The following is a 144,179-nucleotide window of genomic DNA, read 5'->3' on the forward strand; positions in this document are numbered from 1 at the left end:
TACAGTTATTCATTAGTTTTGAATTTTATATTAAAAATATTTATTTGCTTGTTTTTCATAATTTTTTTTTTTCATTTTGATAATATCTAATAAACAGGTCGACACGACTAACCCATTTAATAAATAGGTTGTGTTAGGATTGAGGAATCTTGACCCGTTTAATAAACATGTCAAGTTAGTGTTGACCTATATAGTCGGATACTCATGAGTTGACACGACACGAATCCGACATGCGAACACGTATTGCCACCCCTAAGTACAGTGACCTCAAAATACCAAGTTCTGATGATTTAAAAATTAAATTTCTTAAAATTCCTTTTAGCAAAAACTGTTTTCTTTTTGGTAAGGACAAAAACATTCCCGAAGCTTTCTCCTTTTCTTGCTTAGTAATTAAGTTCTATGAAAATTGAGAAGCCAAAATTGATCAAGTCAAATATATGATTTTCTTCTACAACATCATAATATCACCTCACACTAAGCAAACATGAGATTGAAGCCAAGTCATGATGTCATATCAGAGCTTGAGATTGCTAGACAACGAAGATGAGTGAAAAACAGAGAAGGTAAACTGGAGCTATCTCAAAATATTACATAAATATCAACCTCTTTAGTGGATCTTTACAGCTAATAAGAGAATAAAACTTACAAAAGATACCAAAGCAATGACTTGATTAGCCGCAAAAGATGGGGGCCTTCATGTATATACTTGCTTTAAGTAAGATTTGTCGAGGAAAATTCTTAAGAGTCAAGTACTCCTAAAAGAATCATAAACAATCATAAGAACATATATCAGTGAATATTACTTGTGAATTGTAAAATAAAAATAAAAATTCAAGGACCGTTCAGAAAGAATAATTACTCTTTGGTGTCTTAAAAGAGAGAGATAGAGACTCAAGTGGTTGTTCATAAAGAATTTTAATCTTCACTTTTACTAATTTACTCAGAACTTATATTGACCATTACTAGGGGCTAAAAAATCATGTAATAGTGCAATGCATCATAAGATGCTCACTTAATTTACAAATAAGAAACTAATATAACTTGTAACACTCATGGACCAACAAATCTAAGCAAATTATAAAAGTAAATCATAATCATCTAGATGTTTAAAAGAGGATGTAACAGTTTTTTATGTTAAGAGCCGTAAATTTTCATTTTTCTTTTTTTATTTATTCATTTTGTGGCAATATTTGCAAGCCCTCTGTTTTCATAGTTTTTATCTTTTTCATCTTCTCAAGCAGTTCTTTCCATGACCTTCATATAAAACAAATATAATTTCCAAAATATTTTTGTAAGATTACCTCTTTTTTTCTGATAGGTAATAAAAATTTTATTGAAAGAAAAAGCAAAATAAACAAAAGAGGACTCAATGAAGGACATCCTAGATCATAATATTCTACAAATTGAGATTATATCCGCTCTACAGATAATTATGTCCTCCTATTCCTCTCCCTCTAAACAACCAGGAACACCATTCCATACTCTATTTATGAAAGTCTTGGAACTTCGGTGCCAACATTGGAAGACTCATTTCAGTCTTAGGCATCATCTACTTCACTCCAAAAAGGAAAATAAAATTCCATAATTCCATAGCCTCTAAACAATGAAGAAGCAAAGGATTCACAGTTTCTTCACTATTTTTATACATGATTCACCACTTTGCCAACACCATACCTCTTCTAAATTAGTAAGAATTTTTCCCCAAATTGAAAACAATTCACAAAAAGTTTCCCTCATAGGAAATTTTACCCTTCAAACAACCCTCCAAGGGAAATCCAAGCAAACAACACCTCTCAGCATATCATAAAACGGTCAAACACAAAATCACCCATTCTTACTCAACCTCCAAAGCATCTTATTCTCCATCCTCGTTTGGGCCCGAGTGGGAGTTTCATAAAAGAAGATATGCAAACGCCTCCAGTTCCTAATCTTGGGCAGATCTCACGAAAGTACATTTCCATAGAATTCCCCCATTATGTATCTCAATGCAATTTGATAACATAGCAACTTTGTTAGCAGCTAGTTGAAACACCACGAGATATAAGAAGGCTCGCTTCATATCAAGCCAAGAAATCATGCAAGAACCTTATATTTCTACGATCACCCACACCAAAGCCCAGTAGCCCACAAATATATTGAATGAATCCCATCCCGCTCTAACTGTTTTCCAAAGACCACAACATAAGGTGGGATGAACAGGCTGTGAAGTCCAACTTGCCACCCTTTCTCCATAATTTACTCCCACCAATCTCCTCCATAGATGATCCCTTTCCTAAGTGAATCTCCATAACCACTTCCCCCATAACACCTAATTAAAAGTGGTCAACTTTCTGATACCCAACCCTCTCGTATGTATAGGCATACTGGCAATTTTCCAGTCTACAAGAAGATATTTTTCACCCCTATCCTCCCCAATGAAACTCACAATGTAATGTATCCAATCTATTAGCAACATTGATTGGCATAGTGAAAAGAGGCATGAAATAGATAAGCACATTGGACAGTGTGCTCTTAATGAGAGTCAGTTGGACCTCTTATGAAAATATAATATTTTCCACCATGCCAATCATCTCTCCAGTCTATCAATAATGTCAATCCACATAGACCCTGCCTTAAAGTGGGATCCTAAAGGAAGGCCCAAATAAGCCATAGGTAATGAACTGACCTTGCAACCGAAAGCCATTGCTAACCTTTCGACATTGGACATCATCTCTAACTGCACTATCTTACTTAGATTCACACTTAACCCTGTCACTGCCTCCAAAAATAACAATATTAACTCCAGCATTCTTATGTGCTCCATCTCCACTGAACAAAAGATAATTGTACCATCTGCAAAAGGCAGATGGGTGACAATTAGGGTATTTCCATTACTCCCCTCCACTGTAAACCTAGATAGACGACCTTCCCCAACAGCCATTCTCTATCTTCTTATTTAGCACATCCATTACAAGGATGAACAAAATTGTTGATAACAATTCTCCATGCCGTAAACCCCTAAAGCTTTCAAAGAATCATGCAGAACCTGCCATTGATGAGAATTGAGAACCTCATCGAAGAAATGCAAATGGTCAATTGGTGACCCACATCCTCAATTTCTCTCCCAATACATATCACTCTAGCAAATATAGAAGACTATGCTCGTTGACATGATCATAAACCTTTTCGATGTCCAACTCGCAGATAACCCCGGGTATCTTGCTATGAACTCTTCTATTCATACATCTATTTTCTATCAAAACAAATTTTAGGACTTGCCTCTCCTCCACAAATGCATTTTGCGAAACGAGTATACCCACTACTTGCCTCAACCTATTGACTACCACCTTGGCCAGAATTTTATACAAGCTCCCCACCAGGGTCATGGGTTGGAACTCTTTATGCTAAAATCCCCGGGATTTTTCAAGATAAAGACAATAAAAGAAGCATTAAGAATCCTATCAAAAGTACCTGTCATATGAAATTCTTCAAAAAAAAAACTGAACTCATGACATCCTCTTTATTCACTCCCCAACACCTATGTTAAAACTATAAAAGGCTATATGAAGCCATCTGGCATTGTGCCTTATCCCATTTCCCATTCATAATTTCATATTCTTTGTAGCCAAAAAAACTTCCTCTTACTCAAAGCGTCTTTCAAGCCACTCGCTAACACCCCACCCTCGATCCTTCCTTTAAAGAGTAACAAACCCCAAGGTACAACACATATATATGCAGCAGAAACTGCATCTTTGAATGGTTAACTATACAGAGAAGGCAGAAGAAAATTAGACCCCCACTGTTAGCAAAAGAGACATTATAGTCAAAGGAAAAGGCATTTAACTAAGCCATGAAATATAAAATATTTGATTATTACTTCGCTTTTTTGACAACTCAAGATTTTTGTTCCCATCCGAAAATTCCCAAACAGTTGCTAAACAAAAAAGAGAGGGACAGATTGCTATTTCTTGACATGGTACATATGTGATGGAAGCCAAGCCTGGAACATTATAATTTACCTAGGAACTAAACTGACTAGGTCGGTCAAACTTAAAATTACAAGTATAGTTTTTTTATAAATAAATAAAAAATGCGATAAAGCCCAGAACTTTACATATAACATAATCACCAATTGAACAATTTTCTGGTTCCTAAGGTTCCTTATTCGAATCCTCAAATGGGTTTTGAGTGTCATCTTTTATCTATGCATTTGAGTTATGATATTGTTAATTTCAATGGTTTGATATGAGAAAAAAAGAACTTAACAGAGTTACATAAATCAACGGATATGAAACAGAGAAAAGGGCTACAAGTTTAGACTTACTAACCTGTGTTGTTGTGGTTGTGGTTGTGGTTGTGTTGGGTGTGTGTGTGTGTTGGGAGTTCTTTGACAACGGCAGCGAGTGATTCAGGGTTGAGACCGAGGTCACAGAGAGCAATGAGAACAGAGAGGGTGTGGCGGTCGAGACCAGTGTCTAGAATGTTGGACATTTGGAATGCCAATTCCAGGGACTCTCTGGCCTTTTGTGCTGCCTCTGGATCCATCTTTTATAGACACAGAGTTTTGGCTTTGGCTACAAATAATAGGAAAATTTGGATTGTTATCTGTTGTTGTTGTGTTTGAAGATGAATTCTATTGCTGGAGTGGAGCTCACATTTGCTGTTTTCTGGGTTTGGGAATTGGGGTTCAAAAACCTTTTAAAACACTGACCAGTTCACTCCCCAAACTTTATTAGGTGTTTGGTTGCTAACTTTTTTCTCATTCTTTATTTGGATGGGGTTCAACTCAAAAATTTATATAAGTTATATTAGGTTACCAATTAAATTTAAACAGACTAAGATTATTACATTGACCAATTAATATACAAATAGTATTAAAATTTTCAAGTATAATTAAGTTTAATATAGTCATGGGTTGAAATTTGATTGGGGAATCTAGTGTCAAGGAGGTAAGGAACTTTATTTTACTTTCTTTTTTTTTTTTTTTTTTTTTTTTTTTATGGAAAGTATTTTACATATTTTGGTTATAAATCAAACTTGTTTGCTTGACTATATTTCCCTTTTTTTTTAATTAGTTAAACCATTTTGAAAAATAAGAGAAATAAATTAAAGCTTTTTTTTTGGTTAAAAATAATTAAGGAGAGTGAGAGAAAAAGATGAATGGCTTATAGTTTTAGTTTTTTTTTTTTTTTTTTTTTTTTTTCCACAGTGTTTCCTCAAGGCTTTCAATCAGAGACTAATCACTGTTCTTGCCAGGTGGACCCACGAAGGGGTAAAGCACCGGCCTAGGAAATTCTTTTCAAAGTGCAGGTAGTAGGACTCGAACTAGGGAGCACACCTAGAATGGCTTATAGTTGTACATAGGAATGTATATCAAACCCACCAATCCAACGAAACCAACCCAACCTGACACCTTAGGTTGGTTTTTGTGGGTTGGTGGGTTAGAGTTTTATTTTGATACATAGGTCGAGTCATGTTCAAGTTGATAGTTTTTTCAACTCATTTGACCTAACCTAACCCACTATGTATGTAAGTTTATTTTATGACATTTATTTTGATTTTTATTAGTTTGATTGATTTTGGTATTTTGAGAATGAGTTTTGATAAATTTGAAATTTTGGAATATAATTTAAGCATATTATATGAAATGTAATAATTTATAAAAAATGTATTTAAATAATTGATGAAATTCAAACTTTTTACAAGGTTAGGTTAGTTTTTACACATGTGATGGGTTGGAGAGAGTTAGGAATTTCTCAACACAAGAAGGTTAGATTGTTTTGAATTGGCCACTCAAACAGAATATTTCAGTATTAATGTGTACTAGTACATTTTGGACATTTTTATTCATGTGCTTCTAAAAAATAAATATAAGAAGCACATAATTCATGACATCTTCTTACTCAATATAAACTTTTATAACATTTAAAAATAATAATAATAACCCTAAGCAAAGCCAAATTATTTTATATAGCCATCTTAAAATTATTCTCAAAATAAAAATAAAAATGTACATAACTAGGGAGAAAAATTATCAAAATGACTTAATTTTTTTTTTTTTTTTAAAGAATTAACTAAGAGCCAATTTCTATTCCAGACCGAAGTAGTGTTCTTGCTCGAAAATGCTAGAATACATTGAAATGCTATGACTAAACCTAGTAAAAATTTTGGTAAAGTATAAATGATTCAAAATTCTAAGTTCTAACCATCCGTTAATATTGATAATGCAAGATTCATTGATCCAAATTTACAAAAAAAAAAAAAAAAAAAAAAAAAAAAAGATTCATTGATCCAAAATATATCAAAATGTATGTTTTTTGTTTACAAGATCTTCATTGCAACCCTTTTTTAGTTCTCATCTTCACCTGTGATTGTTCATTAATACATGAAATGGGCTAGCCTTTGAGGGAATTAAGCTTTACTTTCTAAAAGAAATTAGATGGGCTGTCGTTATATTATATTTATACGAATGAATTAAATCTTCCTAGGATTATTAAATGGATTGCCCCACCTGTGCCTTTTATAAAATTAAGGGTGAACTGCGTATTTGGTCTCTATCCTGTATACCATATTTCAATTTGGCCCTTAACTTTTTAATTGTGTCAATTTGGTCCTTAACATTTCAATACCGTGTCAATTTAGTCCTTACTATTAATTTTTGGATGAAAATTGATGACACGTCTAATGGCCAAAATAAAAAATTAGCTTTCATTGATGTGACAATACAATAAAATTTTATTTTGGTCATTTGACATGTCATCAATTTTCATCCAAAATATAACAATAGGGACTTAATTGACACGACACTGAAAGGTTAGGGACCAAATTGACACAATTAAAATATTAAGGACCAAATTGAAATATGTTATAAATGATAGGGACCAAATATGTAGTTTACCCTAAAATTAAATACAAATGACAATTCTTTAGGTAATCTTGGGTTGGCTAGTACTAGCGGAATTTTGCGCAATTGTTCAGGCTTATGGTTTTTGGTTTCTCTTTAAACTTGGACTTAGCTTCTAATAATATAGCTGAATTATGGGCTATTCGAAAGGGTCTTATGTTAGTATGGGATTTGGGTTTTAAATTTATTTCCTTAGAGATTAATTCTAATATGGTTATTTCTTGGTTAACTACTGATGGTGATTTATCACCGAATGTTGTCCTGTTAATCTTTGATTGTAGGAACCTTATGGTGTGAGCATAGATTGTCCATCTACTTCACATATACCATGAGGCAAACGGATGTACGAATGCACTAGCTAAAATGGGACATCAACAACATAGCATTTTGAAAGTTTATGATACTTGCCCATCTTTTGTATATACAACTTTTGTTTGGGATATGAAGCACCTTGGGACCAATAGACTATGTCCTTTGGAGGTTTTTGAGCCTGTTGTTGTATAGACTTTTTTATATATAAATAATACTTTCCCCTTTTATTAACCAAAAAAAAATTTAAATCTTCCCAACAAATTTAGGCTAGTATTTTCATTGAAACAAAGAGACAAAAATAAGGTGTAAGAGTGAGTTCTAATTAACTCAATTAGTAAAGTCTTTATTATTAAGAGCTGACGTTATAGGTTGGAACTCTTTTAAAAAAATAAAAATAAAAAATCACATGAAGACATACTATAGTAGCACCAAGCATTACATTAGGCTTTACCATCAGCATTACAAATGTAAAAATTATGGTTCAAGCATAGTAGAATGAGGAAATTGGGTTAACTTGGGCCAAACATAAAACAATAAACAAAATAAAACAAATGGGGTATACCTTATAGTTTTTATATTGAAAATCAACAAAATATAGCTAATGTATTATGTTACATTGAAACTGTACAGTATTTTCTTTCACTTAAAACACTTTGAACAATTACTTGGACCTGAGTGAGAAATGATGCATCAGCTTGAGAGCATCAAAATGAATCTTATAACTTTTTTTTTCCAGTTCTTACATAGCTGTTACATGTTTCGTCCACATCGAAATTTTACAACTTGAATTAATAATGTTCCCTCTTTACAAAAAGAAGCTGAAATCTAGTGTTATGTACAACATGATAGCATACAAACGAAGACCAAATCACTACAAGGTTGTGTCCTTGGCACCAATATTCCAGTCAATTGCAAGTAGTGGGATTTATCCAAATTCATACCAGCTAAGCACTGTCAAATCACTGATCGGATAGTATTACGCCTGTTCGAGGTAGAAAACACTTGATTCCTCAAGAAAAAATATTTAGAAACCAATTTTATAGCCACAGGCTTTTCTATTCTTCCATTCCTACTCCTTCAAATGCAGCTGTCATGGAAGCTGATGCCTCTTCTAGCGTCCGCTTCTTCTCAATTGAACTGAAGGCCTCGAGAACATCTCCCACCTCCCAATCATTATAATCTTCCATCCCAATTCCACATTCTAGTCCAGCATTTACCTGGCCAAGAGGACAAGATATTTTGCATTTTAAAAAACAAGAGAAAACAACATCCATGCCAAGCCAACAGCACATTAAGGGCAATCACTCTACTTAAGATGTTTAGCCACAAATAATCTAAAGCCTAACATGCTGAAGATGCAGTAAAGCAAAAGATATCCTCTATTTTAAAAAATAATTAAAAAAATAAAGCGGGTGTCCAAGGCTCTTATAACACCTTACTAATCCCTGGGTGAGTGTAATCCTCATACCACACACATTAGATAACTATGAGGAAGAATCCCTTGGGTTGGCCCTAAGAGGTTGACTAGGAGACTTAAACTCAGGACCTCATGAATCACATGAAGCTTGGTAATCACTAGACCAACTCCTTGGAATTAGCAAAAGATATCTTGAGTTAGAGAAACAAATATGTTTGGATGCCAAAAAGCATGATATGCATCTTATTACAGGCATACATCCTACTCACAAGAACCTCAAGCGAAGTCAACTTACAAATTCATATATGGAACACAGATAGCATCCTGTTAGTAACTAGCAAAGGAAGAAGTCATTATTTATTAATATACGAAGCCTTTGATCTAAGGGTATCTTCCAATTTATTATGCACAAGGACTTTAGCATGTATGTATAAATTATACAAGGGTACATATCAAGTCATTATCAACAATATTATGCATGTGCAAACCTTTTTTCATACCTACAATCAAACATTCATATCTATTCTATAGGTATGTTTATTTATGCAGGAATGTATGACTATAGGCCTGTAAATATCCCAGAAGTGGAGTTTCTTTCGAGTCCTAAACATTGAAAGACAACTCTCCATCAAATGGTAAATTTAGCATAATTTGGCATGCTTCAAGATCCAATGGAATTGTAAGTTCAGAACACGCATCAAAGACAAGAAGACTGACTATATTATATTAGTTTGCCAAAAGGACAGATATTCTAAAACAATCAGCCTGCCCTTGTATCAAAAGGCAGAATTTGTAAAAATCAAACCTCTTTCACAATTTCCTTAACCCGTCTCAGAGAATCAAGAACACCAACATGAACAACTTTGCCCTTTCGAATCACCCGAATGCCACAACCATTCACCACTTTTCCATCTACTACCATGCAGCCAGCAACGCGACCACTGCCACTGCTAAAAACAGCCCGGACTTCCACTGAGCCAATTGTTACTTGTTCCTATCAACATAAGAGCAACAATTCAACATTAGAATTTCAGTGATAGAAACTTCAGATGTTTATTCAAAGAAAAAGCAGTGCATGCACCATATAGTTAATATGTAAAACTAACATCCCAAGCTTAAAATAAAGACAAGTTACAAATTTCTGTAAGGCATTCTAAAATGTGTACTTCAAAATGGGGTGTGCACAATGCCACGGAAGGGGGAGGGGGCTGGAGTGACATTGCTAAGAGCATGTCCAGGCAAAGAGAATAACACAAAGTATATGCAAAATCGTACAAGTATATGCAGCACATAAAAATACATGCAAAATAGCAATAAAAACCTAAAAGACCAATAAATTAAAACAAGAATGATTTGCTTCTTATAGGTGCCAAAAATTGACAAGATAAAGGTCAATAATAATGAAGGTAAAAGTGGTATGATAAACAACATGATCTGCAAGGATTTAGCAGAGGATAGGCTACTGATAGGAATAAATACAGGAAAATAATTCAAAAAACCAACCCCAGGCAATTGGAGTAAGGCTATGTTTGGTACTTATATCATACATGTGTCCTGTTACATAGACACTTCATACATATATATATATATATATTTTGGTCAAAAATAGACACTTCATATTACCTTTGTGTTTCGCATGGGGAAAAAAGTAAACAGAGTTCAACAACTTATTTGTTTCCAATTAAAAGATTAGAAGGTTCAATGAATTTGAGATCTAGACACAGTACAACTGACATGCACATCAAAATCCATGTAACACAATGCATCTTTGGTTTAAAATTACATGATAATAACTCACCTCAACAGGTTCTAGGAGTCCTTCCATTGCATTCCGCACATCATCAATTAGTTCATAGATAACTCTATACAGTCGAATCTCAACGCCTTTATTTTCAGCATAGCTTTTCACAGATCCCGAAGCTTTGGTATTAAATCCCAATATAATGGCGTTGCTGGCAAATGCAAGATCAACATCACTGTTGCTTACATCTCCTGTTGTTTGCAAGAGAAATTTCAAAGTGACATTATCTTGTGGCAGCACCTGTAGAGCTTGTCTGACAGCTTCAATGGATCCCTAATCATGATGAAAATCAAGTTTAGTGGCAGGTTCAAAAGGCTATGAAATATATTGTATAGATACTCTTTCAGTACAAACACAAAAGATGCTTGCAAGTATATGTGTGCAAGCACCATATATTAGTGTTAATCATAAACACAAAAGATGCATGCAAGTATATGTGTGCAAGCACCATATATTAGTGTTAATCATAATTGATCATGCAACAAATGCATTGATGCATAAAAAGATTTCAGATTTGCTTTCAAAAGTGATAAACTGAATACTAAACAATCATTAAAATTAAATTATATGTTTATTCCTCTTTCAATTTTCCACTAATATCGATGGTTTATAAATTAAAAAAATGGGCAGATTAGGATCAATCAAGTTCTCAAGAAGCGGAAACAAGTGCAATGTCCCCATGCAACTTCAAGTTAAAGGCATAAGAGAGGATGCAGAAACAACGTTTTTGGGTGTATAACTAAAATTTTCCATATGTTATCATCCAATTTGCAAGTGTATCTAAGAGATAGATTTTATGAGACATTACTTAGGTACTTCTACTTTCACTTAACTACCTAATGTCCAACTTTTAGAACATTAAAGAACATGATGAAATAATTGTAAATCTTATTCAGAAGTGTAGAAAATGAACAAATTAAATGGTATAAACAAACCAAACAACCAATCCAACCAAAGATTTTCAAGTCTTGATTGTTTTTGCAGCCAACTCTATCCTGTGCTTTATAGGTCTACGATCCAAGTAATCCTATCCAATAACCAAACAAATATTTCATTCCAATCAATTATACCATGGACAATTAACCTATTATATGTCCAGTCCTTTCTAGTCGAGCCATTTATGAAGAGAGAATAGTGTATTAGAATATGTCATTTCCAAAACATTATATACTCCTTCCGTCCCTCAACATTTACAAGGTTTAATATGGCACTTTTATCAACAAAGAAAAAGAAAAAAATATGGCGGTCTTCCTAAAATGCCATTTACTTTATGACATAATTGTCCTACAAACTAGTTTGAAAACAACCTCCTCCAACCCACTACATGTCAATTCAAGTAATCATCCATGTGTACTTTTAATCACTTGACAGTTTTAATTGTCATGTGACTAGTTTAAATCACTTAATGAGTCATGTGATTAAAATGCAAATGGATGGTCATCTAAGCACCACATAATAGGTTGGAACAGTTGATCAAAAAAAAAAAAAAAAGGTTGGAATAGATTCTTCCTCCAAACTAGTTTGAAGAAAAACATTTTCCTTTACTTTATATCGGAGGTGTCAAGACTTTTGATAGAGCTCGTCTACTTTTTGAGAAAAGGTAAGGGTAATATAAAGAATTGAACTTGCAATTATAAATTTTTTTAATATTTGGAGACCTTCAAAGGAAAACACATACATGGTAAGTTGATTACTTATCAAAAATGGGGAAAAAATAATACTACAAGATTTTATACATTTGTCACAGTAAATTCTATCTTATATAAAGACATAAAATGCTCAAATTATTTGTGCTTTAGCTCTCCTTTTAACCATCATTGATGAACAAAGAATTTTGGTTTCCAGTTTATTTGCAGCTCTCTGTATTTTCAGTTGTTAATCATATCCCCATTCATCCATGCACTATTATAAATGTCCAAAGGCTTTCCAAGAAATTAACATATGATGTTGAGAATTTGAGTATGATAATTGCACACTGCTACACACAAACTATTTGTAGGTTCATTGAAAATCCATTACGATGTGGAGATCATTTTGGGGACATACAACCAGCATCATAAAATTTCAATGCGCAAAATGGTCAAGGAAGCTTCTGAAATTTCTAAATTGATGTTCTTTTAATATTCTGCTGACTGTGATATGATCAATTAGTAAACACAAAAATTAGAGTTAATCTATATAATCTTACTCAAGAAAGTCTTATATTGTATTAATTATATGATATTATATTTTGTGTGTGTGTGTGTTATATATATTATTCAAACTTGCAACATGAACAACCTAGGCTTTCAGAAGATAAAGAACAACACACAAAGCTTACTCAACTTTCTTTAATTTCTAGATAAATAAGTATGCATACCTGAACATCAACCTTCATGATGATATTCAGCTGGTGCAAGTCTAATCCAGACTGCTTTCCAGCTGAAACAGCAGAAGCCAAGGAAGAAAGAGTAATCTTCCCATCTCCAGCCTTAGCTGATATACGTTCATCTCTTAATGCCTCAGCACGTGACTCAGCCCTTTCACGTGCAATATCAAGGGAGCCAACAACCTCAAATTCATCACCAGCAATTGGAACATTATTTAATCCGATCACCTGCATATGTATGGAGAAGTAAAATTTAGAAAAACATTGCACCAAAAGTCAGACAACATAGTGTAGGCATCATTTGAGAAAAAAGAATGCTAAGGAGCTAAAATCGCAACCCCACCAATCACAAGAAATAAGAAGCTTAAACTGATTTTCAACTAAACACTTTACAAAATATCTCTAAAACTACTTGCATAAAGAACCAATTTGATTTTGCTTGTATTTGTTTCCAATGGTTAGAATAATGGTTAAATGATCAAATTCACCATTTTCTAATAGTTTAAGCTTTTGGGAGAAGTAGTAATTCTTGAGTTTGAACTTTGTTTCCACTCTACATCCCACTTAAAGAATTAAAAATCCCACTTGTTGGCCGCACTTATTAAAAGGGAGTATAGACCCACACAAGAGGGGTAGTGTTAGAATAATGGTAAATGTAAAGCTTTTGAGACAAACAATTATAAAACAACATATACCTTTATGAATGAGTGCAACTGATACCAAAAAAATGCTCAAATGGAATAAATTTGAATGTCAAAGATACCAAAAAATTATCTTTTGCATTAATGCTTTTAACAGCACATGATCTCAATCTAATTGTAAGTAAACTCTGTCTTGCCTCAATGTGGTTTGAATACACGTTTAGGAATATATTGTTAATTTTCAGAGATCAATCTCAATATCTCATTCGATATTTATTCTAAAGATAATGTCTCCCTTTCTTAATGAATGCTTAGTACTCAAAGCACTTTAAAGCAATAACATAATGTTCTTCCTATTACACTTTTTTTTTTAAAAAATATTATATATATTTCCCTTAAGAAATAAAATAATTCTTCATTTTTCCCCTCTTTGTTACTTCAGCTTTATTCTTTCTACTTTACTTTTCGAACCCTAAACAATTAGCTAATAAAGAAAAAAGCATAAAGGATCCCTTAAAAGGGTCTATAAACTTTTTTCTTTTGCTAAGTGATGAAGGAAATGAGTGGATGAATAGGTACTAATCCCAAGTGCACCTCAAAAGTAGTGAATAAGGATGTGTGCTTATAAGCATCTAACTCAAATAGTACTTCCTCCTTCCACAATAGTCAGATGGAGAATGAGATTGATGGTTCAAGGCCCACTGAGTACATACATAACTTAGCATCAAAATATTTTACTTTAAATGCAATATTGGAAATAGAAATATTGATTTCTATGGCTTGACTTTGCAAGATGAAGTTTTAATTTTATTACTATATGCTTATTATTTTATTTATTAAAAATAACAATAATAATAATAATAATAATAATAATGTGTCCTAACATTTACCTTTTTGGGGGCCATCCAGAACATTTCATAAAGTTTTTAATTTATTACAATATGTTTTTCTTTTTCTTTTTTAAACCTGAATAATGGATCACATTTACCTTTTTTTTGGGGGGGGGGGGGGGGGGGGGGGGGGCGGGTGGGGCACTAGAACATTTGATATTTTTGAAGGGCTCAACATTTTTTTCATAAAAAAGTCACAGGCGCCAATTAAGGACAGAAAAATTTATGCTTTGCATTGGGTTGGGGGGGATGAGGGGGGTTCATGACACATTAATAAATACAAATAAAGGGGAAATAAACCTGCACAGGTCTAGAGGGTCCAGCTTCCTTCACACGATTTCCACCATCATCAAATAAAGCCCGCACCTGACCATCAGCATAGAAAAACATCCTTTAAAGATGGGGTGATGTGAATAATGCAAAAACAACCAAACTAAATAGCTAAGCATGTCAAACTTAATCATTTGGTTACATAAGCACTGAATTATATCTTAAAGAAAGTTTTTGGATTTCAAACTGCCATGTACCAACCTTTCCAAAGGCTTCTCCACAAACTACTATATCCCCTGTTTTAAGAGTCCCATTCTGCACAATAAATGTAGCTAGTGGTCCTTTAGATTTATGAAGACCTGCCTCAATGACTGTGCCCTTTCCACTTCTATCAGGATTAGCCTTCAACTCTTGTAACTGAAAGACACATGCACATTGTTAGGATATACAAGAGAAAGATGTCAGAAAAACAAGACAACTATCTGAGAATATTTTATCATAGGCCAAAGGTACAACTCCAAGAGCCTTCCATCTACATACTCTACCACTAGTTTAGTTGACACATTAATATGTGAAATTTTGAACATATAAAAAGAAGAGCTTCATTCTTGGAAACATTTCAGCAAGGTAATCCTACAGCATATTTTAAATCTTACTGTGTTTTTTGGCTTTTCCGCAAATATCTAAAGTTACATAATGTGTGGGTGAAAGTTTTGTACCTTTATGCCTAAATGTTTTAATGGTAGAGGTGTTGTACTTTTCATGATTTATGAACTTATTTAAAACATTGCCAAGGACAAATTGAATCATTACAAGCTCTGTCATTCCTGGGCAAAAGACTAGCCCATGAATATGTTTACTCAATCCCCCCCAAATAAATAAATAAAGAGATAAAAAAGCAAATAACTGTAAATGATGAAAAAATGAAGAAAAATGAAAGGAATAAATAAATCTCTCTTACAAGCTTTGATTACCATTGCTAGTAAAAGGTAAGATTTTCCTTCTTACTTGATTTTTTTCTTTAAAAAAAAAAAAGTTAAGGTTTCTATAACCTATTGTAATAAGAATATCAAAGGCAACAAGTTTGCATTTCAATAACTTCTAACTCACCTCTGAAACAAGCATCACCGTTTCCATAAGATCATCAATATTCTCCCCTTTAAGAGCACTAACCTGTTAAAAAGAAATTGAAAAATGAATCAGAAAATGTATAAAGCACCAATGTCAGATGTCGTTACAACTCCTGAGCTTCAGATAACAACCTGAACCATTGGGGTATCACCACCCCAGTCTTCAGGCATTAGGCCAATTGTAGAAAGCTCTTGCATTACTCGTTCTGGATTAGCTCCATCTTTATCTATCTGGTGCAATGAAAGAAATATGATTGAGAATCAGAAAGTCCTGAAGCCATGACCATGCAAAGCAATAAGGATTGCCAACTGTTTTTCCATGTTATCATATTTTATCCCAAAAAGAAAAAAGAAAATCATGCCATTATAATTCACATGCCTTATTTATAGCAATAACTATGGGTACTCCAGCGGCTTTTGCATGAGCTATGGCCTCATTTGTTTGAGGACGGATTCCATCATCAGCAGCCACTACAATAATAGCAATGTCTGTCACCCTTGCTCCACGAGCCCTCATTGCTCCAAATGCCTACATGAGTGGATATAATAGATATCATCTAAAGCAAGACTGTACAAGCAAGTTACAGTTCATTAAAATGTAAATAATGTTTATAGAACCCTGAATATGATCCATGAGGATATCCTTTGGGCCGGCTGGGGGGTGGGGGGGTTGGTGTGGAAGAAAAAATCATTAACACGTTTTCTGAGTAACATTTGTACCTCATGTCCAGGAGTGTCAAGGAAAACACATGGCTGCACCTTGCCATCTATAGGAACTAACACCTCATATGCACCAATTCCTTGTGTAATCCCACCTGCTTCTGAGGCAGCTACCTGCAAATATCTAGCAATCAAGCTTAAATTGAACAATATGTATGACAAGCCACCACCAATAGCACAAAACTCCAATAACATACAAATATCATATAAAATCAAACATGACAAGTAGGGGTTTCTCTAAAATTATCGGGTTTAACCAAACCATAAAAAAGAAAATTAGTATTAAAAAAAAATTACCAAAAATAACAGAGCCATAACATCTTATACTGCAAAGAAACTGAAAGGAGCATCAAGATGATTAAGCTTCCATATGTACCTTGCTCTTTCGAATATAATCCAAAAGGGTTGTCTGCCAAGCGGGTAGCAATAAAAACATATTAGCAACCATATCGAAATTTAAGGCAAAAGCAAGAGAAATTAACAGGAAATGGATGCAGAAGGTCCAAACGAAAAACAGGAATGCAAATTGCTAACACTTACCTTCCCATGATCCACGTGACCCATTATAGTAATGACAGGAGGCCGGTCTTGTAGTTTGTCCAGGTCTTCTTCATCAAAAATTTCCTTCTTTCTTGCCATTTCTTCCACTTTGATGGAGTCAACATCTAGGACTTCCACTTCATGCTCTCTACAAATCATTTTCACAATATCTTTGTCTAGTTTTTGCACCCCATCAGGCTTAATCCCTTTTGAGTATAAATACCCGAGAATTTCACCTTCACCAATAGTCAAGTTGTAGGCTAACTCCTCTATCAACATACCTTCGTCAGCAACCTCAAGAATTTCTACTTTGACAGGAGCTGCATCTTTGGCAGCCTGAAGTTTGGCCGCCTTCCTACTTGCTTTAGTCCATTTCCTACCCTTCCTTCCAGCACCAGGGATAGAGACATTAAGTTCTGAAGTGTCCTCATCTGTGTCAACATCTTTAAACATTCGTCTCCGTGATCCACCAGCTGGAGCATTTTTCTTACGATAGTCATCTTTGAACTTTCCGGGTGGGGGCCCTTTTCCTGGTTTTGCTGGGGCTAAAACAGCTTGAGCAATCAGAGGATCAACCGCTGGTTTCTTGGAAGCAAATTTGTCAATCAAAATTGGCTTGCGTTCTGTAGTTTTCAAGCCAGAGTCAGTTTCAACAATAACCGACGACTTTGGAACTGCCCCAACATCCTTCAAAACAACAGGTTTCTTTATTACAGGCTTAGGAGCTACAGAAGGCTTTGCTTGTAATTTTGGTTGTGGTCTCAAAGGTGGCTGAGGGGGCCTTGGAGAAGGAGGGGCTTGAGACTCTACCTTTCCCCGTGCCTCCTTTTTAGTCTCCTCTTTCACAATTGTCTTATTAGTATTACCATTCTTACCCTTTACCTCCTTTTGTACAGTAGCGACATTGTCCCCTTTCCTCCACACACTCTTCAAAGTTTTAGAATTCTGAGTTGCTCCCGCCGTCGATGCACTATTTGTGTTAGATGGTATGGATTTATTTACAACCCTACTCTCACTCCTACTCCCCGGCTTACTCACCCTCGAAGTTTCTAACTTCTCTGCCTTCTCCAATACCTCTCCAAGTGATTCGATCACCTTATTCCTCTCCTCAACAACCCCCAACTTTTCATCACCATCACCAGAAACCCCATTGATTCTTGATGGTTCCCAAGTAGACCCCGACGACGTCAAAACTGGCTTAGGAGTCGGCTTACGTAGAAAACCAACATCACTATCATCACTTTTACCTCCTCTATAGGTGTTACTTTGTTCAGAAACCAAGTCAGTAGCTGCTGTGGCAGAATATTTACACACAGATAATGACACACAATGCCACCTCTTCTTCTTAACCCAGTTCCCTTTTGACAAACAACCTCTCCTCACCAATGAGTAGTGTGACCTTTCAGAAGCCAAACTTCCAAAACTGGCCGTAGAAGCCAGAGAAACCATTGTTCCTTGCATACTTCCTACTATTATTAACATGGGGGTCTATAAAAAATAGTCCCCAACAACAACCTGAATTCAATCCTTTCTAATTCCTTATATCATATCCTCCACCCTCTACAAATCCCAGGTGGTCAATTAGCTGAAAAGTTGGTATTTTCAGTTCAGAAACAAATAGAACAAACAAAATTCAAGCTACCCAGAAATGAAATTGCCCCAAACAAACTATATATTAAAATATAAATGATGACACCCAATAATTTAAAAAAGAAAGAAAAAAAACAGTATTAGTATCTTACCTCTCCTAGAAAGTTGTGATTTTTTTGGTGAGAGTGGATGCAAGACCGTTCTGGGAATCCTATGGTTTTAGATACAATGTTGTCTGTGTGAAGAAAGGCAAGTGAGGACTGAAATTTGGGTACATGTGGATATGGAGAGTTAAGGGGATAATATTATGGTGTGGGAAAGAAGAAGCTAATAAATTTGGTTGAGAGGGAATATATGTGAAAATCTGTGTGGCTGCTTCTCTGCCTATCAATGTGTAATGTCATGCGATGATAAGGCTGTGCCTTGTTTTGTTTCTATGGTCCATGCCTTTGCGGTTTTTCTTTTTTCTCTTTTTTTCTACCTGTAATATAAGGGTTAATGACGTAACCAGTTTTCCACCACTAGATCAGGGTGATTGATTACAGCCATTGATCTAAGGGAACTAGCAACAGTCCACCTCAACAGTCAAACTCGTGGTTTTTTTTTTTTATTATTATTATTAAAAAAAAATTGATCATTTTGTTGTTGTTGTGGTTTGAGTAGGCGGTGGAATATGGATGTTTGTTTTGCAGTCTTATGTTATCTCTTCGGTGCCTGCTGCTGAATTGGTATGGGAATTGGATTTGGGGTAAAGTGGTTTTCGTTACAATTCCAAGTAAGAACTCCGTAATAAATATAAAAGGAGGGAACATTAAATCACAATACTTAATAATTACCCACGAAAACAGAGAACTAACTAGGTGTTTACACTTTAAAGTAAACTTGTGTTGATTTGGTGTGGTTAAGGCTCCATTTGGGAGGAAGGAATGGAATGGAATGAAATAAAAGGAATATTTTTAGAATATTCTTCCCTCCTCTTGTTTGGGAGTTTTAACGGAGGGAATGGAATGTCCATTCCCTTGTTTGGGAGTTTAAGTGGAAGAGAATGGAATAGTTAGGAAGGAATGTTCATTCCTCCCTTTTCCCTCAAAACTTCAAATTTTTGTTTCCCTCAAAATTGGGAGGAATGGGAGGGAATGAATTTAGGTTTAATGAAATTTTTGTTAAAATCCCTAAAATACCCCTTTAATATCAGCCTTTTTTTTCTCATTCAACCGTAAGAAAAATAAAGCTATAATTTTTGCACAATATTGTCCGTCCTCTACAAAGTGAAGCTACTGCCGCTGGCCTTTCTTTTTTTTTTTTTTTTTTTTTTTTTGTCTGCTGCAATTTTCAGATATTGCTCAAACCAAATATGTCTATCTTTTTCTTTTTCTTTTCGATTGTTTGCTAGTCTTTTTTTTTTCTTTTTTTCTTTTTTAATTTTTATGAATTGTTTGCTAGTGATTCATGAGAGTGATATATAGTGTTTTTGTACACCTAAAAACCAAAACAAACTACATTCTGTACAACTAAAAACCTTGAAAGTGAAAAGAAACGAAAAAACCTTGAAAGTGAAGAGAAACGAAAACTGTTTGTTACCTGTACAGCTTAAAAAAAATTGTATATAGAAATTTGAAAGTGAGAATTGCTAGAAAAAATGTTGTAGAACTGCTGTGAATTTGAAACTGAGAACCACTGGAGAACTCAAATTTGCTTTTTACTCTGTCTCCTCTTTGATTCTTCTGTTATTTACGAAGCAAGTGGTGTGTTACACTTGCAGTTTTAAGTCAACCATCCAATTAGTTAATAGCTCCAAGGCTTCACCACGTGTATGGTTAAGAGGAAATGTCTACAAAAGCTAGTGTACAAGTTTAGACAAAAGACAGGTGTGTGGTTAAGAAAAAAACAAGAGTAAAAAAAAATTTTAATGAGAAGAAACTAGAAAGTAATGCACTGTTGCGGAAAATCATACACTGAGTTAGCATAGAAATTTATTTTTTTACTATTAATGCTAAACATGAAAATGATTCAGCCTAGGACCGAGTAACATGACTCTGCCCAAATTCAAATCAAGGCATTTCATTGAATATATTCTTAGCCAAAAATAATTCAAACAAATTTATTGCCCACTACTTATTTATGAAATCACAACAGAATTCTTGCAATGCAAATAACAAAACCAATATCAAACCAAGATAGTTCTCTTTTCTATCCATCAATCTATGTTATAATTTATCAACGTCAATTCCCTTTTTGTCTAAACAAAATATATACATAATATATTTTATGCATTTGTTTACAACTTATTAAGATGTTAAAGCTAGAGTACAAGGATAGGTGTGTGGTTAAGAAAAAAACAAGAGTAAAAAAAATTTAAAATGAGAAGAAAGTAAAATGAAAAGTATTTTAATTAAAATAATAGTAGTTTAGAACTTTAATAAGTTGGAGTAGATTATTTTTAATATAAATTTTTTTATGCCACTCTGTGATATATACTTTATACCACTTTGTCTGCTACTATTAAAGTATTTGACATATTACTCCTCAAAAAAAGTATGAAACCCCTCTTTCTCTTTGTTGCCATGGCTGTGAATCTAGTGTTATTGTGGGATGTCTGCAAGACAATAGTGGTGAAAGAATCATTATTAGTTGCATTGGGAACTTTGAAATAAAGAAATTGTACTATTGTCAATTTTTCATGCCATTATCTTCATCTGTTAAATTATTGATTAACGTGATACAATCTATTCACCTTGACAAAACAATATTGTAATTCAATAATCTAACACAGACCCAATTGTGGTTAACTAGTTTCACATCATCCACTAAATACTAAGCATTTCAAAGCAATTATAAGTTCTCATTGATTATTTTTTATGTTCTTTAAAATGAGGGGTATAATAGTAATGTTATTATAAAATGATTCTATTTCATTCATTCCAATGTCACTCCCAAACGGTGTTACTTACTTTCCATTCCATTCCATTCCTTTATTTTATAACATTCAAACAAGATTTTTAAATCACATTCCATTCCATTCATTTCCCTACTAAATCCATTCCATTCCTTTAATAACCATTCTATTCCATTCCATTCAGTTATAAACTCCCAAACGGACCCTAAATGTTTTTAGAACAAAATTTAGTTACGAAACTAATTATAGCTTAAAACCATAATCTTAGTTAATAAAATAAAAATTACTATATATTTTGAAAATTCAACTGTTGAATTGCATATTCTTTATACTTTTAATATGCATGTCAAATTTTATGTCAATCGGATATTATTTACTATATGATTTATAAACTTATATTTTATTTATAATTTTAAACTAAAAAAACTTACAATTTAAACAATTTATTGATGATATAGCTATCAATCTCTAATTTTCTAAAAAATTTACAAGCATGAAAGATATAAGAAGAAATTGTAATCTAATAGTGAATTTGTCAAAATTCACCTCTAATAAAAAGATATTGAGTAAGATTATTGTTTAAAATTACAAGTAACTAAATTTTGTGAATGTTTTTAAGGATACAATAGTATTTTAACTTATTGGGTTGGATCCTAATGATGTATGCTTTTATCACCGGTACAAACCACAATAAAACAGGGATTGCGTATACAATGAAAGTAAAGATGGTGGGTTGGATGTGTTTAGGCCCAAAAAGGTAGTTGGGTTGTTGTGGGCCAATGGTACTCAAATAGATTTGGGCCACCAAGTATTGAAGAATCAGCTCCAACGTTTATGCCGGCTTTGAGTGACAAAGGAGCAACGTTGGCAGGGGCGGCCCAACATAATTTGGGGCCTTAGGCGAAAAATTTATGTGGGGCCTTTAATGTGTAAATATTAATTAAATAAAATTATTTAATACTAATCAAATTAAGGTTAATTTGATACATTAAATACATAAATAATACCAACTAGACTAATATTAATTTCATATAGAGAATTGAATATCATAGTTGAATTATAAATATTAATAAAAAGAAATAAAAATATATTGCGATTGAAAAAGATACTTTATTTTGGATATAAGACGATGCATAGTTAAATAAAGTTGTAATTAAATTTTTAATTTTATATTTTGATTTTAAGAGAGAGAGAGATAAATATTATTTGGTGTATGGTTTTGTAGGATATTAATTTACAAAAATCAAAGTCTCAAACTATTAGGGGAGATTAATCTATAATTGATGATTTAACACATTTGCAATATCTTTTTGAAATATTTTAGGGTTTCAATTGAGTTAAGGTTCTATTGGTCTCGAACTTTGAGAGTCTTAACAGAAATGAAAAAGAAAAATGTGCTAATTAAAAGCACTATAAAATATTCAAAATATAATGTGATATTGTCTCTCATTGATAAACTTCATTAATTTAACTAATGAATGTTTATATCACGTTTTTTGTGATTAATAACATGGCAATTTGTAAGCCAATAGTAAAATTTGTACATCACTAATAAAAAAAATGTACAACCTTTAGAAAATATATATGATTTTATAAAATTTGGGCCTTTAACTATGAAAAATTGGGCCTTTTTTTCCTAAGAATTTTTTTTTTTTTTGGTGGGGCCTTAGGCCTAGGCCTAACTTGCCTAGGCCTTGAGCCGGCCCTGAACGTTGGCAGAGTAACAGCCATACAGTTTTGCCTAAGTTCGTGGTGAGTGAGAGTGCTAAACTACTAGTAGTTAATAACAGCTTCCAGAATCTGTACACGTAGGTACATATCATAGATATATAGTATAGATCTCTCATCTCTGTCTCTATCTATTTGGTATATTTCATGCATGAATGAATGAAGCTTTTGGTTGTGAACCAGCGCGCTTTCACAGTAATGGCATCACCGCTGAGGCTGAGATCAATGGCCCGCAAGGCTTGTTTGCGTTGTTATTCTTCTTCTGCTTTGAAATGGGAAGGTGGGGTTTCCATGGTGCAAGGAGCTTCCAGAGGAATTGGCCTTGAATTTGTGAGCTTTCTTTACTTCCTCTTTCCTTTTCTTCTTTATTGGAGTTCAACATTTCTCTATAAAAATTTACTTATAATTTTAACATCTCAAGTAAAATGTTAAATTTTGATGGCATTCTGTTAATGTTGCATCCTGCCAATGCTAATCAAAGCAAAGGAAGAAAATTAAAGCTTCTTCCTAATTTAGAGTTAATTTTAGTCAACAACTATTAAGTGTGTGCATGTTTTGTGATACTGAATGTCCAACTCCAGTTACCAAAATTAAAGTCAAAGGTTAAGTTCAAGATATAAAAAAGTGGAAATAACCAAATGTTAAATTTTTTTATTTTAATTTTTATAATTCGATAGTTACAATAAGGGGGTGGGATTTGAAACTGTATGTCTCTATCGGAAATACTATAAGATGTCATTTTAGCTACAAGGCTCATGGCTAATTAGGGGTTTGTTTTGTCAAAATTACCAGTTGTCCTACTGCCAACATGTGGGATTTTTTACTTTTTAAATGGGAGGTAGAGAGGGGAAGACTTGATCTTGAAACTACTTACTTTGATAATAATGCTAAATTAATAGTTGTCCCAAAAGTTTAAGCTGTTAGGAAATATGATTTTAACCACTAAATCATTGTTTTAAAACATGGTCTTAGGACTTAGGAGTTAGGACCCCTAATTGCATTGGCATTGCAAGTTGCAGCAAACTCAATACCAAGGGCCCTGCAAAGTGCCATTTATCTCACCCAAGAGAAGTATCATCCCCATTTCCAATCTAGTGCTTAAGAAAAGGCCTAGTTGTATCCTTTAAAGTTTAGACCCCAGAAATTTCTTTCAGCACTAAGAGCATTGAAAAGGTTAAGGAGACAATCCTGATGCTAATTGCATCTCAAAACATAGGTTTTTAATCCAAGCAACCCATGGATATCCAGATAGAGCGAATAGGGAGAATATTATATTTCTCATTACTAAGGCTTTTTTCCAATCACCATTTTTTCTAAAACCTAAACCATCCTCCATGTTTTGATAATTATAAATAAATAAATCCAACTAAGCTTAGCCCCAAAAGCTTTTTCTGAAGCTCCCTGCCACAAGAAAGCACAGAAGTTTTAGTCAATAGCCTTTACGACCTTTGGGGGAAGAATGAACTTTTTGAGTAGTGTTGTGTTTAATATTTTGTACTTAGATTTTTATGCATTGGTGTACTGATTTAAATATTTTCGAAAGTAATGATTTTAAGAGGAGGCTTTACTTGTCAAGTAGTGGAAATTTTCACCTGTCAAGATGTGGAAAAAATTGTCTTGTTCACAAATTGCCTTCTTGTCCTTTTTGGCCTACTCCAATGTGGGTGGTCAATCCATAGTCATTGTCTTTGTTACTCTGGTATAAACCTTGAAGCATGTTTTGAGCTCTAGATTAGTGTGCTTTGGTTGTTTTCTGGTTCTGCCAATAAGTCTGCTGCAAAATTGCTGGTCATGATTAGACAAGAGTGTTAGATGTCTTTTGGAGGCCACCATTAAGGGTGTATAGGTATAACAATTGCTAAGTGATTCTTTAATTTTTCAAATGAATAAAAAATCTTCAACTGTGTAATTTTCATGGCTCCCTCATGAGTTTATGGAGTAATAGTTACTAAAATTTAATTTTCAAGTTGTTTTTACAAAGGGAGATAAGTTGTTTAAGGGTGCCAAAGTTGAACTTCTTCAGTTACTGATTATTATCCTTGTGGCTCTTCCATGATCTTATGAGCTTGTACTTTTAGCATTTCTAATTTCTACTGTGTTGCATCCTCGCTCTCTCTTTTGTCAGATACTACATTTTGAGTGTAAAGAGTCTAAAATTAATGGAGCATCAGAACCGTTGTCAATATTCATTAAATTAGATTTCTAGGTATTTGAGTTGCATTGTTTTTGCCATAATCTATAGGTGCTTGTGCTTTGGTCCAGTACTTCTATTCCTGAATTAAGTGAATTCCTCTGGTGAGACAAGGTCACAAAAATCTCATTTTGTTTTTAGAGTTTGTATGCATTAAATTGAGATTGATTTTACTGAACCATTAAGAGATAGGAATTAAATCAATGAAGCATTAATTCAAGTAAATCCTTGTAATAATGTGACTTATTTTCTACCTCATATAGGTTAAGCAGCTGCTGGAGAAGAATGAGAAAGGGCATGTTGTTGCTACTTGCCGTAATCCTGATGCGGCATCAGGGCTTCTACATCTGAAAAATAGATTTGCTGAAAGACTTAGCATTCTACCATTGGATCTGACCATTGAAAGCACCATAGAGGTTATATGACCACTTACTCAAAGAGAAAACTTTTCATTTTGACCTTTCCAAGACAATTTTTGTACTTTTTCAGTTTGGTACCTTTCAACTATCTAAATCTATTAACCTTGATTCAGTAGACTGATGCAATCAATAATTTTTCTTTTCCTACAATCATTATTTTTCAATGATATTGGTTTTGCACTTTTGAGATTACTTGGAAAATTCTTAGGCCTTTGGTAGAAATGCAAAGTAAGTATAGACAAATTGGAGGTCTATTGATATAGGTGTTGAAAGGTTGTTTAGTTTAGTTTTGTCAAAAAAAAAAAGGAAGAAAGAGGGGGGAGAAAGGTTGTAAGATTTGCAACTTTTGCTTCCTTTTTTTTTTTTTTTTGGGTCTTGTCAATGATATAGTACATTAATAGTTCAGATTATAGAATTCCCAGTTATAGGCAACAAATTTTAGTATTTTTTATATACCCTGATAGTATGTCACATTTCAGGCATCTGCAAAGTCTATTAGAGAGAGATTTGGTTCTTTGAACATTCTTATTAATGCATCTGGAATTCTCTCAATACCTGATGTGTTGCAACCAGGTACAGCTTGTTTCATTGTTTCAAGCATGATTTCCAGACTAGTAGTGGCTTTGACATATGCAATAAAATTTCTAGTTGTGAACTGAAACTAAGATATTTTGTTACATTATTTTACTTTTTCTATTAAATCCCGGCAGTTAATCATATTCTTCTATTTGCAGTACAGAAACAACATTGACCAAAGTAGAGAAATCATCCTTGCTTCTTGCATATGAGATTAATGCTGTTGGTCCGATTATGGTGATCAAGGTATGCTCATTAAAAATTTTCATTTTATTACTGTGTTTGGTGTTGAATAAAAAGGTTTTAGTAGATCAATGCTTGCATCCTGTTAGGTATGTTTGTTTCATTAAGTTGGAACAAAATCTCTAAAGAATATTTTTTGAGTGATATTCAATGAGATGAAAATGTAGTCCATCATTTGCTTGTTTCTGTCCATAATGGGAAAATACAACTCATGAACCCGTACAGGATCAAACTGTTGACCTTGCCCTCTACCCACCAAATGTTCCAAAGACCATTGAAAGGATGATTCTGTTTCTGTTATATATTCTTAAACAAAAGAGTGGAAGAAGACTTCTTCACATTGTGGGATTGGAAAGACATCTAGATCTAGCATGAAGAGATGCATATAAATCAGCTAATCTCATGTTAATTGTCACTATTGCTCTCCACAGATAATATCTGGATGCAGAAGCTGCTTCTTAATTAACTGCTTTCCCCAATAAACTGTGTAATTGTTTTTGCAATAAGCCAGTTATTGGAATGTTTCTATTGGAAGTTTTGATTGCAATTGAGCTTGTTTAACTACTATTTTGTTTAAGCTTCTTTGACACTGTATAGCTTATAGTATAACTAAAAACTGTGGTGTGTGATTTATACTAGCAGCATATGTGGCCACTCCTAAAGGTTGGCGGAGGCTCTGGGACCGAAAGGGATGTTGCGGTTGTGGCCAATTTGAGTGCCAGGGTGGGATCCATTGGAGACAATCACCTTGGGGGTTGGCACTCCTACCGATCTTCAAAGACGGCACTTAATCAGTGTATGAATTCTTCCTTGAAATCTTAACATGGATTTTCTAGTTCAAACACTGCAAACTTAAATTTGACTTTTTAAGGGGAAGAAAAAAAAAAGGAGTTGATCCTTGACCACTTTGGGTTAAAGCTGCAATATGAATTAATAGAAGAGATCATTTCTTAAGCACTTCTCTAAGAACATTACCTCAAGCAGTTGGTATTTTCAGATCTGAAACATCCTTTTCAATGGTTCTAGTTGAAGCTTGAGATAAGAGCCTTATTTTTTAATGTTGTTTTCTATGGCTATTTAAAAAGTTGCACCAGCAGGGCTACTGTCATATGTTTCATCAACATATTCCCATTCTTTTATTCAGATAATTGTTTTAATACATATGCCCTATTTAAGACATGTCATTGAACATGTTGGGTATTGTTGTATTGGTAAGTTCAATTGCAAACATGTATCAATAACCACATTGTCAAATGAAACAAAAACAAATAAATAGTGGTTCTGATGAACTATTAAATTCTTTTCAACTGATGCTTGCAGTGACAAAAACTGTGTCAGTGGAGTTTGCACGAAAAAAGGATCCTATTATATGCATTTTGTTGCACCCAGGCACAGTGGACACTGATCTTTCTAGACCGTTTCAAAGAAATGTTCCAGAAGGCAAACTATTCACCAAAGAGTTCTCAGTTCAGAAGCTCTTGGGCATCATCAACAATGCAAAGAGACATGACAATGGCAAGTTTTTTGCCTGGGATGGCCAGGAAATTCCTTGGTGATTGGTCATATTCATTATAGGCATGCAATATTAAATAATTATATTTGAGTTTGAAATTTTTGGTCATTAATCTCAATTGTTTTGATTAATAATTTGTATCTGTTAATAAATTAAGAGAACTATTAACTCTTCAATTTCTCCCTTTGTAACTCCATTGGTTCTCTGTATTCTACTCTGACGTAATTGCTTTCAGAAAGTTAATAACGACTTTTTTGTCGTTTTCAAAATGTGTGCAAAAATTTGCAGTCATTGGGTTTTTTTGGGAAAAACTTACCGACTGATGATAACTGAAATTGGTGGCACAAATTAATCAGCTTATAGACTGGTGACTGAACTGAGCAGGATCACACTTCAGTTGAAACTTTAACTTAATGGAATATTCATATATCAGAATTCAATCCTATGATTGGATTTTCTTTTGGTTAAACTTTTCACTCGATAAGGATTTGGTTATTCAACTTTGATTGTTGTCATTGTCCATGTTATATTGTTCTTAGCTTGGTGGACTCATTTTTCTTGTTATTGAAGATAAATCTGTTGCTATAGTGGTGAAGCACCTTTACGGATGATTTTTACTTTTTTAGTTTCCGTTGGGCAATTTCTGTCACTACTAAAACATTATTGAGCTAGTAAAATGATGGTCCTCTCTTTCTCCACTGTTACATGAACATGTGGTATTCATTTGATTTTTAAATGTCACGTCTTACATCTAAATAAAAATAGGATCTTCTAAAAAAAAAAAAATTAGAGGATTCAATGAAAAGAGATCTTTATCCCATTGAAATATTTTCTTCATATTACCTATCAAAAAATATATATTCTCTTCATATGAAAAATTTCAATTATTTGAGTTGATCTTAGGCCTAAGTAAAAGGCTAATAACCTTGGGCTCATGTTAAGTCACGAAGGGGTCCATTTATTCATTCATATATAACGTGACAGAAAATTGGTTTCTTACTTATTAGAAAAAGGTCTCATTTTGCAACTTTTTCTCAAACAAAGGAAAAAAGATAACCTAAGATGATGACAACCCTCAATGTATGGTTTTGGACCACATTTTTTAACTCAAAATATGTTCATTTTTCAAGCTCCCACTGAAAATTAGGAAACACAAAGTCAATTATTAGGATCCTCTAGAATTTTTATATGTTAATTCTGATATAAGGTTTTTACAAAGAGAATATTTGAAAAGAGAAACTGTGGAAGAAGAAAGCTATATTATTTATATGTTATTCATTTACAAGTGAATTCATCTCTCTCTCTCTCTTTATATATATATATATATATATATATATATATCTATAGCAAAATTAGTTTGAAAGAAGACAAACTAAAAGAAGATAGGAAAGAATCACCTAGTACATGTATACTTGTCTAGCTATCATGAAAATTAGAAATAAAAAAGAAAATAAGGACATTAGGTGTCCCCCCAATACATATAATAACTTCTATATTTTATTGTGTAGTATGAGTTGGTAGTATTAATTGTTCCTTTACTTTTTTTTTTTGATAAGAATTGTTCCTTTACTATTTGCAAAAGTCCATGACGTTTCTTGCATGCTTATCTCATCCCTTTTAAGAAGTCTTAAAGGGATGTTAATTCTAAGATCAATCAAGTGTTGTTGGAGTGGGTTTGTGGCACATGGGTTAGATGGTGCCTCATGAAACAAAATTTCCCTGCTTTAATTGAATTAAAGCTTAGGCTAATGAATCCAGTGACTATTTTTTTTAAGTCCAATGTCCCTCTCCATGGCCGAAAAGTGTTTTAGCCCAAAAAGGAAAAGGACTCCTATTTTTCCTTTTTGGGCCCCATTAACATTACGCACTTTCAAATTTCAAAATGGCAACGGTCATCTTATTCCAAATAACTCAGATTCATCCAGTGGGAGTGCTCTCATGTTCTCAGGACATGTGGTAGCAGTGTTTGTCCTGTAGTTTCTCTTACAGGAGTTTAGTGACCTCCCTGCGTGAGGTCTGGTTCGTGGCTGTGAGGCTGCTAGCAGTTTGGTGTAGTGTACGCTGCAGTGCGTGATAAAGCAGATTAAATGGCTGATGAGCTGGAACAACTGTGGAGTAAACTAAAGTTTACAGAAGAGGAAGATGAGGGCATAGAACTAGGAAGTAGCTGTACAAAGGCTGCGAAAGCTGTGGGAAAAAATTGTATAGTTATGAAGATTCTGACCATGAGGAGTTTAAATCTAGACACGCTGAGGAAGAACTTGAGAATGCTCTGGAAGCCGAACAGAGGACTGCAAATCTCGGAAATAGATGAAGAAATTTTCCTTGTGGAGTTCGGTGATGGAAAGGATAAACACAAAAGGTACTTGAAATGTGCCCTTGGAGCTTTGAAAAACAACTGATTGTTATAAAGGAGTTTGAGGGGGAGCTCGTTCCAAGGGACATTGAGATGAAGCACTGTCCTTTTTGGGTGCAGATTTTCAATCTGCCTCTCAAGAGCAGAACAAAGGAAACTGGATGGGCAATCAGGTCTACACTAGGGGAGGTGCTGGATGTTGATGTTTCAGATTCAGGTGTCCAATGGGGGAGATGCTTGAGGGTACGTGTTAGTGTTGATATCACAAAGAAACTCATCCGTGGGAAGAAGATAAATATTGAAGGAGGTGAGAACAGGTGGGTAATCTTCAAGTATGAAAGGTTACCAAATTTTTGTTACAGGTGTGGAATGCTTGACCATACCAGTAAAGAATGTTTGGAGGGGCCACTGGTAAATGAAGGGGAAGAGGAAGGAAGCTTACAGTATGGGGCTTGGTTGAGGGGTGATCCGTGGAAGAGGTATGGAGGGGATACGACCCATTCTAGGTTGGGGAGAGATCAGGTACATCCGCAGAGGTATAGTGAGAATGCAACGGTGAAGGTAGTGGAGTCTAGAAGGGTGGTCGGAGCTGAACAGGGGCAAAATGGTGAGCAGGTGCTGTAACTATCGAGCGTGAATCACAATGTCTCAGGAGAGGTTTTCCAAAGTTCTGACAGCCAAAAAGAGTTGGGGAGTGTTTTACACGAATTGGGAAAGGTCAATGGGAGACCAGAAAAAATAGAGGAAAAGGAAGCTAGTTTAGGTGATGATAGCCTAGGAATCCCATCAGCTCAACCTGACATGAAGATGGCTATGCAGTGGGAAAAAGTTGATGCGGACAAGACTGAGCCTCTTTTCAAATTCAAGCTGGCGCCAAACAAAAGCCCCACTCAACCCGGTTTGGAGGAAATGATATCTAGGAACGAAATGGGCCCTATGGCAATGAGTTTTGACGAAAATGTGGGCTGGGTTGCTGAAAAAATGGGCTTAATATCCAAGCATTGGAAGAGGTTGGCAAGGGAAATCAAGTCAGACGTCCCAAAGAAAAATAAAAGCCCAACAAAACAAAAAAGGGAGTGCCCAACACCATTAATAGAATTAGACCCAAATGCTTTAGAACTGAAACGCAGAAGGGGGAAAAATAAACAACATGTTGTCTAAGAATATGAAAACACGATGGATGGCGGTGAGGCAGTGGCTGCAAGGCAGCACCGCTGAGCCCAATGACGCTCTTAGCCTGGAATTGCCGGGGCCTAGGGTCAAACCTGGCGGTTCGAATCCTCACTGACGAGGTGAAGGCAACTGACCCAACTTTGGTCTTTTTAGCAGAAACAAAGGTTGGCATTAATCGAATAAAAGGTGTTCAATGTAAACTTGATTATACTCAGAGGATTATTGTTCCCAGTGATGGAAGAAGTGGCGGCTTGGCGTTATTGTGGAAAGAAGGCACTATGATTGATTTTAAGAGCTGTTCGAATTTGCATATTGATGTGGTTGTCCGTGATTCTCCATCCTCTGAGCCATGGCGTGCCACCGGCTTCTACGGTCATTCGAAAACCAATAAAAGGTACATCTCTTAGCACTTACTTGATTCACTAAGTACACAATGCAATTTGCCTTGGGTGGTTTTGGGAGACTTTAATGAGATACTATATTCTGATGAGAAGTTGGGCAGTGCTGTGCGAAAGGCAAAACAAATGGTGGAGTTCAGGGATTGTTTGAACAGATGTGGCTTAGTTGATCTTGGTTTTATTGGGCAGAAATACACATGGTGTAACGGACGTTTTGGGGGAGAAAGGAACAAGCTCAGACTGGACAGGGTTGTGGCCAATGAGGATTGGATGCTGAGATTCCTGGATGCAAGAGTATTTCACTCTTCTATGTCTATATCAGATCAGTGCCTTATTAAGCTAAGTCTGAAAAGGGATCAGAATAGGAGACCACAAAAAAAGAGATTTATGTTTGAAGCCATATGGACAAGAGATACCAGATGCCGGGAAGTTGTGGAATCTTCATGGGACTTTGGGGGGAATTTGTCTAATGTTCAACTGGTTGATAGGTTGAGGAATTGTAAGGAGAGGCTGAAGAGTTGGAATTGGAGAGAATTTGGCAATGTGAACCAATTATTAAAGTAAAAGAGAGAACAGCTTCAACATCTTGAGTCTATGAATAGCCTTCACGGGACGGCAGAGGAAGTTCAGAGGCTAAAATGGGAGATTAATGAAATATTGACCAGGGAGGAAATAATGTGGAATCAAAGGTCTAGGACTATGTGTATGAAGTGGGGGGATCAAAACACAAAATTCTTTCATGCCATTGCGAGCCAGAGGCGTAAAAGAAACAGTATTGTGGGGTTGTTAGACTCGGATGGGAGATGGCAGGTTGACCCAGGAAACATTGAAGGCATCATTTTGGAGTATTTTGGTTCCATTTTCAAGTCAAACGAGCCAGCTGATTTTGAAGCAAGCCTAATTGCTATCCACCCTAAAGTATCCCCAGTAATGAATGCAACTCTGACAGCTAATTTCAGAGCGGAGGAGGTATGGAATGCGCTTTAGCAAATGCACCCAACTAAGTCACTAGGCCCAGACGGTATGTCCCCAATTTTTTATCAAAAATACTAGGATGTAGTCGGTACAAATGTTATTGATTGTGTGTTGCATACTCTTAATACGGGGGTGATGCCCCCTGGCCTGAATGAAACTTTTATTTGCCTCATCCCAAAAGTTAAGTCTCCCTAAAAAATTACTGAATTTCGCCCTATTAGTTTATGCAATGTAAGTTATAAGATAATCTCTAAGGTGCTTGCTAATCGGCTAAAGAAGATTCTTGCCGCTGTTATTAATGAATCACAGAGTGCTTTTGTTCCAGGGAGGCAAATAACGAACAATGTCCTTGTGGCGTTTGAAACAATGCACTGTATCAATGGAAAAAGAAAAGGCAAGGAGGCTCTGATGGCTTTAAAGCTCGATATGAGCAAAGCATATAATAAGGTGGAATGGCGATACCTGGAGTTGATTATACGAAAATTGGGCTTTAACGAGAGATGGATTTCTCTGGTGTTGATGTGTATTAGTACAGTTTCCTATTCAGTGCTAATTAATGGGGAAGCAAAAGGAAACATTGTTCCTTCAAGAGGGCTTCGACAAGGGGATCCAATTTCTCCTTATTTGTTCTTGTTGTGTGCGGAGGGTTTGTCTGCAATGCTAAGAAAGGAGGAAAAGCTTGGAAACATTCGGGGAATCTCAGTTTGTAGAGGAGCGCCCCAAATCTCCCATCTCTTCTTTGCGGACAATAGTATTGTTTTCTGTAGGGCAAATGTGGATGAGGGAAAAAGAATCCTTAAAGTCTTGGAGGATTATGCGGGTGAGTCGGGGCAAAAACTAAATAAGGATAAAACTTCCTTACTTTTCAGCAAGAACACAAAGAGGGAGGTTCAAGAACAAATAAAGCATATTTTTGGGGCCCAAATCATCCAACATCATGAAAAGTATCTCGGTTTGCCACCACTAGTGGGAAAGGGGAAGAGGAAGGCTTTTAACCGCATTAAGGATCAAGTGAGCAAGAAAATAGTGGGATGGAAAGGGAAATTGCTATCCAGTGCCAGAAGGGAGATTTTAATCAAAGTCGTTGCCCAAGCCACCCCTATATACACGATGAGTTGTTTCAAGTTGCCGGATTCGCTTTGTAGGGAGTTAAATGCAATGATGAGCAGCTTTTGGTGGGGGCGGAAAGATAAGGAGAGAAAAATGGCATGGATAGCATGGGAGAAACTATGTATTCCAAAAGAAGAAGGGGGCATGGGCTTTAGAGATTTAAGAGCATTCAACCTTGCCCTTCTCGCAAAGCAAGGATGGAGAATCCAATAGAATTCTAACTCCTTAGTGCATCGGGTTTTCAAAGCAAGATATTTTGCGGATAGGCCTTTTAAGGAGGCCGTGCTAGGTAAGTGCCCCTCATTTGCTTGGCGTAGCATTTTTGCAGCAAAGGATGTTGTGCTAGGTAAGTGCCCCTTAGGGTCAAGGTGGATGGTTGGAAATGGTGAGCAAATTGATATTTGGAAGAATAGGTGGTTGCCCACTCCGGATTCCTTCAAAGTAATTAGCCCGAGGACCAGTTTGGAATCATGCAATGGTGCCTGGCTGCTAGATAAGGAGACTAGATCGTGGGATGTAAGTAAAGTAAGAAGTTCTTTCCTTCCTCATGAAGCTGATACAATTCTTAGGATTTCCATTAGTTCTCGCTTGTTGAAGGACTCATTAATGTGGGCTTAGACAGCCAATGGGAGGTTTTCAGTAAAGAGTGCATACAAGGTTGCTCAAAAATGCCTGAAGGAGAGTAGCCACAATGCGAATGCAGGGAGTGCCTCAAAAAATGATAAGATGAAATCCCTATGGAATTTGATTTGGAAGTTAAAATGCCCAAACAAAATAAAACAATTCATGTGGAGATCCTGTAGAGACATACTTCCAACAAAACATCGGCTGAGAGCTAGGGGAATTCACATTGAGGATGACTGTGAACAATGTGGGATGTGTGAATCTGCGGGGCATGTCTTATGGGGGCGTAAGTTGGCTGCTGAGGTTTGGGGTGCTTCAAGACTTAAGCTGCCAGCAATACCCAACCAGTCACAAGACTTCCTTGATTTAGTATGGGAAATTAAAGAGAGGAAACCTGGCATTGATTGGGAGACTTTTGCAGTCACGGCTTGGAGCCTATGGAATCACATAAATGCACTCAAACATGGGGGGCAGTGTAAAGATGCAGGCTGGATTATAAATGAAGTAGCAGAATATGTAAAGGAGTTTCGGTAGGAAAATCTATGCCTGAACGAGCCTTCTAAACCACCAAAGTCTCATTGGTCTCCTCCTAGGTGTGGCTGGTATAAAATAAATGTGGATGGGGCTGTTTTTAAGGAGTCTGGAAGTTGCAGAGTGGGGGTGGTCATAAGGAATGAGAAGGGGCTATTGATGGGTGCCATGAGCAAGCGGGTGGAGTTGCCGCTGAAGGCTTTGGAGGCAGAGGCTTGGGCAATGCAGGAAGGTATTCAGTTAGCATGGGAGTTGGGTTTAAGGGAGATCATAATTGAAGGGGATGCTCAAGTAGTTATAAAAGCATTGCAGAATTTTGAGTCTTGCCCGTGGCCTGTGCAGAAAGTTGTTGAGGGCTCTTTGCAAAGCCTTAGCTGTTTTAAGGCGTGGTCTGCTTCTCATGTGTGCAGGTGTGGAAATGAAGCAGCTCATTTGATGGCTAAGATGGCCAAAACTATTTCGACGTGTAAGATTTGGGTGGAAGATATTCCGCCCATTATTGTAGACAAAGTGCTCAAAGATGTAACAAATATGTTCTCTGTTTCGGTCAATTAAAAAGTTATCCAAGTTGCTTATCAAAAAAAAAACTCAGATTCATCCTCAAAACGAAATCAGCGGCATAATACTCTCTCTCTCTCTCTCTCTCTCTCTTTGGAGATTCAAAAGCATTTGAGTTTCTTTCTCTTCTTGTATTTTTCTATCTTTCTTTTTTCAAAAAAAAAAAAACCCAATTCAACTCTTTTTATTGCTCTCATTCAAAAAAAAAGTCATAAATACATTTTTTAAGTTTTAACAACAATGGAGGAGGATGGTAATCAATGGCATGACCCACTTCTTCTCACTGATGTTTCTTGGCAAAACCAAAGCTCCAGTTCTCACTCTCACTCTCACTGTAAGTTCTTTCAATTTTCACTTTTCTCTCTCCTCACAAATCTTTTCATGTACACTTTCTCACTTCTTAATCTACCTCTCTTTCATTTCTTTACAGACAATTCGCCTCTTTTGCCCAGCTATCATATGCAAACTTCTACTATGGCTGATCAAGATCCATATGAGGGTAATGTGGCTAAGATCTTTGTATTTATTTAACTCATTTTTCTTTGCTTTCTCTGCAAAACCATGCTTTAGAATTGTGAAATGGGTCAATTTCAAAATTAAAGCTTGGATGCTATAAGTAGGCTAAAAAATCCAATGACCCATTTGACAATTTTGTAATTGAGAAATAAAATATTCGTATATCAGAATTTAATTCTATGATTGGATTTTTCTGGTTAAACTTTTCACTCGGTAAGGATTTGGTAATTCAACTTTGATTGTTGTCATTGTCCATGTTATATTGTTCCTAGCTTGGTGGACTTATTTTTCTTGTTAATTGAAGATAAATCTGTTACTATAGCTGTGAAGCACCTTTCAAATGATTTTTGGCTTCTGTTGGGCAATTTCTGTCACTACTAAAACATTTTTGAGCTAGTAATGATGGTCCTCTCTTTCGCCCCCATTAGATGAACATGTGGTATGCATTTGATTTTTAAATATCACATGTTTTACATTTAAATAAAAATAAGAGTAAATTAGAGGAGGATTCAATGAAAAGAGATCTTATCCCGATGAAATATTGTCTTCATATTACCTTGGCTTAAATGCACTTTTGGTTCCTACATTTTGGGCCATTTCTCGATTTGGTCCCTAAACTGATTTTGCTCCTAAGTCAGTCCTTGATTTTTTAAAATCGTTTTTAAAATGGTCCTTGCCATCAACCCAGTAACAGAAAAATCTGAGGTGGCAAACGGAGTGCATAGGTGACATGTTAATCGTTGAAGTGGCTAATAAAATAATAATAAAATATTTTATTTGATATTTTTTAAATGCCACGTTAGCATTTTTTTAATTAAAAAAAGCTATGTCAGTTTAATTAAAAAATATAAATAATTTATATTTTTCAATTTCAATTTAATTCAAACTAAATTTAAAAAAAAAAAAAAAAAAAAAAAACAAACAAACAAACTTTTAAATTTGATTTTATTATTATTATCATTGCTTTCATTATTTTTTAGGTAAGAACACAAGAATTTGTTCTTCATGTTCTTCCCGAATCCAAGAACAATCAAACCCAGAACAAGAGCACAATCAAACCCAGAACATTGCAAAATTTCATACAAAATCCCTATCCTCCACCGAAACCTCCGAAACATGAAAAATTCATCAAACCTAAACCCACATGAGAAAACGAACCCAGAAAAATCATCAAACCTCCAACCTAGAACTTCATTCTTCATGTTCTTCTCCAAATCAAGACCAACCCAATTGACTAACCCACTCAAAATCAATCCCAACACAAAAAATTCCAACACAATCAACATTGAAACCTCTAGGAAATCAAACCCATAAATCTAGAAAAATATACAAATCCGCATAAATAAATAAAAACAAACAAACAAACCCAGAACAGTTTGGGAAAAATTCTCAGAACACAAACAAACTTAGAACACATACAAACCCAGAACATCAAGGGCAAAAAAAAAAAACAAAAAAAAAAAAAAAAAAAAAAACAAACAAACAAACAAACCCAGAATTCGCCATCAACAACAACACCCTGCCGATCAACAACACCAAATCCGCAATCAACAACACCAAATTCGTCGTCAACAAACCCAAATCCACCATTAACTCGCCATCAACAGCACCGAATCCACCTAGTCGAAGCCCAGTCTGAGTCATGGTCAACTAAACATTACGAAAACGACGTCGCATTCAGTTGAGATGGAAATGATAACTTTTCGCCATCGAGTACGCCGGAGTCGGTGGTCTTCCGATTCCGACTCGGTAGAAGTACAGCCCACCCCCACTGAAACCCAGAAAAACCCAGCCTCTCCAACCAAACCCAACCATCTCCATCTCCCACCAAACCCATAATCCAAGACCCATGGATTACCGATCTCCACCCCGACCACCGATCTCCACCTCCATTACCGACCACCCCACGGAAAACTAGAAAAACCCTAAGATGAGAGAGAGAGAGAGAGAGAGAGATTGAAAGTTTGAAAAAAGAAAGATACAAACACAAATACACACCAAGAGACAGAGAAAGAGAGGATCTGAATAAAAAAAAAAAAAAAAAAAGATACAAACACAAACACTCACCAATTATATTTATTTATTAAGTTATTTTTATTTTGATTTTTCTTTTTTTGGTTTATCTTAAAAGAAAGAAGAAAATGAAATAAATACAAACACAAACACAGACACGCCAGCCTAGAATGAGAAGGGGTGTTAACTTAATGTTTGTTCCTTAAGAAAGTTCAAGAAAAATTGAAATAGTTTCTACAAATTGTTTTCTCAATATTTAAAATTGAAAAAGGTTTTTTTTTTTTTTTTTGAATTTTTTCAGTTTAATTTTTTTAAATTATTTTAATTTTTTTTATTAATTAAAATGCTGACTTGTCATTTTTAAAAGCAAAATAATTTTTTTTAATATTATTTTATTTGCCACGTCAACGATTAACATGCCACCTATGCACTCCGTTTAACACCTCAGATTTTTCTGTTACTGGGTTGACGGCAATGACTATTTTAAAAACGATTTTAAAAAATCAAGAATTGACCTAGGAGCAAAATTAGTTTAGCGACAAAATCGAAAAATGACCCAAAATGTAGGGACCAAAAGTGCATTTACGCCTATTACCTTAAAAAAAAAATTCTCTTCATATGGAAAATTTCAATTATTTGAGTTGATATTAGGCCTAAGTAAAAGGCCAATAACCTTATGGGCTCATGTTAAGTCAGTTATGAAAGGGTCCATTTATTCATATATAACGTGACAGAAATTTTTTTTCTTACCTATAAGAAAAAGGTTCATTTTGCAACTTGTTCTCAAACAAAGGAAAAAAGATAACCTAAGATGACGACAACCCTCAAGTTATGGTTTTGGACCACATTTTTAAACTCAAAAGATGTTCATTTTTCAAGCTCCCACTGAATATTAGGAAACACAAAATCAACAATTAGGATCCTCTAGAACTTTTATATGTTATAAATGATATAAGGTTTTTACAAAGAGAACATCAAAAGAGAAACTGTGGAAGAAGAAATCTATATTATTTAACCATTACTCCTTTACAAACGAATACATCTGCATATATAGCAAAAGTCGTATGAAAGAAGTCAAACTAAAACAAGATAAGAAATTATGGCTTGTTTGGATCACCATGATTTTGAGTGATATCACTTAGTTTTCATCACTGAGTTTTCAAAACGAAAAAATCTTGTTTGGCTTGGTTTTTGGGTGATGTTTCCATCATTCAAAACTCAGAAATTTGAGTGATGGATGATGGAAACTGATAACATAATTTTGGTGTTTTCAGTTTCTAAAGTATGAGTTATGGTGGCAAAAAGTGAGTTATGTGGTTGAGTAATGTGACCAAACAATAATTTTGGAGTTTTTGAGATAAAGTGAGGTTTGGGTTATGAGTTATGAAAACTAAGTCATGTTCAAACCAAACGAGCAGTTCTCTAGCTATCATGAAAATTAGAAATTAGAAGAAAATAGGGATATTAGGTGTCCCCACAATAAATATATATATATATATATATTAACTTTTATATTTTGTTGTGTAGCATGAGCTAGTGGCATGAGATATCATTTTATTATTTGAAAAGATCCACAATGCTTCTCACATGCTTATCTTATCCCTCTTGGGAACCTTTAAAAGGATGTCATTTTTAAGATCAATCATGAATTATTACCCCTCTCTCTCTTTATATATATATATATATATATATGAAAGATCAATCATGTGTCGTTGGAGGGGGTTTGTGGCACATAGGACATGGTGCCTCATGAAACAAAATTTCACTGCTCTGTATTAAAAGCTTGGGCTAATGAACCTGGTGACCATTTTTCAAGTCCAATGTCCCTCTCCACCCACCAAATTTTCCAAAGACCATTGGAAGGATGATTTTGCTTCAAAAGTGTGGAAGAAGACTTCTTCACGTTGTGGGATTGAAAAGGCATCTAGATCTAGCCTAAGTTGCACGGACACGGACACGGACACGACACGGACACGGACACGGGGATACGGCAATTTTTGAAAAATAAGGACACGACACGGCGGCGACACAGCGGTTAAATAATTAATTAAATTTTATATTTAGACACATTTTTAAATATTTTTAGACATAAAATACATTTATATCTAGAATTCAAATTATGTAGAACTACAAATAAGTAAACTAACACCCAAAGTAGTACAATAATACACATAAAATGTTTAGAGTACAAACCATAAAAGGATAACAAGTTCAACATCAAACTAAAAGCATATAAGGATAATAAGTTCAACATCAAACTAAAAACATAAAAGGATAACAAGTTCAACATCAAACTAAAAACATAAAAAGATAACAAGTTTTAAACTACAAGATTATCAAAGAACAACAACATCATCATCATCAACATAATCATTATTCTCAACAATACTTGTCTCCATCTTTGGCTCATCTAGTGTGAGATAAGCAATCTCAAGCAACCCAGGTCCTCCAAATGGTTCATCCCAATTATCTCCACCAATGTCCCACTTCTTAGATTCTCCACTATTGTACTCGGGCCTCCTCCTTGAAAGAAGTCGAAGATTAGAATGAATAAACACTAAATCTTCAGCACGTTTAGGAGTAATTCTATTCCTCCTCATAGAATGGATGAAGCCATAGGTACTCCAATTCCTCTCAGCACATGATGATGAGCAAGGCTGTTCAAGAAGTTTTAGAGCTAAAGTTTGAAGTAGTGGTAAAGTGGACCCATAAGTTGACCACCAAAGCATTGGATTGTAGCTCCACCTATCCTCCATGTTATCCTCATCATAAGCCTGTAATGAGTTAAACAAACCAAACTCCACATTAACTTTTTGCCTATCATCAGGATCAGGAAAGATCCTTTTGAGGCACTTGTTTCTCTTCACTGAAATTTCAGCATCCTTATGTGGTGCAACACGGCCTCTAACTTCCTCAATCCATTTAATAGTATAATACCTAGTTAAAAACAAATAAACAAGTACAACTAATAAGTTTAGTTTATTTATTTGGAAATACCTAAAGAATATAAACGAAAAGATTAAAGAGATAGAAAAATTACTTTGGATTCAAGGAGTGGGCTAGGCAATGAAGTGGTGTGCAATTTTTAGTCCACCATTCAATAAGTATATTGTGTACCACATTATAGAATGGAGACTCCTCATAGTCTTCCTTGCCTTCATGTTGGTATATTTCTTTCTTCACATTTTCTATCATGGAATCCCACATTTCATACACCTTATGGAGAATAGGTGCATCCGTGTCAGCCACTCGAAGCATCTCATAAATAGGTTCTGTGAATCTTAGAATGTATGCAACCTTGTCCCACCACAAATCATTCAAAATATAATCCCTCACAGTTTGAGCTTTTCCTACATCATCTTCTCTATATGACATCCATTCCTCACTAACAACCATATTTCGAAGATTTTGTTTTACTTGAAACAATCTTTTAAGCATGATAATTATTGAAGCAAATCGTGTTTCAGCAACAGCAAGTAACTTCAAAGGAGAATATGAATTAAAAATTGCTAATCTCATAGAATGATTTGTGATGAAAATACGAATGAAAGTTCCCTCATCTGAAACTTGTGCAATCCAGTTACATTCATTATATGCATCCTCATTCTGCAAAGAGTACTTAGGTGCACATATATTCTTCAAAGCCAAATTGAGAGTATGCACAACACAAGGTGACCAAAATATATGAGGATATTCAGCTTCAACAATAGATCCTGCAGCCTTCATAACAGACGCATTATCAGTAATAATTTGAACAACATGTTGAGGCCCAACCTCACCAACGACCTTTAAAAACAAGTCAGCAATGAAGTGCTTGTCTTTGTACTCTTTGGTACCATCAATGGATTTGATAAAAATTGGCCCTTTCTGTGATGTAGCCATAAAATTGATAAGTGGCCTTTTTTGTACATCTGTCCACCCATCACTTACAATGCTTAAACCCTTTTCTTTCCAAGTGTCTTTAATTGCCCTCAACAACTTCTCAATATGTGCCTTCTCTTTTTGCAACAAAGTTGTTCTTAATTTATTGTAACCCGGAGGAACATAGCCCGCTAAATTATTATTAGCTGCAAACTTGATCATCTCAATCCAATACGGGTTTTTAGCAAAGTGAAAGGGTAAGCTAGCAGAGTAAAATGTCCTAGCAATAAGACAATCTAATTGCTCTCAACATTGACTGTTAAAAGCCCTCTCCAAAGGAGAATTCCAAATCCCAACCCCTTTTTTTTTTTTGGAAAAATGGATGACTTGTAGCTGTACTACTCTCCCTACTATCCAAATTAGGACTAGTAGGAGAATCAGTTGGTAAAGACACTAACTTAGGCTTCTTCAATCTACGCGAAGATTCCTCAAATGCATCTTCTAATTTCTGCATTTCATTTTGATACTCATCTCCAACCTTGGCACATGCTTGTATTCCAAACTTAGGCAATTTTAACAAGTGTGCCTTCACCCTTGAATAAGACCCCTTGAAAATTTTTTCACAATAGTTACATCTAAAAGAAACATTCCCACCACCAACACTTGCTTTTTCTAATCTAGTAACATATTTCCATAGAGGAGCAGCATTCTCAGAAGATGATTTCTCATTCTCACTTTCATTTTCAGGATTCATTTTAATAATTCACCTACAATATTTAACTTCAATAAATAAATAAAACTATAGCAGGACACAAAAACAAATTTATAAATGATAAGTTATAACTAAAAAAAAAAAAAAAAAAAGACAGAGGTCACGGCACCACAGCAGCAGTAAAAAAAAAAAAAAAAAAAATCAGACAAAACACGTTATATATATAAGTGCTTAACAGTTAACATTACACCCACCCACACTTTAACACTTGAAAGAAAGAAAGAAAAAAAAAAAAAAAAAGCAGAGAGAACAGAGAAGAGGTGAATCGGACCTGTTGTCCGCGCCGAGAGAGATGGAGATCGGAAGGGACGGATGGAACGCCGTCGACGTCAGAGCTCGCCGATCGGCACGAGCTAACTCCGGCGAGGGACAGACGGCAGCGGCAGCGAAGTGGGTTTCAGCAACAGAGAAGAAGTGAAGAACTTGAGTTTTGTGGTTTGATCTTCCAATTTTCAGATTCTAAAAATGTTTTATGGTTTTAGGGTTGTCACAGATCAACGGTAATGGTAAGTCCATCTGTCAAAATCTGTGCTTTTTTCCTTTTTTTTTTTTTTTTTTTTTTTTACTGCTGGCGTGTCGGACGCGTCGGAACCGCGTCGGCGCCGTGTCGGAGAAGCGAAAAAAAAGAAAAAGAAAAAAAAAAGGACACCGCCGGACACCGGAAACTGGAGCGTCGTCCCCGTTCCGGTGTTCGACACGTGTCGGACACGGACACGACGCCAAAAATGGCGTGTCCGTGCAACCTAGGATCTAGCTTGACAATATGCACATAAATCAATTTATCTCAAGTTAATTGTCACTATTGCCCTTTACAAATAATATCTGGATGCATAAGCTTCCTTGAGCATTTGCATCAGTATGTGTAAACTGTAAAGTCTTGCAAAAAAAAAAAAAAAAAAAAAAAGTTGCTCATTTTACACATTTTAAGCCAAAAAAACTCACATCAGTGGGTGTAAAATTGTGCATTTATGCACAATTGCTACAATAACTGTGCATATATGCCCTTAATCAAACCTAACCCAAAATCATCATCTATAATAAAAGTATGAAACCCAAATTGTAAAAGAAGAGGAGGAAACAAAAAGATTCTCAAAAAAAAAAAGAAAAAAAAAAAAAGAAGAGAGGCGGAGATAGAGATAAGGACAAGAAGAAGGGAGTGTATTTAGAGAAAAATGTAGTAAGTGTTAGGTGGGAGTAGGTGGGAAATAAAAAAAAAAAAAAGTAAGAAAAAAAATACTATTTTAATAAATAAAAAAAGTGTGCATAATAGATAAATTAATGTGTGTGTTTCTGTAAAGTGTTTGTGTAAAATAGAAAAAGGTGGATTTTTATGCTAAAATAGATGGAAAATTTTAGACGGACTGATGCGGTTACTCTAAGCTAACTGCTTTCCAATAAACAGCGTAATTGTTTTTGCAATAAGCCAATCATTGGAATGCTTCTATCTGAAGTTTTTATTGCAATTGGGCTTCGTTTAACTACTGTGTTGTTTAAGCTTTTTTGAGGCTGTATAACTTATAGTATGACTAAAAATTGTGGTTGATTTGTACAAGCAGCATTTGTGGCCACTGCTAAAAGTTCTCAGAGGCACTGGGACTGAAAGGGATGTTGCTGTTGTGGCCAATTTGAGTGCCAGGGTGGGATCCATCGGAGACAATAGCCTTGGGGGTTGGCACTCTTACCGATCTTCAAAGGCTGCACTTAATCAGTGTATGAATTCTTCCTCGAAGGCTTAGCATGGATTTTCTGGTTCAAATACTGCAACTAAATTTGACATATTTTTTTTAATAAAAAATGGATGTGATCCTTGAGGTAATGCTCTTAGAGACGTGCTCAAGAAATACCGAAAATGTGTATATTAAATAAAAATGTGTCTATTGAAAAGTCATAATCCTTTGTATATAAATAGTGGTTTCTATTCATTTGGTAACTTCTTCTCTTTCATCTTCCTTAAAAACACAAGAAACCTATGGGTCTTCTCCAAAATTGCTATTTATAGAGCCCAATAAATGTGGTTGTATCCTGTAGAACCCAATAAACCTTACTAATTGATGATACCCTTCACATTGAGGGCACAAATGAATCAACTTATAAACTGGTGACTAAACTGAGCAAGATCACTTCAGTTTAGACGATCTTTACATGAAATACAACAACAACAAAGCCTTAGTCCCAAAATTTGGAGGCGGCTATAGATTCTTGACAGATTAGATTGGGTCAATCACATGAATTCTTTTCCTCTATTCTATTCTATCTGAAATCATGTTCTCTATTACTTCCCTAATTGACATTTCTTTTTGGGAAAAATGCATATACACATCTTGAACTTTAGAGGAATGGTCATGACACCCCCTTGAACTTTTCTTTTGGCTAATTTACTCCTTAAACTTTACATCTATGCCAAATTAATACATCAATTGGTCCACCGTTACTTTCTCAACAAAAAAAATTGGTCTGTCGCCAATACACAAATAGAAACACACATGGAGTTTAAAATACAAATATCATGCCTAAACCCATATGAAAAGAAGAGAGAGAAATTCAAAGAGAGACACGACTGAAACAGAACCACTAGTGGTCACTACATCCCTCCTCCAATAGCAGATTTCTTTATCCTGCTATTGATCTTGCCATTCACATTCAACCGCATATCTGGATCTGCAATTTATACTTTATAATTTGATTTTCTTTTTGGATTGAGAAATAAAACACTTTATTTTTGTCTTCTTTAGTTCACCCAGCACACACTTTATTTTCAAAACCACTACGCACAAAAACTAAAAAACCCCATTAAAAATAAACAAACCTAAACCCAAAAGCAAAGCAAAGTAACAGTAACAAATTTATGGATCTACACAAACGCTTCTCCTATAGTAACAAATTTATCTTCAACAATTATAAAAACTACTCGCAGACCCATGTGATGCGTGAGAATATATGATTATTTTATGATGTGGTATAATACATATGATGTGGTATAATACATAATTTACTCTCTAAATTTAATTGTATATAATTTATTCTTTTGAAATATTAAACAATTTCTAAATCTATCTCTCTCTCTCTCTCTATTTTTGAAAATATATAAATTTATCATTTTTAGTGTTTTTGTTTGATATTATGCTTTTCTTTTGTGGTCCATATTCTTCTAAATATTGTCATTACGAATTATATTTTTCTTCATTTCTTTTGGTACAACTAAAATTTTTTAAGTTTCAAATTTATCATTTAAAATTTTCTTTCTTTCAAGGAGATTATCATGATAATCGAAACTTATCACATAATTACAATTGATATTATTCAAATAATTGATAGGCACATTTATATTCTTAGTCATGTAGATTGTGTTTTGATATAAACTCAAATTCTCACTTCCAAACTAAGGATTAACTCAAATAAATATCAAACCAAAACTATAAGAGGGAGTGAGAGGACTTGTATGCGAACTCAAAAAACACAACACCAAAAATGTATCAAGAGTTGCAAGAAAGAGAGTATATCACCTTTTTTGGGGAGAGAATAACAAATTCATAGAATAAAAGATAATGAGAAAAATATTCAAATTAAAAGATATAGTTGTAAACAACAAATTATCCAAGCCATGCTATGTAATAGAATAACATTATATCATTATATAATATATTTATAATAAAATAGGACCACATCTAACAATCAAAGAAAAAAAAGAAGATAACAAACACACATACACACATACATACATACATAGTAAAAGAGAGAGAATAATCACATTTTTTATGATAGTTTGTTGCTACTCTCTTTTTTAATTGTTGCTACTCTACATTACCCTACATTGGAGATGCATGAAAGAATTATAAACCCACCAAAAAGAAAGAAAAAAATTATGAGAGAGAGAGAGAAAAATTGATCTTGTTGAGGAGAGAGATAGAATGATCTTACATCAAAATAGCATTGTCTTGCGTCAACATGTGGCTTACTTCCAGTCTCTGAAGAACATCGAAGCTACCTTGTGTCAATTCGTCGACAAAGAACTCGTCAAAGGAGAGAGGGAGAGAATCAATGCAGAGGAAATAGAGAGAAATTGGTTCTGTGACTTGTGAGGGAGAGAAGAAGATGAAGTGAGAGAGAGATATATGAAGTCTTCATTAATTATTTGGGCACCACCAACTTGATGTTTTTACAAGAATGCCACTGTATTCATTTTCACTTAAAATGAAAACGGCCAAAAGTTGTATTCATTTTTTGTATTCAAATTTATTTTTTTTAAACTAAAAATGAATATTGAGTATAAAAACACAACCAAACTAGTTTTTTGGTAGTGGGTCCTACAAAAAACAGAAAATGAATACTAAAAACACCATTTTTTTTCTCTTAACCAAACAGGCCCTAAATTCTATTCTTCAAATTTTAGATATATATAGAAGAGTACAATGAACTAGGAACAATACAACATGAGCAATGATAATAGGGACGAAGCCAGACTTCGAATCTAGGGGGACAAGCTTAATGTAAATTTATCAAATTTCATCACGTTCGTTAACATCTTAATCTCATTCTCTCCCATTTACATGGGTATATTGCATATATCTATTTTTAATGTCACACGTCTTGCATCTATAAAAATGAGAGAAAATTAGAAGATTCAATGGGAGGAAAACTTATCCCATTAAAATACCATATGGGGACTAAGTTAAGTCATTGATGAAGGGGCCCATTTATTCATATATAAGAACATTCACATCAAACTCTACACATCATTGGCAAAATAACTAAAAAAACTCCACCTTTTCTAGTTTAGTTTTCTATTTTTTTTACGTACACCTACGTCAACCTCAATACTATATCAATGTTCCAATTAAATATTATTTCCTTCCTATTTCTTTATGCATTTACATTGGTAAATCTCAAAATCCGCAACCAAATCCACAATAATAATAATAATAATAATAATTTATTTAGTTTTGTTGATGAACAATAGCTCAATAGGGGTATTGAGCTATTGTTCGTTTGTTAATTTTATACGATAGTTTGTTGAACATGATGCATCATCAATTTAATGGATTTAGTTTATTTTTTGTTGGAATATTAGTTTAATGGCTAATACTTTAACCTTACAAAAAATTGGTTTCTTATCTATAAGAAAAAGGTCTTATCTTAAAACTTGTTTTCGAGAAAGGAAACGAGATAACCTAACAACCCTCAGGGTATGGTTTTGGACCACTTTATAAAACTCAGATGTTCATTTTTAAGTTCCCACTGAAAATTAGGAAACACAAATTCGATTATTAACATCCTCTAGATTTTTTAAATGAATTCTGATATAGGATTTTTTTTTAAATCTTTAAAATTTGTTATTATAAGAATGGTTTAAATGTTATCACATTGTCTACATTTTTTTTAAAAAAATACAATAGTAATTAATAACTGTTTGAGTTTTTCCCTCTAGTATACCACATGATTCTTAAAACTAAATAGTGGAGCAGTATGATTTACAAATTAAGCTAATTGCAACCCACCAACAAATACTATGGTTAAGCATGATATGTAATATAGAATCTAAGAGACAAATTATGAAACAAATAGAAGACATACACAATGCACACACAAGATGGTCTTCTACTTAAGATTTATCACACAACTTGAGCTTACACGACAAAATTAGAGAAAAACAAGATTGCCTCTTTAGGAGCTTTGTGTAGACACCCCATTTTGCAACTCTCATTTAACCTTACTTGTATTGCACCATGCATCCCATTGCATAACACATTACAAGGAAGAACTATAATTTTTGACCACATTATTTCTAAATTCATTGCATAATATAAATTTAGAAGTCATAACAATCAAAACGATAGTTCATGAGCCTTAATTGGACAACTAGATTAAAAGATATATAAAAAAAAATTAACGGTAAAGCGCACTTGCATGAATTAGGTCCCAACCATATGTGATTATGACCTTTTAATTCTAATTGGGCTAGTTTTAGTTTAATTTAAATTAAATGATGTGTCATAATGCTACTGGTTGAGGATATAGTTCATGGTAAGGTTGCATGCACCTGATTTAATCTAGGACAAAGCATTTTTATACATTGATTCCTTGCAAAATCAGTAAAAATTAATTAATTAATTAATTAATAAACATATTTAAAATTAATTTTTTGAGCTTGAGGACTAAGAATTTTTGGGGAAAAAAAGGTTGAAATTCTGATGAAATTCATATCAAAACTAAAACAAAAAAGACCGAACCGAAAAGGAATAGATCTGGGAGGATGATAGGCACTTAGATAAGATCCCCTAGAATTGCTTCCTTTTTTGCTCTAGCTTGCTTCCCATTCAATTTGACTTTCCCACTATATTTTTCACTCATAAAAAACTAGTTTTTTCTGAATCCCACATTACTTAGAGACTTATCTCTGACCCCAATGTAAATACCTCATTTTGTACCCCTTAAGACTCGTGCCCCCATTCCCCAATGACAACATCATTCGAAGGCTCAAGTTTGGGTTATGGTTCAATCTGGTAAATCTTTATCTTGAAGGATGTTTTGGTAAAAGAAAAACCTGTAGGAACCCTAAGTATACGCATATTGTAAGCATGCATATGCATACTTGAAGCATGCACACGCATGTAGGGTTTTAGAATACCTATATGGAAAATTTTTGATGTAAAATTGTGTAGAGTGAATCCCACATTAGCTGGGAGCCACCCTACTCCCCTCTATGATCACTATAAAAGGCCTTAAATTCTCTTTTCCTAAAACACTTTGAATTCACCGGAAAGTAATGAATCAAAGAGAGATTTTTTATTCTAAAACATCCTCAAGTTAGAATTTACTTGGTTGGGACTTATTCTGGTCTTGACCTTTGAGTTTTAAGCTTACTAACCTTCTAGGTTTATCTTGATTAGATTGGTTGAGGGGAACGGTCAAATTAAAGCTCAAAGGAGTTTTTATGTCTAAGGTAAGGGTCTAACCTCGTCTCTCTCATTCTTGTTTGTTTATTAATATATTTTCTGCCTTAATGCTTCTATTGTTAGTGTAGGTTTATAGCTTTCGTATTAGAAGCATGCTAGATTGTATTTAAATTGTTGTTTTGTTGTTGCTTTAAAACTGTGTTTCTGGGCGTGTATGCGTGTGCATACTTCATGCTTCATGCTTGCATACGACGCATGCGTACACATACTTCATGTATGTGCACTCATAGTCGTGCATAGAAACCCACATTTAGGGTTTTCGCTGCTTTCCCTTTTTTTGCTTCGTTTTTAATTACATATTTAGCTTCTATTAGTTTCATTTTCACATGTTTAGGTCTAGTGTCAGTAGAATACCATGTCTTATTACTTGGATTGTTAGATTAAGTGAAAGCTCACTAGTATAAATACTAGAGCTAGTATAGACCCCCAATTTTTAATTACAGCTAGATTAATTTTAGGCTAAACACAATTAAAGCATAATATACGTAATTAGCCAATTAATTAAATGAAGCATTCAACAATTGCATGGATGAACATGAGGATGCAATGCTTAAATGTAAAGGGTAATAGGGTAAAGAATATCAAACCCAAGATAACACCACGATATTTTATCAAAGAGAAAAACCGAAGAACTCGACATAAAAACCTTTCTGCGGACCTCCAAGCCGAAATGATCCACTAGTAAATAAGTTGGAAGGAGTATAAGGATACCAAAAAGACCCATTCAAGCTTAATCTACCCAAAGTACTTGAGCTCTCCAAGCTCTAGCTATTAACGAACTTCTCAGAGTCTTGTTTTCCTTTCTTCTCGGATCCCGCAATGCCCTCCTGATTGCACTGCCAAGCCTTACCGGCTTAATTTGGCAAAGAACCAATACTTCTCAATTTCCAAAACACTCTCTACATTCTGAATGAGTATGGGTTGCATTTGGGTAAAATCGTCTCTTAAGGTATGACAATGGGAGATGGGAGGAGAAGAGACTACAAGGATTTCTCTCTTGAGGATGAGTAGCTCTCTCTAAAAGGTGGGTGTAGTGAAAACCTGAATCTCTAGGGTTTTCTATCTGATAGCCTCCTTACAATTTTGCAAGTAATGAGAGTATATATAGTGTGGGTGAAGGATGGGAGAATAATACTTAAAATCCCAGTTGTCAGAGTGTCTTATGTGTTGTCCAAGTCGCAAGTTACTCACAAGACATCCTGACTCTTGAATTTCCACATGTGCTCCCCACATGGCCTTTTGCAAGTTTTGCAATCCCGAACCAATAGTGAGCTAGTCGCGAATTCAACTGTCTTGAGCAATATTCACCAACCTAATACTAAACTCATTACAATTAAATCCCACAAAATACAAGGAAATAAATTAATGAAATTACAACAATTTTGTCATGGAATAAAGCCAACATAAATATTATGTAAAAAAAAAAAAAAACCCTTAACATTAAGGATTAGGGTTTGTATTCTTTAGATGAACAACTTGAACATACACTGATGTATAGGTGCTAAGATATTATGGTGTGTGAGGTAAGTGAAGGTAAGTCATGTATATAAATATGCATCTTTCAACATAATAGTTGATTTCTTTGATTGATGAATGCTATGATGCTATGCTTGAGTGATTGAACATGCTTGATTAAATGTCATGATTATATGCTACTGCTTTGTTGATGTTGCTACCTTGTGATATACTTGCTGCCTTTGGATGGATATAATGTCAATGAGATGCTAGATGAATATTAGGACCTTGTGCCATGAATGCTATGATTGAGATGCCATGTTTGTGTGTTTAGATGCTTGTTAGTGTGTGTGTGTGTGTGTGTAGAATAACCTATTAGAGGACCCTTTGATGGGATTAGGATTTGGAACACAATGAGTGGAGGCTAACCTATGGGTCGGGTGGGCATGATTATATGCTACTGCTTTATTGATGTTGTTGCCTTGTGATATGCTTGCTACCTTTGGATGGATATAATGTCAATGCCATGCTAGATGACTATTAGGACCTTGTGCCATGAATGCTATGATTGAGATGCCATGTTTTTGTGTTTAGATGCTTGTTAGTGTGTGTGTGTGTGTGTGTGTGTGTGTGTGTGTGTAGAATAACCTATAAGAGAACCCTTTAATAAGATTAGGATTTAGAACACAATGAGTGGAGGTCAACCTATGGGTTGGGTGGGCATGATAATATGCTACTACTTCGTTGATGTTGCTGCCTTGTGATATACTTGCTGCCTTTGGATTGATATAATGTCAATGCCGTGCTAGATGAATATTAGGACCTTGTGCCATCAATGCTATGATTGAGATGCCATGTTTGTGTGTTTAGATGCTTGTTTTTGTGTGTGTGTGTGTGTGTGTGTGTGTGATTGTAGAGTAACCTATTAGAGGACCCTTCGATGAGATTAGGATTTGGAACACAATGAGTAGAGGCCAACCTATAGGTTGGGTGGGGTTGGGTGTCTAACACCTTCCCATCCCCATATCTAAACTTCGGACACGTGTTCTGGTAAGATTAATCCTTCACATAAAGGTGTTATACATATGGTTCCTAGACCTAGTCTAGGTAGGACTCCATTTTCCTCCTCTGCCCGATCCAATTTGCTGAGGTGTTCTTCCCATGACGAAACCATTCATCGCAGGCGCTTACACCCACACCCAACCTTCAGTATAAATACCTCTCTCTAGTATAAGTTGAAAGCACCCCAAAATTTTAAAGAAAAACCTGAAATTTCTCTCTCTCTCTCTCTCTCTCTCTCTCTCTCTCTCTCTCTCTCTCTCTCTCTCTCTCTCTCTCTCTCTCTCTCTCTCTCTCTCTCTCTCTCTCTCTCTCTCTCTCTCTCTCGTTAGTAATAGAAAGGTGTCTTTGGTGTCTTGGACCTCCTAGTCTCAACTCACTAGAAGGGATAGCTTGGTCTCCCTAGTCTTAAGTTACCAACTTCCTATTCACAAATCCCTCTCTAGAGAAACTTTTTTGCTTGGAGTGCTCAGAAGTGCTAGTGCATGCAAGTAAGGTTTCTAAACCTTCTTTTCATTATGCCTTAGTTTATTTAGATTCAAGCACAAGCATGTTTTTATTTCAAGTTCTTTATCTATTCTTCATTGTTAGTATGATAGATCTAGGTCGTTCTTAGTTTTGCACGTTGAAGGTTTCAATTCAAATAACATGTTCACATGATCTTAGATTAGGATTTATCACATAGCACACACATATTTACCATGTCTTTCAATTCTTTGCGTGCCTAAAATATACTCTTCAATGCTTGTTTTAATCCTTGGGCAGCAAAAAGAAAGTGACAAGTGTCTAAGGTTCCTCCTAGTCATGTGCATTGCATATGACCCTTAGGCACATGTTATTTATTTTTTTGCTGCCACATAACCCTATATATAGCAAAACTTTTCCCTAAAAAATTATTGTTTGTTTGGTGGTGGTGACTTTTTCTCACTAAAAAATCTCTCTCTCTCTCTCTCTCTCTCTCTCTCAATGAAATGGGTGTATTATAAATGAAGTGATAAAAAAAAAAAAAAAGGAATATTTGATGTTGAGTGTATTGTAAAGTGGTGTGTATAAATAGATAAAGTATCTTTTAAGTTATTAAAAACTAATTTTTTTTAGCACCACAAATATAAATGCTTTTAAACTACCACTACCAAGGACGAAACCAGAACTTGGAGTTAGGAGGGCGGCTCTGTTGTTGGATGCATGCGATGACTTGGTTTTCAACTTTGCTGCTTAGCCAGCAAGAGTTTTCTTTTATTATTATTATTTTTATGTGTGTGTAGAGTGTGTCTTTTGCTGGTAAGGACAAATTATTTTGTTTAAAATTTTTTAAAGGGCCAAGTTGTTTTTTTTGGTAAAATTGGTTGATTGGTCTTAATTTTTTTAGCTTTGCTATCAATAATTTTTGTTGTTGTGCTAATTTTTTGGGCTTATATATTTTGTTTTAGATTTTAGATTTATAAATTTTTTTTATGGCCTTTAAAAGAAGGAAAATACTGGATCTACAAACTTTTTTTACAAATTGTTGTTGTGATGAGTGGTTATTAGTAAATAAAATAGTTATGTAAGTAGTGGGCCAAGATGCAAACCAGTAAGAATTTGCTACCTCAATGTTTGTAAAAAAGTTTATAGTTATAGCATTTCTCTTATAATGATCAATGATATTATTAAGGGTGAAAAATATAATTTTAGGGTAAACTACATATTTGATCCCTAACTTTTACCCCATATTTCAATTTAGTTCCTAACATTTCAATTTAGTCCCTAACCTTTCAATTGTGTCAATTTGATCCCTAACCTTTCAATGTCATGTCAATTTAGTCCCTGATGTTATATCTTAGATGAAAATTACTAACATGACAAACGACCAAAATAAAATTTAAGTTTATTGTCTTATCAATGTAAGCTAATTTTTTGTTTTGACCATTAGACACGTCATAAATTTTCATTCAAAAGATATCGTTAGGTACTAAATTGACACGATATTAAAAGGTTAGGGACTAAATTGACACAATTGAAAGGTTAGGAATCAAATTGAAATATAGTGTATAGGATAGGGACCAATTACGTAGTTTACCCATAATTTTATTGAACAAAGTAATACCTATATATATATACTTCTATTCTTTAAATAAATAAATAAAAGGGGTCATTGCCCCCTAAGTCCATGAATGACTCCACGTCCATGACCACTGCCACCAAACACAAACCTTTATGAAATTTACAACTAGCATAGACCCCAAAATGCAAAAACATCACTACACATAATCACCATCACGGCTATGAGACGACTATTATCTAAATCTATGATTAGTCCTTCAAAGAACCATTTGCTTGTAATAATAATAATAACATGAATGGCATGAGGTGAACGGATTTGGATCGAGTTTACCAAGTGCAATTCACCTCAACTCTCACCACACAATTTATTTTTTTGTTACTTTTTCATTTTTTTTATTTAAAGGTTGAGATTGAAAGTTAAGTTTTTTAATTCTCAATCTCAACCCTTGATAGTTATAGCATCAGTTGATCTCAATCCTGTGGTGAACACAAGCATAGAGTTTCTTAAGTAGAGCGTAGGGATGGCCATGGATAGGGTATGGATCGGGTATACCCATACCCTACCCGAAAAGTTTGCCCATGGATATCCAAATATCAATACCCATTAGTATCCATACCCAAATCTTACCCTAATATATTATCCATGGATATCCATACCCTACCCAAAACCCAAAACCCATTTAATTTTTTTTTTTTAAATCCAAAACATTTTTACGTAAAAACTAACCAATCTTAAAAAAGAAAAAAACTAATCAATAAAAAAAAATTTTAAAAAAATTATATGTTAGTTTGTATTTGCTTCTTTTTTTTTTTTTTTTAGATAGAGATAGAAATTTATTAGATAAAATTTCTAATAATCCCAAGGACATCTCCATTCTTGTTGTGTATAAAAAATTAAAAATTTTAAAAAAAAATCCAGGAAAAAATTGTTTTTATATTGAATCTCGGTGATTTTAAAAAAAATAAACAATAAAAAACTCTTTGCCATGGTGAGTGAGGGACGAATAAAGAGCTGAAGTTAAAGCAGTGTCCAAGGTATTGAAGAAAAAGAAGAGGAGAGAGAGTTTGGAGAAGCGTATAAGAAATGACGCCAGTTAAAAGAAAAAGCTTGGCTCTGGGTTAGGAGAAAGGGAATTCCATAGCACATTGTCGTTTTACTGGTAGCAAGTGAGTTTCTATCTCTCTTTTAATCTTTCGCATTTTGTTATACTCACTCACTCATGAATTTATCAAAATCTCAAACTCTCTCTGCTCCGCCAAAGCTAATTTAAGCCAGAGCGAGTGTAATCCTCAATTCAAAAGATTACACTACTGACAAGAAAGCATCCATATCAATGCACTTATCTTTTTGTTTTCCCTATCTCAATCCTCAATAACCCTTTTACTCCACTTCTTTTTCTCAGAACTTTCGCACACGGTGAGAGAGGTTTAGGTTTTTTTTTTTTTTTTTTTTATAAATTTTTAAATACGGGTCGGGTTTGGATAATATCCATACCCTACCCGAACATTTCGGATAATATCCGTACCCTACCCGGTTAAGTTCTACCCATGAAGAACCAAGTATTACTTGGAACATTTGGATCAGGTAGGGTTGGATATCCATTACCCAATGGGTATGGCTATCCTGGAGAGTTACAGTACGGTAACTACATTTTTATATTAAAAAGGGGGGGGGGTGGTTATCCACCGTTCCGTAAAATGTAAATCTAATTTATATTCATAGATGAAAAAACAAAATATAAGGGAAAATATGAAAGAAATAAATATGACATTTATTAGTAACCTTCATTATTATTGGCAGAAGTTTTGATTTAGGATAAAGCTCCTAACAACATTTCGGATGCAAATACAAGAAAGCATACAATAACCACATTGTATTATATCTACCAAGGATATGCTATCAAGATAAGATTATCTCCCATCGTCAAAATCCAATAATGCTGCATGGTCCCTCACAGTATCATTCACATCAGCACTTTGATTATCAACATCATAATTGAGAGAATCTGATGTCTTGGTGCGCAAGAATTTAGTTTCTTCTGAGTTAGAATCAACATTGTCTCTGGAATGCTTCTCCATCTTTCTTAAATCCTCCAATTTTGTTGCTACTTCCTTCATAGTAGGCCTATCCTCCCCTTTCAATCTTAAGCACATCTTCGCAAGATTTGCAGCTTCCTTTAGTTGCTCAACATTTTCTTCATTTGCTATATGTTTTTCAAGAACTTCAAACAATCTATTATCCTTGGAAAATGAGAGAAAATATGTGGCTACACTTCTCTCTTCCTCGGGCCTATCAAATGAAAGAGCTTTTTTTCCAGTTAATAGCTCTACGAGGACCACTCCAAAGCTATAAACATCACTCTTTTCTGTCAATTGACTTGTTTGCATGTATTCAGGATCCAAGTAACCCAAAGTTCCTCGCACCATTGTAGCTAATTGTGTTTGGTCTAGTGGAACCAATTTTGAAGCTCCAAAATCTGATACCTTTGCTGTGTAAGTACTATCCAACAATATGTTTGAAGACTTGATATCTCTATGGATTATAGGTGGAGAAGCTGCAGAGTGCAAATATGATAGTGCTTCTGCTGTTTCTGCAGCTATCCTAAGACGAGTTTCCCATGATATGGTGGACACCTTACTTTCATGATGAATGTGCTCAAAGAGAGTACCATTGGGTATGAATTCATAAACTAGTAAAGGAACTTGTGTCTCCAAACAACAACCTAATAATTTAACCACATTCTTATGATTAATTTGGGAAAGTACAACTACCTCATTGATGAATTGCTCAATTTGGCTTTCATCTCCTATTTTTGACTTCTTGATGGCCACAATCATATTATTTGGTAAAATTCCTTTATAAACTGTACCAAACCCTCCCCGGCCAATGATTAGAGTTTCATCATAATTGTTGGTAGCCTTTTTCAACTCTTTCATGGTGAAGATTTTGGTTGTTTCAGCTGAATTTTCTTGTTTAGAGAGTTTCTGTTGTAAAATTAAACCCCCATTCTGTTCAAAGAACCTTTGTTTAAGCTTGATCAACTGTCTTTTCTTAACTATCAAATACAACCAAGAGCTACAAACAAGCACAACTATGAAGGTTATGCCAATACCTACATTAGAAAGAAATAGAATATTAGCTTTTTTGGCATAATTATAAAGTACATCGAAGAGATCCTGACAAGCAGAGCAACGAAGCTAATGCCAACACCCTTTCTTTTTTCTTTTTTCTTATTTTAATTTGAGAATCACTTATGCCAACACTTAGTGTTTGATTATATTTGAAAGAAACAAGATATTATTTGTTATATACCGTTGTGACTGAACAATCAGAAAGTGCGACTCATGGTTGCCTTTTTCTTTTTAATCTTTTACATCATGTGAGATTAATTAAATACTTGTGCATCATATCAATTTATTTTTTTAGAAGAATGCACCCTATAAAATTAATTAATCTATATATATATAGGACAAAACTTACATACAGTACCTTAGATGCTACAGTACCTTAGATGCTGTTTCTTAAGTTTCTCTCTTAAGATTCTACCATGTGACTACTTAACTAAAAAAAAAAAAAAAAAAATCTATTTGACAGAATCTTAAAAGGGGAATCTAAGGAACAACAACTAAGTAATATACTTAAGTTTTACCCATATAGATTCTACAATTGAAGTTCAATTTTGCGTCATGTATCCTAAATCATTTATTTTTAGAGAGAGTTTTATTTCTTAATTTTAGAATCAAATATGGGACCACGTCCCCCTTTCCCTCTCTCTTGTGTGTGTGTGTGTTTGTTTCTCAAAAAAAATATGGGACCACATCATAAATATTCATACAAGTGAGTTATTGCGTACAAAAACCAAAGAGTCTAGAATTAATGAACATAAAAAAAATTTAAAAAAAAATGCATAATATATATTTTCTACCTAATAATATTATTACAAGACTTTTAAAAGAGTTAAATGACTATCAATAATATTTAAATTATATACGTAAGAATTATATTATACATCATAATATATATATTTTAAATATATTTATGCATATGCATAAGGTTACAAGCTAGTTTATTTAAAGCCAAAGCATAGAGAAAATCAAATTAAATTCTAAATTGGAGTCTAATTTTGCACCATGTGTCCCATCTAATTTTAAAATTTCTGTGTCAAGTGAATTATTAGATGCAAAAATTAAATAGTCTAAATTCAATTAAATTCTAAATTGAATTTCAATTGGAGTTCAATTTTATGCCTCGTGTTCCATCTAATTTTTTAATTTTTGTGACAATTGAATTATTGGATGCAAAAACCCATGAGTCAATGCACCCTATCATATATATATATATATATATATATATATATATTTAAAGCCAAAGTAGAGAATTCAATTAGATTCTAAATTGGAGTCTAATTTTGCTCCATGTGCCCCGTCTAGTTTTAAAATTTTTATGTCAAATGAATTATTAGGTGCAAATATAAAAAATTCTAAATTCAATTTTATTCTAAATTGAATTTCGTGCAAAAATTCAATTTTGTGCCCCGTGTCCTATATAATTTTTTAATTTTTGTGACAAGTGAATTATTGGATGCAAAAACCGAAGAGTCTAGATTCTAAATCATATATATATATGGGTTGGGTTCAAATTATGCTTTGTGTAATTTTAAGCAATATTAATTACATCACTTAATTTTTTTAACTAGATGCGAATTTTAGCAAATCTACCGTTAAATTACATTATCTTCATATATTCTTCATTCTTACAAAATTTCAATGTGATCAAAGATTTATAGTCCAATGTGATCAAATATTTATAGTCGTGTCATCAATCAATTGATTAAATTCAAGTTTTTGTAGTTTAAAATAATGCATAAAAAATGAGTTTATGAATCAGATAGTACATAACATACAATTAACATAAAAATTAGTATAAATGTCAAGAACATATAGAACATATAATTTAATTGTGGGATTTTCAAAATATGAATATTATAATAAGTTATTGGGTGGTGTAACATTACTTATAGCTACATCAGGTGTAACTTGAACCCATGGCTTAAAAAAGGTGTAAGTTGTAACTTACATGGTGTATAATTTAAACTCACACACACACACACACACACACACACACACATATATATATATATTGATTATTTTTAAATGTACTTGTATATATGCATGGGATTATACACTAGTCCAAAATATTAATAATGGCTAAATAATATCACCTATAATTTTTGTATAACAAGTGCTATAGAAAGTTAATAGGAGGGGATGGAAGAATTGATCGTGAAACTTTTTTATAATTTAGAAGCAGAAAAAAAAAAGGAATGAAAACTCAATTTAATGTACACTTTAGTGACAAAACTTTTTTTTTTTTTTAAACCTAGTTTTGTTGATCTTAATGAGAAATTTATACTATTTCACACCGGCAGTTGAAGAAATAATCAAAACACAGTACAACAATTTTGTCCGAATATATTTCATGGGTTTTTCCCTCCCTTCGTTTCCTTGGTTAAGTAAAATGTTTTATATACATAATGTTAAGTCAAGCCCTTGAACGGATAAGTTTAGAGGATTCTTGATTGGCGGAGCCAGAAAAAAATTTCAAAGGAGGGCAAGCTCAATATAACAAAAGTCTTAAAGTAAAAAATAAAAATAAAAATGATATAAAACAAATACTTTTTTCTTTTTTTTGAAGGCTAAATGCTTTATTTCTTAAATTAACTATAACTCAATAAGGTTGTGCTCTGCGTTCATTCATTGTCCTATAATTATAACAGTTTTGAGATACACTCAACAGGTTTTAATATGTTCATTTACAGGATATCCCGATATCATTGGTAATTTAAAGTCACATTCTAAGAAAACAATATCTATTTGTTTAAGTTCACATCTTTGAGCCTATTTAAGAGATTCAAAATCTAAAATTTTAATGTACTTCCTTTTTCATTTTTAATGATTTATTTATTTTGGTATTTGAATTGTTTTCTTTTCACATCTGTTTGTACTACATTTTTTCCATTTTAATGAATGTCTTTTCTCTGTCCAAAATAAAAACACAGTGTGTGTGTGGTTTAATTGAACAAAAGAGAGAAACACGACAGAAAATTTTGTGCAGCCCTAACGAAAAAATGAACGCCTAAATAGCATTGACATCACATTTTCATGTGTAAATTTGTTCATTTTTGTAGCTAGATGGATGCCAAGAGCTTTGTAGCTCAACTAATTGGTACTTTCTAGTATATTCATAACATCCAGGTTTCAAATTCCCAATCCCCTAAAGTAACTATTGAAATATCAAAAAAATAACTAGATTGGTTGAATTTAATTGTCTTTGAAAAAGACAATATTATTTGTATTTTATTGTTCATGGCAACCAATTTAGTTAGGGAACTTAATATACTGCAGCTAGGTTACAATATTTAAGTTTGACCTAATCACTATCTATGTAATATATAATAGCCAAAAATGTTAAACTATTAGTTTATCTTCTAATATTTTGCCACATAAGTTTTGGTAGTCCCACAATTTTACATATTATTTTTTTATTAATTTATTTATTAGGTCAAAATGAGAGTTTTAAACCGACTACTACTCAACAAACTAAAGAGTTTTAAACCAAACCAACCTACTACTATATATATAGAGCACCACACCAAAACCTTCTACGTGATTCACCCTCTCTCTGCCGTTTTTGCTCTTTGGTTTCTACAAACCCTTTGTTCTCAACCCTCAAGGAGTCAAGGTACCTTTTATATGAATTTCTCTTTCGTAGTTACTTTTGCTTTTCTTTTCTTTTTTTCTTTTTTTTCTTTAATACTATGTGCTTGTGTATTTTTTTTTTTCCATATTTTTACTTCCATTATCCAAATTTCTAAACACCATGTTTGATTCTAGAATTTTTACATTTGGAGTAAATGCTTAAAGAGAGTTTTTTTTTTTTTTGAGAACCAAATGCTAACAGAAAACTAGAGGTAATGAATGCCACCAAAATTTTTTATTCTCATGTTTGACATCTTAGTTTTGTTGGAAGATAAAACGTTATTATTGTATCACTCAATTTGCTCCCCCACCCCCACTTTAAAGCCTCTATGGAACTTATTAATATTTCTTTCGTCATGAAGTTGTTGTATTTTGTTGTTCCATGTTTCATAAAAGTTTAAACATGGTAGAAAAATTATAGTATGCCTTTGTTTCATCTTATAAAAAAGTCAAAATATGAATATCTTTGTTTGGTATTATAAATATTAATTTCATTCATTTTTAACTAATTGTAGCATTGAACATAGTAAAAATATTTAACAATCATTAACTATCCGATGCATTGCATGGGTTAGCAACTAATAAAATAAAATAAGATTATACTGGGCCCACTACAACTAAGAACAAAAGTATTGTAAAAAAATTGTGGACATAGTATTTCTCTTTTATTATGCCCTATACTTTCTCCTTTTACGTACTTGTCTCAAACCCAATTAAAAATTTAAAAGTTTTATTCCGTAGGCATCTCATTTGAATTTAGAAAATCCTAAAAACATACATTTTTTTTGAATCAAATTAGATGGAACTGGTTGAATCAACTTAAATTTCAAATTTTATCATTTTTATAAAGGAAAAAAAAAAAACTAAAAAACCTAACTTTGAAAATATAAATTATTAACACTAAATTTAGTAATTTTTGTAGATTAAATTAAACTTTATTTACTGTATAATCCAATAATTATCATGCATCCTAAATACTCCAGTTCAATAATAATTCATTATATTCAAGCCACTATAAAAACTCTTGAAAATTCAATATAAGATTTTGAAAATCATTGTAAGAATACATGTTGTCAACCCTAGCTAAATTTGTTAATCTCCAAATTTTGGGACTAAGGTTTTGTTGTTGTTAAAATACCTAAGGTATAAAACTCAAACACAAATCCTAACTGGTCTAAAATTTTCTATCCAAACTCACTAAACCCATTTAAAATTTTTGAAACACTTACTACTGTCCTAAGGTCAGGTCATCCAAAAACCCATTAAATACTAACCTCTAAACACACGCGTTGCGTGTGCTTAGAAACTCTTCTGAGATTAATAGTTTGTATCTATTATAATTTGGAAATATATTTTTTTATTTTTCAAAAAAATAAAAAGGATAAACTTTAGAGATAAGCAACAACTATAATTTCTTTTTTAAACATGTGTTTGAAAGTGGTGTAGTGATACAGAGAAAAGTTTGGATTAGAAAAATAAAATGAACGTGAGAGAAAAGAAGGCTAAAATTTAGGAGTTCTCTTAGTTTTTTATTTTTTGATTTTTTAAATTGGGGGTTTTTACTTTTATTCGGTTGAAAAAGAAATAAAAAACCCTAAATTTTAAGGAATAAAAAGATGAACGTGAAAGGAAAAAATCCTAAATTTTAGGAGTTCTATTTTTGAATTCAAAATGAAATTGTTATTTGACATTTATGCCTCTATTTCTAAGAGAAGTTACCCTTTATTAATGAGGGTATTTTTGAATCACATAAAAGTTCAATTCAAAGAGAGGAGCGCGTGCTTAGAGGCTCTTCTATTTTTTTAGGTAAAGATTAATAATTTTCATCTATTATAATTAAAATTTTTTTTATTTTTCAAAAAAATAAAAATGACTAGCATCATCGCACGCGCTTAAGTGGATAAAGCAATTTGAAATTCAACAGAAGAGTGATCCTATTTTTTAGGCAATATTTTGGTGGGAGTTAGAATTGAATTTTTACCAGAATGTCCTTTGGTTTTGTTTCTAATTAAAGATAGGGATGTAGGGGTATTTTTGAACCAAAAAAATAAGGATCCCAAACAGAGGAAACCTCTTAAATAATAGTATGGATAAACTTTAGAGATAAGCAGTAACTATAATTTCTTTTTTGAACGTGAAGGGAAAAAAATCCTAAATTTAGGATTTTTTTTTTAATTCAAAATGAAATTTGTTATTTGACATTTATAACCCTATTTCTAAATGAAGTTACCCTTCATTATTGAGGATATTTTTGAACCACATAAAAGTCTTTTTTTTTTTTTTTTTAAGAAACAAACACACACACACAAAGAAAAGGAAAAAGGTTCTAACACAAAGGCATACCATAACTCTACTCAAAAGCCATAGTACATAAAAGTCTAGTTGAAAGAGGTGAATCCTTTTATATATAGTATAGATATAAATAATCAATTACCATCAAATCATGGTTTTGAAACCCGGATCGTTCATTGAACCGTAAAAAAAAGAGGTTCAAGGTTTTTGAGGTCGAACTGAGGTTAAACCGGGATCGAACCGTGATGACGTTATAATTAATTTAATAATTATTTTAAATATATATAAATATTAAATTAATAAAAAAAAATAGAAAAATTAACTAAAATAGTCTAATTCACCAAGGATTTAACTAACAAGCTCCAAGATGAGTGTTTCACCAAGCAAATCTTTTATATCATCTAGCCCTCGGTCTATCCCAACGTTTGAAAGTAATCCACCAACAGTAGGTTTCACAATAACAATGGCTTTCAGAACTGACCACTTCACAGTAACAATGTGTAATCCATTACACATTGTTTCTTACAAAAATACATAAAACCAATGTTATGAATACTGTTTCGGTTTGTCTATTAGAATTGAATATTTCAATACCAGCTCATTTCAGTGTACCATTTCGGAACTACTGCAAATATATATATAATTTCATATCTTATTACTTACAAAAAGAAAATTTATAAAAATTTATATTTTTAATACATTTATAAAACTTGTTATCTTAGAACTAATATGATCATTTACTTAAATTACTATTATTTTATTAAAGTATACTAATTAATTCTTTTAATGAAAAAAAAAAGAAAAAGAAAAAGAAAAGAGAGGTGTGTGAAACTTAGAAAGTTGGCTTGCACTTTACCCAACCAATTATATTTTCAATATTTTATATTACTCCTTTTTTCCTCACCTGCTGGTTCACTCTCTTTTCTTTTTCTTTTTTTTCCTTCTATTTTTACATCCACACACGTCTAATCACACTCCTCGATTTCCACTCTTTTCAATTTTAAATTTCCTCTCATCTTTGTCATTTTATGTTATCTTCCTCTTTGTTCTACTTTTTTCCTTTGTGTGCATCTTCTTCAACCTAATGGCAGTAAACTCCAGTGCCTCATCTCATCTTACTTTTCTTCACTTCTCACTCAAGTTTCTCACCGTGGCTTTTTTGTTTTGCTTTATTTTTTTTGTAAGGTACGTTTGTTTATTTCATTTCTTTCTTTTTTTTTCTTTTTTTTTTTTTTTTGGTTGAGATTTTAGTTTTACAGTCCAAACTCCATGCCGGCCGAATCTTGAATTTCGGCCAGTATTTACCGAGGGTTTCTTGACTGAGAGAGTGAGGCGAGGGTTTCTTGATCCAATTCCAAAGTCCAAACAACACCGTATAGGGAAAAAACACAGGGAAGAGAGTCCAAAACGGTGCTGTTTAAGGTTTGAAACAAAGGACCCGTGTGAACCGCCATTTCAAAACCATGCATCAAATATGAGGATCTGATCCTCCAAAAATAATGAGAAGCTTCATCCACACACAATCAAATGCAAATTCCAGAGGCATATCATCAAGTGCTAGAGTGCAATACAGTAAGTATACTTACCAACTAAGAGGGTAACTAGACGTGATGATTGATTGGTAACACAGATTCCTGCACTTACGTCCAAATGGTACCCCTTGATGCAAGAACAAGTAAAATTCCCTAGTACGTTAATACACTTTTCTCCCGGGAGCTTGCAATGATTGGGGTTTTCACATTCGTTAATGTCTGTAGATGTAAAACTCATCATTAACTTAAAAAGAACTTTAATTAATCAAAAGCAATCATATATTAATGACCAAGAATTTTTTTTTTTTTTTTAAGTCATAAGTGCCTTTATTCTTCTTGCTTAGAGAAAAGAAATGACATATTATTAAAATGAAATGGAAGAGTATTAAATATAAGAAGTTTAAAAGAGATTCAATTCCTGTTTTCTTTTTTAATTGATAAATTATATCCTCTAATTTTGACAATTTTTCAATTCAATTGTTTTTATTTTTCCATTTCAGTCCTTGAACTTTAATCTATTTTCAATTCAATCCCTCTTTTTAATTATGTGCAATATTTCCGTTGTTTTTAACGCTTTCCACTTTTCAAAATGCGTTGTTTTTATGGATGGAGATAGACAATAGACAGCAAAATTCCATTATACATTAATTCCATTGAAATTGAAGAGGAAAGATAGACTTAGACTCAATTCAAAATAAGTAGGAAACTAGGAATGGCAATAAAGCAAGGCTAGCTTAGATTAGGCATGCCCGTCCCCATCACATTCCCTTTTATGAGAAGAAGTGGGCAAGGTCAGAGCCGGATAGGACAAAGATGATTGTGAACGTACCAAGAGAAAACAAGGTTTTTTTTTTTTTTTAAGTGGTAATAGAATATGTATCAATTATTTAAATATATATATATGATATTTATTTTAAAAAAATTAAATTATATGAATAAATAGCATAAATAAAATTGTGTTTACACAACTAGTAGTAAAGCGAGGTGAGCAAAGATCCATCACTATCTAGTCACTTTTTTTAGGTGGGAAATCCTCAACGAGACAAAATAGATTAAATATGGCTAAAAAAAATTTAGATTAAGAGTAATCATGATGGAGTGAACTATAAATTGAAACTCTATCTAATTTATCAAAAAAATATGTTAAAATTAGAAGGAATAATTTGTCATTTAGTTTTTTTTTTCTTTCTTTCTTTTATAATTTGTTGTGAAAATTTATTGTAGATCCATAAATTAATACCTTGGCAACCGAGATGGAGGTATGGATTCCCATGGTAGCCTTCCATGCACTTACAACGGTACCCAGACCCGTTGTCGGAATCGATGCAAGTGCTATTACCTCCACATGTGTAACCTGATTTGTTCACGATATCTTTACATGTCTCAGTACCGATCGCCCAATCAAGAACTACCGGCGTCATATTTTGGTGTTGTAGACTGTGAAGGGAATCGATGGAGAAATTGAACGTGGTTTGTTGGCTAATAAATGCATAGCCACAAGGATTGAAAGCCCCTACTTTTGTGTGATTATTGAAACTGCGGGATTCCAAAATAACATAATTTAACCCATTAGGAATATCTACCTCGCAACACCCAACACCAGAGCAAGACCCATTGACTATGTACCTACTGCTTTCACAAACGGAAACGCAGCCGGTTGAGAAATTTTCTTTATCTTGCTGGAAATCAAGGTATGCAACAGTGTCACAGCCAACGACAATGAACTTGTTTTGAGTGCTAGAGATGGTGAAATTGAGGCTCGAGTTGAGATACACTGATGTCCATATGCTAGGATCCTGATCCAGCACACCATGTTTATAACAGTCCTTGGCCATATACATCAAGATGTTAGCCTGGCCTTCGAGGGAAAAGTTTGTAGCCGTCAAGTCTCCCAGAAGAAATGGTTGAGTTGCGCCGAACGAGTTGGTACAATTGATGAGAAAGTTTTGATCTATGGAGCAACCTTTTCTTAGGCCAAAAGGATAGGGAATTTCCACATCTCCACACTTGTCAGGGCAGTTGGGCAGCGCTATTGGAGATGCTATTGCGGCGGCTGCCAATTCAGATAACATCACAGCAACCCAAGTGACTTGTACAAGAATCCCAAGGAAACCCATATTCCCACTATTCGGTATTTTTCCTAGAAGAGGGGTAAGAGACCAATGTGTTTGTGCATGGAAAACATTCCATACATGCTGCTTTTATAGGTGCCGAAAGCATAACTTGCATTCAAACTTAACAAAATAAAATAGTCAGGACTTACATTGACAATAGATAATGACAACTAATAATAAATTATCATGAAACGATTTTAAAATATGAAAATTCAAAAAAGGAAATTGTAAAATTTCATGAATTTGTGTGTTTTTTTCAATAACTTAATATATTCAAGTTCTTTTTTTATATTAATTTTTGTTTAATTTAAGTTTCTTAATGACCCATCCTAAAAAAAATTCCTAGAGCCGCCATTGTTTGCAGGTGCGATGAGGTTATTTATTTTTTATTTTTGGTCTAGTGTCTTTATTTTTTTTAAAAAAATGAATAAGTTTGTTTTGAAGATATAGATTAATAGGAAAGTGTCCTATTTTGTAGCCATTTTAAGTGGAGTTTAAGGCATATTTTTACCGAGTTATTCTCAAGTTTTTTCCTGTTAAACGTAAGGCTTAGGAGTATATCTAAACCACATAAAAGTCCAGTCCAAAGAGGGGAATCATCTTATAGATAGTACTAGCCTCTGAGCGCGTGCTCAGCGCTCAGAGGCACTTCTATTTTTTGAGTAAATGTTAATAATTTGCACTCGTTATAATTTGGGTAAAGGTTAATACCTAGGAGTGATGAAAAAATTATTTCACTCACAAACTACTTATCAATTATCATGTAAGTGTTATTGTCACAACTTCCCATTATCATTTGTTATAAAAATTACAACCAATTAAAAATATTATGATAAAATGGTCAATATGGAGGCCTAAGTGTTGATCAACACTCTAGTCCCAAAGTACAGAAATTTTCATGTACTAGTCTATATCCCACGCGATGCGCAATGCATTTGATAAATTTTGTAAGAAATTATTCATGACCTATTGATTTCATGAGTACTATTATTGTTAGTCATACAAACTCATAGTTAACATTGTCACCTACAAATATGTTGGTTCATTGGTGTCTTTCTTGTATGATTTATGCTTTATATATAGATTCTATGGTGTTAATTTCTATATTCTTATACCACTAAAATCTCTATCTCAACTATATCAACACCTATAATTTTTATGTCATTGAAAGTAGCTTTTCTTTAGTTTTAGAATTGACATGATTAATAAAATTAAGGCACATTAACATTGTAATTGAAGAAAAGTTTGATTTTTAAGATTGTAATTATAATAGGGCGAAAATTGAAAGAATGATATCTTAATCAATTAGCTATAAAAACTGTGGTGACCCAAACCTACCAACGTTACTATGTAAACAGTGGATATGGGTTCCCAATTCATTTGTTGGTGGGTTTCCTCACAGTCCTACAGATTGTGCTTCAAACATAGCCTTGACAGCCCAACAATCAAACATTCCTGTAGTTCTCAGCCCAATACCCTATTCCCCTTAGATCTTGCTTCTTGCTTTCTCTGCCCTCTTTGTTCTCTCCTCCCTTTGTGTTTACTCCCTCTCCTATTTCTTTTTTCTGTGTTTCCCTATGTTTCCCTTAATCTGTTTCAACCAACCCCTCTTGTTTGCCTCGCCCTTCCTTTTATAGTATCCCATTAGCAAGTTAATCATCAATACTATTCCACCACTTCACACACATTCCTACCCTGCCAGAATCCTAAGAGAATCATCATGCCTTCTGAGGATTCTCTTGGAACTTGTTCCAGATGCCAAACAATGTTTGGCAGTGAGTTTCCTAAAGGCATTAACAGTGTTTGGTTGCCAACTTGAATTTGATAGTCCCCTTACTAGCTTCCTTCTAGCTTATTAGTTAATACTGGGCCTAACCTGGCCCGAACACAATAGGATTCCCTGAATGTATCCCTAGACCTTTACATATTTATCAGTGGACTGGTTCTAGCCCTATAGTGTTGGGCCATGGTCACATGGGCCATCCTGGGTCACCCGGGCCCATAGGCCTTGGTCACATAGGTCATTCTAGGTCACCCAGGTCGAAGCCCCTACAAAAACTATTATAATTTCATGATACAACAACAAAAACAATAATGCCATAGTGACATAGTAATATCACAATTTAAGCTTCCTAAAAGCAACCAAAACACCAAGAATACTACAAATCCATACCAAGTATATGCATCATACGAAAAACCAAAAATCTAAATTGACACATAATATGAAAAAACCAACCTAAACACATTACAATGCTACATCAATAAAAATGTATACATAAAATCTAAACAAAATGTTTAAGATGAACATAATATTTTGAAAATTAACATATCTCTAAAAAAGGGAACCAAAAGATATTGTGAGAGAAACTATATTGGACAAATGTGGACAAATGGGGATTTATATTGGACAAATATGGAGACAAATAATCATATCATATTATCTAATTCATTGAATCCGACTCTTGCAATTCTGCATTGAAGTTAGTCTTATGTTAGAACTTGAAAAGTTTTCTTACTTTTTACATTTCTCATGACTTTTTAGATCCATCTGTATCAATCCAAAGCATTTAAAGTTATAAATGTATGAATTCTTTGAATTTTATTAATACATTGAAATAAATGTATCTACAATTACTTAATAGTTTGACATAAATGTTAAATTTAGATAAGGTAGAAGTCTAAATAAAAAGAATGTTATACAATGCACCACTTGGTAGAACATCATGCTCTCTCACATGAAGTCTCTACTTATATATATATATATATATATTGATGATTAGATACTATGACTCTCTCTCTCTCTCTCTCTCTCTCTCTCTCTCTCTCTCTCTCTCTCTCTCTCTCTCTCTCTCTCTCTCTCTCTCTCTCTCTCTCTCTCTCTCTCTCTCTCTCTCTCTCTCATTTTATGGAAGATGAGCATGAGATTATACCACCAATTTCTCAAACATTTGACTAAAGGAAACAGAATATTCTAGTACCAATGCACCATTTGGAGATTACACACTGTGTGTGTATATATATATAACTTAATATTTCATTATATCTAATTAACCGAGACAAATTTTATATATGATATGGGAATAAATTTAGTCAAATAACAAATTTGGGCTTCAACGTTTTAAAAATTCAACACAATTTGGAATAACCCGAAATAGTTTGGAACTGAGAGACCAAAGTATCTGGAATTCATCTGAAACATCTAAATAGTTTGAAATAGACCAGAACTTAGACCGAAACAAAACAGGTAAGTGCACCGAATTAAGCATTAGAATAACCGAAATGAAAATTTCTGACCGGAATAGAATGGAATTTAAAACCTTGCTAGAAACCCAAAACTTAGGTTACCAGCCCCCCACCCATAGCCACAAAATTCACTTTCTTGCTCTGCATGTTTTCATCACCATTTCAAAGCAGACACACAACACTTTAGTCTATATAGGAATCAGTCATAAACACCAACCCAAGTAGTTTTAAGATTCATTCCATCCATCAACACCATCATCAAAGCAAAGATTAATGATACTTTCCTCTCTTCAAAGAAAGAATAGGGTCTAACTCCACCTCTTTGGAGTTACGACAAGTGGTAAATTGTTAATTTGAACCAATTAGAATTTATTGTCTCTTTAGATGTTAGGGTCATATTTTTTGTAAATTGGAAAATTCAAGTAAAAAATCACTTTTTATGTATTTAAGTCTTAATTTAAAGTAGAAAGCGTTCAAGAAAGATCAATTTAATCAAAACTACTTAAGGTTTGCTCAAATCAATGCTGCAACTGTTGTCTCGACAAATAGCTTGGAAGCAGCCGATCCATTGAGGGAATTTATACCTCGACAACTAGCTTGATAACAGTTGATCGATCAAGCCTCAAATTAATAGAATTCTCAGTTCTATTTCTGATGACATGGCAACTTTGGGATTCATACACTAGGGTTCCAAGATGACTTAAATAGTATTTTTCAGAGCCATCATCCTATACGCCTCACAAAGAGTTGTTGCGACTTTTGTGTGCTTAGGATTTTGTAATTCTAAGCTACTTCGGATTCATTATTGAAGTTTATTGTTGCAAAGAACTTTTCACCAATAACTATAACTATTTTGGATTGCTATGGAGAGCTAGTCACGTTGATTGGAGATCCGTGCAACCGTTAGCTACATCGTTAGGAGATCTATGCTAATTAACAGAAGAAGTCCACTAAGATTAAAGTCCAACTAAGTTGGAGTTGAGCTAGTATCAAGTATCAGTATGTTCTATTGTAGGTATGTACTAATATTTGGGATTGTGTAAGATCTCCATAATTATGACCTCAATTTGATTAGTGGATTTTTCAGGAGTAGTGACCTACATAATCTCTCATTGGGATTTTTCTTGTGAAGGTTTTCCCATTATTTTCTACTACGCACATTGAACTCTAGATTGGTGATATGGTTATGTTTTTTATTGGACTTTGCATGTAATTGAATTAATTAATCAACTTGTGTAATTAGTTAATTGAATTGGGGTCAGCTTATAACCCAACATTAGATAACACAACCAAACACTAAATAAAGTTTGAATTAAATTAGGTTTGGCTTTCTATAAATAAATTTTAATTAGATAAGGTATATCTTTTTCTACAAATTCTCTAATTAAATTTTATTGATTAACACTTATCTATATCATATCATCTATATATATATATATATATATAAAACCGAACCTTTTGAAGCTCCCACAATTTTCCACGTCAGCACAATATTTAAATTAAATTTAAATTAAATTAAAATTTCCACCTCATCACTATTTTCTTTTTCCAATGCAAATTAGACTTCCAGCCAAATAAGGACACCCTCCCACCGCCTCTACTCTCTCCTATTTAAGAATTGCTTGCATAGAAAACCTAAGCCCTAAAAACTTACTTTTGCTGCAACACAATTTTCTCCTTAAAACTTATTTTTCTTCAAGATTTTTTTTGAGGGCGGCTCATGCTTCACAATTCACATATTCCACTTATGTATTGGACTCCTCTCCTTCTTCGGTCAATGCATCAAGGTTAGGGTTATTTGACCTTTTAAAAGTTTTAATATTTTGAATTTTAACATTTAAAAGGTAACTCATATTTCTCTAATATTTCTATGTTGTGTAGAAATTTTTTTTTTGTTTATTATATTTCTCCATTGTGTAGTCACATAATTTTTGTTTTGTTTTAATAAATTCTTGGCTCAAAATCTTCTAATTGTTTGGTTTACATATGAATTTTTAAGTTCATTTTTTGCAATACATTTAATTGTCTGGCCAATTTCAATAGTAGAAAAGCTATAATCATGGATTCCCTTCTTTCTATTGTATTTCTCTATTGCGTAATTATTTATATATATTGCTTTATTTCAATACTTTTGAAGCTTTGAATCTTCTGATTTTTTTTTAAAAAAAATTTTGGCCTTTTGGAAGTTTTAACATCATAACTTTTGGGTTTTATTTTTTCTATTATCAGAAATTATCTAGAAGATTTCAATGAATATCCATGGATTATTCTTTTTGAGGGTAACCCATCTTTATCTTATATTTCTATTCCTAACTTTTTTTTTCCTATATTTTTTCTTTAATTTTCCGTGTTTACGTCTCTTTTGTTTTTCTTATTTTTACTTTCATAGCGTATGTATATGTTGTGTATGTTCTTTGATTCTTTTTTTAATGATTTTTGTGTGAGTATGTGTCATCGTATCTGGGTACTTAGGCAAAATTTATAAAGACTAAAGATGCTTTTTTTTTCCTTTTTCTTCTTTTTTTTTTTGTAATGAATCCTGTGTTTTTCATGACTTTAGTGAGTCATATTCTTAAAAATCGAAATGGTTTTGTTTGACGTGGATTTTGTTCATATTGGTTTCAAAGTTTATTTCTTGGCTTGTATTATAGATTGTAATATATTTATTCATCAAACTGTTTAGTTGAGTTTGTTTTCGAAATTGTTTTCAGTGTTGGACATTTTCTTGAAGCATGTTGGTATCATATATTAAAATACTGTTAAGTTGATAATAATAATAATAATAATATAGTTTAATAAATGTCTGAAACGTATAGCTGTTAACAAATGTTTTAACTATATGATTTTATTTTACAAATTCAATTTTGGTGTTGTAGTAAAATAAACAAAGATTAAATTATATATTGTACTCAATACATTTCCCGTGCATCGCACGGGTTAGCGACTAGTATTATATATAATAAAAGTTGGGCTTAAACGCCGTGGTTGCGCCACGTGGCTTCACCAAATTGCAGAAATTTTAATAAATTTTTAGATTTTAAGAATAGATATATACATATTTTTTGGATAAATATGACGAATCAAGTAATGAAAGGAAGTAGTATTTGATTTACAACTATAACAGTTGTGTCTATCTAAAATGTTATCAACAAACCCTAAAATCAATAGAATAGAATTAGCTAAGGATAGAATTTAAATAAAAAAGAGATTCTTTCATCTTGATGCTTTTTAAATATATATTATTTTTCTTCTCCTATAATTTCTAAATTGATAAAAATCATAATTTGATTACAATCCAAATTTGATCCTTTTCTTATTATAATATATAAGTTGATAAGAATCTTAATTAAAAAAATCAATGTAGTACACGTAAGAAAAGGTCCATCTAATCCTTCTTCTTTTTTTATTTAAATTATATTACTACATGTAAAATCTTCAAAAAAAAAACCTTACTACACATAAAAATTGCAGAAAAGTTTTTAGATTTAAAAAAAAAAATAGATATAATTTTTATTCTCCAATAATTTCTAAGTTGATAAAAATCTCAATTTCATTATAATCCAAATTCTTCATCTAATCATTTCCTAAAGTACACGTTAAAGTCCATCTAATTTCAGCTTCATACACCTCTATAAATTAGACTGACATTAGACCTTTTATTCATATCAACTTCTTCAATGTGGAGTGTATATATATAAGATAATTCATAATAAACACCTACCATACAGTTTTTTTCCTCTATTATTCCCTTCTTCTCCCTACAACCTTACACATATGTATTTGTTTACTCTAATTTTTTTTTAATGTATTTGTTTTTTTTTTTTTCCCATCAAATTGAATAGGTTTTGTGTATTTTTTGTCTTTTTTTTTAACCTAATTTCCCAAAGTTTTATCCTATTTATTTGGTTATTGTTTGACCATCAATCATTAAATAGAGTTAGACATGAATTTTTTTTTTTTTTTTAATTTTGTATATCATATATGAATTACACTCAACAATAGCACACTTCTATTTTTGTTTAGTACAATTTCATTTGAAGTTCTGCATATTGGACAAACTGCTTCAACATAAACACCACGCCTAGATAAATTGTCCATTGCAAGTAAAGAATTACTCAATGATTTTCAAAGAAAAAGTAAGACATTTTTCCCCTTCACTTATTTTATTCTATTTATGCCTCAATAATTTTTATTTTGTTGGTCTTTTGCTTCTTCTTTATTTATTTTTATTTATCCGTGTTGCTCACATTGTTAATTGGGAAACTACTGTTTACCATTCTCTTTGTAGTTTAAGCCTTATTTGAAAAATCTTAATTAGGTGAACTAGATAGGAAATATCATGCTAAGCAGGTTTTTTTTTTTTTTTTTTTTTTTTTTTGGGGGCTACTTATTTTGGTTTGTTAATAATAGAGAGAGAGGTTGAGATCAAATAATAGAGATTATTGTTCACAACTAAAGGTCAAAATGGATGCTACTATTGAAAGGTATCACTTCTCAATTCTCATCATATCTCAATACTAATGAATTTATTTATTTTATTTATTTTTTTGGTTGGGTGAAAATCACTCAAGTTTTAGTGTCTTCTCCCATGCTTTCAAGGACAAAAATTATATTTTCATGTATGTCTCTCTACTTTATATTTTTAAATGTTTAGTTATTTAGATTATTCTTAATTACTGAATTGAGGTTTCCACTTAAATATGCTTTCAATCATTTTTTTTAATAGCTTTTAATGATTAAATTCACGGTTTTTCCATTTAAATATTACTTGAGCCCTAAATCTCAATATATTATGAAAAATCCTTTTATATTTCTTTTATGTATCTCATTTTATATTAGTTACTTAGTTATCTACCATCTTCCATTCGATTATTTTAGACATATATATATATATATATATGCTTTTAAAACATTTTAGTATCACACAATATGCATTTATTATATAACTTAAAAGTAAAATATTCATTTATTTTTTATTTTATTATTTAATTTTAAGGAAATTAATAAAAAAAATTTGCTTACATTTGAATTTTAATTAAGCCGTTGGGCTTAGAAGCCGTGGTTGCATCACGTAACTTCACCAAATTGCAAAAATTTTATTAAATTTTTAGATTTTTAAAGGAATAGTATACTACCAGGACTCTAATTCATTCTTATCATTAAATAAAATTATATTAACATTATTTTTTTTATTTGTTAGGATATATTTTGTAAATTAAGGGATAATATTTAACATACAAAAAATTAATTTAGATCATATTTATCATCTAATTAACATTATTTTTTTATTTTTTAGGATATATTTCTTAAATTAGGGGATAATATTTAACATACAAAAATTTAATTTAGATAATATTTATCATCTAAATTTTCAAAATTTTAATATTATTAAATTAATATTATTTTATCTAAATATCAAGCTACAAAACTTGATTATTAAGGGATAAGCACAATCCAAATTCTTCAAGAGGTGATTAATATAAATCTATCCCAAGAAATTGTATATATCTCTAATAATTTGATAATCTCTATATATCCCAAAAAACAATATATATCTCCATTAATTTTATAATTTTTAAGTTGATGGAATTTAATATATATATATATATATATATATATATAAATTCCTTATAGCTATCAACCACGTTCTCTTTCTCTTTTTTTAAAAAAAAAATTTATTATTATTATTATTTTCATTTTGTTTATTTTCTTTAGTGTTATTATTGGTTTTTTGTCTTCATGTAATTTTAATTAATGAATTCAAAATATTCGAAACATTGTCAAGTTTCTAAAGGCTCCTTCTTTGTTTTTGTATTTTGTTTTTATCAAATTGATTAGGTTTTGTGTATTGGTTGCCTTTTGTTTAAACTAATTTTCTTAGTTTTGATATAATTTATATGCTTAGGGTTAGGGTCTTAGAATTAATGATTAAATATTATTAGAATTAATAGATTAATTTTAACAATTTTTTTATTTGATTTTTATGTTACATCAAATTATCAATATGTTCTACACATGTATTCTTGAATTATCAACTTTAATTTTTATTTATAATATTATCAAAATTATATTAATTTTAGATTTATCAATTGTTTAGTACATTTTTTTTAAAATAATTATCAATTTAAAATTCAATTTTGGTATTATCAATTTAATTTAGTTTTAGGAAGAAATCTTACCCCTTATTTTAGTGAGATAATTATTTACACTTGATAATTTTTTTCTTTTATCTTTATTGAATCTATTAAAATATATAATTATTTATACATTTATTTTATAAGTTTTTTCATAAAACCGTGCAACACACAGGCCTATAACTAGTATATATATAAAACCGAAACCTCTGGAGCTCCTATAATTTTCCACATCATCACTATTTTCTTTTTCTTTTTATTTTAGATTCTTTTTATTTTAGGTTTTATATCTTATATATTTATTATTTCTCTTCAACGTGTAATTATTTTATCAAGTATTACAATAATTTAGTTTAAGTAAAACTCTATTAGATATATGTTTGGTTTTACAGTGTAAATCTTTGATGAATTGGTATAATTTGGTGTTATACTTGATACTAATTTGGCAAAAAATTAAGTAGCTTGAAGAAGTTGAGAAAAGAGAAGAGCTTAAGAAAAGGAGGAAATACATTCTTGAAAAGTATTAGATAAAGCTTGAAGATGTAAGCACAATTGTATATTTATTATATTTATTGGTTCTTTTGTAATACTTATTAGACCAAATGTAAGATCACATTATGATTATTGTAATATATTACTTCATAATATTTGTATTTATCTCATTTTTAATATTACTCCATAATATTACATGTTTCATCTTATATTAGAGCCAATTTAGCTTTCAACAATTGAAATTTGAGAAATTTTTAAACCTGAACATGTTAACATTTGATTTAAAACAATCTCGTACATCGCACGGGTTAATGACTAGTATTAAATAAAGGCTAAATCACAAATTACACTCTTAGATTTTGATATGTTTTCAACTCAGTTCTTTTAGTTTCACTTTCTTTCTTTTTTTTTCTTTTTTTTTCCTTCAGTAATTTAACTTTAATTCGTTTTCAATTTAAATTTCCCATTTGATCCGCCTCTTTGAATTCACTAAAATGACATTGTTTTGGGAAGTGAACAATCTAAAACTAACGATGGGATTGGACAAAATTGAAGGATTGAAACGGAGAAAATGAAACTTAAATGATTGATTTGAAAATATGTTATATAGTTAAAGAATGTAATTTATAGTTTAAACTTAAATAAATATGTATCATATATAAATAAATTTTTTTTTTTAATTTTCTTGATCATTGCACGGGATGCTAATGAGTAGATATGTAATTATAAAAAGTCTTTTTCCTAATTTAATTGAGGAAAAATAAATGGATGACATAAAACTAACTTGAATAACATGATTGCTACAAATTTATTGATTCCCCCACATTCGGTTTGCAATCTACATCAAACAACTGTTATAGTCGAAAATTCCAAGATTATAATTTTCCAATAACATGACTGCTACACGTTTATTGATTGCCACGCATTCAGTTTGCAATCTACATCAAACAATTGTTATAGTCGAAAATTCCAAGTCTTTGGAACGTAGTTCCAAACAATTAGCAAAGACTCGGTGAAAACAATAACAGGCATTAAAGTCTTCTAATCCGTATCACACGTCTTCAAGAGCCAGCATGCGTTTTCATGAAGTCTTTGGTCTTTGTTCGGAATTTCCAAGAACATGGGAAGTTATTGTCTTGAATATTAACCTGCAGCATACGCAGGGGCCCCCAAAAGTTCAAAATATTTCTATAATATAGCCTAAAACATTAGTTAGGGTCTTACAACTTAATACCGGCCCCTCCAAAATATATTGGGTCCCCCCAAGTATGGACTTTACATTTAAATAGTTTAAATCCCACCTAACTGTCACTTGGGTTTTTTATTTTTTTACTTTTGTCTAACCTATGTGTGCAAGTGTGAAAACGTGCACTATGCAACACCAAACTTTTATTGTTTTTCTTCTTAATAGCCCATGCAGCAACAATTTTCTCTAGTAATGTTTGCAAGAACAGGAACCATCTTTGACATTATGGAAATGACCACTTGACTCTTACTTTTCGCTTGTAAATCTTGGAAATAAGTTTAAATGCAAAATGACAGTCTGAGCTGACCCTGAGGTTCTTTAGAATAAGATTCTTGGCCCTTGGTGGTGTTTTCAACAAACCATAAGAAATTTCCAGTCTTTCTTCTTTATGTTCGTCAACACTTTTGAAGTTTCTGCAACATAGCTAATCAGTTCAACTTTGGAGTCATTTGATTTAGCATCAAGTAAATTTATGTAGTTTCTGGATGAGAATTGTTGGGAAATTGACCTCGAATGATAGAATTAACAAGTTTTAAACCCAAGTTGTTAATTAAATTTATTATGAATAAGTCCACTAAAAACCCATGATCACGATGAGGAAAAAAAAAAAAAAAAAAAACTCACTGAAAACGTGTACTGGGCTTTAGTGAGTTTTTTATTTTTTCTTAATCTTTAAAGTTTACCCTTTGCTTCTCTTCATCATCATCATCATAATTTTTTTTTTTTCAAAATTGATTTGTTTTCTTTTGGGTTGAATTTTGGTGCCAAATAAGTTGTTCCAATAGTGATTTGTTCATTGAAGATGCTTTGGGTTTGTTGCAAAGAGAAGATATATATTTTTCTAAAATTTCCCTATCACAGTAGAATCTTCTCAAGTTCTGTATAATAATTTTAGTAAATATGCATGCTATACATAATATTAAAAATATATATTTTATCTACTTAAATTTTCAATTGTTTGTTATGGTTGATTAAGAGTAAAGATAAATATAGGAAGTGGAAGCCATTCATTAGAGGGATTATTAATTAACTTAAAATTATATGATTTTTTCTAGATTAATTTTTTAACCATTTTATTAAAGATTAAGGAGATGCATGATAATGGATGATTTTATTCAATGAAAGATCATTTTCAAGCATAACCTTGATGGGAGATACTAAATTCTTCATTAAAATATTTTGTACATCTTTATAGCAAAATAAATAATTTTTATATATTCATTTGAGTCTAGAATTTTTTTTTTTTTAATTTGATAATTTTATATATATAATATATTTATAAAACAACGGCTAACATATGAATGTATAATCTGGCCCCTCCATGTGAAAATTTCTGGCTACGCACCTGCATACCTTTTCAAACTTTAGTTGCGTGTGTCTAGTATCCGCTATTTATAACTCCAGTCTACAACTACAAAAGTTAGGTCATTTTGTAATTGTACACTGATTATATAATGTACTATAAACCCGGTTTAAAACACTATGGAATTTGGTGGGTCTAAAACTTATAGAAAGTCTAGTATGTGGTCAGAGGCGGAGGCACGTTTTTGGGTGGAGGGGCCATGGCCCACCCAAAAGTTCAAAATATTTCTATAATATAGCCAAAAATATTAGTTAGGGTCTTACAACTTAATACTTGGCCCCTCCAAAATATATTGGGTCCCCCCAAGTATGGACTTTACATTTAAATAGTTTAAATCCCACCTAAATGTCACTTGGGTTTCTTATTTTTTTACTTTTGTCTAACCTATGTGTGCAAGTGTGAAAATGTGCACTATGCAACACCAAACTTTGTTTGTTTTTCTTCTTAATAGCCCATGCAGCAACAATTTTCTCTAGTAATATTTGCAAGAACAGGAACCATCTTTGACATTATCGAAATGACCACTTGACTCTTACTTTTCACTTGTAAATCTTGGAAATAAGTTTAAATGCAGAATGACAGTCTGAGCAGACCTTGAGGTTCTTTAGAATAAGATTCTTGGCCCCTGGTTGTGTTTTCAACAAACCATAAGAAATTTCCAGTCTTTCTTCTTTACGTTCGTCAACACTTCTGAAGTTTCTACAACATAGCTAATCAGTTCAACTTTGGAGTCATTTGATTTAGCATCAAGTAAATTTATGTTGTTTCTGGATGAGAATTATTGGGAAATTGACCTCGGTTGATAGAATTAACAAGTTTTAAACCCAAGTTGTTAATTAGATTTTATGAATAAGTCCACTGAAAACCCATGATCATGATGAGGGAAAAAAAAAAATTAAAAAAAAAATAACCTCACTGAAAACGTGTACTGGGCTTTACTGAGTTTTTTTTTTTTTTTTTTTTCCTTCTTCGTCTTCTTCTTTTTAATCTTTAAACTTCACCGTTTACTTCTCTTCATCATCATCATAAATTTTTTTTTTCAAAATTGATTTGTTTTCTTTTGGGTTGAATTTTGGTGCCAAATAAGTTGTTCCAATAGTGATTTGTTCATAGAAGATGCTTTGGGTTTGTTGCAAAGAGAAGATATATATTTTTCTAAAATTTCCCTATCATAGTAGAATCTTCTCAAGTTATGTATAATGATTTTAGTAAATATGCATGCTATACATAGTACTAAAAATATATATTTTATTTGCTTAAATTTTCAATTGTTTGTTATGGTTGATTAAGACTAAAGATAAATATAGGAAGTGAAAGCCATACATTAGAGGGATTATTAATTAACCAAAAACTATATGATTTTTTCTAGATTAATTTTTTAACCATTTTATTAAAGATTAAGGAGAAGCATGATAATGGATGATTTTATTCAATGAAATATCATTTTCAAGCATAACTTTGATGGGAGAAGCTAAATTCTTCATAAAAATATTTTGTACATCTTTATAGCAAAATAAATAATTTTTATATATTCATTTGTGTTTAGAAATATTATATATATTTTTTTAATTTGATAATTTTATATATATAATGGGTCCGTTTGGATACAGCTGAAAACTGAAAACTGAAACTGAAAACTGAAAAACACTGTAGCGAAATAATTTTTAAATGTGTGAATAGTATCGTGGGACCCATTTTTAATGAAAAAGTTGCTGAAAAGTGAAATTTGTGGGTCCGTGAACAGTACACGATGTGCACTGTTCACGGAAAAAGTCAAATATTACTGCGTAACAGTGAATGAACAGTAACAAAATTGGCCAAAACGCGTGGGAAAAAAAAAAAAAAAAAAAAAAAAAAAGCAGGCTGAAAAGGCTGAAAACGCAAAACGTGCGTTTGGGAAACGCAAACGCGCTTCCCAAACGCACCTAATATATTTATAAAACAAAGGCTAACATATGAATGTATAATCCGGCTCCTCCATGTGAAAATTCCTGGCTATGCACCTGCATACATTTTCAAACTTTAGTTGCATGTGTCTAGTATACGCTATTTATAACTCCAGTCTACAACTACAAAAGTTAAGCCATTTTGTAGTTGTACTCTAATTATGTAATGTATTATAAACTCAGTTTAAAACACTATTAAATTTGGTGGGTCTAAAACTTATAGAAAGTCTAGTACGTGGTCAGGGGCAGAGGCACCTTGTTGGGTGAAGGGGCCATGCCGCCCCCCCCCCCCCCCAAAAAAAAGTTCAAAATATTTCTATAATATAGTCTAAAACATTAGTTAGGGTCTTACAACTTAATACTTGGCCCCTCCAAAATATATTGGGTCCCCCCAAGTATGGACTTTACATTTGAATAGTTTAAATCCCACCTAAATGTCACTTGGGTTTCTTTTTTTTTTACTTTTGTCTAACCTATGTGCACAAGTGTGAAAACGTGCACTATGCAACACCAAACTCTGTTTGTTTTTCTTCTTAATAGCCCATGTAGCAACAATTTTCTCTAGTATTGTTTGCAAGAACAAGAACCATCTTTGACATTACGGAAATGACCACTTGACTCTTACTTTTTGCTTGTAAATCTTGGAAATAAGTTTAAATGCAAAATGACAGTCTAAGCAAACCCTAAGGATCTTTAGAATAAGATTCTTGGCCCCTGGTGGTGTTTTCAACAAACCATAAGAAATTTCCAGTCTTTCTTCTTTATGTTCGTCAACACTTCTGAAGTTTCTCCAACATAGCTAATCAGTTCAACTTTGGAGTCATTTGATTTAGCATCAAGTAAATTTATGTAGTTTCTGGATGAGAATCATTGGGAAATTAACCTCGGTTGATAGAATTAACAAGTTTTAAACCCAAGTTGTTAATTAGATTTATTATGAATAAGTCCACTGAAAACCTATGATTATGATGAGGCAAAAAAAAAAAAAAAAAAAAAAAAAAAAAAAAAAAAAAAAAAAAAACTCACTAAAAACCTGTACTGGGCTTTAGTGAGTTTTCTTTTTCTTTTTAATCTTTAAACTTCACCATTTACTTCTCTTCATTATCATCATAATTATTTTTTTCAAAATTGATTTGTTTTCTTTTGGGTTGAATTTTGGTGCCAAATAAGTCGTTTCAATAGTGATTTGTTCATAGAAGATGCTTTGGGTTTGTTGCAGAGAGAAGATATATATTTTTCTAAAATTTCCCTGTCACAGTAGAATCTTCTCAAGTTATGTATAATGATTTTAGTAAATATGTATGCTATACATAGTATTAAAAATATATATTTTGTCTGCTTAAATTTTCAATTGTTTTTTATGGTTGATTAAGACTAAAGATAAATATAGGAAGTGAAAGCCATACATTAGAGGATTATTAATTAACGTAAAATTATATGATTTTTTCTAGAATAATTTTTAAACCATTTTATTAAAGATTAAGGAGATGCATGATAATGGATGATTTTATTCAATGAAAGATCATTTTCAAGCATAACTTTGATGGGAGATGCTAAATTCTTCGTTAAAATATTTTGTACATCTTTATAGCAAAATAAATAATTTTTATATATTCATTTGAGTTTAGAAATATTTTATTTTTTTTTAATTTGATAATGTTATATATATAATATATTTATAAAATAACGGCTAACATATGAATGTATAATTCGGCCCCTCCATGTGAAAATTCCTGGTTACGCACCTGCATACATTTTCAAACTTTAGTTGTGTGTGTCTAATATCCGCTATTTATAACTCTAGTCTACAACTACAAAAGTTAGGTCATTTTGTAGTTGTACTCTGATTATGTAATGTATTATAAACCCAGTTTAAAACACTATTAAATTTGGTGGGTCTAAAACTTACAGAAAGTCTAGTACGTGGTCAGGGGCGGAGGCACCTTGTTGGGTGGAGGGGCCATGCCGCCCCCCCCCCCCCCCCCCAAAAGTTCAAAATATTTCTATAATATAGTCTAAAACATTAGTTAGGGTCTTACAACTTAATACTTGGCCCCTCCAAAATATATTGGGTCCCCCCAAGTATGGACTTTACATTTGAATAGTTTAAATCCCACCTAAATGTCACTTGGGTTTCTTATTTTTTTACTTTTGTCTAACCTATGTGCGCAAGTGTGAAAACGTGCACTATGCAACACCAAACTTTGTTTGTTTTTCTTCTTAATAGCCCATGTAGCAACAATTTTCTCTAGTAATGTTTGCAAGAACAAGAACCATCTTTGACATTATGGAAATGACCACTTGACTCTTACTTTTCGCTTGTAAATCTTGGAAATAAGTTTAAATGCAAAATGACAGTCTGAGCAGACCCTAAGGTTCTTTAGAATAAGATTCTTGGCCCCTGGTGGTGTTTTCAACAAACCATAAGAAATTTCCAGTCTTTCTTCTTTATGTTTGTCAACAATTTTGAAGTTTCTCCAACATAGCTAATCAGTTCAACTTTGGAGTCATTTGATTTAGCATCAAGTAAATTTATGTAGTTTCTTGATGAGAATTGTTGGGAAATTAACCTTGGTTGATAGAATTAACTAGTTTTAAACCCAAATTGTTAATTAGATTTATTATGAATAAGTCCACTGAAAACCCATGATTATGATGAGGCAAAAAAAAAAAAAAACTCACTAAAAACCTGTACTGGGCTTTAGTGAGTTTTCTTTTTCTTTTTCTTTTTAATCTTTAAACTTCACCGTTTACTTCTCTTCATTATCATCATAATTTTTTTTTTCAAAATTGATTTGTTTTCTTTTGGGTTGAATTTTGGTGCCAAATAAGTCGTTTCAATAGTGATGAGTTTCTCTTTATTGGTATTTCAAGTTCATAGGTCCACGGTCACAACTCAATCCAAGGAGGAACTTAGCGTCATCCAATGCAATGCCGATCCTTATTTGTTCTGGACTTAGATAGTGTCTAGCTTCATCCGAGCTTTCCTTCAATTAATAAATTTATTATAAGAAGATCAATTTCAATTTGGACCCACTACAATAGATCTTTTTTTTAAATAAATATTAAAAAAATAAAAATAAAAAATAAAAAACTTAAGAGTATATAGCATTGTAGAATTATTCATAAAAACAACAATATATAAAATTTGGCACATTTAGTAGAGATGTTTGGATAGTATTCCATTTTATAACTATAAGGCTACATATATAGTACAAATAATAATTTTTTTACCTTGACTATTGTAGGAGAGTTCAAAATATTATCAATTAAAAAAAAAGAAAAGAATTGTTATGATGTTATTATTTTGCACACAAACATACATACATACATATATACATTAAATAGCATTTAAATAAAAGGTGGGAAGAGAGTTAGGAAGAGGTCCCCCACAAAACCCTGAACTCCTAGCTCGACTCTTGAACATACTGTAGTGCGACTTGTAGCTTATAAAAGATTGTAACCCACGGCAACTGGTAGCTTGCAAAAAAGATGCCTAGCTCATCACAAAATGGGATCAAGCCAGTTGTAGCTCATCTCATAACTTGTTTAATTACACATCCCCCTCTTAAACGAAGATGGAAGAAATAAGCCCTAAGTTTGGATTGATGATCAAGAAAGCGAGGAAAAGGAAGTGCCTTGGTGAAGATATCAAGAAGCTAATCAGAGATTGAGATTAAACGAACTTCTTTTTTTTTTTTTTTTAGAAACAACATAATGCATTTTATTCAATGAAGACCAACAATATCTGCTAGAACAAAAGAGTGAAACTGTGGTGGAACATCTTCCATCCACACAGCATTATCTGAAACATTGAAAGCAAAATGAGCTAGACCATAAGCTACCATGTTACCTTCTCTCTTGGCATGAGAGTAATGTAATTGATTGAAACACCTAGCATATGACCTTACAGCATCAATTCGGAGACCACTGGTGACAAGAATGGGCTATCGTGAAGAAGTGCATGCATGAGAACTTGACAATCACTCTCTAAGACCACCTCTTGAAACCCCAAGTCTGAAGCTAGTTGCAGGGCAGAGGCTGCTGCCATTGCCTCAACTTCAAACGGTGTGTGTTCTCGAGGTAGGATCCAAGATAGTGAGGCCAAGACATCTCCCTGTGCATCACGAATAGCTATGCCAATCCCTGATTTTTGCTCCCTACTGAAAATAGCACCATCAAAGTTAACCTTCGCCATGTCCAAGACAGGGGCTCTCCAACGAGCGCGGGTCAGGGTGGGCTGCAACTAGGAAGGTGGTTGTACCGCCAGGAATTCAAATAAGAGTTCTGGCCATGTGTGCAAGTTGATTGGGACTGCAGCAAGGTTGGTGTGTTCAAACTCGGTTTCGGTGTGTCCAGATTGTCCAAGCCATGACCGAGTACAGGCCTATGCTTTGCTGTGTTCTGATCATCCATGACAATAATTCCTTGAAATCCATGAATGCAGTGGATCCTCAACAAGCCCAGGTAGACTCATTTTCCCATACAACGTCCAATTCACTGCATGACCAAAGGGCGTGAAGGGTTGTCTCAAGTTCCAACTTGCACCTGTCACAGAGTGGGCTTTCGATGATAGTGAGAGCGTTTGGATTGAGCTGAAAGTGGCTGAAAGTTTTGTTGCGTTTTCAAGCTTTTTTTTTTTTTTTTTTTTTTGGTTCCAACCGCACTATTTGAGCAAGTCAACCATGAACAATGCATTCGTGTACTGTTCACGGATCCACAAATTTCACATTTCAGCAACTTTTTTATTAAAAATGGGTCCCACGATACTATTCACACATTTAAAAATTATTTTGCTACAATATTTTCAGTTTCAGTTTTCAGTTTCAGCAAAAATAAGTTCAATCCAAACGGACCCAGTGCATCGTACCAGATTCTGTTTAGTGGGTAAAGAGTTTCGGCAAGCTCTCCAAATTAAATTTTTCATTTTGTTTGGAATTTGTAGAGATCAAATACCTCTCCAAAGTGCTCTGTCTGAAACCACCTGTTCCTCATTCTCATTGGGTGCATCCTTGGCTTTGAGAAACCGATAACCTGACTTGCTGTTGTAGATCCCATTATGTGCGAAAGGCCAGAAAAGATTATCCTCGCGCTCATCATTTGGTAGTGGTGATTTTTTTATTAGCTCTGCCTCCTCCTGAACAAAGATGCCCTCAATTGTGCTGTGGTTCCACTTCCTTGTTTCACCATCAATAAGTATCTCAACTCTTGCCTCAACCAATGATTCAATAATTTGAGACACAACCTGTGGTGCTTGCTGCCTTGGAAGCCAAAATTTTGCCAAATGCCCACTATTTTCCCTTCCCTATTCTCCATCTACAACCCTTTGCTAGCACATCCCTCCCATGTAAAATACTACTCCATGCAAACGACCCCCCTCTAGAATTTTTTGCTTCCATGATTGTACAATTTGGGAAAAATCGGGCCTTGAAAACTTTATAAAATAAAGAATCATGGTTTTTCAAGAGTCACCATGCTTGCTTAGCCAAAAGAGAGTCATTAAACAAAGCCAAATCCCTAAACCCCATACCACCTTCTAGTTTGGATTTTGTCAATTCTTCTCAACCAATGGATCTTCCTCCTTTCCCCCTTTTGGCCCCACCAAAATTTCTTGATCAATGCTTCAATATCATGGCATAGCCCCAATGGTATTTTGAAACACCCCATGGCAAACGTTGGAATGGCTTGATCAAGACCTCACGACTCGCTTGAGACAAAAGTTTTCCCTCCCAACTTTGAAATTTCCTCCATACCTTTTCTCTGATAAGATTGAAGCTATGTATCTTCCTTCTTCCAACCAGAGATGGTAGACCCAAATAATGCTCATAGTGTTCTATGTCCTATAAAGCCAGGGCTGTTTTGATCTCATGTTTGGTGCTCTCCGTGGTGGATTTACTAAAAAAAATGGTTGTTTTGTTCTTGTTAACTTTTTGCCTTGATGCTTTCTCATAATGTTCCAAGATGTCCATAAAGTGCCCACACTCCCTTTGAGTTGCCCTGCAAAAAAATTTGGCTATCATCTGCAAACAAAAGATGATTAGTTTTGGTCCCCATCGACATAGGGAGAAACCTTTAATAGCCCCCCTACTTGCAGTCTATTGTATGAGCCCATGTAGGCCTTCAGTGCAAAGGAGGAAGAGAAAGGGAGATAAAGGGTCCCTTTGTCGGATACCTCTAGTTGGATGGATCAAACCTTGGGGTTCTCCATTAACTAGAATCGAATATGTCACTGTTTGAACACAAACCATGATTAACCCAATCCATTGTTCACAGAAACCCATTTTTTTCATAATGTTTTCAAGGTACACCCATTCAACCTGGTCATAAGCCTTACTCATATCAAGTTTAACTACCATGAAGCTTGTATCCCCTGAAACTTGGTTTTTCATGCAATGAAGTGATTCAAAGGCCACCAGGATATTATCAATAATGAGTCTATTTTTTATGAAGGCGGATTGGTGTTCGGTGATAATTAAGGGTAAAATTTTCTTTAGTCTATTGGCTAAAACTTTGGAGAAAATTTTATAAAGAACATTGCATAAACTGATAGGGCGATATTCTTGGACCAATTTGGGGTTTTTTGTTTTGGGGATAAGGGTGATAAAGGTATGATTTAGAGGGTGAGGGAGAGTACCTGAGTTGAGCTAGGATAAAACTGAGCTTGTGACATCATTATCCACTAAGCCCCAAAAATGTTGATAGAACAAGGGGGCGCATCCCATTAGGGCCTAGAGCTTTCAGTGGGGCCATTTGCTTTAGTGTTGTGATAACTTCAGATTCTAGGAATGTACCTGTAAGTGCTGCATTCATATCCTCTGTAATTACCATTGGAATTTGATCAAGGATAGCCATATGTGGTTCCGGGCTTGATGTAGCAAACAACTCCTGGTAGTATCTCATAAAAACCGAAGCTATTGTTTCTGATTGAACCTACCAAGTATTTGTTTCATCTTTGATCCCACAAATCAAGTTTCTCCGTTGTCTTTTGCTAGCATGGCAATGAAAATACTTTGTGTTGTTGTCACCATTTTTGAGCCAAAGCACTCTTGAACGTTGACACCACAATCTTGCTTCCCTGTCAAGGAGTACATTTATATGTTCCTTAAGCACACGGATTTGATGATTTTGCCCATTCTCAAGTGCTGCTTGTTCGGCTTGGACTAATAGTGCTTTCTTCTTTTCCAACTCCTTCCTTACATCCCCAAAAATATTTCTATTCCACCAAGCTAGATTTTTCCCACAGGTTTCAACCCGCTTCAAGATACTCTTATCACTTGTTCCGTCTTGTATAGAGGACCATGAAGCTTCCATGGTTTCAGTACATCTTTCATCCAATAGCCACATTTCTTCAAACCTGAAGGGTCACTTACGTGGTGGTGGTTCAAACCCTAAAAGGTTAATTAATAATGGGCAGTGGTCTAAAGAATTACAATGGAGATGATTAACAATAGAACTAGGAAATTTCATGAACCGTGGATTGTTTACTGCCTCTCAAAAAAAGAGAGATTTTTGGAGTACTTTTTAGAGCACCTCTATTTTTGGGTAAGTGATGTGAAGTCGTCACTTATTTTTTTATACAAAAAAAAATAAGAAAAATAAATACAAATATACATGACTGAATAGCTCCTTTCATTAATTGAATAAAAAATTACTTAATTAAAAATAAATGAAAATTACATAGCTTTGGGTCTTAGTTACAATCTACCAAAAATATACATGGTTTTTTGTCCTAGTTACATTCTACCCAAAATAAAAATAAAGACAAGGCTTAGATCTACTTATCCAAAGACCTAAATTTGGAGGCTAGGTTATGGAATAGGAAGGTGTTAGGCACCCATTCCACCCAGACAGAGTCTGGTCTTCTAGATTCTTGTGGCCTATGTACCCTTTTATGCATGTCATGAATGATATGTTGAACATGGGAAACAAAAATTAAAACACATAAATTTATTTATGAATTCATTCTCTTCTTTGTTAAAAAAATTCAAATTTGTTTTAGTGATTAAAAAAAAATTGAGTTTGGTTTATATAAACAAATCTGATCTGTTTTTGTATGTGTAAAAAAAATGGTTTTTTGGAGAGAAAATTCAAATTTGTTTTTTAAGAATCTAAAAAAAATGGTTTTAATTCTGTAAAAGATCAGATCCGTTTTGTGATAATAATAAAAAATGGTTTTTTAATAACAGAAATATCAGATCTATTTTTTATATGTTCAAAAAAATATGGAAAAGATTTTTTTGAAGAGAATTTCACTCATAACATAAATTCATGATGCATGAATTAAAAAAAAACAAACAACCATAAACATAATCATGCATAATCTTTTTCTTTGTTTCAAAATCTGCATATGTTTTTAAAAAATCAAATTTGTATCTAAGAAAGATATAAATTAGTTTTTGATTGGAGAAAAATTCAAATCTACATCTAATGAAGATGCAGATCTGTTTTTTGATTAAGAAAAATCAAATCTACATCTAAGAAAGATGCAGATCCATTTTTGGTTAAGAAACATTCAAATCTAATTCTAAGAAAGATGTAGATCCGTTTTTTGATTAAGAAAAATTCAGATCTACATCTAAGAAAGATGCAGATCTATTTTTGATTTGAGAAAAATTCAGATCTATATCTAAGAAAGATGCAGATCTGTTTTTTTTTATTAAGAAAAATTTAGATCAACATCTAAGAAAGATGCAGATTCGTTTTTTATTAAGAAAAATTCAGATCTACATCTAAGAAAGATGCAGATCTGTTTTTTGAATTAAGAAAAAGAATTGGTTATGTGCAGATTATTGAAATTAAGAAAGAGATCATAAAAACTATATAAAAAATCAAGATCATGCTTTAAACCAAACAACAATTAACAATTCATGTTATGGATAACAAAAAAAATGCATCATCATAAACAAGAAGCATAAAGGAAAAGAAAGGGTGATTGAAATCAACCTCTTGCATAGAGCACTTCTTGTTAATGAGAGGATGTTTTAGGGTTCAAAGAAATTTATTCAATTATCTTTGAAACCTAAAAACCCTAATTTTAGAAGCAAATATCAAAGAAAGGATCAGAAAATATGAACAATTTGAGAGCATAAAAACGTATGCCTCTCAAAGCATCCAAAGGTCTCTTGAATTATGAGATCCAGTCTCTATTTATAGAGGTGGGAAAACTCTAAAAAATAGGCACTGACGATTAAAATGCGAATCCGGACACATCCTTTCGTGAAAAGGTCGAAAAGAATGTGCCTTATCGTCACCTAAAGGGAGTTGGGCCAAAGCCCAAAAGGGGGCCATTTGGCCCTTTTAAAGTGCCGTTCGGCACTCCAAAAGTGCCGAATGGTACTCTTGGATGCCGAATGTTCTTCCGTGTTCGGGTGCGTTTTGGACTCTCTTTTTAGGGTTTTTTGATCCGGTCCTTGTACCTAGACATGTTTTCATCCTTAGTCTATGAGTTTTATCTCTTTTTTGGATAATTCAGGCTTTTTTAGGAACAATTATCTTATAGATAAATACCCTAAAATAAATCTTGATAAAGTTCAGATTATCCACAATTTTATTGTTATCCAATCATCCATTTTATTCCTATGCATGCAATCCTATTTTAAACACTAATTATCAACCAATCACAAAATTATTTAATTAATTTTAATTGTTTAACCAATCAAAATTAATTTAAATTAATTGTGTGTGATCGACTCTACCTAGACACAATGCATGCTAACCGTGCAAACTTGATCATGTGATATCTTTCGATCCAATGGTCCGATTTGGAAACTGAACATACCGTCGTGACCGTTAGAATCTCAAGATCATTTTTATGATATGCAATGAATGAATTGATGCATATAATGCAATCATAATTTTTTTTTGGGGTACATGGACGGTCATTCCAGTCATCTTCCTTAATTAAATCATGGATGCAAAATTGAGTGTCTACAGAATGCCCCTCATTGATAGAGCTTGGAAAGCAAATGTCAATGTAAAACAAAGACACTAATTTTAGCGACCATGATTTAATTGAGGTTGAATTTTCAAAGGTCACCTAGCCCTCAAACCTAAAACTTTGGAACATAGAACTAGTGCCTTATCTTTTGACAAAAAATAAAAATACTTGACTTAGATGGTAGTTGATAACTCTGGAAATGATTCTTGACAAGTAGGGTGACCAAGAGGCTTTTCAATCCTAATCTTGAATATGGAGTTGTCTGCGACCAAAGGGCTTCTCAACCTCGATCTTGATGAAAGGTAACCTAAGGGTTTCTCAACCTTGAAGTTGGAGCTGGATCGTCAATCAAAGGGGCTTCTCTACTTCAATCTAGACTTGTTGAAATGTCGATCAAAGGTCTTCTCTACTTCGACTTGGAGTTATTGAAATGTCGACCAAAGGACTTCTCTACTTCGATCCGGAGTTGTTGAAATGTTGATCAAAGGACTTCCTACTTCGATATGGACTGCCGAAATGTCGATCAAAGGTCTTCTCTACTTCGATCTGGAGTTGTTGAAATGTCGATCAAAGGACTTTTCTACTTCAATCTGGAGTTGTTGAAATGTCGATCAAATGACTTCTCTACTTCGACTTGGACTTGTTGAAATATCAATCAAAGGTCTTCTTCACTTCAATCTGGAGTTTTTGCCTACAAAAAGTCAAAATTTGGGATTAGACTTTAATGATGAATGCTTTGTGGTCCCATTGCTTTTAGGATGTGCGATTTTCATTTGTTCCTTCTTGATTTGAAATTTATCAAGAAAAGTTTAATTGACAAAAGATTTTATTTTTGAGAAACATTTGATTTTTGAAACTTGGAAGTTTTGAAATTGACATTTAAAATTTTGAGACTTTGAAACTTCAGGATTTTGACTTGAAATTTGGAACTTTAAATCTGAAATTTTGAGATTTGGAATTTTGAAAATTAAGGCTTGAAAGTTTAATCATGAAATCTGAGGTTTGAATTTTTTCGAAAATTTTGAAAACTGAAGGTTTGGATTTAAAAATTAGGCATTGAGAATGTGGAATTGAAAATTTGGGAATGAAAATTTTGAATTTGAATTTTTATCCATAATCCATTCCAAAATTTCATCCTTTCTTTTATTTTTTTTTCTTTTTTGAAAATTTGATATTTATTTTTTTGGGTTGACTGAGTTGACTCAGCTCTTGGCTGAGTTTAAGTGTGGGGGCCGAAATTTTGGCCCCCCACTTCTTTGTTTCTCCCTTTTTCCTATTTTTGCTTCATCTTCATCAACTTCTCCTCCTCCATTGACACTATTCATCTTCTTCTTCCCCTTAATTTTTCTTCTTCATCTCACCATTTCTTCTCACAAAAAACACTTTTCTAAGCTTCTTAACCTTTCCTCCTCCATCTCCATCAATATTTCTTTAGATCCTTGTGTTTTTTAGCATTTTCACCACACACCCATTTTTGGTGAAACCCTTTTTTCTTTGCATCAAGATGGCTTCTTCCTCCAAGCGATCCTCTTTTCTTACTTTTCATGATAAGAAATATGATCCTATATTTGATTGGCATGATGAGGATGGGCTTCTTCAAGACCCTAGGACCCATTCTCCATATTGTCATGTAGACACCAAGGTGAGTTTTTCTTTGGTTTCTTTGCTTGGAAAAATGTTGTTTCATGTTTTATTGAAAGTTTCATGGTGAGATATTGTCATTTGGTTGTTGCAATTTGGGGCATTGTGTGATTAGTTGGTTTTGGAGCATTCTTGGAGTGGTGTTGTTGATGTTGTATTTTTTTTTTTTTTTTTTTTTTTTTTTTTTTTTTTTTTTTTTTTTTATCATGGTGCAATTTGGATAATGTTGGTAGTTCATGGAATTTTGACAATGTGGGTAAATTGTGATGTTGTTGGATGAACTTTGGTTTAGATTTTGGGAGTATTGGCATTGTGAAAATTTTGTATTGTAAGCTTAGATGAATATGTTCATGATGCATGTGGAAAAAGTTTGTTGGCATGTGTAAACTTTGTTTTATGGACATGGCAAAATTTTGTGGGTATGTGCATCGATATATTTGTGGGTATGGGCAAATTTTGTGGGTATGAAATTTTGACTTATGGTAAAATTTTGTTGGGTATGTGATGTTGATTCTTGGAAAATTTGTGTGGTTATGATTTTGGCTATGTAAGAATTTATTTGTGCATGGGCATGAACTTGTGGGAATTTTTATGGCTATCTTGGCCATGTAGGAATTTTTTGTGCATAGTTATAAAAAAAATTTGGTAGTTGTGTATGGATGTGTGAAAGATTTTGATTGTGGTGAAATTTTGGTGGGGCACTGATTTCTTGGTTGTGGTGGGGAATTGATTTTTGAGAATTTTTTTGGTCATGTAGGTTTTGATTGTGGAATTTTTTTTATTTTTTATTTATCATGTGATCTTTGGTTGTGGGAACCTTTTTAGACATTTAGTTTTGGTCATGGGGAATGATGAGCTAAACTTTTGTGTTGCAGAGCCTTAAGAGTCGAGGCAGTCTCCAAATGTTGAAAAATGCATGGGCAGCATTGTCTCCTAGCATCAAAAACACCATCAATGAAGCAGGCTTTGGCACTTTCTTCGAAGCTCTGTTAAATCAGGAAACACATTAATACAAAGATCTTCAGTTACTTCTTGCCTTGGCAAAGCGCTTCTGGGACACTACCTACACCTTCCATTTTCCAGGCATTAGGAAGGTAATGTTGACACCTTATGACTTCACTGTTATCATCGGTTTGAGATTGGGTGGTAAAAGAATTCTTGTCAATGATTCCCTTACTTCAGCTGAACTCAAGAAACTTCTAGGTGTAGTGCCTTCTAGAATGAAGAGTAACAATATCCCTTTGTCTTGGCTATGTGAAAATATTCCCCATTGTGAGACTGTGGCAAAGGGTGCTCGAATGTTCATGCTTCTTTTCATTGGGACTTTGTTGTGTCCAAATTTAGGCAGTACTGTGAATCTGCGCTACTTGAGGAGCTTGAGAAAAATTGAACAAATCCGGAATTATGACTGGAGTGGCATGGCTTATGCTACTCTAATGCATTTCATGACCCAACTCTCTAGGCGGAGCCTTTCAAGCTTGGGTGGGGCTCCATTTGTATGGCAAGTGAGGTTTGGTATTTATTTTGGCTATGTGTGGGTTTTGGAAAATCATTTTGGCTATGTATGGGTTTTGGAAAGTTATTTTGGCTATGTGGTAATGGTGTTGTGAATTTTTTAGGTTTGGATGTACGAGTACTTTGGAGTTGGTCTTGAAATTCAAGAAGTTGCTGACATTTTTCCTAGATTTCTCTGTCGGTTGCCCAAACATCATTTGTCTACACCTTCCAGGGGTTCTTTAGAAATTGGGTGCTTGGTGATTGATAATTTGACTGTTGATGATGTGAGTTCTTCCTCCTCTTTCTTTTGGAATCTTTGGCACTTGGCTATGGTTCAGTCTCTTCTCATTCTGAGTTCCTTTGTGACTTTTCAAATGGATTTAAATCCTTGGGCTAGATGTGAGGGGTATGCAAAGTGTAAGCGGGCCCTAGAACTGAATGGCCGTCAAGTGTTGTTTGAGTGTGGGCATGGAATGTATTGGTATCTTTGTGATTAGGTGTTGCCCCAAGTTGAACATGAGTATCTTCCTACCACAATTCCAACTCCTCCTTGTCACACTATCTGGTTGGCTGACTTTCTAGTTGATGAAGAGATTGCTTGGGCCCGTGATGGCTATATTGCTATAGGAGTAGAAAGGAATTATTCCAAATTCATCTGACTTCATCTGCAAGGTTGCTTGGTTGGCAAAACGGTATTTTTCTTCCCATCTAAAGTCAAATTTTTGATCTTGCAAATTCCTTTTCATGTTTCTGCTTGGTAACAATATTTGCATGTTGTATTTTTCAACCTCCATCTTCTGAAGGAAATGAAGGGGGAGAGGAAGAGGAAGTAATTCCCACTCCTCTCCATGCTGGTAGCTCTTCTAGTTCCTTCAAGGAGACTTATCCCCATTTTACGGCATGGCAGTATGATGTGATGAATCCTGATGAAACGTATAGTTCCATGCCTTTGACTAGGCCAAAGCACGTACCAAATGTTCCTTGGCCCGATCTAGTATGTTCTTGAATTTTCATTTCTTTATCCTTATTTCTTCTTGGCTTGATGAATGGCATTCAACTTGGTAGAGTTGTGCTTCAAATTGATGTGGATCTAGTAGAAGAAAGCATGCGGATAATTGGAGGCTTACAATCATTGGCTCGCACTCAGTCCTCCCAATATGTGCTTAATGATGCGAACTGGGTATGCCATGTTGCTTTCTGAGTGTCTTTGGCTTGAACTATGCTTGATAGTGGAATTAACTCCTGATTTTGATGACTTTTCAGGCACATCGAATGGAAACTGCTGACACTACCAGAAGAACTTTAGAGGAAAGGATCAGGAGCCTCGAACATGAAAATCGTTAGTACAATCCTCGTTTTTTCGCAAGTCAAGAAGGAAATACTGAAGGTGGCTTCTCTAGAGGTGGATCAAGGAGATCCTCACGCAGGCGGACTTGGAGTCCTAATGATGTCTGACTTGTATTTTTCATTTTTCCTGCAAAACAAAAGGAAGTGTTCCTTGGGCAACCTTGTATTAATTTCCATGTTTAGCTCTTTGCCCTTGGATCATGTAGAGACTTTAACTAAGACAAGTTTAGAATTCACCTTATGATGTCTTGTAATGCTAATTTAAACTTATCTGGCTCGACTCAACTCTGCTGGAATCTACACTTACTTGAATGCAATGGAGCCAAATGCCCCTAGTTTAAAATGGATGCATGATTTTTGGAAATCTTGGTTATGATGATTTTTTTTTTTTTAAAGAAAAATAATGGTGGACTTTTTTTTCTTTTTTCCTTTTTTTTTAAGATAAATGAGCCATGGGTGAATGCCCCAAGTTTAAAATTATAAATAAATAAAAAATTAAAAAAAAAAAAAAAAAGGAATGCATGATTTTTGGAAATCTTGACAATGATGATTTTTTTGATTCTTTGAAAATGAATGAGGTATGGGCGAATGCCCCTAGTTTGGAACATAAATCCATGAGTCTTAAAAAAAAAACTTGATTTGATCAATTTTTGAAAACAATGATGCAAGTGATGATTTTTGAAAACAAGTGAGCTAGACACGTCAGAATGCCTTAGTTTGACCCCAAAAAAAAAAATCTTTTTGAATGTTAAATGATCTTAAAAAAATTTCTTAGAGCGCAAAATTGTATGGAGTTGCGTGATTGTATGATGGGGGGACTATGTGCCACTTGGCAAGAGAGGAGTGCCATTCGGCACTTTTGGAGTGCCGTTCAGCACTTTGAAAGTGCCGATCAGCACTTTTTAGAGTGTCGAATGGCACCTGGCCACGCCACAACACTCATGCCATGGTGGGCCGACTCCGTACGCTTTTCCAATGCGTGTTTCTCGTTTTCGCAATTTTTGAAAAAAAATTTACTTCGTTTGTGATCATGAAACACTCTCCTACTCAGTTACAAACTCTCTGAGACCTATTTCAAACCTGATTAGGAATTGATGTAGCTTATATAAATGAATTCTCCTGTGACAAATCTCTGCATCAAGGTTAGTAAAACACAATAATCACAAGCAAAAGTCATCCATGGCTAACAATCATAATTTTTCTCATTCAACAATTCATGATATCAACAGATGGGTTTGTAGCTTTGATTTCAGTACCAAAACCAATTTTACAGCCTAAAAACTAGAGGGAATCAAGGCTCTAAGGAATGTGAAAATCAAGTGGGACTTCCTTCGTGCTGTTGTGAAATTCTAGGATCCCGAAGATCATGTATTTCAGTTTAACACCGCTGAACTCTATCCGATAATTGAAGAATTTTCTGCTATCCTAGGCTATGATCCAAGCAAAAAATCTGTAGCGGTTTCTTGTGATCCTAGGCATAAGGAATCTTTGTCTAATGCTCTCGGTCTTCTTACTTCCATTACTGATAGTATGATTGAAGGTCATATGGTGAATCTTCTAGGACTGGATGCTGGGTGATAATCCTGTTTCTTTGATCTTGGCAAAAACTCTTCTAGGACTGGATGCTGTATTTCATGGTGGAGAAACTCAAATCTTCTTAGGGAGTCCTTTGACTTTGCAGATATGGCTGATGAAGTGATTGAATATGATTGCAAAGCCTACAACCGGTAATTTCGAGCCTAACAGTTTTCTTAGCAGGGCTGTAATCAAAACTGAGTGCTAAACTAAGAGTGACTGGGTGAAATTCTTAGACAAGAAATCTAGTACCTCAATTCAATGGGATTGTTATTGGTGGAAGTGCCCACCCCCACTGCTGAGGTCTCTAGGATTAGAACACATCTTCCTTGTTAGGTTGCGGAGGGCAACTTTCTACAAGAGAGATAGACTCTTGAGGCAATTCAAATATGAGCAAGGAATTCCTGGTGGCAAAAGAAGAAGATTCTTCACTCCTGTGGACACAAATCCTACTTATGTACAAAACATGCTATTAGGATTGGAGATGGTTGATCGAGTGGACCAATCTTTTGTCAAGGTTCACTTTCACAGGATGACTACAAAATACTCTAACTGGTTGATAGACAAGATTGTTGATAAGGAGGCTGAGAGGATTACTATGAGAGAACAATTTCTCAAAGACAACTAGGAAAGACCCAATGAAGACAACTATGAATTCAAAAGAAGGGACAAGAATGATAAAGCACCTAACACAGAGGAAATTAGTGATCAACAAAAAGAGAAAAGACTGAAGACAAAGTGACCTTCTTATTCTTTGGCTTTGAACATGTTTATTTAAAAGTTAATGTAAAAACTCTTATGTTTAGGAATTATTTAGGATTTGCATGTTAGGAATTCTGTTTAAAGTGTAGGCTTTTGGGGTTTGGAATTTTTTATGGTTTGGTTTAGGGTTTGGGTTCTTGAGGTTTGGTTTGGTTTCGAGTTTGATTTAGGGTTTTTTGTAATGACATGGTTTAATGGAATGGTTGAATTTTTGAAAAAATTTGGTTAATGGTCAAATGGTGGTTTTGGGAAATTGTGATCGAACGAATGCATGGTTGCCTACGTACCTCCTTGGTAGAAGGATCAAGTCATCACATAGTTCATTGATGATGATTTTTTATTTGCCTTAACTTTTGCCTAGGTCGCCCTTTCGGGTTTTCAACCTAGCAGGCTCTCTCACTCTCCTTTTTTTTTTTTTTACTTACCTTTTGCATAGATTGCCCTTTCAAGTTTTCAACCTATCCCTTTTTCTTTTTTCTTTTTCTTTTTTTTTGTCAAGCCTAGGAAGGGAAATAACATAATTTACAACCACTTCAGACGTGATGCTTTCTGACTACCACCTCAAACGTGGTATTTCTTCAATTGATCCATGTTGGTTGGCTCAGTGAAAAGGTTTGCATCTAAGTTCATCAACCTTACTGCTCCCCCAAAATATATTTGCTTGATAATGTATGGGCTTGCCCAATTTTGCTTGAACTTCCCGTTTGCATCTTGAACCGGGGCTTGGATTTCCTTCAACACTAAATCCCCCAACTTCAAATCTCTGGTTCTCACTTTCTTGTCAAAAGCTTTCCTAAGCCTTCTTTGATAACTTTGAATATGATACAAGGCTTTGAGTCTTTTCTCATCTAGCATGCACAATTGATCATATCTGCTTTGCAACTAATCTGCTTCAGGGATTTTAATTTCCAATATTGTCCTTAGTGAATGGACACCCATCTCAATGGGAGAGATTGCTTCGATCCTATACACCAATGAATAAGGAATGGTTCCTATGGAAGATCGAATTGATGTTCTATACCCCCAGAGTGCATAGGGCAACTGTAGGTGCCAGTCCTTGTAGTTCTTTATGCTCTTCTTCAAGATTCGCTCTATATTTTTATTAGCAGTCTCAACTGCTCCATTAGTTTGAGAACGGTAAGGTGAAGACTTGTGGTGCTGTATGTTGAATTGTCATAGCAGCTTCTCTGTTTCTCCCTTGAAATGATGCCCATTGTCTGAGATAATTTCATGCGGTACCCCATATCTGCAGATGATATTGGTCTTGATGAATTGAGCAACTTTCTTTGAATTCAAGACTTTGTATGAAGCAGCTTTTACCCATTTAGTAAAGTAGTCAATGGCTACAAGTACGAATTCATGACCATTGGATGCTGTTGGGTGGATCTTCCCAATGATGTCTATTCCCTATGTAGAGAATGGCCAGGGTGATGTCATAGTATGTAGTGGCATGGGTGGCATATGTTTCTTATCTCCATGGACTTGGCATTGATGGCATTTTCGAACATGAGCCGCACAATCGACTTCCATAGTAGTCCAATAATAGCCTTGTCTCATTATCTTCCTTGACAGCATGTGTACATTCATATGTGGCCCATAACTTGACTCATGAACCTCTTCAATTATTTGATGTGCTTCCTTAGCAGTTACACAAAAGAGATGAATTCCATCATATGATCTTCTGTAAAGCCTTTCACCATAAATAATGTAATTAGTGGACAACCTCCGAATGGCTAATTTGTCGTTCTTTTTTGCAGATGGTGGGTATGTCCCATCCTTGATGTATTGTAGGATGTCTGAATATCATTCACCTTCCCCACTCTTTTCCTCATCTTCTTCTATTGTTATGCAATAGGCTGGTTCTTCTTTTTGTTCCAACACTATCGGTCCAGCTTCATCTTCTTTTGGCCCATCCATTATGGATGCCATGGTTGCTAAAGCATCTACAATTTGATTCTGCATCCTCAGCACATATTGATATTGAATCTTGCTGAATTTTGATGCCCACTTCTGAAGACATTCATGATAAGGCATAAGTCTTTCTTCTTTGATCTTCCATTTATTCTGAATCTAAGAGATTATCAAGGCTGAGTCTCCATATACCTCAAACTCCTTTACTCCTAGGCCTAAGGCTGCTTGTAGGCCCATGATGCAAACTTCATATTCAATGGCATTGTTGGTGGCAGGAAGTTTAGTCTGCCAGAAAATGGGATATGTCCCTTTTGGAGAAATTAAGAGAACTCCAATTCCACTTCCATTTTGATTTGTGGCTCCATCAAAGTACATCTTCCATGATTCTACCTCAATCCCCATGATGTCTTCATCCGGAAAGTCCCCTTGAATCTCTTCGGCTTCTTCTGGTGAACAATGGGCTAAGTGATCAGCAATTGCTCTTCTCTTCACAAATTTCTGAGTCACATACTTAATATCGAATTCTGACAAAGGCAAAACCCATTTAGCAGTCTTTCCATCTTGCACAGGTTTTTCCATTAAGTACTTCAAAGGATCCATTCTTGCAATCAACAAAACCTTGTAAGCAAGCATATAATGTCTGAGTTTACAAGTGCTACACGTCTTCTCTTATGGTGAATACTTTTCTTCATAAGCAAAATCTTCTTGCTAATGTAATAGATTGCATTCTCCTTTCTAGTCTCCTCTAGGTATTGAGCAAGTAAAGCCCCCATTGTTCTATCAGTAGTGGTGAGATACAACAATAATGACTTTTCAAGTGCCGATGGGACAAGTATTGGTAGCTTCATCAAATAGTTCTTGATCTTCTCAAAGGCTTCTTGGCATTGTTCATTCCACACTATTGGGACCTCCTTCTTGAGCAGTTGGAAGATTGGTTCACATGTCATAGTGAGTTAGGCTATGAACCTGCTGATGTATTGTATCCTCCCTAGAAATCCTCGAATCTCCTTTTCAGTTCTTAGAGGCTTCATCTCTACAATTGCCTTGATTTTCTCAAGATCAACTTCTATTTCCTTCTGGCTTACCATAAACCCTAACAGTTTTTTGGATGTGACTCCAAAAGCACACTTCTTTGGATTCAACCGCAACTTGTAGAAATGGATTCTTTCAAAGAACTTCCTCAAAGCTGGTATATGCCCTTCACGGTCTTTGGACTTCACTATCATATCATCAACATAAACCTCTACTTCTTTATAGATCAAATCATGCAACAAAGTTGTGGCTGCTCATTGGTAAGTAGCACCAGCATTTTTAAGGCCAAATGGCATAACCTTATAGCAATATGTCCCCCATGGAGTGATAAAGGAGGTTTTCTCCATATCTTCTGGAGCCATCTTAATCTGATTGTATCCTGAAAACCCATCCATAAATGATAACAAAGCATGACCTGTTGTGTTGTCAACCAAGACATCAATGTGAGGCAATTGAAAGTCATCTTTTGGACTGGCCTTATTCAAATCTCAAAAATCTACACACATTCTGACCTTCCCATCCTTCTTTGGTACCAGAACCACATTAGCTAACCACTCTGGATAGTTAACCACTCTCAAGAATCTTGCATTGTACTGTTTCTCCACTTCTTCTTTGATCTTGAGAGTCCACTCTAGCTTCATTGTTCTCAATTTCTACTTGATTGGCTTCATGTTTGGATCTGTTGGAATGCAGTGTTGTACTATATCTGTATCAATCCCAAGCATGTCTTCATATAACCAGGCAAAGACATCTTTGAATTCTATTAGCAGTGCCACTAATGCATCTTTCTCTAAAGTGGTTAAGGTATTGCCCACTTTTATCATTTTAGGTTCATCATCGGTTCCCAGGTTAATGGGTTGGGTTTCTTCTTTTATAGGTTCTAGGTATCCATATTTTAATTCCTTATTATTAACAGTTTCTTTACCAATTTCAAAAATAAAGACATTCAAAGCCAGCAAATAAGCAGAATCAAAAATCATATTAAAAGGGAAAGAGTTTTTAACAGACTCTACAAGCTCAACTGGAAAACTATCACAAACAGATTTAACAGGAATAGAAACACTAGCAAAAATGGACTCAATAGAAATGGAAACAATGTTCTTGGTAGGAGTGACTGGCTCGGCAATCTTGATCTTCTTGGCAAAAGTGACTGACTTAATGGTCTTATCTTCCTCACAGAGTTCTCCATAAGGTGGGCGGCTCCCTCCCATGCCCAGTTCTTCAACTCGATCGTGGCTTCCACAATGGCATATGGCTCCCAGTAAGCTCCTTCTTCCCTCAGCATCAGTGATGTGGGATCTACATCCATATAATCTGAAGCTTCTTCTTCAACCTCTATGTCTATAGGATTGTCGGTCACAAAAGCATCCAAGCGCTTTATGCTATCCATCCATTCATCAAATAGGTTGTGCTTGCCTCTGTTACTCAAGTAGGTAGGTTGAGGGAGATGCTTTGACTCACTTTCTTTCATCCTCTCATCATTACAATTAGCATTCTCAAGTGTCATGATTCTAAGACTATGGACCATCAGCTTTTGGTCTAAAGCGGCCAATCTGGCATCTATGTCATCCTCATCTTTAGTATGTGTGGTTGGTGAACTTGGTTCTGAATCATAATACGACCCCAATTCTGAAACCTCTCTTCCATGCTTGTCATACCTAGGGCCAGACCTTGAACTAACATTAGTGATATCACTCCAATTTGAAAGGTGCCCATAGGGATATTCATCATGATACATTTGATTGGCTTGTGCATTCTCCTCTCTTGCATTCTCTAACACATTTATCAGCCTGTATTGATCACTATCAGTGTTGCTCCACCTATTAGCTTCAGCATCATCTTCAATATCTTGATCATAGTAGTCCACATCATCATATTCTTCATAGAATAGATCTGCATCTTTGTCTTCTCTATCACTAGGGGGTTCACCCCAATCATTGCCACTGTATTGGCTATCATAATCTTTGCTAATGTTACTCTCACTATCGCTATTGCTATTATCATCATCATGTCCACTGTTACTGTTGCTACTGTCACTACTACTATTACTCTCGGCATCACTTCCTTCATCATCATCGCTAGGGGCTGCTCCCCCTTCCTCATCTTCATCATTAGCTCTTAGTTCGTACGGGCTCTTCAATACATATTGGCAAGCCTCCCAATATTCTTCTTCTTCTATATTGCAAATAGCATGTCCAAGGAGTGTGGTCATGGCATCAGGGTCCATGTAATCAGCCCAATCAATAGGAACCCAGGTTATGTCTTCCTTCTTCAATTCTGGAACCTTGTTGTTGCAATCAAGTAGTATCTCGAACCATAACGAATTTAAAATAAAATAAGAAACATTAAATTCTAAAGATGCAAGATGTAAACCTCATATAATATACACGAAAAATATCTATACATCTTCCATATAAGAATTATGTAAGGCTAAAATGTGAGCCCCACAGATACTTTCTCCATATACACGTCATAGAAAAACAAAATAGAAAACTATAACAAGCTCTAGCGAGTCTATTCTCAACATATAAAATAATAGAAAATTTAAGTTTTCAAAACATTAAAATGCAAGTTATACTACAATACAATACACGTTTATTTATATCATTTTAGTCATTTTTCAGTTTGGGTTTCCCATATACTCAAGGAACAAAAGAAACTTGCACACACATACACACACACAGAGAAAGAGAGATTCGGGGTGGCGAACCGAAGAGTTGTGGAGGCCAACTATCGAGAACTCCAAGCTTTGAAGACTATGACGACGTAAGTGATTTTTTTCCCTAATGAAATTAGGGGTTTATTTTTTCAGTAAACAATAAAGATATATATTAAAAGGCCGTTTTGAGATGGGATAACTCTTTAAATCAAAAAAAAATCAATAACATCAAAGTATATTGTCTCTTGCTTTTTTATTTTTTATTTTTTTGAGATTGTTGATTTGGGAATTCTAGAAGTTGTTAAAAATGGATTTATTATTTGAATTTGGAGACATTATAGGCTCAAGAATGGGCTAGATGTTTTGTTTTTCTCTTTGTATTCAATTATATAATTTTAGGGAATCCAAGTTTTTAGAGAGAATTAATAAAATTAATAGTATCTCTCTCTCTCTCTCTCTCTCTCTCTCTCTCTCTCAAAAACAAAACCATCCCTTTCTTAAATGGGGAGGGTCCTATTTTTACTAGTAGTGCCTTCCTCTCAATTAAGGGGGGATTGTGTGGTGGAGATTAAAGATACTTGTTCCATCAGAGGTCTCCTCAACCTTTTAGGAGAATGAGTGGGCTATTGGGTGAGGAGCACTCTTCAGGAGGTCATTCAGTAATAAATGCATCCCTTCATAGATGGGTAGATTCATTTAAAGTGACTGTTTGCGAGATCTAGGTGTTGATTTCCCTAATTCGTCAATTGTACTATTTGTGAGACTTTAGATATCCATTAGTTCTTCCACAATTTGTTCATACCCTCAGCGCTACCTTCCCTAATTCGTCGATTGTACTATCTGTGAGACTTTAGATATCCATTAGTTCTTCCATTGTTTGTTCGTACCCTCGGTCATAAGCCGAGATCATGATATTCCTTGGCCATGTGCCGATCTAGAATGAGGATTAATGCTAGGCTGTGCTCTACGGCCCAATGAGAGCTTTGACTTCATCCTTTCCCAACACTCAGCTAGCCTTTCTCGTAACTATCCTAGGCTAGACATAGGCCTCTCCTTTATTCCATTCCCACGAGCATTGGGATCATGGAAATTTTGCAAATAGTCCAACCCCTTACACTACCAAAAGAGTTTTGTTTAACGAAAATACATTATTATTCATTAGTCAATGTAAAATAGCGTAAGGGATCAATTTTACACAACTATGTAGACATCTCATTTTGTACCCATTAATAACCTTTGGTCCCCGGCCCCAATGATGAGCTTGACATACATCAACCAACGGTGATTAAATAGTTTTCAATAATTTGGAGGTAATCACAACTCAAAAGTGCTCAAATCGCTTTGAAAATGATGCTGAAAAATGACATTTTCTCACAATTTTGAACATACCTTTTGATCTACAAATAATATTTATGTGAGGTCTATTTCATTAGAAATTAGACATCTTGAGCTTCAATTTGAATATAATTTTTGTATAATTTAGATTTAAAATAAGTGAATTATGACCGTTTTAAGTCAAGCCAGTAGTGTAGTCAAATTTACGGTTCTGCACGCTCGTGTTTGGAAGCATGCACACATATACCCAACCATGCAAGCGCATGGTGCATTCTAGAACCTCAGAAATTCAATTTTAAGGGCCCAAACCTTTATTCTTTGATTGGATTCTGGCCCCTATATAAACCCTTAGGAACGTCCAAAACCCTCTAAAAGGCTCCGAAAACCCTAGTTTACACATATAAATACTCACCTTATGTCTCTAATCCAAACCCTAAATAAAGAGAGTTTATTTTTTGCCTCCATGTTTTTTAAAACCCTAGTTCAACTTTCTAAACACCCACACAACACCCAAGCACGTTTTTATAGACTCAAAACCTCTTTTTAGCAATCTCTTAAGGCAAAAACTTGTTTTCAAAGTTATTTTCTAAATCTTTTTCAAAACTAATCTTTTTCTTGAGTTGTAATTATCTTGTTCTTTTTTTTTTTCTTTAATTCTCTTGTTTTATCAATATAATCTCAGTATTGTAAGCACTGAGGGGTCAATTAAATAACCTTAAACTTGTGATCCTAAGCAAGGTGAGTATTCTTTCCTTAAACTCCTTCTTTGCTTAATATGATTCACATGAGTTCTTGATATAGTTTCTTTAAATTGTTATATTTGATTTGTTTGATATTTTTAATTCTTTTGATATGTATTGATCTGATTTTGGGCTGATTATAATCTGTTTTGTAGTTTTTGTTTTATTATTTTAGTTTTACATAAGTTTGACACGATTGTCTATTTGACATTAGTTTAGTTTACTATTTGATTTGTTTCATGGTTATTTGTTTATGTCAATGCTTTGTTTTATTTAGGGTTTCAAACATGCTCATTTGATTTATGTGTTAATCTTCTATAATTGTTTCAATCTGTAAAAATGTGATTTTATGCAATTTTTGTATTAACGATGCATGTGCAAGGTTTCGACCATGTATACACATAGTTGAGTATATGTACGCACCCCAAACCCATATTAGGGAAAATTTCTTGTTTTTATTTAATGAATTGTTTTTGACATGTTGTTTGATTCAGTTTGACTCTATTTTAGGTTAATTAATTATGTTTAATTGTATTTCATGTTTGTTTTAGTCATTGTAAGCGACTAAATTTCTAGTTTGAAATAAATCAAACAAGTAAAATAGTTTCACAAATGCGAATTTGTATTGATGATTGTGTGGTACAATTCTCTGGAATTACAAAAGAGTGATCCTCTGATTCGATCTCCTTGCAAAACTTATTGATTAGATTTATGGTAATGTGGATTTGACTTGAACACAAAATAGCCTTTAATTTGGTTGAGGGATGGATTGAAGATTACTGAAACGGAATTACAATGAATCTCTGGCTATGAGCTTGTTTAGAAATTCTTTGTTCTTTGCGTTCTTCGTGTTCTTCGTGCGTTCTTCGTCTTCGAAAGTTTATGGTAGAAGTTCTTCGGAGCTTTAGAGGCTTTAATCCGTTGAGCTTCAATGATTTGTGATTTGTTGATGTTTTCGGACACTTTTGGCTTGATTCCCGTGAACTTTAAGATCTAGGCAGATGATCTGGATGATTCTGCTTCGAATGTTCTTCGACTTTTGGGGTTTGAAGTTCTTGAAGTTCTTGAAGTTCTTGAAGGCTTTGAGGCTTGATCTTCACAGAGCTTTTTCACTTCTGAATTCTGGTCCCCCTAAATGTCTCAGGAAGGCTTCTATTTATAGGAATTTTGGGGTGGGTGAGCGATACGTGGCAAAACTTGATTGGTGACACATGTCACAGCCTGATTGGTCCGCTTGTGTCATCGCTTACACGTGCTGGACTGCTTGAGTCATCGCTTACACGTGCGAGGCTGCTTGAGTCATCGCTTACACGTGCGCTGATGCGTGATTGGTTCTTGCATGACACTTGGCAAATTTCTGTTGGCTTCTGAATAGTGATAGCAAAACCTAGCAGCAATACATGGTGCTCTGTAATTGGCTGTATTTTGTGGACTTGGTAATGTGACGTGTCAGCTTGCGATAGGTCGGGAATTTTCCCTCTCTACAGTCATTTTGCCATAATATGTTTTACTTGATATCTTTCCTTGCATGTTTATTTTTATGTTAATTTTTCTTTTTAATGTAATCTATTTAATTTTGGTTTTATTTTATTTTATTTTTTTATATGTTATGATGTAATTTTTGACATGTTGTGTGCGTTATTTTATTAAGTGCATGATGTATGTTTAGGTTAGGGTTAGGGATTTTGGCTCTTTTAATAGTTTCTTTATCTAAATATGGTCTATCAACACATAATGGAAGCCAGCCCACAAGTCAGGCGGTCTTAGGTACCTAACACCTTCCTAAGCCATACCCAAACTCCAAACCCATAATCTGGTATATAGACCTATGTATGTAAGTAAAGGGCCCAAAAGGCCCAATTTGGTTCCTGGACCTAAACCAAGTGGTGACTCTTAAATCTCCACCTCCCATCCATTCAGCTAAGGCGTACTTTCCATGGGGGACATGAACCACACGTGAGTAGTGCGAGATGGTGCGCTCAGACTCTAAAAATCACTTATATTAGTTTAAATTGTGAAAGTTTGGATTGTTGCTACTCACTATAGTATAAGGCTACTGTAGCTATATAAATTGATAAAGAAATAATGAAAAATAAGAGAGAGAATTATATTTGATTTGGGAGAATAATAAAAAAAATTAATAAAGAAATAATATTCTAATGAAATGTAGTGTAAAATAGATAATTTGTTGTAGAGTGTTTTGAAAAGTTATTGTGTAAAATAGAAAAAGTATATTCTTATGCTACAGTAATTTTTTCACAAGCTGATGCGAATGCTCTAGTCCCTAAAGTTTTCCTAATGGGTGTTATTGGTCCATAAAGTTTCAAATGAGCACTATTGATCCATGAAGTTTAAAAAATGAACTTTGTTGGTCTCTTCGTTAACTTCCATTTGTTTTCTTGCCTATTGCAAATTTTTTATTTTATTAAAAAATACACGTAAGCATCAACTCACAATGTGAATTATCAAACTATTTTTAAAGATTAGACTTATTCCAATCCCTAAAAAACCCAAATCCGAACTAGAACCTCCATACTAGCCTCCACAATAATACCAACTATGAAGCCACAACCGCCATAGACTTCATCACAAAATCTAAATCTCATTGTCGGATTCCACAACTCATGACAAAAGCCACATCAACCCCATGATGATCCTCTACAAGGAACATAAAAAATTCAAATCTATATAAAATAATGGATTGTCTTCAAAAGCCATGAAATTCTCCTTAGCTTCATTGTTACCAAAGAATGGATCTACTTCATCATTTAGACCCATAGCATTAATAAAAAATGAAAAATAGTTTTTAAAGTTGTAGAATAGTTTGTAATTGTAGCATTACTTAAAAAAATGAGAAGTGCTACGTCAACAACATTTTTATGATACATTCACAACAAATCTTAGGTGGTAAGTTGTTACTAGTTTTAATTTGAAGCCACCACTAGAATTACTTTTTTGCCCACTAATAACAACTTTCCACTTAGAATTTGTTGTGAAAATATCATGAACATAACATTTCCATATAAAAATAAATAAATAAATTAAGAAGCCCCATTACTTAAAAATTGACATATCATTATTTCATTAAATACTTGGGCAAGAAAACTAACAGAAGTTAACAGAGGAAAAAATAATGTTCATTTTTTTAAGTTTAGAGACCAACTAGCCTCATCACACACGCAAAGCGTATGCTATGAGGCTTTTTTTTTTTTTTTGGTTTAGTGCCATAATAAAAATTATAAATTTAAAAAAAAAATTAAATGTATGCAGAATGACTGACTTTTCGAACAGAGTTTCCCTTATCAAATGACCTAGAACATTACAAAAATTTATCAAAAATAAAACTTTTACACTTTTCATTTCTTTTCTTTTATTTTTTTTCTTTTTTGACAAACAAGGATATCTAGACCTCTTCAAGTATTTGACTATTCTCTCGAGTGTATGCAATCCTCCCATCCCACACACACCAGGTTATTATAGGAAAGAATCTCATAGGAGTGGTCCCAAAATGTTGGCGAGAGAAATATCATAACGCCTTTGGAACCACTAAGATAACCCCTTGGGGTTTACACTCTACATTTCTAACAAAGGAGACCTAGGTGTTTTGGTATTCACACAAGTACCACTTGATATGGCTAAACCTTTTGCTATTGAAGAGGTGTGTTGGATGCATTGGCTTGGTGAAAGTCTCTCAACAGTCGTACCTCCTCCTCTAATAATTGAGAAAGTTGGTTTTGAATGCCGTCATAGATGACAAGGTTGAGGGTGTTCCATATGTAACGGTGAGAAAGCTTTTGGAGTATATTTTTGGTTAGAGAAAAAAAGTCATCTACCATTTTCTAGGCAATGAACAAATTACAAACTAACTAACAGAATTGAACATAATATATTTGTAAACAAAAATTAATGAAAAGACCTTTAAATGAATTATGGAATGTAGCATCTACTTAAACAATGTAGCATCCAGTTAGCTCAACTGGTAAAACCTCTGATGGTTAAATAATAAATCTGGGGTTCAATCCCCACCTACACCAAAAACCGATTGGTGTCTTGGTTTGATGATAAAGAGCTATCATCAGAAGCGAACGTCATAGATTGAAACTCTTTAAAAAAAAATAGTTAAACAAATCAACCAAAATTCCAAGAACCCTTGCTTTTCTCTCACGTTTTTTGAGAAACATTAGGAAAGGACAATAGACCGATTTCATTATCATTTTGTTGAAACCAAAAAAGTATAGATGGAGAAAGAGCCTACCCAACTGATCTCATATTAAGGTTGAAATCCAAAAAAAAAATTCAGTGATTTAATGTAAAGAAAATCACTAAAAAAATGAAACTACATAGTTTTTAAGTCATTAACGGAACATTTCTGGCAGAGGCTAACAGTCTAATTAAATAAAATTGAAACTAAGAGGACTAAATTAAACCAAAGAAAAGTTAGAAGATATAATTGAATTTTAAATAAAATTAGAAAGTTCAATTTGAAATTTAGCCTCTCTTTTTTTTCCTCTTTCAATAATTCAATAGTTGGAGTTTCCCAAAAAAAAAAAAATCAATAGTTGGGATGGACGGATTTAAACCTTAAAGATGTTCATTCTTGGTTGAAATCATTAGATTGTGTCAAATTGTCAATTGAACTATGAGACTTTTGGTCTATTCTAAGATCAATCATGTCATCATGTGCAGTAGAGTGGGATTGTGGCACATGGGTCATATATAGTGCCTCATGAGTCATGAAACAAAATTTCCCTGCTTGTATTAAAGCTTGGGCTAATGAATTCGGTGACCATTTTTCAAGTCCAATGTCCCTGTCCATGGCCAAAAAGTTGTTTCAGCCCAAAAAGGAAAAGGTCTCCTATTTTCCTTTTGGGCCCCATTAACATTACGCACTTTCAAATTTCAAAATGGCAACGGTCATCTATTCCAAAATAACTCAGATTCATCCTCAAAACGAAATCAACGGCATCCCAAAAGCAAGTAACCAATACTTTCCCTTTTTACTCTCCCTCTGTAGAGATTCAAAAGCATTTGAGTTTCTTTCTTTCTCTCTCTTGTAATTTTCTGTCTTTCTTTTTTCAAAAACCCAACTCAACTCTTTTTATCGCTCTCATTCAAAAAACAGTCATAAATACATTTTTAAGTTTTAACAACAATGGAGGAGGATGGTAATCAATGGCATGACCCACTTCTTCTTACCGACGTTTCTTGGCAAAACCAAAGCTCCAGTTCTCACTCTCACTCTCACTCTCACTCACCCTCTCACTCTCACTGTAAGTTCTTTCAATTTCACTTTTATCTGTCCTCACAAATCTTTTCATGCACATTCTCTCACTTCTTAATCTCCCTCTCTTTCATTTCTTTTACAGACAATTCGCCTCCTTTGCCCAGCTATCATATGCAAACTTCTACTATGGCTGATCAAGATCCATATGAGGGTAATGTGGCTAAGATCTTTGTACTTATTTAACTCATTTTTCTTTGCTTTAGAATTGTGTAATGGGTCAATTTCAAAATTAAAGCTTGGATGCTATAAGTAGGCTAAAAAATCCAATGACCCATTTGACAATTTTGTGGCTAAGATCTTTGTACCTGTTCTTCTACTCATTTTTCCTTGCTTTCTTTACAAAATCGTACTTCAGAATTGTGTAAAATGCTAATCACGATAGTGGGTCAATTTCAAAATTAAAGCTTGGTTGCTAATTAGTAGGGGAAAATTCCTATGACCCAGTTGATAATTATGTGGCTAAGATCTTTGTACCTATTCTTCTACTCATTTTTCTTTGCTTTCTTTACAAAACCATGCTTTAGAATTGTGTAAAATGCTAATCATGAATTCATGATAATGGGTCTATTTCAAAATTAAAGCTTGGATGCTATTAGATGGGGAAAATTGCAATGACCCACTTGACAATTAGTGGCTAAGATCATTCTTCTACTCATTTGTCTTTGCTTTCTTTACAAAACCATACTTTAGAATTGTGTAAAATGCAAATCATGGTAATGGGTATGTTTATTTTTGGGCAAAATTTTAAGCTTGGATGCTATTAGTATGGGAAAATTCCAATGACAAATATGTGATTAATGGTTAAAATTAATGGGGTCTTTTTCACTTTAGGGTGTGTGTTTTCAAATCTACATTAGGGCCATGGTTTTTTAATATGTAGAACTTTTTTCAGGTCGGTCCATGTTGGGATTTTCCCTCACATCTCCGGATTTGGTTATTTGTGCCGGCTCACCGGATATTCCAGGAAACAGCTATGGAGATTCTCCTCAGTTTTTGGAGAATAAATGCCATCAGAACATAGGGAATTCTATAGAGCTATCTTTAGAGAACGGCATCAATGGGTCTGAAATTGTAGATATCCCCAAGGCCCCAGCTGTAAAGTTCTCTACAACATTGTGCCAAACATTTAAAGAAGAATTATCACCTGGGGCCTCCTTTGAGCTTCATCCACAGCCATTAATGGAGGACGGCTCGACAAAAGATCCACTTCCAGTATTAAGCATTAATGTGGGGTCTAAAGATAAGGCTGTGACTTTAGGTGATGTGAACTTTTTGGAGGACAATGATTTCGAGAGTGGTGATATAGTAAGGACAGACTGTATAGGTCTGCCGCTGTACCAGTCTGCACGCTCTGGGAACCTTTCATACCATTTTCAATCATTGGAGTCTGGCAATTATGTTGTTGATCTCCACTTTGCAGAGATTGTGTTCATAAACGGCCCTCCCGGGATGAGACTGTTTGATGTCTATGTACAAGAGAAGAAGGTTAGAAGCCATTGAAAATGAGACACCAATAGGTTTCTTTTCAAAAGAAATGATGAATTATAAAGAACAGTTTCTTTATCTGACACTGTCGATTGATTGTTATGTAGGTTGTTTCCTGCCTGGATATATATGCTCGTGTAGGTGGGAATGAACCTCTAGTTGTCTCTGGCCTTCATACTTTTGTTGATGATGAAGAGGGTCTGTCCATTAGATTGGAAGGAGTGATTGGGCGCCCAATTCTCTGCGGCATTTCCATAAAGAAAGATTTTCCTGCAAGTAAGTTGTCTTGTTCTTACAGGTCATCTTGGTTTCAAGTTTTGTTCTACAAGTTGAGATTCAGCTAGTCCTTTTTCCAAATTCTGACGAGTAAAAGTTTGATGTCAGATTCCAGAGAAGTTGAATTGCCCAAAGTCATGGCAGAGTCTCAAGTGGCAGAAAGTGAGCCACCCAAAGTAATACCTCTTTCCTAAAATGAGCAGTTTTAGATTAATAAGAATAAAAGCTAGGATGATTTATTTATTTATTAACAATTCCATTGTAGGAGAATGGTAACTTCGATGTGAAAGGAGATTATCAGAAAGTCCAACAAGATTTTGAGTGTCAAAAAGAGGAACTAGCAGAGACAAGAAGAATGTTGGAGGAACTTAAGAGGGAGAACCAAGCTAAGACGAGGGAATGCCAAGAAGCCTGGAAGTCTTTAAAGGAGCTCCAGAATGAGCTCATGCGCAAGTCAATGCACGTTGGATCTTTGGGTACGGAAATATCTTTCTGTGGCTCTAGGTTGTTCAAATGATGCAAATGCTGTATTGATGTTTGTCTGTTTGCAGCTTTTGCCATTGAGGGGCAAGTGAAAGAGAAGAGCAAATGGTTTTCATCATTGAGAGACTTGACAAGAAAACTTAAGGTACTGAAACCATAATTAGTGCTTCAGACAGGGAAAATGCTACTACAACTATGTTTCTTTGATCATATATAAATAGTATTTTATTGTTTTAATAAATGTCATTTAACAGCTCTTGAAAATGGAACACTTCACACTGGTGGAGGAGGCAAGAGAATATAAGAAGTGTCTTGAAGATATGGATAAAATGAGGGCTACCATTCACTCAGCAAGTAATTTAGCATGCTCACATGTTCTAGTTTCCAATTATAAGTCCATGTATGAAATCCTTTTTTTTAACTTTCACTGTATTAATTTTTCTTTCTGGCATTAGTTAACCAGCGAGTAGATTTACATGAAGACCTTAAGATTAAATTTATGGAAGGGGCCAAGGAACGAAAAGAACTTTACAACAAGGTTTTGGAGTTGAAAGGTAAACTGTAAGTTCCATATGCAAACTAGCCAGATTACCGAAGGAGAGTTTACTGACATCAATTGTGCTCACTTGCAGGAAACATAAGGGTCTTTTGCCGGTGTAGGCCTCTAAACACTGAAGAAATTTCAGTAGGAGCTTCAATGGCTATTGATTTTGAATCTGCTAAAGATGGTGAACTCACTGTAAGATCAAATGGGGCCTCTAGAAGGACCTTTAAGTTCGATTCTGTATTTGGCCCTCAAGCAACCCAAGGTAATTACAGGTCAATAATTTAAGTGAAAAGGTTGATTATTTGGATTAATTAATAGCACGTTTAATGCTGACAATGTATTTCTTGCATGTCTAGCTGATATTTTCCAAGACACAGCTCCATTTGCGACCTCAGTTCTAGATGGGTACAATGTCTGCATATTTGCTTATGGGCAGACTGGAACAGGAAAAACTTTTACTATGGAGGGTACAGAAGATGCTCGGGGAGTAAATTTTAGGACTCTCGAGGAACTGTTTCGAATAATTAGTGAGCGACAGAAGCTATGTCGATATGATGTATCTGTAAGCGTCTTAGAAGTCTATAATGAGCAAATACGAGATTTGTTGGTCTCAGGAGCTCAGCCTGGAGTTGCTGCAAAAAGGTAAGCCAGGAGATGGTTAGCCATTTTCCATGTAATCCTTACCTTTTCCACTCAAAGCTGGTGAAGGAATGGTTGTATTTTTCTTTGTAAATTTCTGAAATTTTTATGTATATGGTTGTGCTATCCGCTTGGAATTTAGGAATGCATTCTGTGCCTTTAAAAGCACCCAAAAAAAAGAAGGAATTTAGAATTTTCACTAGATCTTGAGAAGTTACTCTTTTCCCTTGTGTCAGTGGGGCATAACTTACCTGATTAATTTTATTTTTCCATCAAATTTAACAGCTTGAATTGGTATTTTTGGAAGTGTAGTGATTCATCAACTTGTAGTATGTTAGCCTTTACTGCTATAACATTGTTTTACCGCTCCAAATGCAGGCAAAGTTTGAGATTTTTAAACTAATACAAGTATTTCTTTTCCCCAAATTGTGGCTATTGTAGGCTTGAGGTAAGGCAAGTGGGTGAAGGAACACATCATGTTCCAGGACTGGTTGAGGCACATGTTAACAACATGACTGAGGTCTGGGAAGTTCTACAGACTGGCAGTAATGCAAGGGCTGTTGGCTCAACCAATGCCAATGAGCACAGCAGCCGATCCCACTGGTCTGTTTATCTTGAATTTAATTGATTCACTCAAATTTATATTTGGACAATTTGTGGTAAGAATTTTGCTGAGGGGATAGACTGGTTGTTTCATAATACAGCATACATTGTGTGATGGTGAAGGGTGAGAATTTATTGAATGGGGAATGCACAAGAAGCAAATTATGGTTGGTGGACCTGGCGGGAAGCGAGCGAGTGACCAAGACAGAAGTGCAAGGTGAACGACTCAAGGAAACCCAAAATATTAATAGATCTCTTTCTGCACTTGGTGATGTTATATCCGCTCTTGCAACAAAAAGTCCTCACATCCCTTTCAGGTTATAAAGATACTGATTAGCATTGCTTTATTTGATTAACTTTAAATGTCATAATGACTAACATATATATGTACTTTTGGTTTTTTTTTGGTAGGAACTCCAAGCTCACACACTTACTTCAAGATTCTTTAGGTACTTCTTTCTCCAGCTTCCCCAAAGAAGTTATATTTAAGATTTGATCCTCCTTTATTGTCCTCAATCTCATTGGCAATGATTCAATCAACATTGCCAATCTTTTAGATATATGTAGAAAGGAAAATGGATTATGGATAGCCTGACAAATGGATTTCTATTGTCAGGTGGAGATTCCAAGACCCTAATGTTTGTACAAATCAGTCCTAACGAAAATGATTTGAGTGAGACCCTCTGCTCACTGAACTTTGCAAGTAGAGTGAGAGGAATAGAATTAGGTCCAGCAAAGAGGCAGATGGACACCAGTGAACTTCTGAAATACAAACAGATGGTATAAGAGTCCTCATATTAGCAACTTCCTTATTTAATCAGTTTTATGTCAAGTTATCATGCTTGTTAATGTTGATTATGTTTACCTACTGCATTTCAAACATTCATCCACATTTTAGGCGGAGAGAACCAAGCAAGATGTAAAGAGTAAAGATGTTCACATCAAGAAGTTGGAGGAAACAATTCATGGAATGGATTTGAAGATAAAGGAAAGAGATCTTAAAACCAAGAACCTGCAAGACAAGGTATTATGAAATGGAATGTGAAAATATATCTTTTTCTAGAAATCAGGGACTTAAAACAGATTTTTTTTTTCCTTAGTAATAATTGGTTTCATATTGAAGGTTAAAGAATTGGAATCACAACTGCTAATCGAGAGAAAGCTGGCTCGTCAACATGTGGATACAAAGATAGCTGAGCAGCAACAAATGAAACATCAGCAAGAAGAGCAGAATGTTGCACCAATGAGGCTTCCACTTGTAACTCGACCATTAGGAAGTCACAAGAATCTAAATGAACCACTGAGCAGTACATTGATCAAAGACCAAGTAAATCTCACCCGACCGCTTTCAGAGAACAACAGCTTCAAACCACTGATTCCCATTCAACCAAGTGATGGCTTTGTCAAATACATTGATCCAACAGAGAAGGAAAATAATCCTGAGACAGCCGAACAACCCCTGATACCAAAAAGAACTGGAAGAGCCTCTATGTGCCCGATGGCTCGACGTATACCAGCAGCTCCTGCTCCAAGGCGCAACTCTTTAATCCCATTCCCAAGTGTACCAAGCTTAGCCCCACTCCCACCACCATTGCTACTGTCCCCACCACATGAAGCCGAAAAGAATGAAGATACAGACGGGTCTGAAGCTAACTGCTTGCATGAACAGACACCTTGTGAAAGTCCTAAAAGAATAAAAGTTGGAAGTAATAAGAAGCTAAGCAGCGTATTGAGACGAAGCCTCCAAAGGAAATATCAGTTGAAGTCACCAATGCAACACATTAGAAGAGGTGGTGTAAATGTTGGGATGGAGAAAGTTAGAGTCTCTATAGGAAGTAGAGGGAGACTGGGAAATAGAGTGCTACTTGGCAATACTACAAGAGCAATACCAAAAGAGTCTCAGCACAAGCAAATTCAAAAGGAAAAGGAGAGGGGTTGGAATGTTGGTGGAACTATAGGGAGAACAGTTATTTAAAAGTGCATGATGTTTTTATTACAAACTGACAATTAGAGGTTGTTTTCTTGAAGCCTGCATCAAGAAAAATAGAGAGTTGTGTGGATTGTTTGGGATGATTCTAATCATCCATTTGAATCCTTGTAGTACTAGTTAACCTTAAATGGATTTATTGTTGTACATATTTTAAGCTTGGCATTGGTCTGTGACACTATAAATTTGTTGTTCACAACAAAAAGAAAAAAAAGAGTTACTGAATTTGCTTTATCTATGCAAAAGGCTCCGGTGGTTCATTTGCAACCCTTTAATTGAATTCTTTTTTTCCCATGAGATCGCCAAAGCATAGAAAGCTATTCTAGGAAGGTTTATTCTGCTTAGGGGTGCTTCTTGATTAGTGTAATGAACAAGATGGTATTAACTGTAGGTTTGGATGCTGATTTGGTAGTATTTTTAGAGTGTTGGACAAAATGGTTAACTAGGTTTTACACAGAAAAGTTTCTATCAAGTGTTCCTATAACCTAGATTAGACAGGACACGAGCATGATGCGACATCATTTAGTGCATCCAATGCATGGTAGAACTTGACATAGGTCAAACATTTGCATAATCATCGGTGGAGTTACCGGAATTGTTGGCAGCTAGAGGGGCTACTCAGTTTGTGATGGAGTTGGGCTTCTGTCAATCAATTTTTGAAGGTGATTCGGAACCTGTGTTTCAATCTCTCACTTTGGATAGCTCTCCTTGTTCAGCTTTAGGACATATTATTAAAGACACTCAATCCATTGCAAGTTCATTACAAGCTCATTCCTTCTCTCGTATTCGGAGTTAGGGCAACACTGTAGCTCATGTCTTAGCCAAGTGAGCTAGAACATCTACTCCTTTATTAATTTAGATGAAGTTTATTCCATGGCACTTCCACCAGACATTTTCATTTTGTAACTACAGATTTACCTGCTTTTGATAAATAACATCTTGTCTGGATTCTCAAAAAAAAAAAACTCAATCTTCTTTTTACAAGGGAGTTTAACCAAAGAGTTATGTATGTCGGAGATATTACAATTTTTATTGTATAGGCCTATAAACTCGTGTCATCAAACACAAACAAATAATTAAGATATTTATTTATTATATTATGTTGTTAAAATGACATCTATCACATTCAGGTTAGTTTGCACAACCTTTATTTTTTTGGGCACACATTTTGTACTAATGTATGTGTGTGTATATATATATACTGAACTACTAACAGACACTAGCGTGACTAAACATGTTAGAACAAAGTTACAAACTCTTCAAATTAGGAAGTTCTTGAATAAGCTAGACATGTGTTATTAGGAATGATGTATAGTCACTAGTTATACCTTTTTTTATTTTATTAAATAAGTTTAAAGATAAAATTTAGGGTAAGCATTTGATCCTTATTCTTACATCATAATTCATTTTGGTCCTTAACCTTTTAAATGTGTCAATTTGATCTCTAACCTTACAGTGTCATGTTAATTTAGTTCATATCGTTTTCTCTTTGATGGAAAATACTAATATGACAAACAACCAAAATAAAATTTTATTTTATTGCCACATTTAAGGATAAAGTGAGAAACTTTTTTTTTTTTGTCCATTTGTCACGTCATTAATTTTGCATCTAAGAGATAACGGCATGAACTAAATTAACATGACATTGAAAGATTACAAACGAAATATAATGTAAAAATAGGGACTAAATATGTAGTTTACCCTAAAATTTATATATATATTAATAGATTTATAACAAAATTTATATTGAGGTGGTATGTTATGATTAGTGTTAATAAAAGTGATTTCAACAGTGGGCCCATATAAAAATATTATTATTTTTAATCATAACTTACCACATTTGTGAAAGAAAAATTATTAATAGTTTTTTTTAAGTAAAATTATTAATAGTTTTGTGTGCTTAACATTAACATTTTTTTCTAAAATTTAATTTAGTCCATTAATTTTTATTTTTAATTGGCTAATTGGTAGAGGGAAAATGTAGAAGTGGCATTATTTGCAATGGTGACTCTGGGAATTCTTTTAAGGATGGTGATTAAGAAAATTTAATAATACAAAATTTAATAAAAAAATAATTTAAATAATATATATATATATATATATATATATATATATATGAAGTTTTATAATTTTCTTGTACAGACAAAATTAAAAAGAAAAAAAATGAATTGATGAGAAATTAAATGAGAATTGGGAATGCTGAAATAAGAGTAATAAAGTTAGAAAGAGTCCAAAATGATGATAAAAAAATGGAGAAAATGAGAGAGAGCAACAAAAGATAGATGTTGCGATTGCGAGCCAAGCCCTTGATGAGTAGAGTCGTAGAGCTCTTGGTGTCATCGACGAGAACTCACAGCCAAAACCTCTCTCTTGGTAATGTTTTTTAGAAAAATAAAATTGGAGATTATTTGGTTATTTTTATGGAATTGACAATTTACAAATATGCACGATTATGGATTTTTACTTTATTTTTATTTTTGAATGAGTTTTGGTTTAATATTTCGTTCATTTGTTGTTGTGGGCTAATTTTATTGTTTTTAGGCTATTTTTTTAATGTTATTTGGGCTCATTTTTCTTATTACTTGAACTTTTATTTATGTTGTCGCTTAAGGGATTAAATATTATATTTGGGGGCCAGTATTATTTTTGTGAGTAATGCTATAGACACAACAAAATGTCACAACAATTCCTTCATTAGAATACAAAAAAAAAAAAAAATTAATTAGAGATTAAAAAGGCCCGAGTATGATTTGACATGTTAATTTTGGAATGTTGTGAAATTGTTGTAAGTTGTGACATTTTATTGTGTTCCTAACATTACTTTTATTTTTATTGAATCCAAATTCTTGAGAAGTTGAGATTATCAACTCAAGGTGGTCAATATTTTTTTATGGTAAACAAAACATGCTAATTTAAATATAATTAAGTTATAAAAAAAAATATTTTGTAAATATAATTCTTTTTTAGCAAGTTAGGGTGATCCTGTGACCAACTTGACTTGTATGTACAAATGCCCCTAACTATTTCTATAATAACTAATCACATCAACAATTGTGGAAAAAAATGAATATTAATGTGAATTTTAACTTCTTCTCTTTTTCTTGTCTAAAATTAAATTTAGTCCCTTAACTTTTCCTCCAATTGCCAAATTTAGAGAGTCATTATAATATTGATGTTACTCCAATTGGTACATGTGTTTGAAAACATGTGTGGAAATACATGTAGATGAAAAAGTGTGTAGAAATGCATATAATGTTGTTTAAAAACTAAAAACATATGTTGGAGTTTGTCTACCAAACAACCCCTAAAACTTTTGTTTGCTTAAGCCTTAACTTCAACTATATCCCATTAAAAAAAATCAACTTTTCTTCTGCTTGCTAGAATTCAATTTAATCCTTGAACTTTTACTTCAATTGCCAAAGAGTCATTCAGATTTAATTTTTGTCAATTTAGTTATTCCATCCCAATTTGTTATCATTCTATTTCTTTTTCTTTTTCTTTTTTAATTCAAACCAATGTGTAAAAACAATCTATCTATGGATACACTCAAACCCACACTCAATTTTACAATATGCTTTGATGTCAACTTGTAATTAGATTTCAACACTTGCACAAAGACCACCAAAGGTACTTGTTAGAAGAAAAAAAATCAATAATACAAGTACCACACACTTTGTCACAACTATCATATATGTCAAACTATGAGCAGTGGTATGAAATTGTGGTTCTATATGATAGTGATAGACAACCATCACAGTTTGTCATGTATGACAATTATGACAAAATTTGTGTAAAAATGTGTGGTACTAGGCTACTAGCTTTATTGAAAATGGGATTGAGATCAAGTGCAATACCCTAAGTATTGCACCTGATGCAATTTACCCACTTTCTCTCACAATTTTTTTTATACATTTTTTACTTTTAAACTTTAACATTTTAAGTTTCCTTTAATATATTTTATTTAATGGTTAAGATTAAAATTGCTTTGTCAACTTTCAAACTCTTACAATTGATTAAATGTGTTTTCACATGCCCAATCCTTGTTGATCAAACACAAAAAGATTTTTGAGTGTTTTAATTGTTTTTGAAAAGTATTTTGTTTTTACAAAAATTGTCAAAATTTCAAAAACAGTGTTGTCCTGTTCTGGCGACTTAGTCGCGGGTTGGTCCAGTCACGAGCCCACACAAAGATTTGTCGCGACTCACTGGTGGGTAAATGTCCCAGTCGCGAAAAATACTTAGAATATTTTTCAAAAATTTGGGTTTTTATGTTTCTCGCGGCTCAGTATGGCGACTTGTTCGCTGGTGGAAGGTCCAGTTGCGAGGGGTACACAGAGATTTTCACGGCTCACCTTGTGACTCTCTCACGGGTAGACTTTCCAGTTGCGAAAAACACTTAGAAAATATTTCAATTTTTTTGTTTTTAAGTGTTCTGGCGGCTGGCCTTGACAACTTGCATGCGACTTGACTTAGATGCGAAAATCGCGTGTTTTGCATTTTAAGGGCAGTTTTTAAAAATTTTCAATTTTTCCCTTGAACTTTCGTGTCTTTTCATTGTCTTCCCCATTTCACCACTCTCCCAAACTCACCGTGTTTGTCTCAAAAAATCCATTTTTCTTCACCATCTCAACATCAATCTTCAGGAAAAAGGTATGGGTTTTTCTCATTTCACTATATATTTCATGTTTATGGTTTTGTTCTTTTAGATTTGTGAAGATTTGTTGATGTTTAGAGATTTGTGTTGTTCGAACATGGGTCTATTCTTAATGTTGGGTTTGGGGTTTTGGGCTCTGTTGTTTTTGGCTTTAAGAAGCTAAATATGTTGGATATCTCGTTTGGTGCCTCTTATATGAATTTTTGTTAACTAATCTGAGTATGGTTGGTTCAATAAGGTTGAGTTGTTGTTGGTGGGGTTATAATGTTTTGCCTTGATGTTATTTTTTTTTCTATTGATTTCATACGCTGTTTCTGCCTTGAGGATACTGTTTGCTCTATGTTGGTTTCAACATCTCATACTCATTAAGATATGTCTCATAGACAAATCTTTTTGTTTACACTGCTTCAATACAGCTGATTATTGCATGTTGAAGTATGTGCTTGGGGATGTACCCTAGTGTGTTCATGATTGAGTTGATTGTGCTTACTATCCAAATGTGTTATGCATAAGCATTGTTGATAGGTTGTTTTATGCCTTTCTGATTTTAGTTTTCTCATTCAATGCCTGATTCTGAACTGTGTTAAGTCTGAATGTTTTGGTGCAATACTCTGTCCTTTTCTGTGACACTAACATGTTACTAATGTTCTGAGTGTCCATCTATTGTGCTCTGTTTTGTGGCATTTTCTGCTATGTTTACAGATGGCTCCTTCTCCTACAAAGAAGAAGACCCCTGCCAAGAAGGCTGATAAAAGGATAAAGATGGACAACACCAAGTTCAGGTCTCTTCAACACTTTGAAAAATACAGAGATTTCTACTTGAGGGCAACTGTCATTTAGGAAAGATTTGTAGACCTAATGGATTTGAAGGACACCTTCATTCCAAGTTGTTTTGAGGGCAGAGGTTGGGATAGGTTGCTGAGTGACTTGCCTGGAGTGTATGTGCCTCTTATCAGAGAATTTTATGCAAATGTTGTGCTAAGAGAGGATGAGTTAAACTATTGGATTAGAGGAAAGGAATTCAGTATAGATGCAGGTGATATAGATAAAGTGCTAGGTCTTGAAACTACAAGGACAGGATGCTATCCATAGAAACTGTCCAATCTCGCATTGGTGGAGTAAGAGAGGGGAGATGTCTCAACACTACTGCCTTCCCAGCTGACATGAGGTGTCTAACCACCATCATGATGTTCAACTTGTACCCAGTTAGGAAGCTGACTACAATCAATAATGCCAGAGATATATTTCTCATGGAGCTTAAGGAAAACACCTTCATAGACATCAGCTCTCACATCTTTGACACCATTGTGGATGAAACTAGAACAACCTCTAGGGCCAAGTTAATTTTTCCCAGCCTTCTTATGAGACTTTTTAGACTGAAAGGTGTTGCCATCCCTCAAAATATCAGCCTCAGCCTGCACCCTCAGCCATCAACAAACTGACCATCACAAGGATACAAGTTCGTCTCTCAGGTGATGAAAAGGAAGGTGACCAAGCTGAAGGTGAACCCATAGACACTGAGACAGAGACTGCAGGACAAGCTTCAAGCTCAAGAGGCCAAGGCAAGAGGAGCAGAGCTTCATCTTCATCAGCTGTACCTTTAGATGCATTCCAGATCATCCTAGAGAGGATTAATGGACTCAGAGTTGTCCAGAATGAGCATTCTGATAGGTTGGCTGCAATACAAGACCAGATGAACATTCTCTCAGCAAAGTTTGATAGCTTCTCCACTCATTAGTGACCCTTTGGCCATTCTGATCAAAAAGGGGGAGAATTTTTGAAGGGCAGATCTTGAGGGGGAGTGTTTGTTTGAGGGGGAGCATGCCAAAAACTTATCTTAAGCAGTTTACTTTATGCTTATGTTCTATAGTTTCTGGTGTTGTGTTTTGGATAATCTTTTTTTATTATGGGTTTGCTACATACTATGCTACACTTTGGTTAATATTTTGGTATAAACTCATGGATGTTTTTATGTTCTCGTGAAACTTTTGTGGTACTTTGTTAAAATGTTATTTCATTGTTTATGGTACATTTGTACCCATGTTGCTTTTGTAAGCTTTTAGGGTTTGTTTCCATGTGTTTGTAGGCTTTTATGGTTTGTACCATGCTTATGCAGCCTTTATGCTTTGTAGCTTAGTACTTTTAGCTAAATGTTATACATTTTCTTTAAGTACTCTCACTCTTGTGCCCTAGTAGAATCTTGTTCCTAGATGCATATACTTCATATATTGTGCATTGGTTGAGTATTGGACATGCAAGTGATTTACATTGAGCTTATTAGCTTGTTTATCCGGATGTTCATTCCAAGTGTAAATGAGCATTGTGGTCACTATTTTTATAGTGATTGCTTGTATGGTCAAGCCATGATTTATTACTTAATTCCATTTTGCTTGATTACATTGTGCTTGCCTCATATGCATTACAAGTTTTTCTATATACAATGATCATATTGTGTTGTTGTGTTTCAGGAGATACTTGTTCATATGATTCAAGAGCTATATAGATTCTAGAGTTAGGTGTGAGTGAGTTTTGTTTAACTGTTCCCAACTCACATGTTAAGTCTAGAGTTTGTTTTAGAGTTTTGTCACGGAATAGCTAAAGGGGGAGATTGTAAGGTTGAATTTTATCAACCATCTTGTTGGCTTTATTCCGTACCAAATTTGCTTGTATTTTAGCAATTAGTAACCCTGTATTTAGATGTGAATCATGTAAGGGTAGTGTGTGAGAGAGTGTGAAGAAATGCTTTAGATTGTGCAAAGAATCAGCGACTCGCGACTGGATCTCGCGGGTAGCTCATGGCTTGTAAGTTGCCAGAAGTTGCACACGTGCCAAGCATGCAGAGAAGCTGAACCATCATGCCAGCTGTAGCACTACAGGACAAAAAGTCCAATCTGGTCGTTCAGTTACCTCACGGCTCAGTCAAGTCACGAGGTCAAGCCGCTAGCCAGCTCTGTTTTGGAAAAACTGACTCTTCGCATTTTAAATACATACAAGTATAAATACCCCTTATACCCACGAATTGTAAAGAACTTCCAAAGAGAATGTTGAGTGAGAAACTCTAGAGAAAAACAAGATTGACTCATCCCCAATCTTCACATAGAGACTCTTCAAATTCCTCTACTCTCACTTTCTCCATTGTTACATCCTTGAGAGGTACATTACCAAAACATTTTCTCATCATACCCACATCTGTGATAAGGCCATTTGATGCTTGGGAAGCAGTTAGGAATGGACCAATTTCATATTGGTTGATGCTATGGGTTATAGTGTAATCCGATAAATTAAAGAAGAAATAGGTTCGGCGTAACCTTGTTGGAGTAGAAGCTTGGAGGGCTTAGGTACACTGGGTAGATTAGGCTTGGAGGGTCTTCTGTTGTTCATGTATCCCAACTTAATTCTTTAGTGGATTATTTACCACTTGGAGGGCGGCGGTGAGGTTTTACGCCGAGAGATTTGGTTTCCTCTTCAATAACACATCGCTGTGTTGTCCTTGTGTTTGCATCTCTTTTCCCTTAATCTTTGCCATTTAATTTTTGTTGTGGATGTGATTTTATTTGGTTTAGATTGTTTATCAATTTTGTTATATGCTTATGTTCATATTCCGCACATTAATTGTTTGATAATAAACTTGAATTGATTATTTGGAAATTAAGGGTCTAAACGTTTATAGTATTTTATATAGTTATTGAACATTCAAGAGATTTAAGATTTAATTTCCACCTACACCAAAAATTAATTGGTGGCTTGGTTTGATAATAAAAAGTTATTATTAGGAATTGACTCTTTAGGTTGAACTCTCTTTAAAAAAATGCCAAATTTGCCAAATAACTTACGTGCCCACAAAGTTAAGGTCTGTTTGGTTGTGTTGTTTAAATAATAATTTTCGTTGATTAAACAACATAATATGTATTTTCACAACACTTTTTCATCCATACGTATTTTCACAATACTTAAACTACGTTACTAGGACAATATTACCAAATGGCTCTTATTTACTCATGTAACACATTTTTTTACCCTAAAATTTTATAGCTCGTTTGGTAAGAGATTTTTAGCAACATTATTTAAGTTTTGTAGAAATACTTTTGGGTAAAAAAATATGTAAAAATACATACACAGTTTTCTCGCTCTATAAATTATAAACACAGTTATCAAACAGGGCTTTACTAGCTTCACTCTCCAACCAAAACCCACCTGTCACCTGGACTTCCACTTCCTCCAAAACTCTTCGTTTGAATTTGGAAATATCTCTCTGTGATGGCGCGTCTTAGAAATGGAAAGTGTTTTGGTGAGAAGGAGGAAGGAGTAGTTGAGCCTGTGAAGAAGAGGAAGCGTGGTAGAGCTAGAAATGCGGTGGCTAATCAGAACAAAGACGAGGAGGAAGAGCTTTTGGAAAATCGTGACGACGACGTTTCGGACGAAGTCGGAGGGAAACGGAAGAAAGTAGAGGAGGTCGTGAACGTGAAACTGCGGCGTAAGGTTGTGGAGAAAGGAAAGAAAACTCAAAATCAAAACCAAGAAAAAAATGTTGAAAAGATCAATAAGCACGACCCAAAGGTAGCTTCTTCTTTTTATTTTGTTGTTTTTTGTGTGATTATTGTTTAATAACGGATTTGATTGTTGTTGTTGAGTTGAACAGTGGATTGAAGAGGTGTCTTTGATGTGTCATCAATGTCAGAGGAATGATAAAGGCAGGGTTGTTCGATGCAAGAGGTGTAAGAAGAAACGTTATTGTATCCCTTGCTTGCAAAAGTGGTATAGATTTCTTTTTTTGTGTTGTTTAGCATTGTAACTTGTTCATTTTAGTTAATTTCCTTTCTATGTCAAGTTGATAAATTACAACTTGGTGATATGTTATTTAATTGGTGTTTTTTGTTGGTTAATTACTTATTTGTCCTAAAAGCTTAAGCTATTAACTTTTGGTATGGGATAAATATGAAGGACAAAGTTTGGGGAATTTTTTTTTCAAAATAACACCAATTTTCAAACAATTTTGTTAGTTAGCCTAGTTTCCAAACTATTTATGAAAATAGCATCTCAAGTCTAAAAGACTTGAGTTCACTGTAGCAAATCAAGTTTGTAGGAATCGATTTCCAGTGGAACTTGAGTGTGTAGGAGACGATTTCCAGTGGAATTCGAGTATTAGAGACTTGAGTTTCTGCTCTGCACAAATAAAAAAGAGAGAATAGAGGGAAAACGACCTTCGCCTGAGGGAATCATACACGTTCGTGGGTTCAATTGAACCTTGGGTTCGTGGGTTCGCCACCTGAGTTCATGGGTTTTGTTGCTTGGGTTCGCTGCTAGGTTCATTGCCGGGATTCGCTGGTTCGTGGGTTCACCAATTAGGTTTGCCGCTGGGTTCGTGTGGTTTCTGCTTGGGTTTGTGTTTGTGTGTTGTGTTCATGTGGGTTCGCCGCTGTTTCTACTTTGTCCCTTGTTTGTGGACTTTTTTCAAAGGGGAGCAAAGGAAGAAGAAGATGACTTTTTGGCTTTCTCATGTGGAAATCGAGTGTTTAAAACTCGAGTTCTAAGTGAATTTTCATTGAAAACGAGTATGTGATACTCGATTTGCTACAGTGATCTCGAGTCCCCTAGCCTCGAGATGTTAGTTTGCTAAATAGTTTAGAAACGATGCTAACTAACAAAATTGTTTTAAAATTGGTGTTATTTTGAAAAAAAATCCCAAAGTTTGGCTCCAAACATGTTTGGACCCATCTTTTGCAATCCATTACAAGGCAAATTATAAGATTATCCATGTGTAATATTTAAGCAAGTTACTTGACTCATTAAAAATGTCATGTACCTAAAACTGCACATGAATGATTTTTTTAATTGCCACATATTAGGTTGGAGCAAGATAGCTCCAAACAATGTCTAGAGCCAAACTTTTTCCAAATCTAATAATGTTTTTGTTCCACTTCATTTAAAATTTTAAATACCATGACACTTGAAAATGGAATCTTAATTGTGAAATGAAGAGAATGAGGGTTTTTTTTTTTTTTTTTTTTTTTTTTTTTTTTTTTTTTTAAATAAAAAATAAAAAAATGGGTAATAGATTTCTATAGTTGTAGGTTGTAGCTCAAATTGTAAGAGCTGGGTGGAGAGTGATGTTGTGGGTGTTCAACACCTGTTGTGTGTGTGCAACTTACTCAAAACAAAGTAGTAGGATGACTTTTATCCCATTTCTGTGCTGTTTTTGTGGCTAACTTGTGGCCTAACAATGCAATAAATAATTGATTTGACAAGTATGAGAATATCTGTAGAGTGTGTTATTTGAACTGTGTTGCATGTTTTTCATATGCTAGTGGCTTCATAATTCATAGCATGGGCTCTGTGCATGAAAATAGAGAATCGATTTTAAAGATTGTTAAAAATCAGGTAGTAAATATCCCCATGAAATGAAGGTGTTATTAAAAAGTACATCAAGACTCAATAGCATTATGTCAATGAAGTTAATTTTTGCTGGCACCAACGTGCTCTTGTGCGTTGTGAAGATCAGGTTTGTATATTGACATAAGATATCCCAAGATGGCTCCTGTAAATCTCAATTACTTAGTCATGAATTATGACCTTAATAAAGTTGGTATAAATAACATTACGACTTCATTTTAGATTGAATGTCATGACATTAATTTTATTGTTGCACATGTACGATCCATTTATTTGGTGCTTCTAGGAAATGTAATCGGTGGATAGACTGGTAAACCCTCTTGTATATTTTTGTGCTCTCCATAATATTTGTTTCATGTGTCTTCTGTTGTTATTAGAGTCCAAGTCACCAGAAAACAATTTAATGTTGTTCTGTTTTTAATTCTTCTGTTTCTGAGGCTTGTGACTTTTTATATAAAAAAACTTGAATTACAAATTACACCCTCTAACTGTGATATATTTTCAATTTAGTTCTGTAAGTTTCATTTTTTTTTTTCTTCATTTCAGTCATTTAACTTCCATCTTGTTTCCAATGTAGTTCATTTATCCACTTTCATCCAATCTTTGTTGTTGAGTCCAGCAAAAACAATGTCATTTTGCAAGGTTAAAAATATTAAAATTAACAGCAAGATTGGATGGAACTAGATTGAATGATCAAATTGAAAAAATGTCAAAGTTAAAGGGTGTAATTTGTAATTTAGCAAAAAAAATTATTGTATGGAAGCTTTTTATGAAACTATGTTGGAATTGGTATGGTCACTTATGTTTGACTTGCACTTAGTATTAAAGTGATCTTGGTTTGTTTCACCGCCAAATGAATAACTACCCATGGATGAAGACCTTAGTAAAGTTGGTTTATATAACTTACTGACGTTGTCATTTTAGATTGAATGTCATGACATTCATTTGGTGCTTCTTGGAAATTTAATTGGTGGATAGATTGAACCCTCTTTGTATAACTTTGTGCTCTACATAATGTTTGTTTCATGTGTCTTCCCCTGTTATTTGAGTCCAAGTTACGAGAAAAACAATATAAGTTTGTTTTGTTTTAATTCTTCTGTTTCTTCGGTTGTCAATTTTTATATAACAAAAGGCCAAATTATAAATTACTCCCTCTTAACTTTGATTTATTTTCAATTCAGTTTCTTAAGTTTCATTTTCCCCCATTTGAATTTTTTCAACAGATTAACTTCCATTTTGTTTCTAACGTAGGTCTTCTTTCTGCTTCCATTCATTTTGTCATGTTAAATTTACAATCATTTTCGAGATTCAAAAAACTATAATTAATGGTGACTCGAGATTGGATGGAGCTAGATAAAATGACCAAATTGAAAATATGTTATATTAAAGGGTGTAATTTGTAATGTAGCCAAAAATAAATATTTATTATATGGAAGCTTTGTTATTGAACTATGTTGGAAATAAATATTTATTGGTGCGGTTACTCATGTTTGACTTGGCACTTGGAATTAAAGTGATCTTGGTTTATAATTCTCTGCTAGAAAATTTTGCTTTTAATCTTGAAATTAGCTAAACCATTGTAAATTGCATGATTTCATAAGGGTGAAATTACAAAATATTAATTTTGAATCTTATATAACTATAGAGTGCATGATTTTCTGAATACCTTAAAGGATGCATCATTACAGGAAAAAACTAATGTAGCAGTGCTTTTGAAGAATCCTTATTTATGTTTTTAATAGGTATCATCCAAACTGATACAAATGTTTTCTTGATGGATTGCAACCTCGACCTCTAAGGCTTAAAATATGAGTTAAGGAACATTGCAAAATACTTGAAGCTGTAAAATGAATGTTTAAGCATAGGAGCTTTTGCTTGTTTTATTGCATTTATTGTTTTGGCAATTTATTTGAAGTATTTGTGTTGTGTTGTGTAGGTATCCTAATATTGAGGAGGATTACATTGCGGAAGCTTGTCCAGTATGCCGTGGAAATTGCAATTGCAAAGCATGCTTGCGTTTGGATGTACCTGTAAAAGTCAGTTTCTCCTTTTCCTACATCTCATGAATAATTGGTATTTTCTTTAATGTCTTTAGATTATGTGTGAGAAGTTTGACAAGTTATTTATGCCTTGTTGCAGAATTTGAAGAACTTAGACTTGGATATCAGTGAAGATGAGGAGTTTGAGCACTATAAGTATATGCTACAAGTACTTCTTCCATTTTTGCAACGGATTAGTGAAGAGCAAATGGTTGAGAAGAATTTAGAGGCTAAAAGACAGGGTATTTTCTTTTACTCTGTCAAATGATCTTAGGAACTAATCTGTGTTTCATCTTTTATTATTTAGTCTTTGATGTGGCAGATTTCTGTATTTGTGTGGATTGGAAGATGTCTCATAATTGCAAAAGGCCAAGAAAAAAATGTTAATTTTACTGCCTGATGTAGTTTTGACTTGTGCAATTGCGGACTGTTACAGTTTCCTTTCTTTAAGTCTCTTAACTTTGATTATTCCTCATCGTTACTTCCTAGTTCTCTTAATTAAAAAATATCGTTCAGATGTACTTTTTTGATTTGGTTGTTTGGATGTTCATTTGATAGGGCTATTGCTTCCAGACCTAAAGATTGAAAAAGCAGATTGCCCTATTGATGAGTGTGTGTACTGGTAAGGTCTTTTCCTGAAAACACTGTTTCCAATGGTAGCATTGTTTCATGAAGGTTTTTATGTTATCTCTTGCTTTTGCAGTGATATCTGCAGAACTTCTATTTTTGATTTTCACCGAAGCTGTCGTAGATGTTCATTTGATGTATGTCTTACCTGTTGCAGGGAGATTCGTGATGGACATCTGCAGGGAGGTGAGGAGGAAGTGGTTATTGAGTATATTGACCGTGGATTTGACTATTTGCATGGTGGAAAGGGGGAAAAAGTGAAATTACCTACTGAGACTAGCTCAATGGATAATATAAAGTCGAAATCTGAGTGGAAAGCCAATGAAGATTCTACCATACCTTGCCCCCCTGAAGACATGGGTGGTTGTGGTCTTGATATTCTTGAGTTGAAATGTATGTTCTCACACTCATCAACAGAAAAGAAGAAGAAACTTATGTTCTCAGAAACTCCGGTTTCAGAGTTGGTGAGAAAAGCAGAAGAAATTGCCAAAACTTACAACTTAATTGATGTGGCTGCTTCTCATTCACAATTTTGTCCGTGTTTCAATTCAGTTGGTGAAGTGGACTTAAGCAATAATAAGTTACGGAAAGCAGCTTCTCGAGAAGGTTCTGATGACAACTATTTGTATTGCCTGGGGGGCCAAGATATACAACATGAGGATTTGAAGCATTTCCAGTGGCATTGGAGTAGATCTGAGCCCGTGATTGTGAGTGATGTACTTGAATCTGCATCTGGTTTAAGCTGGGAGCCATTTGTCATGTGGCGTGCAGTCCGTCAATTGAAACATCTCAAACATGATAGATTGTTGGAAGTTAAGGCCATTGATTGCTTGGATTGTCGTGAGGTTGGTTTATTTTATCCTTTTCTATTTGTGTTAATTATTCTTTCCTTTTGGCATTTAATTGTTTAGCATTAATGTATTGATGTTTGTGCTTAATTTATTCTACTTTATTATTTTTAATGAGATTGTCTTTGAAAATTATTTAAATGAAAGGTTTTCTTTCTAGGAATTTTCCAATTCTTTTGTTATCAGGAAGATTTATTTTAGTTTTGCACACTGTAATTTGATTTCCAACCTTTTGGTATGTACTGATGATACTTTTTTGATCTGGAAGAACCAGTATAGAGTTTAGTATGATTATCTTACTCAATCCAAGTTAGAAAAAAAAAGGCAGATACTGCCTTGGAACTTTCATGATTAGCGTTTTGGGTCATTTATGGGCAAGTGGTGCATTAAATACTCTGCACTTGAGAATTAGCAGCTGTATGTACTCCCTCTACATGAATTTAGGGGAGATGACTGCCTATGACTGCCTTCATGTCTTTACCTTTTTTTTTCTGAAAATGGTATATGAAAGAGTCTTATTAAAAATTTTAGGTCCATTTACTGGTGTTTCGTTATTCACTCCGATGATTGTTAATACGTTTTTTTATTATTTATTTTTGTTATATTCATAGTTGTTTTTTTACCTTTCCCTTCTAGTTTTTAAGTGTTTTTGGATTTGTTTGTTAAAATTCCCACTTGTCTACTCTGTATAATAAAATGATATGGAAATGGTCCTTGATGATTTTGCTTTGTGATACTAACTATTGTGATGAAATGCAGACTGATGTCAATATCCATGAGTTCTTTACTGGGTATACAGAGGGTCGGTATGACCGTTATTTGTGGCCTGTGATACTGAAACTAAAAGATTGGCCTCCATATACATTATTTGAGGAACGCTTGCCACGTCATGGTGCTGAGTTTATCTGTTGCTTGCCATTTAAGGAATATACACATCCACACAAGGGTGTTCTAAACATTGCTGTCCAGTTGCCTGATAAATCTCTCAAGCCAGATATGGGTCCCAAGACGTATATTGCATATGGAGCTGCTCAGGAGCTTGGCCGTGGGGACTCTGTCACCAAACTTCATTGTGACATGTCTGATGCAGTAAGTATGGTCTTGTTGTGACTCCTGCTAATCACTTTGTTTTCTTTTCTTTCTTTTTTTTGCCAATGGAAAAACTTCTGCTTGGTTGAGGTACTGCATGAAAATGCCTATTTGAGTTTATATAGGTTGAAGTGTGAGGGCCAGATGAGTTGGGTAAGGATTGGCATGTTGTAAACACTGCATGTCTGTCAATAACTGCTAATCACACATTTTACAGATTTGAGTCCAACGCCATAGTTGACCAAATTTTATGTTGCACATAATTTTGTCTCTTGATCAAATTTGTTATATAAATTCCAATGAATTTTCAAAGTTGATTGTGTCAGGTGTTGGATTTTATCTTAGATGTGTATGTCTATGTGTGGTTTAGTTGGAATCTACATCAAGTCCAAACCCATTTTAGATAAGCATGATGTTGTCACACCTGGTTTTATTTTCACTCTTTTTGTTACTCATACTTGAAATGAATAAAAATAATTGCTTTTGGTGCTTTGATTCATCTTGGTCCAATTGTCATAATGCAATTGTGACAAATGAGGGTTCCTGATTTTGAGGGCACGGACTGTCTGATTTCATTAAAAGTTGATTTAATTTTCTTGGTAAAGATCATTTAGTCATGTCTTCTATCTGCTCCCTATCCTACGCATCTCGTATGGTATTGACTAATGTTGAAGTAAAAGGAGACAATGATATTCTTGCAGCAGTGTGGGGATGATATTCTATGATCATATTTTGTCTGTCTGATTGCTTTTGTATTTATATTTAACACTTCTCTTGGGATTTTTTTTTCTGCAATTTCTTCCCTTTTTTGTCAAATAATGAACTGCTTACGTATATTAATCCACCAATATAGCTGACACTTAGCTTCTGTTTGATATTCTAATTTTCTTTATTTTTAATTCACTGAATTAGGTAAATATTCTGACACATACTGCTGAAGTGCCACTTAAAGAGGAGAACCTTGAGAGTATAGAAAAATTGAAAAAGAGGCACTTTGAGCAAGACCAAAGGGAATTATATGGAGATTTTCAAGCTGTGGATGAAAAGGTTGAGACTAATGTTTCTGTTGTTGAGTCTTGTAAAGCTACTGCTGATGATAAAAATATTAGTAGTGGATCTGGGGATCAAAACACTGGTATAACTGTTGAACGGGCTGATCATGGTGAGTCAAGGTCGAATGGGAAAGACTTTTCAAGTGGATCAGAGCTGGAAAAGAATGAAGGAGCAAAAGTGGACCAAGAAAACAGTGGTGGGAGTGATACTACAATTTCTGGAAATAAGTTGGACAGGTTAGAAGCTTCTCAGGGTGGTGCCATCTGGGACATTTTCCGGAGACAAGATGTTCCAATGCTGCAGGAATATCTTAATAAGCACTTCCGGGAATTTAGGCACATCCATTGTTGTCCATTGCAGCAGGTAATTGTCTCTCAATTTCAATTGGATACTAAATTTTTCTTTTTGTTGCTTAACTATTATCATTATACTTTCTGTTTATAATGGTGGTGATAAGTTACTTAAAGAGTACTATATTCTTTTGGTCAATCAATGTGACACTGCTCAATGGAATTGCTAAGTGTCTGGCAAAGTTGTTTTAGTAATTAAGATGCGATGGTTAAGATTTAGAACTAGTCATCTTGAAATGCCTACTGCTCTCCTTTTTGAAACACATATTTATCTTTGCTTTATTCCTAAAAAATCTTTAAAATTTTAAAATTGCTGTAATCTTGTTGTATGAAGAGAACCATGGGAAATCCAAATTGGGTAACAAAATGCAGGATATTGGCCTGACTGGCTTTTTACCAGCTGGGTAAAGCAAGGTGAATGAAGTAGTCTTTGATTGGAAATGTAGCATATTTAATTCATTAACTGTGGTTTATAATCTGCATAATTGCTGGTGTGTGTGTGTGTGTTTTATTATATTTTTTTACTCTTGTTAATACTTGGGCACATTTCTGTTGTATTTATCATATCTTTTGGTTGTATAGGTTGTTCACCCTATACACGATCAAACATTTTATCTGACTTTGGAGCACAAAAGAAAGCTCAAGGAGGAATATGGTCAGTTTCTTATATATTAACGGCGCTAGTTGGATTGAATGCTGTATTCCTTTTTGTCATCAGATGACTAACTGTTCTTGGGCATACTTTTATGGTTCTATGCTATAATATAGGAATTGAACCGTGGACATTTGTCCAAAATCTTGGAGATGCTGTCTTCATTCCTGCTGGCTGTCCTCATCAAGTAAGAAATTTAAAGGTAAAGTAAATTGCATTTGGTGTTTATTTCACTCCCCCCATGGTTTAGTATATAAAAATGGGATAGTTTACATATTGCACCAGTGATTTGTTATTCACCTTTCATGAATTCCAAGCTGGCAACATAGGGTGAATGTTTTCTTAAATATGAGAATTTTTGGAAACAGGTTGGTTTATCAATCATTCTAGTCTTTAGTGGTCCACCCTTCTGCTTGCATGCCTCTTATTCTATTGATGCCCTTCTACGGTTTGACTAGGATGTGGGCAATTAATATTTCACTTATCATTGACATTGTGGCCTTTAAATGCTAGAATGATATCTCCATGAAGTGGTTTTATTCCTGTCATTTATAAGTTATGTTGTCTTGCAAAGACAATTCGAGTTTCATAATTTCATTGATTATGTTATGGTTGAATTGCCTATAATTTTATCAGTTTGAAAAGCAGAAGACTGGTAGAAGTGGTTTTCAAGTGAACAGAGCATAAATCATATTGGAATGGAAGCAATATGGAACACTTCTGGAATGTATAGTTATCCTGTTAAATGTTTTTGTGTGGAATTCCTCTTAGATTTCTGATTGACTATGATGCACCAATATGGGTACGGGTATTGGTACGATATGGGTAGGGGTATGGAATACAACATTTTTTGAAAAACCTAGGATACAATACGTTGGAGATACAGCAAATTCTTCTCTACTTTTTTTCCCCCTTCTCCTGTGTCTGATTGATACTCGCTATATCTCGGACATATCCTGCGTGTATCCAAGCCGTATCAATATAAAAAAAATCATTTTTTTTGCCTGATACTCTCTGGGTATGGTTGTACCTGTATCTGTATCAGGTATGTATTGGATACCAGTTCGATGGAAAAAATGCCGTATCAGTGCATCAGAGCTGATTGATGAGCTTATGTGCCTCATGCCTTCAATTTTAAATTTGGTGTGGATTGTGACATTTGAAATTGCTTTCTATTTATAGATTTGTTTCCCTATGGCCTATACATACAAGTAATTATAAATTTTAATGATTTTTTTTTTCTACTTTTATATTCAGTCATGCATAAGGGTTGCTCTCGATTGTGATGTTTGAAATTGATTTCTATTTATAGATTTGTTTCCCTGTACATATAAATAATTATATAATTTTAATTATTTCTTTTCTTCTTTTACATTCAGTCATGCATAAAGGTTGCTCTCAATTTCGTCTCACCTGAAAATGTTGGTGAGTGCATCCGTTTGACAGAGGAAATCCGTACACTTCCCCAGAATCATAGGGCTAAGGAAGACAAGTTGGAGGTACGTAATTGATATCTTTTTGATGTGACCATAAATGTTTTATGGCTTTTTTTCTCATGTTAGTAGGATGTTTCCACTTGTGCTTCTTGTACAATGGCATCTCACGTGTAATGCTGTGAACTATGTTTCTGTTGATTATTATAGTTCTTATTTGTTTTGATTTAGATCTTTTTCATACCTGCACCTTAGTGATATCTGGTTTCAATGTGAGCTTTGTTTGTACTTTGGCGGTATCGTCATGGAGCTTGTCATATATATATGTTTGGCAAAAACCACATTTTCGTCCCTACATTTTCGCGTGATTCTCACTTTGGTCCCTGTCTTTTATTTTCACAGCTTTTAGCCTTTTACTCCCCATTTAGAAAAACGCCATCCATTTTAGTCATTTCCGTCAGTGTCCTAACGGCAAAGTCCTAGCTAGCAGACGAAACTATTAAAATAATAATAATAAATTTTATTTTGGCATTAAAAAATGTCACATTAGCATCTAAATTAAAAAAATTAATTTATTAATTTAAACTAAATAAACAAATTAAAAACCAAAAATCACATGAATTGAGATCTAAGTGTCTTGAACAAGAATAACAAAAACACAAACCCAGAAATTAAAAAAAAAAAAAAAAAAAAAAAAAAAAAAAAAAAAAAAAACACAATTAGATCTGAAATGTAGAGGCACCAAATCCATGAATAAGAACAATGGGAAACCCTTCTCCTTGCACCACATAATGTAAAGCCCACAAAGTTTTCATGACCAAAAGATAACAGAAGCAAGAACAAGATCAAAAAACAAAAAATAGGTATGCAACAAAACAACCATTCTGACAAAGAAGTCTCAGAGACAATAAATCAAACACCTAAACCGCATAATCGCATAACCGCAATCTCACAAATCAAAATCTAGAAACCAAAAATGAATAAAAAGCACATAGAAAAGTGATGTGGGGTCTCCGATCCAGAGATAATTCTCGTCCATCCAGTACTGGAGGTCTTCGATCCAAAGAGTGCGGACCTTGTCGGTGCTGGTGGGTTGGGCTTGGGCTTGAGTCTGGTGGTGGAGGTCGTGCTATGCCAGTGCCTAAGGGGCCCACATCTGAGGTGGGGCTTGAACCGCCGCACCGGGTTGGGCTTGTGGTGGCATCATCATGTAGGGTAGTTATGGGTATGGGTGTGGGTATTGTGGCTGCTGGGTCTGTTGTTGTTGTGGGAACACACTTAGATCTGGGTTTGTGTTCTTGTTTTTCTTGCTTTGCTGATAGTGATAGCCCCAGATCTAGTGTGAAATCCCAACTGGAGTGCTAGTTGTAGTTTTGGGGCTCGGTGAGAGAAGACGTGGATTGCTGTGGTTTTGGGAGAGAAGAGTGAGATTAGTTCAGGATCGTTGTTTTGGATTGCTGGGGTTTGATCATCGGATGGGTTTTGGGTCTTCAATTTGAAGGGTTAGGGTTTGTGGGGATTGGAGATCATGAGATAGTGGGTTTTGTGGATCTGATGTTTAATCTTGTGTTCTTATTTTCTGAGTTTTTGGTAATTTTTGGTTTTTAATTTTGAGTTCTTAAATCTGGGTTGATGTTCTTGTTCAAGATACTTTTAGATCTTAATTCATGTGAATTTTGATTTTTAATTTTGTTTTTATTTTTTTATTTAGTTAAAATTAATAAATTAATTTTTTTTTTAATTTAGATGTTGACGTGGCATTTTTTAATGCCAAAATAAAATTTTTTATTATTATTTTAATAATTCCGTCTGCCACTTAAGACTTCGCCGTTAGGGCACTGACGGAAAGGACTAAAATGGATGGCGTTTTTCTAAATAGGGAATAAAAGTGGTGAAAATAAAATATAGAAACCAAAGTGGAAATTGCGTGAAAATGTAAGGACAAAAATTTGGTTTTTGCCTTTATGTTTTTAATAAAATATGAAATATGTTATTTGTAAATGTTATTTAGAAACCTAATTAATAATTTAATACTGCTTGATTACTGTTGCCAAATCCCTATTGATGCCATTGTGATTTTCCCTTTTTTCCAAAGCTGTCCAATTAAAACTTTGCTGCCTATCTCGGATCCTGCTTTCCCTCATTGTGTGATCTAATCATTGGTGCATTGCACCAGGAAAAACCTCCTTCTGCACTCCACTGCTATTGATTCTACCTCAACTGGTTTAGATACAAATGTTTTATGTTCTCAATTCACTAGTGCCCAATAAATATAAATTGTAATAGAATTGCGGCATTCCCTTATGGGTACATATGTCAATAGATGTTAATTTAGATGGCCATTAAAATTAAATTTATTCTTGATGTGTGTTTGTAAACACAAATTTTTCTCAATTGCAGAAAATCAAACAATTGAAAAGAAATAGGTTTGCAAATATAAATTTGTATTGATGTATAATGAGTACAATCTTTATTTCGATTCTTTTACAAAAGAATACCCTCTGATTCTATCTTCATTTAATTTGACTCGAACAAGAATCTTCTTGACTTTAATTGGAAGATGGATTGATCGGTCTTCACAATAAATCTCTAGCTTCGAGCTTATTAGAGATTTATTGTCCTTCAAGTTCTTCAAGCCCTTCGAATGTTCTTCAAGTTCTTCAAAGATTCTTCAAGTTCTTCGAATGTTCTTCAGTTTCTTCAAAGTTTCTTGAGACGGAACTTTTCCAGAGCTTAGGTCTCTTGAAAACTTTTTTTTGTTGAAAATGAGAGGGGATGTCCTCTATTTATAGTGATTTTAGAGGATAAGCTCCACTATGAATTGATATGCTTGAAAGTATGTAGCAGATTTCTGATTGGTCCAAATTCTTCTTAGAGATAATTATCTCTGTTTATCTATTTTGATAAAGATCATATTTTGATAAAGGTAATAATCAACAAAGATAAATAATTATCTCTATTTAATTTATTTAATAAAGATAATTATCTACCAATTTTGAATAGAAAATTTATCTTTATTTTATTTATTTATTTATTTATTTTAATAAAGATAATTACCCATAAATTTTGAATAGAAAATTTATCTTTATCTTGTGGGCCAAATGACACATGACAAATTTTGATATGCCAACGTGATGCCAATTTGGATGACACATGTCATTATCTAATTTAATTAATTTAATGACATATTAATTTGGAATTTGTCACTAAATTTTTGATGTGGCATTTTGTAATTGGCTTGACAAATTTTTGCCTCCTACAGTGCTCAATGTAGCATGGTTGGCTGAAAGTGTACAATGCTAGGGCTTTGTGGTATGCATGTGATAATTAGATAATGTGTGAAATAGTTTCACTTAAGTCACTGAAGTATAAATCTTGTGTATTATGGGTTTTGATTGTTGTCTTGCTTGAAGTAGGTGAAGAAAATGACTGTTTGTGCTATGAGACACGTTGTAGAATGTTTGGAGCGTAAACGAAGGTTAGTAATCACCATAAATTTCTATATAGTATATAAAGCTTCTTTTTTTTTTTATAAGGTATATAAAGCTATTTTAGTATAGCCCAAAGGCAAAATGGTCCAAAAATGTCTTTGGTGGTCATCTCTTAAGTTGCTGTGTGTTTGTAAGTGAGCATGGTTTTCTTTATGCTTCAACATATAGGCATTTTGTATACTAATTCTTCTGGTCTTATCAGTATTACTGACCAGCCATGATTCTATAATGTGGTTGTTTCAATCATATTTCTTGGTTTAATTATGCTCTTCTATAGTTCTTTATATACCGTCCTCTCCGCTTTAAATCTTTAATATACCTTACTCTCAATCCTGACATGTCTTTAGTGGACATCTCTTAAGGTTTAATTATGTAAATTGCAATCTTTTAAACCGCTTTCTAATCACATTTCTTGGTTTAATTATGCTTCATTCTTGTTCACTCCCCCTATCCTTCATGTACAAATAAATATATTTGCATGACATGTTATTGTTACTTACAGTAGCTGGCTGCATCTTCTTGGTCATTCCACAAATTTTGCTGGTGAAAACAAGTTTGTCAAGTTGACAACAAAAGATGAGCTTTTAAATTCAATTGTCTGTAAAGACTGTAATTAAAAATTATAGCTACAATGGAGTGAAATGCTGCATGTCTGTGTTGAAATGTTGCTCGAAAGTCTTTCATCATGTAGCAGCATGATATGCTCTTGCATTTTTGGTTTTCTGCTGAAATAACCGCGTTAATATTTGATTTTCAGGCCTGAGACGACTTGAGTTTCTGTTTCTGAAGATTCAAAGTAGGTTCAACTTTATTGGTGTAGATTTTTGGCTGGTGAATCGAAAGTGTTTTGGTGGTTTGTAAATACAGCTGGGTCATCTATAACGCTGTCTTTGGTATATATTATTTGCGTGCTTTTTGTATAGGCCTCGTCCTCTGCACTCCATACCCTAGTTCTTGGAGGTTATGGAGAATTTTGTTCTAGTCCTACCATCTTTTGGGAATGTGAAACGAGGTAGTTTAGTATGTACATGCAAGAACCATAAGGATAATGTCTGCAGGTATTATTCATCATGAATTGTTGTATGAATTATCATATGGTAAAGCTATCCTGGTAGTAGGTAGCATTTGTGTTTGAATTTCATTCTCTCTTGTAGTTATGCTTTGTATTTTTGACATCGAACCAACGATACTTAATATGCAAAAAAAGAAGGAAAGAAACATTAACAAGAAACCTAATCAATGATATTGCATTGAGCCAAACTTTTTCCAAATCTAGAAGTGTTTTCGTGCAACATCATATAATATTTTAAATAACATGACACTTGAAAATGGAATCTTAATTGTGAAATGAATAAAATGAGGTAAATTTTTTTTTTTTTTAATGGAAATAGATTTCAATAGTTGTAGGATGTGGCCATGTGGGTAGCCAATGAGCTCTAGCTCAAATTGTATCTCCTCTGTAAGAGTTCGGTGGAGGGTTTTCAACACCTGTTGGGTGTGTGCAACTTACCCAAAAAAAAAAAAGTTGCAGGATGTGAGTTACTTTGATACAGTTGGTGTGCCATTTTTTTGGCTGACCTAGGCCTAACAGTGCAATAAATAATTGATTTGATAAGTATGAGAATATCTGTAGATTGTTACTTGAACTGAGTTGCATATGCTAGTGGGGTTCGTAATTCATAGCATGAAATGAAGTTGCCATTAAAAAGTATATCAAGACTCAATAGCATTACGTCAATGAAGTTGATTTTGGCTGGCACCGACGTGCTTTTGTGCGTTGTGAAGATCAGGCTTGTATATTAACTTAAAAAATCCCAAGAAAGCTCCTGTAAATCTCAATTTCTTAGTCATGAATCGTGACCTTAATAGAGTGGGCATGTATAACCCACTTTACGACCTCATTTTAGATTGAATGTCATGACATTCATTTTATTGTTGCACATGCATGATCCATTTATTTGGTGCTTCTAGGAAATGTAATTGGTGGATAGCCTGATAAACCCTCTTGTATATTTATGTGCTCTCCATAATTTTTGTTCCCTGTGTTGGAATTGGTAAGGTTACTTATGTTTGACTTGGCACTTAGAATTAAAGTGATCTTGGTTTGTTTCAACAATAAAGTTTTCTAGAAAATTAATAATTTTGCAATCAAGAAAATGAGTTGGAAAACATTTTCTGCTGAATAAGTGTTGTTTTCCAAAAAAAAAAAAAAAAAATAGCAGAAAACAATTTCTTGAAAATAAGTAATATTTTAAATAGGATTTTTGATTGCCTAAAAGATTGTTCCCTTAACTCTTTTTTTATGCTACCAAACATTAAAAGAAAATGAAAATCTATCTTCACATAAAATTTTCAAAGGAACAAACAAATTCCCTTAACTCTTTTTTTATGCTACCAAACATTAAAAGAAAATGAAAATCTATATTCACATAAAATTTTCAAAGGAACAAACAAAGCTTTAATCTTGAAATGAGCTAATCCATTATATATTACATATGGTGAGATACAAAATATGAATGAATCTTAAATATCGATAAGGTACATGAGTTCATGACACTGTCATGACTCATGAGTCATGTCCGACCACTGCAAAAGGAAAAAAAAAAAGTATTATTAATAGACATCAATAAATACAACAGTAACACAACAAACTTTAATCTCAAAATTTGAGATCGGTTATGGATCCTCAACAAATTAAATTGGATCGATCACATAAATTCTTTTACTCTATTTTATTCTATCAGAAGTCATACTCTTAGTTACTTCTTAATTAACATTTTATTTTTCATTACTTCTACTAATGTTAGTTTTGGCCTTAATTCAAGTTTGAGAACATGTGGCTTAAAGTTGATGGATTCACAAAAATTTGTTCCTCTGGTCCTCCCTCAAATTTTAAAATTTGCTGTATCAAAATTGAAAACTAGCTCTTTTAAGTTAAGAGTAAAATCTCAACCAAACAATTTAGTACCAAAAATAAAAACTAAATAAATAAATAAAAATTGAATTTGATACAAAGGCGAACCAAAAAAAAAAAAAAAATGAGCTTCTGGCCCATTATTCAGCCTGTGGCCCTTCAAATGCTAACAAAACCTCAATCTTTACCAAATTCCAAATCACACCGCCTCGCCAAACCAGTCATCAGCATCACTAATGTTGCCCTGTTGTTGGTGTGCGACTTCCCGTTTAGCTCCAGTTAAAGTAGAAATCATTGGTAACTTACAATTTTTTTTTTTTTTTTTATAGTACTTTGTGCGCTATTATAATGGCTTATCGCTGTAAATCAGAACTGGTTGAATGAATGATGTTAGCATTTACGTCAGTTCTTCTAAATTTTCTGTCTATTTTACACAAAAAAACCTACTTTTTCTATTTTACACATCCACTTTTACAAAACACCCACATCAGTTTATCTATTCTACACATTTATTCAATAACATATTCATTATTTTACTAATTTTTATTATTCACTCCCTCACTGCCCCTCTTTCTCACAGATGCACAGCCACCATCACCACCATCATCAAAAACCAAAGAAAAATCAGATTAACCCACACATACCGATCAACCCACAAAAATCCGATCAACCCACATACCGATCAACCCACACATACCGATAAACCCACACAAAAAATCATCAGAAACCAAAGAAAAATCAGATCAACCCACACATACCGATCAACCCACACGAAAAATCAGATTCAACATCAGATCAACCAACACCGATCAACCCACACAAAAAAAAAAATCAACGCCGATCAAAACGCCATCGTCTCCATGCCTCCACGCCTCCACACATACCCAGATCAACCCACAACCCAAATCAACCTAGACCAAGCAAACCCACACAAACCAAGACCAACCCACACCATAAACTCATATTAAACCACCATCGAGACCTCCCCATGTCGCCGCCATCGATCATCGACCCAAACCCACACCGCCACCATCGAGACCACACCACATGCCACGCGCCGATCTCGCCATGCTGTGACCCACAGCGCCGATCTCGCCACGTTGTGAACTCCGATGGCATGCTTTGAACGAGAGAGAGAGATGTGAGAGAGGGAGAGAGAACTAAGGATGAAAGGATGGGGTGGGTTTTTTGTGAGAGAAAGAGAGAGCGCACAACGCCTGAGAGAGAGGGAGGTGAGAGTCAGGTGGAGAGGA

At 34.0% G+C, this 144,179-nt stretch overlaps 7 protein-coding genes across 14 annotated transcripts; 3 read left to right on the forward strand and 4 right to left on the reverse strand.

Annotated features, from left to right (window-relative positions):
• Window positions 1–406: 406 nt before the first annotated feature.
• Window positions 407–4,739, reverse strand: LOC126720788 (mitotic-spindle organizing protein 1A-like). The gene is made up of 2 exons (XM_050423604.1): window positions 4,308–4,739; window positions 407–755 (listed from the first exon to the last, which is right to left on the reverse strand). Exons 1-2 carry the CDS (start codon window positions 4,522–4,524, stop codon window positions 739–741), a joined length of 234 nt encoding a protein of 77 aa, XP_050279561.1. The 5' UTR covers window positions 4,525–4,739; the 3' UTR covers window positions 407–738.
• A 3,132-nt stretch (window positions 4,740–7,871) lies between these two features.
• Window positions 7,872–18,991, reverse strand: LOC126720789 (translation initiation factor IF-2, chloroplastic). Of its 2 annotated transcripts, none has more exons than XM_050423605.1 (13): window positions 18,715–18,991; window positions 16,973–18,557; window positions 16,809–16,841; window positions 16,433–16,546; window positions 16,092–16,241; window positions 15,845–15,943; window positions 15,693–15,755; window positions 14,844–14,999; window positions 14,613–14,678; window positions 12,773–13,009; window positions 10,411–10,686; window positions 9,418–9,606; window positions 7,872–8,412 (listed from the first exon to the last, which is right to left on the reverse strand). In XM_050423605.1, exons 2-13 carry the CDS (start codon window positions 18,452–18,454, stop codon window positions 8,251–8,253), a joined length of 3,027 nt encoding a protein of 1,008 aa, XP_050279562.1. In that variant the 5' UTR covers window positions 18,455–18,557; window positions 18,715–18,991; the 3' UTR covers window positions 7,872–8,250. The 2 variants fall into 2 exon arrangements, with proteins under 2 accessions (XP_050279562.1, XP_050279563.1); XM_050423606.1 differs by having other exon boundaries at window positions 15,845–15,939; window positions 16,088–16,241.
• Window positions 18,992–19,277: 286 nt separating this feature from the next.
• Window positions 19,278–28,397, forward strand: LOC126720790 (uncharacterized). 4 transcript variants are annotated; one of them, XM_050423610.1, is made up of 7 exons: window positions 19,278–19,310; window positions 23,370–23,516; window positions 25,641–25,793; window positions 26,276–26,369; window positions 26,536–26,618; window positions 27,255–27,411; window positions 27,936–28,397. In XM_050423610.1, the coding sequence occupies exons 1-7, from the start codon at window positions 19,293–19,295 to the stop codon at window positions 28,169–28,171; spliced, it is 888 nt and encodes a 295-aa protein (XP_050279567.1). In that variant the 5' UTR covers window positions 19,278–19,292; the 3' UTR covers window positions 28,172–28,397. The 4 variants fall into 4 exon arrangements, with proteins under 4 accessions (XP_050279567.1, XP_050279568.1, XP_050279565.1 ...); XM_050423611.1 differs by lacking the exon at window positions 19,278–19,310 and adding an exon at window positions 23,234–23,270; XM_050423608.1 differs by lacking the exon at window positions 19,278–19,310 and having other exon boundaries at window positions 23,277–23,516.
• A 7,676-nt stretch (window positions 28,398–36,073) lies between these two features.
• Window positions 36,074–117,620, forward strand: LOC126720791 (kinesin-like protein KIN-14Q). Of its 4 annotated transcripts, none has more exons than XM_050423612.1 (18): window positions 36,075–36,174; window positions 111,310–111,352; window positions 111,449–111,517; window positions 112,259–112,851; window positions 112,959–113,127; window positions 113,236–113,303; window positions 113,393–113,603; window positions 113,679–113,755; window positions 113,865–113,964; window positions 114,066–114,164; window positions 114,243–114,419; window positions 114,514–114,799; window positions 115,238–115,399; window positions 115,501–115,716; window positions 115,811–115,848; window positions 116,016–116,179; window positions 116,298–116,423; window positions 116,523–117,620. In XM_050423612.1, the coding sequence occupies exons 1-18, from the start codon at window positions 36,094–36,096 to the stop codon at window positions 117,372–117,374; spliced, it is 3,531 nt and encodes a 1,176-aa protein (XP_050279569.1). In that variant the 5' UTR covers window positions 36,075–36,093; the 3' UTR covers window positions 117,375–117,620. The 4 variants fall into 4 exon arrangements, with proteins under 4 accessions (XP_050279572.1, XP_050279569.1, XP_050279571.1 ...); XM_050423614.1 differs by having other exon boundaries at window positions 36,075–36,168; window positions 111,322–111,352; XM_050423615.1 differs by lacking the exon at window positions 111,310–111,352 and having other exon boundaries at window positions 36,074–36,187.
• Window positions 40,704–42,533, reverse strand: LOC126720794 (uncharacterized). Its single transcript, XM_050423617.1, has 2 exons — window positions 41,423–42,533; window positions 40,704–41,319 (listed from the first exon to the last, which is right to left on the reverse strand). Exons 1-2 carry the CDS (start codon window positions 42,463–42,465, stop codon window positions 40,719–40,721), a joined length of 1,644 nt encoding a protein of 547 aa, XP_050279574.1. The 5' UTR covers window positions 42,466–42,533; the 3' UTR covers window positions 40,704–40,718.
• On the reverse strand, window positions 56,369–67,264 carry LOC126720792 (putative wall-associated receptor kinase-like 16). The gene is made up of 3 exons (XM_050423616.1): window positions 66,349–67,264; window positions 65,163–65,327; window positions 56,369–57,638 (listed from the first exon to the last, which is right to left on the reverse strand). Exons 1-3 carry the CDS (start codon window positions 67,223–67,225, stop codon window positions 56,437–56,439), a joined length of 2,244 nt encoding a protein of 747 aa, XP_050279573.1. The 5' UTR covers window positions 67,226–67,264; the 3' UTR covers window positions 56,369–56,436.
• An 8,425-nt stretch (window positions 117,621–126,045) lies between the features above and the next one.
• Window positions 126,046–140,932, forward strand: LOC126720796 (lysine-specific demethylase JMJ25-like). Its single transcript, XM_050423621.1, has 13 exons — window positions 126,046–126,597; window positions 126,680–126,795; window positions 130,367–130,466; window positions 130,570–130,711; window positions 131,028–131,091; window positions 131,173–131,941; window positions 132,704–133,033; window positions 133,946–134,449; window positions 135,019–135,091; window positions 135,205–135,290; window positions 136,468–136,587; window positions 139,938–139,999; window positions 140,770–140,932. The coding sequence occupies exons 1-13, from the start codon at window positions 126,298–126,300 to the stop codon at window positions 140,783–140,785; spliced, it is 2,682 nt and encodes an 893-aa protein (XP_050279578.1). The 5' UTR covers window positions 126,046–126,297; the 3' UTR covers window positions 140,786–140,932.
• The last annotated feature ends 3,247 nt before the right edge of the window (window positions 140,933–144,179 follow it).

Source organism: Quercus robur, chromosome 4 (assembly GCF_932294415.1).
Source record: "Quercus robur chromosome 4, dhQueRobu3.1, whole genome shotgun sequence".
Taxonomy (NCBI): domain Eukaryota; kingdom Viridiplantae; phylum Streptophyta; class Magnoliopsida; order Fagales; family Fagaceae; genus Quercus; species Quercus robur.

Excerpts from the sequence above, each read along its gene's own strand:
- LOC126720794 (XM_050423617.1), bottom strand. The coding sequence starts at position 42,465 with ATGATCAAGTTTGCAGCTAATAATAATTTAGCGGGCTATGTTCCTCCG. Across the intron at positions 41,320-41,422 it reads GCCCACTCCTTGAATCCAAA|GTATTATACTATTAAATGGA; the intron begins GTAATTTTTCTA and ends GTTTTTAACTAG.
- LOC126720789 (XM_050423605.1), bottom strand. The coding sequence starts at position 18,454 with ATGTTAATAATAGTAGGAAGTATGCAAGGAACAATGGTTTCTCTGGCT. Across the intron at positions 13,010-14,612 it reads GACCCTCTAGACCTGTGCAG|GTGATCGGATTAAATAATGT; the intron begins GTTTATTTCCCC and ends ATACATATGCAG. Across the intron at positions 10,687-12,772 it reads TCATGAAGGTTGATGTTCAG|GGATCCATTGAAGCTGTCAG; the intron begins GTATGCATACTT and ends CATCATGATTAG.
- LOC126720791 (XM_050423612.1), top strand. The coding sequence starts at position 36,094 with ATGGAGGAGGATGGTAATCAATGGCATGACCCACTTCTTCTCACTGAT. Across the intron at positions 114,800-115,237 it reads CCTGGAGTTGCTGCAAAAAG|GCTTGAGGTAAGGCAAGTGG; the intron begins GTAAGCCAGGAG and ends TGGCTATTGTAG. Across the intron at positions 115,400-115,500 it reads CACAGCAGCCGATCCCACTG|CATACATTGTGTGATGGTGA; the intron begins GTCTGTTTATCT and ends TTCATAATACAG.
- LOC126720790 (XM_050423608.1), top strand. The coding sequence starts at position 23,346 with ATGAAGCTTTTGGTTGTGAACCAGCGCGCTTTCACAGTAATGGCATCA. Across the intron at positions 25,794-26,275 it reads CCATTGAAAGCACCATAGAG|GCATCTGCAAAGTCTATTAG; the intron begins GTTATATGACCA and ends GTCACATTTCAG. Across the intron at positions 26,619-27,254 it reads GTCCGATTATGGTGATCAAG|CAGCATATGTGGCCACTCCT; the intron begins GTATGCTCATTA and ends GATTTATACTAG.
- LOC126720796 (XM_050423621.1), top strand. The coding sequence starts at position 126,298 with ATGGCGCGTCTTAGAAATGGAAAGTGTTTTGGTGAGAAGGAGGAAGGA. Across the intron at positions 131,092-131,172 it reads ATTGATGAGTGTGTGTACTG|TGATATCTGCAGAACTTCTA; the intron begins GTAAGGTCTTTT and ends TTGCTTTTGCAG. Across the intron at positions 135,291-136,467 it reads ATCAAGTAAGAAATTTAAAG|TCATGCATAAAGGTTGCTCT; the intron begins GTAAAGTAAATT and ends TTTTACATTCAG.
- LOC126720788 (XM_050423604.1), bottom strand. The coding sequence starts at position 4,524 with ATGGATCCAGAGGCAGCACAAAAGGCCAGAGAGTCCCTGGAATTGGCA.
- LOC126720792 (XM_050423616.1), bottom strand. The coding sequence starts at position 67,225 with ATGGGTTTCCTTGGGATTCTTGTACAAGTCACTTGGGTTGCTGTGATG. Across the intron at positions 65,328-66,348 it reads CCTCCATCTCGGTTGCCAAG|ACATTAACGAATGTGAAAAC; the intron begins GTATTAATTTAT and ends TTACATCTACAG. Across the intron at positions 57,639-65,162 it reads TCTAGTTACCCTCTTAGTTG|GTATTGGCATAACCTTCATA; the intron begins GTAAGTATACTT and ends TTTCTAATGTAG.